At 34.8% G+C, this 140,314-nt stretch overlaps 15 protein-coding genes and 1 long non-coding RNA gene across 24 annotated transcripts in view; 8 read left to right on the plus strand and 8 right to left on the minus strand.

Moving 5' to 3' along the window:
* Positions 1–367, plus strand: part of LOC127164465 (uncharacterized) — a 6,044-nt gene extending 5,677 nt beyond the window's left edge. For both annotated transcript variants that reach the window (XR_007827655.1, XR_007827656.1), the window contains one exon: positions 1–367. This exon is cut by the window's left edge and continues 153 nt beyond it. This is a non-coding gene — a long non-coding RNA (uncharacterized LOC127164465).
* A 1,990-nt stretch (positions 368–2,357) lies between these two features.
* On the plus strand, positions 2,358–3,937 carry arl1 (ADP-ribosylation factor-like 1). The gene is made up of 6 exons (XM_051107609.1): positions 2,358–2,487; positions 2,841–2,978; positions 3,059–3,140; positions 3,232–3,343; positions 3,430–3,608; positions 3,696–3,937. Exons 1-6 carry the CDS (start codon positions 2,484–2,486, stop codon positions 3,724–3,726), a joined length of 546 nt encoding a protein of 181 aa, XP_050963566.1. The 5' UTR covers positions 2,358–2,483; the 3' UTR covers positions 3,727–3,937.
* A 324-nt stretch (positions 3,938–4,261) lies between these two features.
* utp20 (UTP20 small subunit processome component) lies at positions 4,262–33,309 on the minus strand. The gene is made up of 62 exons (XM_051107608.1): positions 33,144–33,309; positions 32,824–32,904; positions 32,639–32,705; positions 32,029–32,161; positions 31,770–31,958; positions 31,543–31,624; positions 31,323–31,460; positions 31,091–31,246; positions 29,645–29,791; positions 29,415–29,549; positions 29,257–29,334; positions 28,994–29,172; positions 28,761–28,895; positions 27,055–27,143; positions 26,832–26,937; positions 26,598–26,748; positions 26,078–26,137; positions 25,837–25,995; positions 25,681–25,757; positions 25,473–25,552; positions 25,118–25,391; positions 24,862–25,038; positions 24,672–24,762; positions 24,318–24,403; positions 23,639–23,764; positions 23,385–23,551; positions 22,721–22,929; positions 22,484–22,627; positions 22,171–22,250; positions 20,774–21,006; positions 20,543–20,687; positions 20,145–20,232; positions 18,863–19,006; positions 18,720–18,773; positions 18,487–18,639; positions 18,243–18,398; positions 18,006–18,146; positions 16,992–17,129; positions 16,775–16,914; positions 16,603–16,691; positions 16,215–16,522; positions 15,982–16,121; positions 15,689–15,845; positions 14,351–14,449; positions 14,104–14,271; positions 13,866–14,032; positions 13,643–13,784; positions 12,844–12,960; positions 12,567–12,737; positions 12,353–12,481; positions 10,808–10,918; positions 10,635–10,714; positions 10,474–10,543; positions 8,970–9,152; positions 8,759–8,890; positions 8,538–8,670; positions 8,262–8,449; positions 8,105–8,176; positions 6,756–7,052; positions 6,470–6,596; positions 4,644–4,789; positions 4,262–4,498 (listed from the first exon to the last, which is right to left on the minus strand). Exons 1-62 carry the CDS (start codon positions 33,192–33,194, stop codon positions 4,343–4,345), a joined length of 8,421 nt encoding a protein of 2,806 aa, XP_050963565.1. The 5' UTR covers positions 33,195–33,309; the 3' UTR covers positions 4,262–4,342.
* Positions 33,310–34,552: 1,243 nt separating this feature from the next.
* Positions 34,553–39,249, plus strand: slc5a8 (solute carrier family 5 member 8). The gene is made up of 13 exons (XM_051107015.1): positions 34,553–34,805; positions 34,971–35,036; positions 35,116–35,167; positions 35,566–35,633; positions 36,295–36,449; positions 36,850–36,990; positions 37,084–37,213; positions 37,329–37,417; positions 37,945–38,054; positions 38,139–38,206; positions 38,289–38,375; positions 38,835–39,007; positions 39,076–39,249. The coding sequence occupies exons 1-13, from the start codon at positions 34,608–34,610 to the stop codon at positions 39,200–39,202; spliced, it is 1,464 nt and encodes a 487-aa protein (XP_050962972.1). The 5' UTR covers positions 34,553–34,607; the 3' UTR covers positions 39,203–39,249.
* Positions 39,250–39,386: 137 nt separating this feature from the next.
* On the minus strand, positions 39,387–40,579 carry lyrm5a (LYR motif containing 5a). Of its 2 annotated transcripts, none has more exons than XM_051107016.1 (3): positions 40,514–40,579; positions 40,178–40,261; positions 39,387–39,984 (listed from the first exon to the last, which is right to left on the minus strand). In XM_051107016.1, exons 2-3 carry the CDS (start codon positions 40,220–40,222, stop codon positions 39,772–39,774), a joined length of 258 nt encoding a protein of 85 aa, XP_050962973.1. In that variant the 5' UTR covers positions 40,223–40,261; positions 40,514–40,579; the 3' UTR covers positions 39,387–39,771. The 2 variants fall into 2 exon arrangements, with proteins under 2 accessions (XP_050962973.1, XP_050962974.1); XM_051107017.1 differs by having other exon boundaries at positions 40,518–40,562.
* A 177-nt stretch (positions 40,580–40,756) lies between these two features.
* On the minus strand, positions 40,757–44,350 carry usp18 (ubiquitin specific peptidase 18). Of its 2 annotated transcripts, none has more exons than XM_051107064.1 (11): positions 44,258–44,350; positions 44,062–44,182; positions 43,818–43,911; positions 43,194–43,330; positions 43,034–43,113; positions 42,788–42,922; positions 42,393–42,488; positions 41,603–41,752; positions 41,369–41,521; positions 41,205–41,254; positions 40,757–41,073 (listed from the first exon to the last, which is right to left on the minus strand). In XM_051107064.1, exons 2-11 carry the CDS (start codon positions 44,129–44,131, stop codon positions 41,019–41,021), a joined length of 1,020 nt encoding a protein of 339 aa, XP_050963021.1. In that variant the 5' UTR covers positions 44,132–44,182; positions 44,258–44,350; the 3' UTR covers positions 40,757–41,018. The 2 variants fall into 2 exon arrangements, with proteins under 2 accessions (XP_050963021.1, XP_050963020.1); XM_051107063.1 differs by having other exon boundaries at positions 43,818–43,914.
* A 1,010-nt stretch (positions 44,351–45,360) lies between these two features.
* On the minus strand, positions 45,361–47,074 carry pex26 (peroxisomal biogenesis factor 26). The gene is made up of 5 exons (XM_051107085.1): positions 46,690–47,074; positions 46,456–46,602; positions 46,052–46,374; positions 45,811–45,957; positions 45,361–45,726 (listed from the first exon to the last, which is right to left on the minus strand). The coding sequence occupies exons 1-5, from the start codon at positions 46,893–46,895 to the stop codon at positions 45,623–45,625; spliced, it is 927 nt and encodes a 308-aa protein (XP_050963042.1). The 5' UTR covers positions 46,896–47,074; the 3' UTR covers positions 45,361–45,622.
* A 145-nt stretch (positions 47,075–47,219) lies between these two features.
* On the minus strand, positions 47,220–49,636 carry rhno1 (RAD9-HUS1-RAD1 interacting nuclear orphan 1). The gene is made up of 3 exons (XM_051107149.1): positions 49,480–49,636; positions 49,004–49,190; positions 47,220–48,922 (listed from the first exon to the last, which is right to left on the minus strand). Exons 2-3 carry the CDS (start codon positions 49,172–49,174, stop codon positions 48,254–48,256), a joined length of 840 nt encoding a protein of 279 aa, XP_050963106.1. The 5' UTR covers positions 49,175–49,190; positions 49,480–49,636; the 3' UTR covers positions 47,220–48,253.
* Positions 49,637–50,139: 503 nt separating this feature from the next.
* Positions 50,140–56,661, plus strand: foxm1 (forkhead box M1). 2 transcript variants are annotated; one of them, XM_051108166.1, is made up of 9 exons: positions 50,140–50,271; positions 50,959–51,365; positions 51,447–51,586; positions 52,318–52,500; positions 52,591–52,719; positions 52,859–52,918; positions 53,167–53,224; positions 53,316–53,500; positions 54,751–56,661. In XM_051108166.1, the coding sequence occupies exons 2-9, from the start codon at positions 50,996–50,998 to the stop codon at positions 55,513–55,515; spliced, it is 1,890 nt and encodes a 629-aa protein (XP_050964123.1). In that variant the 5' UTR covers positions 50,140–50,271; positions 50,959–50,995; the 3' UTR covers positions 55,516–56,661. The 2 variants fall into 2 exon arrangements, with proteins under 2 accessions (XP_050964123.1, XP_050964124.1); XM_051108167.1 differs by having other exon boundaries at positions 52,321–52,500.
* Positions 56,662–57,244: 583 nt separating this feature from the next.
* si:ch73-352p4.8 (cystine/glutamate transporter) lies at positions 57,245–65,591 on the minus strand. The gene is made up of 13 exons (XM_051108168.1): positions 65,158–65,591; positions 63,071–63,335; positions 62,277–62,403; positions 62,085–62,200; positions 61,871–61,996; positions 60,786–60,885; positions 60,652–60,696; positions 60,442–60,565; positions 60,253–60,356; positions 59,457–59,553; positions 59,234–59,383; positions 58,975–59,152; positions 57,245–57,880 (listed from the first exon to the last, which is right to left on the minus strand). Exons 2-13 carry the CDS (start codon positions 63,312–63,314, stop codon positions 57,816–57,818), a joined length of 1,476 nt encoding a protein of 491 aa, XP_050964125.1. The 5' UTR covers positions 63,315–63,335; positions 65,158–65,591; the 3' UTR covers positions 57,245–57,815.
* Positions 65,592–66,271: 680 nt separating this feature from the next.
* On the plus strand, positions 66,272–72,833 carry pgm3 (phosphoglucomutase 3). The gene is made up of 13 exons (XM_051106945.1): positions 66,272–66,344; positions 67,366–67,574; positions 67,654–67,838; positions 69,125–69,192; positions 69,374–69,507; positions 69,588–69,783; positions 70,038–70,195; positions 70,288–70,371; positions 70,462–70,560; positions 71,139–71,258; positions 71,356–71,478; positions 71,592–71,765; positions 71,846–72,833. The coding sequence occupies exons 2-13, from the start codon at positions 67,368–67,370 to the stop codon at positions 71,933–71,935; spliced, it is 1,638 nt and encodes a 545-aa protein (XP_050962902.1). The 5' UTR covers positions 66,272–66,344; positions 67,366–67,367; the 3' UTR covers positions 71,936–72,833.
* Positions 72,834–72,986: 153 nt separating this feature from the next.
* ngs (notochord granular surface) lies at positions 72,987–79,697 on the minus strand. Of its 3 annotated transcripts, none has more exons than XM_051107118.1 (11): positions 79,318–79,697; positions 76,927–77,092; positions 76,687–76,836; positions 76,472–76,591; positions 76,294–76,389; positions 75,145–75,279; positions 74,939–75,049; positions 74,746–74,856; positions 74,083–74,207; positions 73,293–73,559; positions 72,987–73,181 (listed from the first exon to the last, which is right to left on the minus strand). In XM_051107118.1, the coding sequence occupies exons 1-11, from the start codon at positions 79,509–79,511 to the stop codon at positions 73,094–73,096; spliced, it is 1,563 nt and encodes a 520-aa protein (XP_050963075.1). In that variant the 5' UTR covers positions 79,512–79,697; the 3' UTR covers positions 72,987–73,093. The 3 variants fall into 3 exon arrangements, with proteins under 3 accessions (XP_050963075.1, XP_050963074.1, XP_050963076.1); XM_051107117.1 differs by having other exon boundaries at positions 76,927–77,095; positions 79,318–79,694; XM_051107119.1 differs by having other exon boundaries at positions 73,032–73,176; positions 76,927–77,095; positions 79,318–79,687.
* A 680-nt stretch (positions 79,698–80,377) lies between these two features.
* Positions 80,378–87,690, plus strand: ccnc (cyclin C). The gene is made up of 12 exons (XM_051108539.1): positions 80,378–80,541; positions 81,038–81,144; positions 81,335–81,419; positions 81,575–81,644; positions 81,728–81,779; positions 82,733–82,788; positions 83,409–83,444; positions 83,530–83,621; positions 84,751–84,818; positions 84,971–85,050; positions 85,132–85,250; positions 86,342–87,690. Exons 1-12 carry the CDS (start codon positions 80,510–80,512, stop codon positions 86,394–86,396), a joined length of 852 nt encoding a protein of 283 aa, XP_050964496.1. The 5' UTR covers positions 80,378–80,509; the 3' UTR covers positions 86,397–87,690.
* Positions 87,691–89,079: 1,389 nt separating this feature from the next.
* Positions 89,080–99,893, plus strand: faxca (failed axon connections homolog, metaxin like GST domain containing a). The gene is made up of 6 exons (XM_051107747.1): positions 89,080–89,593; positions 93,142–93,277; positions 93,359–93,555; positions 93,642–93,859; positions 95,614–95,730; positions 95,815–99,893. The coding sequence occupies exons 1-6, from the start codon at positions 89,334–89,336 to the stop codon at positions 96,099–96,101; spliced, it is 1,215 nt and encodes a 404-aa protein (XP_050963704.1). The 5' UTR covers positions 89,080–89,333; the 3' UTR covers positions 96,102–99,893.
* pou3f2a (POU class 3 homeobox 2a) lies at positions 99,888–105,145 on the minus strand. The gene has a single exon (XM_051107748.1). It carries the CDS (start codon positions 104,811–104,813, stop codon positions 103,794–103,796), a length of 1,020 nt encoding a protein of 339 aa, XP_050963705.1. The 5' UTR covers positions 104,814–105,145; the 3' UTR covers positions 99,888–103,793.
* Positions 105,146–134,568: 29,423 nt separating this feature from the next.
* tmem63a (transmembrane protein 63A) overlaps positions 134,569–140,314 on the plus strand; it is an 11,121-nt gene continuing 5,375 nt past the window's right edge. The window contains exons 1-10 of one of the 3 annotated variants that reach the window (XM_051108220.1): positions 134,569–134,656; positions 137,137–137,298; positions 137,406–137,485; positions 137,597–137,672; positions 137,749–137,786; positions 137,913–138,055; positions 139,361–139,412; positions 139,499–139,607; positions 139,691–139,761; positions 140,186–140,266. In XM_051108220.1, coding sequence (XP_050964177.1) covers positions 137,137–137,298; positions 137,406–137,485; positions 137,597–137,672; positions 137,749–137,786; positions 137,913–138,055; positions 139,361–139,412; positions 139,499–139,607; positions 139,691–139,761; positions 140,186–140,266 — 812 coding nt within the window. In that variant the 5' untranslated portion in view covers positions 134,569–134,656. Of the gene's footprint in view, positions 134,742–134,806; positions 134,839–137,136; positions 137,299–137,405; positions 137,486–137,596; positions 137,673–137,748; positions 137,787–137,912; positions 138,056–139,360; positions 139,413–139,498; positions 139,608–139,690; positions 139,762–140,185; positions 140,267–140,314 lie in introns of those variants that run through there. The other 2 variants (XM_051108219.1, XM_051108218.1) reach the window with 2 other exon arrangements.

The raw sequence follows: 140,314 nt of genomic DNA on the forward strand, positions 1-140,314 counted from the left end.
ATAATCATTTATCATTTAATCACTTTATTACAAGTTTGACTTGTCCTCCCCAATGTCTAAGTGGTTATGGCCCTGATTTATAATATTCGTTAAACCCCTTTATATGCTAATCTCAGTGATTCATTCAGTGATTAGTCATTTGTATCATATTATATTTTTTCATTGTTTAGTCTTATGATTGTGTGATTTCAAGGGCTATTTGTCTTCACAGGTAAGAGATAAGTGAATGTCTATATTTCAAGGTTAAGTGAAGCAGTAATTTTCCATTGCTTATGCTTGTGGTATAATAACACTTGCTAGATTTATGCTGGTCTTACAAGGTCTGAGCACTGAAATGTAAACAACTATGATTATTCAATAAACTCTGCCCTTTTCCTAGCATCATTACTTTGTCTCCAGATTCTGTTCTTTCTTGGCTTCCTCAGCCAGCTTCTTATCTGATAGAAGACTGTTAATATAATAGTTTTGTATTAGACAAAACTCTGCTGACTGCATTTTGGATAAAAGACAAAATGGATATCTTCTGACAGGATCTGACATTTCTGACATTTCTAGACTTAATCTAGTATTTCTAATATACTGTCTAACCATACTGATGCCAAGACTCAATATTCTTTCACAACAAAATGTGTGCTATTATATATTATTATTTTTAAAAAGTGATAAATAGCATGAATCATGAGACAATGGGAAAGGTGCCGCAAACAGTCTTTGCATAAGTTAATGACTTGATTTATCCATGTTTTCATAAGCCTCTGGTCATGGTGCTTTTTTGGATGAATGTCGACGCTTTTTAGGTCAGGTAAAATCTGTGATCTCTGACCCAGTTCGTTTGTTGGCTTCCATAGCTGCAGTATGCTGTTTTCCATGAACTGGCAACCCATGATGTCGAAATAGTATTGGGTAAATTGGCAGTGGGTGGAATCACACAGACCAACAAAAACAGACATTTCAAAGTAGAATAACTAGCTGTGCTGTTGTTTTTAGAGAAAATATGTGAATGTTTCCTAAATATCTACAAACATTTGGTTTTTAATGCTTTAGTACAGTCAAAATATTACATACAGCACTTCTACAGAACCCAGCTGTTGCACATTATGAACAAAAAAATGGGTTGAGACTCCTCTCTTTTCTATTTTAACAGGTTTTTTTTACATACTTCAACTTTAAAGCTGGAGTATGCAGTTTCTACACTACTAGTGCCACCTAGCGAAAATACATAAATAAAACATGTTTTGAAACAACGCCCCTTTTGTGCATCACACCTCCCCCCCTGTACAAACACATCTCTTAAGGGTCTAAAAAGTGAAGGCATGTCTCAAGAGGTAAAAGTAGGCTACTTTTAATAAAAGCTGAAACATTATTAGCAATACTTTAACTTTAAGTTTAGCTTACCTGTCCAGAAGAAACACGGCAAGTTTGTCATATGCATTGAAACCCAAAACATTCCATCAAATTTCTCCATCTTGGAAAAACACTGCCAGGGTTTACCTTTATTTGACCCCGAATTTACCCCGTAATTCTTCGTTGTTGTTGTTTTTTTTGTTTTGTATTTTTTCTTGTGTGTAATAGAATCCGAATCTCTTTTTCCACACTAGATAAACTCCCTCTGGCTCAGCCCGCTACTGTAGCCACGCCCTAAACTCTCGCTATTGGCTGGCTGCGCGGAGGTATGCAAATACATCGGTTGACAGACAGGTAGAACATCCTATCACTACATTCCAATTAAAAGAGCTTTTAAAACTTATTTAAATTTAAAACAGCTTCGAACTTAAAGCTTTTAAAACTATTTTAAACTTAAAACTACTTGAAAATCTGTCTATCCGGTCTATACAAAGACTATTTGTCTAAAGCAACATTCTTAACAAGCCTATCTTTTTCCTCAGTTTGCAAACCTCACAATATGTTATTGTAAAAGATAAAAAGAGATGTTTTGTTGCCGCACGGGATAGTCAATAATTTATTTACCCCCTTTTTGGCGTAAAAAATTATACCCTTAGAAGCAAGTAAATAAATAAACAAATATAAACATATTAAATTAAAAAAAAAAAAAAGAAATTTGAATGTTTATAAAAGTATATAGATTATTTGTTCTATTTGTTCTATTTATTATTTTATTTCGGCTTTTAAGTGAAGTGAATTAATGCAAAATAATTAAAATAATCGCTTTTTTCTGGTTTTCAGTTTAGTAATTTACCACAGAAGGGTGGTAAGTTCAGTTCCTCTAATTTGCATTTTATTTATTTATTTTTTATTTTTTCCATTGTTTGCTAAAGCGCAAATAATAAAAGTAATTCCAAGATATTTTTAATCAGACAGCAGCTGATTCGATGAGATGCGTGTCGAATGTGCGCACAGCGGATCGACAGTCAAAACGGCTGGTTCACGTGTATGTGTGACACGTCATTCAGTAAGTCGACCACGGAAGTGTTTCCACGGATCTGCCATCCGACAGACAGCACTACTAAAGTATTTCATCCAGAATGGGTAGGTCTGCGTGAATTAAAATGTATTTTGCTGGATTTAACGGACAGTTTATTTTAAAATGTAATTAATACAAACGTTTTTCTGTGTGGTTACAAAGAGAAGTTTGTTCATCACGCGTTGGTTCGCCTTGTGATGCTAGTTTGTTTGTTAGCATAGCAGATAACAGAATTACTCGTGTTTTGACTATTTTCATAATGATTATAGTGTTTTATTCGAACGTGTTTGTGTGTAATTCCTCTATGCGACATAAATGTACTGTGATTCTGTAAGAGATCGATCTAAAATGCCATTAGTTCACCATTTTCTTTTTTCATCAGTTCAATGGTTTTATATAATTCTGTTGGTTTTTACAGGGGGGTTCTTTTCCAGCCTTTTCTCGGGCCTGTTTGGCACCAGAGAGATGAGAATCCTCATTTTAGGCTTGGATGGAGCTGGAAAAACCACTATATTGTACAGACTTCAAGTGGGAGAAGTGGTCACCACAATTCCTAGTACGTCTCTATGATGATTTATGTAAACACTTTTATATTTGAGATGTAGTGTGAGCTAATTTGCTGTTTTCCAAACACAGCAATTGGTTTTAACGTGGAGACTGTGACGTACAAGAACCTGAAGTTTCAAGTGTGGGACCTCGGTGGACAAACAAGTATCAGGCAAGATGTTTAATTACTGTTGCTTTGTATTATACTGGTTAAGAAAGAAAGAAAGACACCAAGCTGAAGATCTGCCCTCCTTCTTTTGCAGGCCGTACTGGCGGTGTTATTACTCCAACACAGACGCAGTGATTTATGTGGTAGACAGCAGTGATCGTGATCGTATGGGCATCTCCAAATCGGAGCTGGTGGCTATGTTGGAGGTCGGTCAGATGTGGTTTCCCTTACAAATAGATTGAACAAAGGAGGCTTTATTTCAAAGAGTGAAGTCACCTCTCTTATCTTTCAGGAGGAGGAGCTAAAGAAAGCCATCCTGGTGGTGTTTGCAAACAAGCAGGACATGGAACAGGCCATGACGCCTACTGAAGTGGCCAACGCTCTCGGTTTACCTGCGCTCAAGGACAGGAAGTGGCAGATCTTCAAGACGTCTGCTACCAAAGGCACAGGCCTGGATGAGGCAATGGAATGGTGAGGGTTAATTGACTTTTTGAGAATTTTTTTTGAGAACTTCTTTGCATTGTATGTACTAATACCTCCTGTTCTTCCACATTTCAGGTTGGTTGAGTCACTGAAGAGCCGGCAGTAAATGCAAAAGCGAAGAAACATCTTGTAAATAGGAACTTCAGAGACTTATTACTGGGTCCTCCTTATCCTTTGGACCAATGACTGCGTTCTTCCTATTGTGTGAAGACCGTCCTCTTTTCCCGTTTAGTACAGAAACGTTGAGCGGCGTTGAACGGACTCTCCTCGAATGAACTCCTCCCCCCTTTTGCTTCTCTACTGATGCTTGTGTTTTTGGTAAACTGTATCCACTACATTTGTAATTTTGGAGGTGTTTGCTTTTTAAATGATCAATTAGCCTGATTCAGAATAATCATCGCGGCTCAGTTTGATATTAGGTGGATAGATATTTAAGACTGACTGTCATTTGTATGCTTTTGGATTTGTAATGGCATATTTATATTTGCACGTGCACAGGGGCGCACACTCCTGCCTTATGGCTGTGAAATAAATATGCAATCAATACGTATTGCATCATGCATAACATCAAACAATGGCTGGGCTGTTTTTGCATGTTTCTTTTTTTATTTAAAAACATTGCACAAGTTGCAAAAATCCATATATTGAGACTATCAGTTCTCTGACCTTCTCATTTGACAAAGTATTAGTAAGCAAAAAGACATTAAACAGCAGCAAATGGATCAGCTGAGTATAGCCAAGTCTTTCAGTGACGTGCCTTTATGCTTCTTTGCTTTATGTCCTGTACGCACAAATGCGATTTTCCGCTTTTTGGCCTCGTTTTTCTTTAACTGCTTCTTTACCTTCTTTTTGGCAGCAACGTCAGGATTTGTAACAGCCTGTCAAGGGACAAAAACGATGTATGTTTTACGAAATTATGAATATAATTGGTCATTTTTTCTTCTGTTATAAAGATATGTATGTTGGAAATTAAAGTAATTGCTTATACACTTCAGCATTTAGGAACATCTCAGTGGTTTTTACCTGTATGGCTTTGGCTTTCCTGCGTGAAGCTCGTCTTTGAGCGGCTTCTTTCTGAACCGCGACAAAAGCCAGAGAGAATCGCTCCAGGCCGACCAGCTTCTTTAGCAACTCGATCAACTCCTGAGCCAGATTCTTTAGCGTGGGGTCTGAAACGACCAAAAGATCAAAGAAATGTCAGTTTTAGTCACATACTCAATGGCTGAAGTAATAACAATATGCAATTTCAATTTAGTTTTCATTTCTATTATACTTTCAATAATGTCAGCGTTTTTGCTACATGGAATTTTAAAAAGTTCAACACTGTAAAAACAAAATAAGTCAGAAAAATCAAATTGATCTCATTTATTTTCTTATTTATAAAAAGTTTTATTTAGGCGTAATCTGAGCAAAAACATGCAATTTTGAGCAGTAACTCATGGGCAAAATTTAAGATGAAATTTTGATTTATAATGTTATTCAGTGAAATCTTTATTATAGCTTGCAGCTGTATAGACTAATGTAGTTTAATAAAATGGTCCTTTTAAATAAGGATGTGCACGACCAATCAAAAGTTTTTGAACAGATTTTTAATGTTTTTTTTTTTTTTTAAAGAAGTCTCCTCTGATTACCCAAGCCTGCATTTATTTGATCTAAAATAGAGCCAAAACAGTAAAATTCTGAAATATTTTTGCTATTTTAAGTAACTCTTTTCTATTTGAATATATTTTAAAATGTAATTTATTCCTGTGATTTCAAAGCTGAATGTTCAGCATCATTACTCCAGTCTTCAGTGTCACATGATCCCTCAGAAATCATTCTAATATGCTGATTTGCTGTTCAAGAAACATTTTTTATTATTATTATCAATATTTAAAACAGTTGAGTACATTTTTTTCAGGATTCTTTGAGGAACAGAAAGATCCAAAGATTATCTTTAGCTTCTGTAACATTATACACTATACCATTCAAAAGCTTATATTATAGAAATTAATACTTTTATTTAGCAACGATGCTTTAAATTGATCAAAAATGATTATAAAAGCATTTATGTTACAAAAGATTTCTATTTCAGATAAATGCTGTTCTTCTGAACCTTCTATTCATCGAAGAAACCAGAAAAAATTCTACTCCGCTGTTTTCAACTTAATGATAATAATAATAAATGTTTTTTGAACAGCAAATCAGAATATTAGAATTATTTCAGAAGGATCATGTGACTGGATTAATGATGCTAAAGTTCAGCTTTGAAATCTCAGAAATTAATTACATTTTAAAATATATTCAAAGAGAAAAGTATTATTTTAAATAGTAAAAATATTTCAAAGTTGTACTGTTTTTGCTGTACTTTGGATCAAATAAATGCAGGCCTGGTGAGCAGAAGAGACTTCTTTAAAAAACTTCCGTAAGTTGTTTTAGTCCAGCAAATGTTCATCTTTAAATTCCATTAAGTTGTTCAACAAGTTTTTAACAAAAAGACACGTGTACTATGACCTGAAGGTGGATGTTTCTACAACTATGTTAACAAGCCTTTTAATTGCTGACTAGTATAAACTATCAATCAAATGAAAGAAGGCCTGTCGTATATTGTGCACAACAGGTTTTTCAGGTTTTGATCGTTTAGAGACCTTAGAGATTTGCGTAAACAAATATGATACTGCAGACTTTACAGGGTTAAAAATAAAATCAAATCAAGTTATAAAGTTAGATATAATGTGCATTAACAACTCTTTTTTTTTTTTTTACTAAAACATATTTGTTTAGTCCCAATTGGGTTTTTTCCAGATGAAAAAAAGTCTTCTTTCCATGTAGGATTTTCTGTTCATACTGTTTGGACGGTGTGGACTGACCTTGGTCTGCATACGTGCTGTCCAGCTCTCTGTAGAGAGGAGCGATGATGGTGGTCAGATACGGTCCAATTCGATCTTTTCCAAGATCCACAGCTATGGCTCCCAAGAACTTAAAAACACAAGTTCTCTACAAAAAGAAACCAGAGAAACTTGTTTACCTTTGCAAATCATTGCATAATTCACATCACTTAGCTGGAGGTCCTTAAATCAGAGGACGTTCCCACTAGTGATCCATCTGCACCATTCAGAGATATGAAACCTAAAGGAGGACAGATTTAACGCCCACCTTCAAAGGCACTTTCGGTGTGTCTGCTGCTTCTCTTTTGGCCAGTAATGAAAGTTTCTTCATCACCCAGAGGAGAGACGGAGGCTTTTTCTCATTCTGTTGGTCCTCAAGCTTCTCCTTTTCTTCCTCTTCTTCATCTTCCTCCTCCTCCTCTTCTTCCTCCTCCTCTTCATTTTCCTCCATGTTATCTGTTGTTTCTTTCTCCTCACCATTCTGTTCTTCAGCTGGATTTGTGGTATCAGACTCTGGTGAGATGAGGTAGATCACCTTGGCCACGTAAAGCAAATTCTTCACCACCTGATCAAGGAACAGAACAAAAACAAATCCCATATTTTAGTCACAACATGTAACATTATTATAACAATTTTAACTTGGCATGAAAAGTAAAATGAAATCTGAAAAATGAAATATAACTATAACTATAATGAAATATAACTATACTATAGTTTAGTAAAACTATTTTAAAATCATTTAAAATAAGGCATTTAGATGTTCTGGTAAAAATATATATACATAATAGGATATATATATATATATATATATATATATATATATATATATATAAGTACTTAAAGATTTAAGGTTTAATCAATGCATATCACAAAGGTATACTAAGATTTACTGTGTATCAACTACAATAAATCCTGATTAAAAAAATAAATAAATCCTGATTTATATTTATTTATTTATTTTATTTTTTACATTTTTCCTCAAACATTTTTTACATGACTTATTCTTTCCATGTAGGTTTTTTGGTAACAAAGATGAAAAAAATAAATTTAAGCAATGTAATAGGAAAATACAACAAATATAATTTAATAATTTCTGATTAAATACTTGAAATATAATTTAATTTAAAAAAGTAAATAATATATACTGACATTTTGGTAAGAAAAAAAACTGTATAAAAAATAAATTAAAAATTAAACTAAAAGGTTTAAGGTTTAAACAATGCAGGTTACAAAGGTATACTGAGATTTACTGTGCATCAACTAAAATAAATCATTATTTAAAAAATGAATAAATAAATAAATAAATGTTTTTTTTATTTTTATTTTATTTTTTAAATTAATAAATTTATTTATTTATTTATTTATCATCATTATTATTATTATTTTGGTTTACATTTCCCCCCCCCCCCCCCAAACATTTTTATTTAAATGATCAAGACTTACTCTTTTCACAAAAATAATATAATAATATATTTAATTAGCATATGTAATATTATTTAAAAATTCTCTAGAAGTCTACAAATATTAATATTATTATATATGAAGTCTAGAAATATATATATATGATGAGTTCAGATGCAAAACCAGCTAAAAGCCATCTCTGTCAAAAATTTTTACCTGCTCCCCAGCAGTAATATCCAAGAATTTGGACTGTAGTTGGTAACAGGAGGACAGGACCAGCTCTCTCATCTAACAGTTTAGAAACAGAACATTCATTAATTGCATTAATCTTCGTGAAAAGACCATTTTAAGTGCAGGTTCTCTGTTCTCTTGCCTTCTGATACAGGTTGTCTATAAGAAAAGCGGTGGCCACAGGCTGTTTGCTTTTACTCTTGTTCTCCTTAGATCTCCATAAAGCCAAGAGCTCCTCTGGTTTATGAGCAGCAAACAGCAAACCAAAGATCTGAGAGGCCGTCAGCCAGACCCAGCAATGAGGATAACGCAGATGGGAATCAATATGACCTGGAAAGAGACAGAGAACATGATGCATCTCCGGTTCATAACTGCATGATTATTAACACTGACTTGATTTAGCTGCATGTGTTCATACTCCAGATGCTGTTAAGCAGGTCTGCAGGTGTGTGGAGCTCCAAAAAGCTACAGTCTTTGATGAGTTTGACGATGAGCGTGAGGTAACAGAAGAGCAGTCTGTCTGCAGCCTTCTCCTCCTCCTCTTCCTCAATCTGATCAATCATATCACAGCCATTATTAATGCAAAGAGACTCAAACATATGCAAAATAAGTCCACAAACAATGAAACTCTGTACTCACGTCCTCAAAGTTGGAAGCGTGGATTTCTTTCTCTATGAGAGGTATCAGGACTTTCAGTCTCCGGTTGAATTTTGCTCCTTCAACTTCTACAAACAGCCCACAAACCTGAGCTCCGAGTCGTCGCAGGGCCATCTACGGAAGCCCAAACCCAAACTGTTAAGTCCAAAACACATTTCAGCAGACTTTTTCACCCTTTAGTTTCCCTACTCACCTTTTCATCCGTAAGCCAGGTGTTAACAAGTGTAAACATGGAATTTTGAACCTCCAAACTCAGACGATTGAGAAGAGACTTGATGGCAAGAGCCGCCATTTTCTTACAGCTTGCCGAATCATCGTTCAGCATGGCCAACGACAAAGGCACAAAGAACAGACCGCAGTGTTCGTGCAGGAGATCCTGTGAACAAAGAACACATAATTATTATCTTACAGTATTATAAGCATTTTCTTCTTGAACGATTAAGTGGAATTTATGACATAAACTAACAGGAAATAATTCCAGAGGCAAACCCAGTTTTTTTTTTTTTTTTTGACTTATTTTTTCCATGTAGTGTTTTTGGTAACAAAAATGTTTTAAAAATCTAGAAAAATAAATAAAATAAAACAAATAAAACGTAATTCTGATATCTGATGAATTTTGATATTTTGGCAAATAAAAAACGTAAAAAAAAATGGAGTAAGTATTTTTTTTAATTGAACAATAAAGTTGAATTTATGTCATAAACTAAAAGAAAATAATTCAATAGGCATACCAAGTTTTTGCCATTTTTTTCCTTTAAAATAACTTGGAAATGAGCACATTAATGTATGCAATGTTCAGTGCCATTGTAAACCATAAATATACTAAATACAGTTTAATTATATAATAATATATTTTGATGTTTTGGTAACAAAAATGTAAAAATAAAATAAATAAAATAGTAAAATAAAAGGTTTAATCAATGCAGGTTACAACGGTATACTGAGATTTACTGTGCATTAACTAAAATAATTATTGACTTTAAAAAAATTTCATTCAATTGTTTTTAAATTACCTTTTTTTTTATTATCTTTCCATGTAGGATTTTTGGTAACAAAAATGTAAGAAAAAAAAAATATAGAAAATAAATAGGAAAATAAAACAAATATAATTTCTGATTACATAATTGAAATATAATATAATTACAAAAAAACAAATAATATATTTTAACATATAGTATACATATATATACACATATGAATGAAAAGTTAATTTGTAAAAACAAATAACTTTTTGCAAATAAACTCTTCCCATATACATACATACATATATATACACATATACACATATACATATATATACATATATACATATATATATATATAAATATATGTATGTTTATGTTTTAGTTATCAGTTATATGTATATATGTATAGTTTTAGTTATCAGTTATTTATTTTTATTTTAGTTATATATATATATATATATACATATACATATACATATACATATACATATATATATACATATACATACATACATATATATATATATATATATATATATATATATATATATATATATATATATATATATATATATATATATATATATATATATATACACACATGAATTTAAAATATTAATACAAATTAATAGCATCTCAATAATACTAAATAAGACTGGTCATGTTAAGGTTCTTTCAACAGTGTTAATATTAGTATTGCATGAACTTTGTGGACCATTTTTGTTATAGTACCTGAGGAAATTGCTGGAAAATGAAACCCAGCAACTCCAGGGCAGACTGTCTCCCAGTGTCATATTCATAACTGAGGAAAGAATAAGAAAACATTTTAATTTGCTTGACATTAAGGAAATAATTCACATCTGCCTGTTATTTATGAGACGCACTAAACTTACGTAAGCTGAGCAACTATGAAGTCTAAATGTTTCTTCAGTTTATTGCCCAGTGGATAGTCCATCAGGTACTTCAGATAGATCTGCAGTCACAGCACAGGACAGATATTAGTCTGATGATAGTTCTGACAAGCATAAACCTGGATAATGATGAAGATTGCAATATGCTGACTGACCTGTCTGCAGCGCATGCGGACCTGTTCGTTTGAACCGTCGATGGCAAACTTGGCCACTTTTCTCATAACATCCTCCATCTCCTGCACAACCAGTTTCCTGGAGAGAATCGCCTGCAAGACAAACAAACACATTAATTTCCATGATGCTTCCATGAATACTGGAGGAGGGATTCTAAAAACCTTTCTCATTAATAGTGATTCACTAATGAACAAATCTTCAGTCTGACTCATTGAAAAAAACAAAAGAATTTACATCATTTGTTGTTTTACATCAATTTCACTGTACAGCAGGAGCAATTTTTAGCCAGTGACATACTAACAGCAGAGCATAACCAGTGCTATTTGATAGATTATTATTGGTTATGATTTCAAATTCAAATCTTATTTTTAGTTTTATTTCATTTCAGCTACAGTTTTACTAATTGTGTTCCATTTTTGTCATTTTTATTAGTTTTTAAAGCATGTATAGCTTTTATTAAATTTTAAGTTTTTAGTTTTTGTTTAGTTTTAGTTTAGTTGTAGTTATTTTACTACTTTAATTGAAACCAAACAAAAAAAAAGGCAAAAAAGAAACCAAAAATTAGTAACAGTGTTATATTAATATAGAGTTACTATTACTGTTTTTGTTAACATTTTAAATTAAACTATTTTAGTACTTCAACTTAAAAAAAAAATGGCAAAAATGAAACAGAAAATTGGTAAATTGTTATTTTAATATTATTGAGATACTGTTACAGTTTTTATTAACATTTTAAATTTATTTTATTTATTTTTTTGTTCAGGTTTTTTATTTTCATGTAGTTAAACTATGTTCTAAACATGAAAATACAAATAAATAAAAACTGAACATTAAATAAAAATGGAAAATATTTAAGTTAATTCAAAATAACTACAATAGTATTTGTTTTTAGTATTTTAGTATATTAGTATTGCATGACCATTTCGTACTGGTTTTTGATACAGTTGAAAAAGTTTGTTTGATATGTCTATGTAGTCATTTTTAATACTGTAATTTTTATAGTATAATTTTTATAATATAATAATCATTAATTAATCAATATAATAATCATTATTGATTCTATATTAATTTTTACAATAAAATTATTTATTTGAATCATTTTATTTCATTACATCAAGTTTAACTAAAAAAAACGGAAAATGTTGCCTTGTTTTATAGTTTATTTCAGTTAAAGTTTATTTCTAGGAATTTTTTTTTTATGATTTTAGTTTCAGTTAGATTGGCAACTAGCTGAAATAATTAGTGTAAGTGTTTTTATATTTTATTTAAATTATGTTATATTTTACTCTAAATATATTTATTGTATTTTAAGTAAGACATTTATGATTTTGGTTTTAGCTAATGATAATAACCTTAAGCATGTCTGGCAAACTGTGCATTCACTATAGAAATTTATGTTTTGTTTTTTGTTTTTCCAGAATTTCCTTATATTTCCAGGCTTTCCTTAACCAGCATTAGCACATGCATCGTCTGACAAACTTCTGTCTCAGATGATCAAGTCAGTGTAGACGAGTAGGATAACTCACCCTCAGGAGGCCGAACGCAGTGGCTTGCCGCGAGTGATCATAAATGTCCTCCTCAGCATATCCCAGAAGCACTTGCAGCTGTGTCTCGTTTAGAGGCTTCTTCATGCTCTTCACCAAAACAGTTATGGACTACAAAACAGGACATTTCTTTCTGGATTATGCACATTTAGACTTCAAAATGAGAACATGACATAGTGGTGAGGGTCTCTCGGACCTTAAAGCAGTTCTGAACCAAGTGGAAGTTCGCTCCACGGCCGGCTCCAGCTTGAGCGTAGTCCTTCAGCAGGACAAACAGTTGTTTGGTCAGCTGGTCGTAATTCTGCTCCACCGCTGGCAGAGGAAACTTCAGGACCCAGATGAAGGCCTGCAGAGCCTCGGTAATCACCTGATGTACACAAGACAGTTTTAACATTAATAACTTTTGCTCCTTTAAGCCTTTAAGTCGTAATACCCGGGGTTCCCTTTTAAAGACACTCGTTTAAAAGACAGACCTTTACATGCATGGAGTTAAGACAGTCCAGGAGGAGAGTTACGAAAGGATCCAGCATCTCCTTTACTGACGGGACAGATGAGTTGATCTTTGAACTCTTCAGACTGCAGTGAAGCAACTGTGGAAGAGACATTTCGGTGGTTAAAGTGATATTTGTGAAATAGTAAGTGGTTTTCAAAGTGTGTATATACTTGAAAAGATATTAACACTCCTATGGTGCAAGGCAAGCATGCATTAAATCGATCAAAGACTTCTTCAATGCTGTTAATAATAATAAATGTTTCTTGAGGAGCAAATCAGCATATTAGAATGATTTCTGAAAGATCAAGTGACACTGAAGACTGGAGTAATAATGCTGAAAATTCAGCTTTGATCACAAAAATAAATTACAATTTGAAATATATTCAAATAGAAAACAGTTCTTTAAAATTTTAATAATATTTCAGAATATTACTGCTTTTACTGCATTTTTGATCAAATAAATGCAGCCTTAATGAGCATAAGAACCTGAAAATTCAGCTTTGTATCACAGAAATAAATTACATTTTAAAATCTATTAAAACAGAAAACAGCTATTTTAAATTGTAATAATATTTCACAATATTACTATTTTTACTGCATTTTTGACTGACTAAATGCAGCCTTAATGAGCAGAAGAAACATCATCACAACACAATCTAAACTGGCCGCCTGCCCTTTGACAAACAGTTTAAAACAGAATGATGTACAACTGCCTAAATGCTGTTAAAGTGTGATTTCTTATTCTTATTCAATTAAAATCCAAGGATTTATTTTCTTACACTTAGACCTGTTTCCACTAGGATGTGCATGTTGGTTTTTCTACTAATGACTGGTTTCGCGCCTCCTCTTTTAGGAGTGGCCGGCAGCAGCAAACAGCTTGGCGGAGGCAGTCGAGGATCTGGAGGTGGACGTTGCTTCTCTCTGGGTGAATATTGAATGTGAAATTGTTAAAATCACATCTGAATAAACCAATTCTTATGCATCTCTGAGTGTGTGACGTACTTGTTCTTGCTGGTAATGAGCGGCAGACTCTCACTGATGAGTCCGTGGCAGAGCAGTAGGATGGACTGTGGGCTCATACTCCGATTGAGCAAAAGTCCCGTCACAATCTTTCTAAGCACAGCATGCACTCGCCTCGACACCTTCAGACTGGCTGTGTTTTCAAGCATCTGGAAAGAGGAAGATCAGATTAGTCTTCTGAGAAATCCTGAGCCTCTGATGCAGCTCATTGATTATTTACCTCTTTGAGTGGCACGATGAGGTGAATGACGCGCTCCTGACTGCAGAACTGGCCGAGAATCTCGTACGAGTCAGAGCTCTTGCTGTGACGGGCCTCCATCACTTTGGAAACAATTCCTTTGATGTCTTTCTCCTCAGCTACGGCTCCAAACAACTCATTGTTGAAAATCTGTGAAGGGTGTGGAGAGTTAGTGGATAAAAGGGAATGATTGTTTGAAATTATTATTGGAAATGCAAGTGCAGTTTACCGCGATGAGCATATCCATGCATGGGTCGAGATCCCCTCCGGTTAAGGATGGTTTTAGGATGGAGAGCAATTGGTACACGGTGAAGGTCAAAACATGGACCTGAAAAGACAAATAATACATGGGTTAAAGACATGATGCTTGTTTTTGTTTGGTTCAAGATTTTTTACATTATTCAAAAACACATTACAAATGTAATTCAAAAGGACACAGACTTATAAAACTTCTATGACCAGCATTAATTTCTAAATTCAAAATAATTTTGATATGTTTTGCATATCAATTTGTTTCGCAGGTCAAAATTCTGTCTTAAGTACATTTTTTTTATAAACTGTCTTGCTGCTTTGTTTTCAAATATTATTACATTTTATTAAAAGTAAAATTACAATAATATTAATTTTGTTTGGCAAAAAGCTTTACAGTATTTTTCTAAATAAATATTTTGATGTTTTTATAACAAGTTGATTCATGCAAAATCAGGTAACCCCAACAGAACTTCAATTAAAAATAATAATAAATGTAAAAAACTAAATGTGACCATGGACCACAAAACCAGTCTTAAGTCGCTGGGGTATATTTGTAGCAATAGCCAAAAATACATTGTATGGGTCAAAATTATAGATTTTTCTTTTATGCCAAAAATCATTAGGAAATTAAGTAAAGATCATGTTCCATGAAGATATTTTGTAAATTTCCTACTGTAAATATATCAAAACTTAATTTCTGATTAGTAATATGGATTACAAAGAACTTTAATTTGGACAACTTTAAAGGCGAAATTTCTCAATATTTTGATTTTTTTGCCCCCTCAGATTCCATATACTGAAATAGTTGTATCTCTGCCAAATATTGTCCTATCCTAACAAACCATACATCGATGGAAAGCTTATTTATTCAGCTTTCAGATGATGTATAAAGCTCAATTTTAAAAAATTGACACTTATGACTGGTTTTGTGGTCCTTGGTATATAATTGGTATATAAAATAACTCCAAATAAGACATTTAAGATTAAATTTAATACATATAAATACACAATTTTATTCATATTATTTATTTATTTATTATTTATTTTATTATATATATATATATATATATATATATATATATATATATATATATATATATATATATATATATATATATATATGTACATACTATACTTATAAAAACATTTTAGATACAATTTATATTTATTATAAATAACATTAATGTGCACGTGTTTTGCACTTTCAATTTTCAATTTTCTCCATTCAACCAAATTTATCAGTCACGCTTTTTCATTTATAAAATACTCTTTTCTTGTACCACACACTCATATGCTAGTAAATACAATACTTTACCTGATACCCCTTCACTAAGACTGCCTGCATCTCGCTGAGCAGATAATGTAGATACTGATGCCCAAGCGTCTGTATGATCTTCGCCAAAGTGTTTCTAGCGACATCACGGATCTCCTGAAAACGGCTCCTCAGGTGGACGCACACTTTCAGGAAGATGCTGCATATATAAAAACACCAACCTGAGCCTAACTTCACATTCTGATCAGATTGCATTACATCATTTTTGCACTGATGAACAAAAAACTGGTAATCAATTCCTCCCACACTTGTTTCAAGAAAATGAACAAATATACCCTGGCAAGTTGGCTTCCATGACATCCTTTGGCAGAGACTTCATAAGCTGAACCATGGCGAATGCAATAGGCACCCTGACCACTTCTTCATCTTTCACGTCCTTGGACTTCACAGCTTTGTGCTCGTCATCTCGTTTAACCTGCAGAAACGAACATTGGCGTACAATTAGTTGCTTTCAGTCTTGTTCTTTTTTAAACTAAACTCAGTTTAAGTATGTTATATGAGCCCAGACCTTCGCTGTGAGGCACTTGTGAAGTTTGGGCAGGACGGTCTGAGTGACCGTGTGATGAATGGAGGAAATGAGCGCCTCTAGATCCTGTTGACTCTGTGGAAGGCCACTGCTGACAACAGGAGGGGCTTTCTTCATCTGATTCTCTTTGGCTTTTTTTGGTTTGGCAGCGCCTTCTGTCTCAGCATCTGTTGCTGTGGAAACGGCTGCTCCAGCTTCTTCAGTTTCCATGGCATCTTCAGCATCACTCTCGTCCGCATCCATGGTTTCCACTGCCTCGTCTTCAGCTTCTTCCATCACAACACTGGGTTCTGAAGTTGATAAATCACGTTAGTCAAGTTAAGCACTGTGTTGGTTAACAGGTTTAATGTGGCTGTTGTGACACTCTCACCATCTGTCTTTTTGTTCTTGGCCGCCTCAATTTCTTTACTGAGAGTCTCGTGGTCAAAGTGGAACGCATCGAGAACAGTCAGCAACAAGCTAAATCAATGAAAAGAGTTATGAAAATGTCATAACAAGGATAAAAATATCACAGGAAAGAGACAAATTCACTGGAAGCATACCTGACAGCCAGTTTCTGCTCTGTTATTCCGGTTTGTAAAATATGGACAAAGTGTTTGAGGTAGAATAAGTACTTGGACCAGGTCAAACGTCTGCACACAGCACCAATAACTTCTACAGCAGCTGTGGTCATGGGTTCATACTGGGAACACAGAGAATTATTAGATTCAAACACAGTCAACTGACAATAACTGAAATATAACCTGGCTCAGTAACAACCTTCAGCAGTTTTTCGTCAGCTAAAGCGATCATGGCGTAGGGCATGATGTAATTCTGCATGGAGCGTGATGACATCACAATCTTGCCCTCGGTCAGCTGACTAGCGAACTTTCTGAGTGCTCGACCCCTTCTGTAAACCTGAAAAACAAACAGACTTCAATGTACTATAATATTTTATTAATAGTAAATATATACATAATATACATATATACACACACAAATATACACAAATGATGTCTATTAACAAATTATATATTTATATATATATATATATATATTTATTTTCATTTTCAAATTTTAATTGCTGTTTTATTTTCTTAATTTTTTGTAATATTTTGTTTAATGGAGGTTTGTTTAATTTCTTACTATTTTTGTTGCTTTTTCATTACTTATATAAAAAGACTATTTTTCTGTTTTTATATATACATATATAGTAGTTTAAAGTGTTTATTTGCACATTTTAATTGCTTTTCCATTTTAATTACTTATATATATATATATATATACACACACACATACACAAATATACACAAATGATGTGTATTAACCCGATATTATATTTATGAGCGTGTGTAGTGCATTGTTTATTTCCATTTACACCATAAATGCTTTCCCTCTATATATATTTTTTCATATATAGTAGTTGAATGTTTATTTTCATTTTCAAATTTATGTAATTGCTTTTTCATTTTCATCATTTTTTAAAAATATTTTTACAATCTTTTTCTGTGTTCATGCATACATATATATAAATAAATAAATATATAATAATAATAAAAATATATACAAATATAAATATTTATTACTTATATACACAACAAATGTTGACTACTGTATATATATTACATATATATTTAGCTTAATGAATGTTTTGCTTTATTTTAGTATCATCTTCTTACTATTTTAGTTGTTTTTTCATTATAATTTTTAATTACTTGTATTAAAAAGACAATTTTTTTCTTTTTTATGTATTGTTTTATGCATATCTCTTTTTTTAAGTATATCTTTCTTTACCTGAATGTGCTTCATGTGCTCAAAGAAATCTGACTCGGGATCATTACAGTCCGTCAGCTGCACCAGATCACGAAACTCTGATTTGTCTGGGAAAGTTTTCACCAGGCAGGCCATAACTGTAGTGTAATCATTTCGCACACTCTGCGGGGAAAAAAAAAAGACAAAAAAGAAATGCAAGTGAAAAACACATAAAGCAGTGATGTACTGAACGTAAGCTAACATGTTGCTGGTTTTCACCTCAGTCCTGCTCTTCAAACCCGTTCGTATTGCATCCAGTATGGTGTACTGCACAATCTCTTTATATTCGGCCTCTGGGCATCCGATTTCAGAGAGCTGCGTTATTATGGCTGACAAACACATGGTGGCGGTGTCTGCCAGAGACATGTCTCCGATCTGTCTCAGAAACACACAAAAAGCACTCAAAACTTAATGCAGCTCAAGAAACTTTAGAGGGTAACAGTAGCATGACAAGAACAATCACCTCGAGAGAATGGAAACAGTTGTGCATGATAGCCATCAGGTATTTCATATCCAGAGTGCTCATCTCTTTAATATGCTTGATGACCTTCTGGAACGCCACGAGACGCACGTCAAAGTAAATCTCATCCAGATGGCGGCTATCAAACGCATTGAGCTGGGGAAGAAACAAGAGCTGGTCAAAAACGAACATAATTGGAAGAAACAAAACTACATTTGGTTCTTATTGACCCTCACCTGAATCACAACGTCTGTGATGTACTTCAGTTCACCATCCATGTCTGATAGAGTCTGCACAGAGAGAGATATTCAGACAGTCATGAAGACATTTGAAAAAGACTAAAGTGGTTGTTAAAGCACCTGGAGATGCAGAAACAGACCTGAAATGCTTCACACAGAGCCTGACGTGGAATTCTGTTGTGGATGATGGAGAAAAGCTTGCTGAGAGGCTTGAGGAATGCGCAGGGATCTGAACACTGTCTCAGCAGGTTCTTCACCGTACCCAGGATGTCCAGCTGTGTTTCCTGAAAGAAAAAAACAAGGAAATGAGCATAAAATAAAACGATTTGACAGATACAATACAGTAACAATTTAACATACACTAGTGGCAAAAAGTTTGGAATATTTAAGATTTTTGAACGTTTTTGCTCAAAAAGGCTGCATTTATTTGATTTTAAATACAGTAAAGAAATTATTATGATTTAGAGAAAGACAAGGAGGAAGGACAGATTTGGATTTGTCTTGCTCTTTTGAACTAAAAGATTTCAAAGTTAAAAGTGCCAAATACCCATATACAATAAATTTCATGGTTAGGATGTCATCATAATAATATTTACACAAGACCTATTCAGTATTCAGCAACTTGCCTCTGATGAACAATAATGTGAACTACACCACAACTTAGCCAATCAAAACATTTACATATAAAGGATCATTCACATATGAAGGTTCAGTTATATGCATTGCCTCAGAAAACACACAAAATATTTATAAAGGTTCAATGCATTTAAGTAAAAAAATTATAACATACGAAATTTAAATTAAATCTTAATATTAGGTTAATAAATGGCAAATCCAGGTTACATTATTGAATTCAAATTTTCATTTCGCAGCAAATGTTAGATATTTAAATTCAGGAAAATCTAACTATTTTACTTTTTAATTTTAAATAAAAAAAAAAACCCTGCTAATTTTCTAAGGGTGGAAAATGGCCAACAAACACTAAAAAAAATATTAAATACTATTACTTATTCATTTAAAACATTTTTTAATTTGTATATATTTTAAAATGTAGTTTATTCCTGTGAAGGCAAACTTTTTCAGGATGAAAAAGCATTTATTTGAAGTGTAAATCTTTTGTAACATTATAAAAAAGTTTTGACAGTCACTTTAGATTAATTTGGCTAATAAATATTATTTTTCTTTTTTTATTTATTTTTACCTCACTTAAATTTTGAAAGGTAATTAAGCAGCACTGTTTTTAACATTGATAATTAGAAATGTTTCTTGAACAGCAAATCAGCATATTACAATGATTTCAGAAAGATCATGTGACACTGAAGTCTGGTCACATGCTGATGAAAATTTGAGGAAAAAAAAAAAAAGAATTATTCCAAACAATTGACCTGAATCATACATTATTTTCTGGCATGAGGAGTGTACCTGAGCAGTTTTGGGTTTGTGAAGATAAGGCAGAAGCAAACCGATGAGTGTTGAACTCTGTTCTTTTTCAGTCACAAATCTACTCATCCTGAAACACAATGAAAACCATTAAATCAATCATTTTTGCACATTTTATTTCACAGCATATGATGTATAGCACTAGTTCTCAACTTGGTGGGCCAAACTGGGTTGCAGATATTTCCAAAAAACAGTTGAGAACAAGTTCTATAAAGTCAGTGGATTTTTTATTTAAAAACATCATTCTGTAAGTGATTTCTATGATACAGTTCAGAATTCTCAGAAAAAAAATGATTATTAAACCTTTATACAGCTATAATTCTTGGTGTGATTGGCCCTTTAAGACACCTGTCTGTATAAACAGATTTATATGCACATACTTTGAGAGGATGTTGAGCTCTTTGCTGACTTGAGCTCTTAATTGCTTCTTCCTGAGGCGTTCTGAGTTACGCACGACTCCGCTGAGGTACTTCAGCAGTGCTGGAATATGAGGAAGGAGCAGGCGGCAGCCGATAGTCAAAGGCTCTACCCGGAGAAAAGAAACAGAGATGTCAAAAAATACAAAAAATTATGGGTCCTCTAGCATAATCATCAACACCCCTGATGTCTACCTGAGAGGTCACAGCTCTGATGGGGTTCAGGGATCACACAGTTGTTCACAATCAGCACTGTTTCATTCTCGTTGGGTTCATAGTCTGGAGTGGTCAGCAAGGTCTCGGCTATTTCCATCACCATGGCCGTTGTGTCGGCAGACAGGTTTTTGGAGGATAACAGAGCAAACACATTGAGCAGGACGTCACACTCAGGGTGGCCGGGTCTCTGCTTAGCAAGCAAAGGGAAATACCTGAAAGGGAGAATAGATAACATTTATATTATAGTAAGACCGCATTGCTAAAACATTGCAAATCAGTGATAAAAAGACAACCACAGTAAGACAACCAAAAAAGAGAGATCATACGAAATGCGTGTTATTGTTTATTTAGTACTGACCTGAATTAGATATTTCACATAAAAAATGTTTACATAGTCCACAAGAGAAAAGAGTTTAATTTATAAAAATGACCCCGTTCAAAAGTTTATATATGCTTGATCCTTAATACCGTGTTGTTACCTGAATGATCCACAGCTGTGTTTTTTTGTTTACTGATAGTTGTTCATAATTCCCTTGTTTGTCCTGAACAGTTAAACTGCATGCTGCCCTTCAGAAAAATCCATCAGGTCCCAAAGTTTCTTTGGATATTTTTGTATTTTTGTGTATTTGAACTCTTTCCAACAATGACTGTATGATTTTGAGATCCATCTTTTCACACTGAGGACAGCTGAGGAACTCATATGCAACTATTACAGAAGGTTCAAACGTTCACTGATGCTCCAGATGGAAAAGCGATGCAATAAGAGCCGGGTGGTGAAAACTTTTTGAATTTGAAGATCAAGGAAAATTTAACTTATTTTTCCTTCTGGGAAACATGCAAGTATCTCCTGTAGCTTCTGAAGGGCAGTAGTAAATGAAAAAAGGGTTCAAATGCACAAAATTTCTGGAAAACCAAAGAATTTGTGGGGCCTGAAGGATTTTTCTGAAGAAAAACAGCAGGTTGTTTAACTGTTCAGGACAAACAAGGGACTCATGAACAACTATCATTAAACAAAAAACACAGCTGTGGATCATTCAGGCAACAACACAGTATTAAGAATCAAGCGTATGTAAACTTTTGAACGGGGTCATTTTTTATACATTTTCTCTTGTGGACTACATGTAAATATCTTTTATGTGGAATATCTTATTCAGGTCAGTACTAAATAAACAATAACATGCATTTTGTATGATCCCTCTTATTTTGGTAAAATAATTAACATTTTGCAGATTCTGCAAGGTGTATGAAAACTTTTGACTTCAACTGTAAGTCAAACACTTCAACAAAGCTCTAAAGAAAGAATTTTTTAAACTAGAAATGAATCTATCAGGGTTTCATAGTGCCAAGTCCACAAAACCTGTGGTTAATAAACTCACCTAGGATTCTGGCTCCACACATGGATGACTTTTAGTAGGGGTGTTGGTGTATACGGGCTTTCAGTGGACAGAAGACACACCTAATGAACAAAACACAACTAGGTCAGCTGGGTTATGGAGTCTTCATTTAAATATTCAGACTCTCAAAATTGCAGTAAAAGACTGAGGATTAAAAAAAGGAATTTCACAAATGTTCCAAGCCTCTTTTGAAAATGCGCAAAACGTCTTTAAATTACAATGAGCCACACTCATCTTAGATGGCTTATTAAGGTTACTAAAGATATCCAATCAGTGTTCTCTCTCATGCACACACCTTCGGCCACACCACGGCTTGAAACACAGCGTCCAGCTCATCTGCAGTGAAGCTGTAAGACTCAAAGCCATCAAAGAAGTCTTGAATGCGCAGAATCCCCAGACGCCGCAAGTTCTTCAGAGGACTGATGCAACCTGGCCTGAGCTAGAGGAACATCAAGAACAGTGAGATTTGAGATCAGCACCTCCAAAAACAGATCTAAATAGATTTGAGGTTGGTTTTCAGCATTCATCTTACCTGCTCTCTGTGATCCAGTATGTATGACACTGAGGCTGTCATGCACAGCAGGATCTGCAGAACTTTGGGCAGGTAGATGTGGATGAGATGGCCCATTTTTTGGATGAGCATTTCTATGGTGTTGAGCAGGCCGTGCTGGCGACCCACAGGGAGAACAGCAGATAGGTTTGTCTCGGCTACAGCTCGTTCTACTGCTGCCAGACATGCTCCTGCAAACAAAAAATGATGCATTTATTGCTGTAAGTTGATGCTTTATCTAGTCTCAATAAAAATAAGCTTATTTATAACCTATCTGCATTTGTAACATGTGTACATTTCCTACCATGAATATATCAAAACTTCATTTTTGATAAGTAATATGCACTGCTTAGAATTTAATTTGGACAACTTTAAAGGGAGTTTTCTCAATATTTTGATTTTATTCCACCCTCAGATTCCAGATTTTTAAATAGCTGCATCTCGGCCAAACATTGCCCTATTCTAATACTGTCCTATTTTTTCAGCTTTTAGATAATGTATAAATCTCAAATTTAAAATATTGACCCTTATGACTGATTTTGTGGTCCAGGGTCACATAATGGTCTCTAATAGCTAATGAATTGCCAACAGGTGTATCTAAGCAGTATGTGAGGATGTAATAATTTTAATAAGCTTAAGTCGGTACCTCCTGCATGATGACAAACAGGCTCCAGCAGAAGATCAATAAACATGCCCATCTCCTCTGGTCGACAGGCTGCCAGGAAGCGCAGCACTATGGAGGAGCGTGAAACTGTGTTCGCCTTGCTCTGAAACTTATTACCAACCTTGGTGCGCATCCGCCCATATAGTATCCTGCAGGAACATAAAATTCACATTAAGAGAAGGAACAACAGGCGTGCAGTGATATCATTAATATGCACTGCGAATCCAAACACACACCTCATTAGCATGGGAATAAGTTGGGGTCTGTGTGACGTAAGCACCACGGCTCCTTCCTCTGAGATGTTGAAATGAACGATCTCATCTTTAAAATGCTTATCATCCAAAAGTCTCTCCAGATTCTCTCTGTAAACAATGACAAATCAACAATCATTACAGGCCTAAAACAAAGCCCTGGGGAACACCACCACTCCAGCGATTTTTAAAAAAGATTTCACAGTACGGCGTTAAGCCATCACATTAACAACCGCCCAAAAATAATGATACAAAACGTATACACAAGTAGAAAATGTTTGAAACTCGTCTAAAGCATCCCCCACAGCAAGGTTGGAGCAAAGCTCTGATAACAGGTTTAAAATTAGGTCAGTGAGCCTCCAGGTATTTTTTTTTCCTGCGCCAAATGACAAAACTGGCTCAAAGTAACCCAGAGATGTGAAATGAATATCATAATAGACTAAAAGACTTCCTGAGGCAACTGGTACATTCCGGTATCTCAGCAGTGCAAGTCAGTAAGGTAACCAAAGTCGTCTGCTGGAAGATACCATCAGTCTCAGCTCTGGATATAAAGCATTCTATTCATAAACTGACCTAGTTACTGTATAATGCACAGTTATTACAGAAAAAAGAAGCTGGAAGAGAAGAGATAGTGTATTTTGGTGTTTTGTGTTGGAAGACTTACTTGTAAGGCAGAATGTTTGGGTCTTTGTATGTCATCAAACAATCCAGTGCTATTTTCTGGATTTGTTGGTCTTTATGGCACAGAAGCTGTGGGTTTAGAGTATTAATAAGCAAAATTATCTTTCACGTATGTGACCGAAGACCACAAAACCAGTCATAAGGGTCAATTTTTTTAAATTGAGATTTATACATCTGAAAGCTGAATAAATGTGACCCTGGACCACAAAATCTTAGGCAGCATGGGTATATTTGTAGCAATAGCCAAAAATACACTGTATGGGTCAAAATGATCGACTTTCTTTTATGCTAAAAATCATTAGGATATTAAGTAAAGATCATGTTCATGAAATCATACCTGGGTGTACAGTTCACTTAGTTTCGCCTCCATATATAAAGCTTTCGGGTTGGTGAATTTGGAAAAGACCTTCAAATGTGCAATGAGCTGTCTGTGACAAAAATAAAGAAACAAATGAATGTTCATTGTTCTGGAACATTAGGCATGGACATCTAGTATGTAACTAGAACACAAAAATGAATGTTCATACTTGGCTGCTGCTTTTCTAGGGATCTTTTTCCTGGGTTGTTTGGAATCTTCTTCCTTTTCTTCATCTTCTATGTCAGCATCTACCTCTTCACCCATTTCCTGCTCTGATGAAGAGCTGGTCTTCTTTATGAGGTCCTGTGTGGGAGCCACCTGCAGGTCAGCTGGGTAGAACTCGTTACTGCAAAAGCGGAGAGAAGACTGTTATGCAGAACTCTCTAAAAAGACAAACAGGTTGATGACAAAAAGCTCATACGCACCTGATGAAGCGCAGAAGCAACGGACTGAGCTCTCGGCTGCGTGGCTCCACTCTGTCAGGAAACTTAGACATTGCTTGCCAAAGCAGGCTGCGGAAGTTTGTGAAGTCTGTCCGCACAGAGGGATTTAACACGTGGTCCAGCTGTTCCAGAAACAAAACTCCCACATCCCCGCTTTCGATCACACTGGTGCCCGGACCTCGGAGCTCCTTCGCAGCTTGCCGTTGTTCACCGCCTTCATCATCTTCATCTTCATCATCTGCCTGAAGCTCTTCCTCTGAGATTAAAGATGTGATCATCTTTAAATTAAAGACTGGGGGGAAAGTGTAACAGGTCAACAAACTCAATGAAAACTCACCAGCTAGACCAGCAACCATCTCCAGATGTTCATAATAGACTTTCCAGAATGACTTGTTGTCCATTTCTTTAGCATGGGTCCTGAGCAAATAAAAGCATGTTAACCCAAGGCAGAAATAATAGAGAAATAAAGAATATGGTTAGATGTGAGGATATTAAGGCAGAAGATCAAAAATAAAACAAGCAATGGCTGCTAGCATGATACTTACACAATCAGATCAATAACTGCATCCCAGAGATGTCGGAAATTGATAAACAGCATTGCAATAAGATATCGAAGAGGAACCTATAAAAACACAAACGTTTGTAACAACTGTTTTCAAAAACAATTCAACACTTGATATGGAGTAAAAGGCATTAGCTACCTCATGGAAAGGTCCCTTGGGCAGACAGGGCTGCACCAGGTCGTGACGGAGTTTACGAAGATGTAGTAGTTTCTCCCTGTAGTCCTGCACTGTGGCCGGGACCTGCTCAGCCTGCAGACACACGGCAAACACCGTCTGTACATCTGAGCTCTCCTCTCCCTGAAAAATAAACATATGAGTTAAGAAACTCATGCATGTGCTTTTCACAGACAATGCTGTTGGAAAATCTCAGAAATGCTACCTCTGGTTTAGAAAGATCAGCCTCAAAGTTTGACATAATTCGGAGGGTCAGCAAACGAATCTGTGGAGGATAAAAACAAATTTAACTTGTAAAACTGAGATTGATATATGCCATCTGAAAGAATTAATAAGCTTTCCATTGATGTATGGTTTGTTAGGACAATGTTTGGCCGAGATACAACTATTTGAAAATCTGGAATCTGAGGGTGCAAAACAATAAAAATACTGAGAAAATCGCCTTTAAAGTTGTCCGAATGAAGTTTTTAGCAATGCATATTACTAATCAAAAATTAGATTTGATATATTTACGGTAGGAAATTTACAAAATATCTTCATGGAACATGATCTTTACTTAATATCCTAATGATTTTTGGCATAAAAGAAAAATTTTGACCTACACAATGAATTGTTGGTTATAACCACAAATATAACTGTGCAACTTATGACTATTTTTGTGGTTCAGGGTTACATATGTGTTGTTCTTATTTATCAACACCAACCCTCACCAGGTTAATCCTCACCTTGGAAATATTGGAAGAAAAATTGGAATGTAGTATCTGGTACAATTCCAGCAGAGAGTCATGGGACAGCTCAGCCGAGCAGCCGTTGAGCGCCAGTCTGGTGTAGTACAGATCTCCTAACAGCAGCGCTGAAAGATCCGTGGGGAGTTTCCTGTAACAAACACATGCAATTCTATAAGTTACTGAATTTAAAACCAAGGTTCTTTTTTAAATAGAATGTTCTGAAGCACATACTCAATGATGTTTCTGACCAACTCTGCAGGTAAAAGTGTCTGTACCGCTGCCATCTCCTTGAAGCTGAGCAGAGTGCTTAAAGCCTGTCGGGCTACAAACAGACCTCCTGAGGGGACAGAAAGACGCATTAGGAACAAACCACACTTCACAAAGTTTAAAAAATAAATATATAAAAGCTTACAACTATGTGATTGAGGCTATCAATCACACATGCTTAACTAACCTCTCCCCAGAGTTTCACTGCAAACCTCTTGCAGCAATCTGTTGAGTAGTGCAGTAACAGCTGGTATAACGCTTGATGCTTCTAATGGCCTGCAAAACATTTTAATTGCTGCACATTTACACAAACACCAAAATATACAGAAAAAGACCATTAAAGAACAACAAACAATAGATCTCAGATCACTTATTGAACTAAAATGAATCAACAGTGAGCTAACTTGAGACTATTATCTTTGTTTGCTTCATTACTTATGAACTTTGCATTATTCAGACTGTTTGAACTAAATGAATCAACATTGAATTAAATTGAGCTGATCACACATTTGTCTTTTACAGCTAAAATTGAATTGATTTATTTAGTAATTGATGAATTTCAATCAGGGCTGTCACTAATGATTATTTTGGTAATTGAGTAACCTGTCAATTATTCAGATTTTTTTTTTTTTGGTAGTAATAAAATAGACCTAAGTGAACAGTAGCCTTTAAAATGACTTAACATACATATATAATAGCAATGAGGCAATAATAATTAGTTCAAAAAAAGTATCAAAAGCAAGTAATCATATAGTTTTATTGAACAAAACTGTTAAATTACATAATGCATTATAAACAGTAGAGCTAATGTACATTATGCATTACAACAAATGCCTGCAGAAGACTGTTTTTACACTTTACTGTGCGATTTAATCCTTGTTTAATATTTACTCAACAACATTTAATTTAAATGTCCACTTAATCTTTAATTTTTGCCCATTTCTTATGATAGAAAAGCTATAGCCACTGTAATTTCTTAAATATGTGGACAACAAAACATGTAAACTCAGAGTGACGGTTTAAACTTTAGCGTAGGTTTTGCTCCCAGATGAACGTTATAATAAACCCTAACTCACAACAACATGCAGAGATGGGGTTTGAGACACTCAGCACATGTAAATGATAACAGTTTGCGTAAGTTAGCAGCATTTACTGTGATGGGAGCCGCTCTACGTACTTAACCTGCACGCATGTAAATAATTAAAGCACAGATATTTATTTAATCCTTGCATTTGTGAATTCTTAACAGCATTATGCTTTATTATAATTTTTAAATGGGTTTAACATGTGGAATTCCACTTCCTCAACACGGGCAAAACGAAATCGAGGATTTTTTAAAATCGAATAAAAAGAATCCAGGACTCGTTGCAGCCCTAATTTGAATACTGTTAATTATTTTTTTATTACAGTAAAACTGCTTTGAAACCATCTGTATTCTATAGCACTACATAAATAAATGTGACCTCACTTAAAGTAATGAATGTTATTAAAAATATCATATTTTTTAAAAATATTATATTTTCATGATACAATATGGGATTATATTAAAATACTGATCAGCTGAGGATGCAAAAGAATATAAAACTCATTCATGCAATATGCTATTTAACAAATAAATCACCCAAAAATGAAATACATTATTTATTCTCACTCAAGTTGTTCCAAACCTTTCAAAGTTTCTTTCTTCTGTTGAACACAAAAGAGGATATTTGGAAGAATGCTGGAAACCAAACAGCTGACGGTAGCCATAGTATTTTTTCCACACTATGGAAGTGAATGGCTACCGGCAACTGTTTGGAACAATTTGAGGGTGAGTAAATGATAACAGAATTTTCATTTTAGAGTGAACAATCCCTTTAACACCCATAAGATTGTAGGTAATTAATTGTTTACCTGACATGTGGAAGGAGCACTAGTGCAGCCCAAGGATGGGAAAGATCAGAGAGTGCCTGACCAGCAGGGATGTCTATGAGAGAAAGAATCTGCTGGGGAACAGAGATCGACTGGTCTCCTTCAGGTCCTGTTGACCTAAAAACAGAATTTGGGATTTTTATGCATGTCTATAAAGTATTTTAATTCAAAGCATTGTTTTGTTTTATTGACTTTTTTTTTTTTCCAGCTCTTACCTGACAGTCTGTCCAGTGAAGACCAGTGGGTACTTCTCAAAAGCCATGGAGCCGTCAGTCGGGGGCGGAGCTTTGGACAGAATCAGACCAACCAGAAGCTCCAAAACCAGCTGCTGGTTTACAGAGTCCTCTGTGCAGAAAAGCTGCTCGAGATACTGCAGCAAACTGGGCAAGAACAACTAGAGAAACACAAGGGAGCATTAAAAGAGTTAAAGAAATTGATCTTAAAGATCGCAATATTACTGAAGATTGCTTATACTGACCTGCTCAAACTGTTTCATGTTAAACATCTCTTTGGTAAATGACAATATGAGGTCTCGGTCCATGCCGCTATTGAAGACCTGCATAAGGGATCGGAAAGGAAATAAGGTCAACAGGAAATTAGACTGGACATATGTTTGTTTATGCACATTAAACAAACCTTTTTCACCAGTTCGTGGATGCTGCTGGCAGGTAGTGACAGATTCTCCGCCATCAACACAGCTGTGACTATTTGTAAAAGCAGCCTGTGGCAGGAGTAGGACAGTCCTGGTGCCTGAAGTAGCTGAATAAGTGTCTAAATATAACAAAAAGGAGGAAAACGTTGTAAGAGATGCAACAGAACTCAAGAAGAACACAATTTTTAAATGCTACAGAAACACAGTCACGCACCTCACAAACAGATTGTGGTTTTGTGATCTTTGCTCCTTTGCGATGCTCCACAAGTGTGTGGTAGATGTACAGAATCCTCTCCAGGTGCTCATTAGCTTGATCAGCATTGCTCGTCTCTAACTTTCCAAGAACTTCTTTCAGAGAGTCCTGCAAACCAAAATAAACAAACAAATTAATATGAAACATACATATGTATATATAACATTGACACAGGGGTTTTTTTTTTGGACCAGTCTGGATTGTTCATTGTTTTGTTTGGAAACCTATTCCCTGGAACAAAAAAGATTTAAAATACTTTATAGAAAAAAAAATCCAAATATAAGTATTTAAAACGTAGTTATATATATATAAACTGCTGTACAAAAGCTTGGTAAGATTTTTAATGTTTTTTAAAGAAGTCTTTTCTGCTCATCAAGGCTGCATTTATTTGATTAAAAATACAGAAAAAAAACTGTAATATTGCGAAATATTACTGCAGTTTAAAAAGTTAAAATCATTCTAATATGCTGATTTATTACCAGTGTTGAAAACAGTTGTGCTGCTTATTTTTTTGGAACCAAAGATACTTTTTGCAGGATTCTTTAATGAATAAAACATTTAAAAGAACAGCATTTATTTAAAATAGAATTTTTTTTTATTTTTTTGTAGTATAATACACTAACATTCAAATGTTTGTGGTCAGTACATTTTTTCTGTCTTATTTATTGTTTGAAAAAAATTAATACTTTTATTCAGCAAGGATGTGTTAAATTGATCAAAAGCGATAGTAAAGGCTTATATTGTTAGAAAAGATTTCTATTTTTAAAAAAATCAGTTCTTTTTAACTTTTCATTCATCGAAAAATCCTGAAAAAAGAAATACAGGTTCCAGAAAAATATTAAGCAACACAACTGTTCCCAACACTAAGAATAAATTAGCATATTATAATGATTTCTGAAGAATCACGTGACACTGAAGATAAAAATTCAGCTTTGAATTACAGAAATAAATTATATTTTAAAGTATATCAAAAACAGAAAACTCTTATTTTAAACTGCAATAATATTTGATAACATGACCTTTTTCCCTGTATTTTTTATCAAATAAATGGAACTTTGATGAGCATAAGAGACTTTAAAAACTAAATCCTAAACTTTTGAACAGCAGTGTATATACACACATACAATTATATATATATATATTATATATCTACACACATACAATTATTTTACATAAAATAAGCATTTGTTTATTTCAGCTATTTCTTTGCATATCATTTGCAATTATTAAAAGTATAAACACCACCTGATTAATCCATCAGGCTAAGGTATTTATCTATTAAAAGATGTTACTATTGCATGTATTTTAACACGACTGAAAGAGTGCATTAAAAATTTATAATGATAGCAAAGTCAATACTTTGCAACATGTTAGACATGCTTCATTTTAAAAACTTATACTTCTTACTTGTAAGGAGTCCCACAGAACCAACAGGTGTTCTTTCTCAACATAGTTGGCTGAAGACTCAGCCATATGATCCAGAGCTTCCTTAATTAAATCCCAAGGTAACTCAACGTCCTGATCAGCTGCTGGGCCAAGCTTCTTCAACACCATTGGAAGAGCCTGACAACAACAGTACTGTTAATTACTGACACACTTAATAGTGTGATATGTTTGGTTTTGAGTGATGTGATCTCACCTTAGTGGCACAGGAGTGGAACATGTTACGGACTCCTCGACACATCTCAAAGATCAGCTGACCTGCTCCTTTGGCCTTCTGAGGGCTCTCAGACAGGTTGGAGAACATGAATGTGAAGAGCGCATCATAATCGGGCACCTGTGGGACATGAGACAGACACGTTAGCTTTAGCAACAACACAGAAGACATGGTGAAAAAACCTGAGATGTTAAAAACTCACCTTTCTCATCAAGAAAGAGAAGCTCTCGGCAGCAAAGTTGCGGATGTGTTCCTTCTTGTGCGCCAGGAGTTTACTGTAAATACTGATTTAGAAAAGCAAAAGAGTGAGAAATTATACATTATAATTCTATGGAAGCTTATATCTATAATTGTGAGTTTTTATCTTAGAATCTTGCCTATTTTTCTTGCAATTCTGCATGAAAAGTAATCTTATCTGGTACTTCTCACCTGTATATTTTGTCCATATCCTTCACCATCATCCTCCACAGGTATTTGTACAGGTATGACAGACACGTGAAGGCCCATTCCAACACCTCAGTGTCTTGTGTTTCCAAAATAGACGTGATGATGCTGAAGAAGTCACTGAAGTGAGGGTAAAAGTCCATCTGGAGATCACGAGCCAGCTGAACTACAAGACTGAAAGTAATAGTGAGGTTAACATATCATCTGCCTGTTTATTACAAAGAAAAAACTAAAAGGAACTCACTCTAGAAGAGGCTGGTAAGCCATGCTGTTCATCACTGACAGGTGGGTCTTCAGACTGTCCACAATAGTGTTTTGGTGAAACACAAGCATGTTGAAAGACTGACTTTTGCTTGACACCTCTTGAAAAAACTTCTCTGTAAAAACGGATGATTGGATTAATATTTAAAGTTTTATTTGTTTGTAATATAATTTCCAGTTTTATTTTAGTATTCTTTTATTATTAGTAATATATTATTTTATTAATAAGCATTATATTTATTTATTATATAAATCCACACACACATACATATATTATTATTATTATTATTATTTATATATAATTTTTACTAATTATTATTCCAGTGTCTGTTATTTTAGCACAAAATCTGAATAAAAATGATAAATGTTTTTAGCAACAAAATAAATGAAATAAAATGTGTTTACTTTTTTATATTTTATTTCTGCTGATGTTTAGGTAATTGAAATGTGTGGGTTTTTTTTAAGATTTTCGTTAATGATTACAACCCTGACAGAGAGTGACAATATACAAGATGTAAAAACCACAAAATAAATTTACAGTACGTACAATATCCTCATAAAACATGATATCCAACACAAAACATGGTACTTACTGAAGTTTTCTGTCAAATTTAAGTCCTTCCATTTTAACAGGGCTTCGTAAAAATAGGTTTCTACCTCCTGAGAAAATAAAGCAGTATAATTCACTATATACACACTATTAATAACAACACAACGTTGCTTATAATAGTTAAGCTGTCTGATATAAATAAAACTAAGTGATCTTCAAGACTCATACCTCTGCATAACTTCCAGTCCTGTCAATGCGATGAATGACATCAATATTTACTTTTGCGAGCCTCTCAGAAAACGTGACAAACTGGAAAATAAAGGTGAAGGATACATCAGAAAACATTATAACTGGAAACTTATTTCCATTAAACTACCGGACGGACAGATTCAACTTCATAAATTAAACGTTTTAAAATTGAAATTATATATATGTAATACGTAAAACGCATTTCGCTTCGTTATGTATATGAAATAAAACATCATAATGTTTGTCAGATGTATAAACACGAGCAGCATTTTCAAGCATGCGTTGCTCTGTAAACTTACGCGGTATGTGTTTTCTGATTTATGAGATTGGGGCTTGACTTTGAGCTTCATTTTGATGTATTATAAGTCCACCAAATACAAAAATTTTGTATATCCCGTAATTTAAAAGTTAAGACGCGTTATCAATTGCGGTGAAATTGTTGATACACATGCCGTGTCAGGAGGACGCCATCTTGAATGACGCATTATGGGTAAAGAGGAGCGTTTTACTGTATTTCAAAATAAAAGTCGTCATTGGAAATAAAGTTTAACTTTAGTCTAGGTTTTTTTGTGCATAACAAGGGTTTTAAAATTATTCTTAGAATATATATACACACACACACACACACACACATATATATATATATATATATATATATATATATATATATATATATATATATATATTTTACATATATTTTTAGATTATATATATAATCTAAAAATATATGTAAATTATAACATTTTCTTATATTATATATATATATATATATATATATATATATATATATATATATATATATATAATAAAAATATATTTGAGTATATATAAATATAAAAATATAAAAATACAATACGGAAATATTATTTAAATAAAATTTTAAATAAATAAAGTTGATTATATATAAACATTCTGCTATATGTAATATATAACAGATATATATATATATATATATATAAATATATATATATATATATATATATATATATATATATATATAACATATATATATATATATATATATATATATATATATATATATATATATCTGAAGATTACATTTAATAGTACATGATATTATTTTCTGACATTTTCTAATTGTATTATTCATAACCCTGTTTATTTTATGCAAAACATTATCTCCAGATATCCCAGTTTTTCTCTAGTACTAAAAATAATAATTAAACCTATAAATATACATACAAAGATTAGTAATATTGGGAGGTTAATAACATTAGGCACCTTCTGTTATTAATAGGGAGTAAATTCTCTGTATCTCACACACAAGAATAAACACATTATCTGATAACTAGAAGGGGGAAAAAACTGCAGTCCAACTGCAACAAGCAAGGAGGAATGAATGTGATAGGGGCGGGATGATGACAAGCCAGCAGCTCCAGGAACAATCACAGTCCATGAGCTGAAATAGCAGTGAGTAACTTTGGCAGAGACTCTCTAACTGACCTCAGAGCAAGCATCTCTTTCCGTCATGTTACAATCTCTGACCCAACAGTCAGCTTTCAATGAGTAATTCCTGATGCTTACTGATAATATTTTGCAAACCTTGTTTCCTTGTAAAATCAAGAGACCCTGTTAAAGAAGTTCATATGTGCACCAGGATGTCAAGTGCAGCGTCCTTCAGTGTGTGGGACTATGTGGTCTTCACCTTAATGCTGCTCATCTCAGCAGGTATCGGGGTTTACTACGCCTTCGCCGGAGGAGGTCAGAGCAGCTCCGCAGACTTTTTGGTGGGTGGACGGAGTATGACAGCGGTGCCGGTGGCTCTGTCCCTGACAGCCAGCTTTATGTCAGCCATCACCGTTCTGGGGACCCCGGTGGAGGTGTATCAGTATGGAGCCATTTTCATCCTCATCTGCTTTTCTTATGTTCTCATGGTGGCTGTGAGCTCTGAGATTTTCCTGCCCATCTTCTACAGACTGGGAATAACCAGCACCTATGAGGTGAGATGACAAGAAAAAATTAAATTTGGGGAAAAAAAAATATTTAAATGGTAATCTAAACTAAAATAGTGAGTTTATTGAGGTAGAATATATTAATGATGTTTCAAATGTTTCAAGAATGCATTGATTCTGCAAGATAAATTACATGTTTTCCTTTGTTTGCAGTATCTAGAGATGCGTTACAATAAAGTAATTCGACTATTTGGGACAGTCCTGTTTATCATACAGACAGTGAGTGATTTCTTGCTATTATTAGTCTAATTAAATAACACAGTGAATTCAATATACTATTTTCCACTTTTGTTCTCAGGTGTTATACACAGGTCTGGTTATTTATGCTCCAGCTTTGGCTTTAAACCAAGGTATGATTTTTTGCGCTTCTTCCATTACAAACAATTCTAGAATCTTGAAGTAAAAGTTTCTACTTTGCTTCCTTTACTTCTTAAAAATAAACGTTCCGAAATGGAATTTTCACAGCAATGGAATCTTTCAGTGAACAGTTCTTAACAGAACCATTTATTTTTAACATTTTAATACTCTAAAGAACTTTTTTCCACTATAAAGAACCTTTTGAGAAATGGAAAGGTTCCATGGATGTTAAAGGTTCTTCTTGGAACTATCGGTGACAGTAAAGAACCTTTATTTTTAAGTGTGTAAGTGAAACAGCTTTACTTGTGAAGTGTATGGTGTAACAAGTGTGCTTGATAGTGCACAGCGCTGTCTGCTCAAGTGAATTCTCTCCCTTCTTTCCACTTCTCAGTCACAGGTGTAGATCTCTGGGGTGCCGTCATATCGACTGGAGTGGTTTGCACTCTATACTGCACATTAGTAAGTTAAAAAGACAGTAGTTTTATATTAGTATCACTACAGATAGTAGATACTAAAAATGTAATTAAAAAAAAAATGTTTTCATTAAAATTTTGAATTTATATATTTAGATTCTATTTTATATTTATTCTATTTTGAATATATATTTGTTCTTATTATATATATGTATATATATTATTTTACATTTCCCCCCCATTTTCATTTTAATTAAAGTTTTTTCTTTCATTTTCCACTTTTACTACTTTTATTGTAAGTCTGTATAGTTATTACACATTTTATTTCAGTTGACCTTTTATTTTAGTTGACTGACAATATGCAAGATGCACAGAGCACATAAATTCACAGTATGTACAATATTTTTTTAGAGTTAAAACATACTACTACTATTATTAATAATAATAATTATTATTATTATTATTAATAATAACATCAGAGAAACATGAGTAAGCAAATATGTTGTTAAATCATTTGAATATCAACTTAAAATCTCTGAAGATGGTACTACAAATAAATATTTTAAGTCTAAGGTGTTCAGATGACAAAAAAGTTTTAGAATTCCGGTTATATTAAATTAAACTTGTTAGAATTGGCATTTTATGTTTTCATAATGTATATTTATTAAAAATGTGCATTTTAAAGAACTGTCCCTTTACCATGGCAGGGCGGTCTGAAGGCAGTGGTGTGGACGGATGTGTTCCAGGTGGGCATCATGTTGGCCGGGCTCTTGGCTGTCATTATCCAATCAGTGCTGCTGCAGGGCGGATTCAACACTATCATCAGTGACTCCGCCCAGGGCGGGCGGCTCAACCTATGGGAGTGAGTTATGACATGACTGACAGGTACAGGAATGCATAATTAAAAGGATAGTCCAGAGAAAGATGAAAATACTGTCATCATTTACTCACCCTCATGTCATTCCAATCCCGTATGACTTTTGTTCTTGTGCAGAACACATGAGATGATAATATGAAGAATGTTAACAATGATACAGTTTCGGCTCTCATTGACTTAAGTTTCATCATCAGAATATATAATGGAAGTAAATGGGAACCGAAAATGCTCGGTTACCAGCGTTCAAAATATGTTTCTTTGTCTTCAGAAGCTTGTACAGGTTTGGAAAAACATGAGGTTGCATAAATAATACAGAATTTTCATTTTTGCATGGACTGTCCATTTAAACGCTTACCTTTCTCATGCTGTCATCTGACCCTCTCAGCTTCGATCCAAACCCTCTGAGGAGACACACTTTCTGGAGCATCACAGTGGGAGGGACGTTCCTCTGGACCAGCGTCTATGGTATCAATCAAGCTCAGGTGCAAAGATACATATCATGCAAGTCCCTCTTCCATGCCAAAATGTGAGCATTGCACAAATCATAAAACCCAAATGCTCACTTAAAGAAATGCAATATGTATCTGAACTACTTTTCTCTGTGTTTGTCTCTATCCAGGGCTTTATACATTAACTTAGTGTCTCTCTGGGCAGTAGCAATATGCTCAGTATTTAGTGGCTTATGTCTATATTCTGTTTATAAGAGCTGTGATCCATGGACAGCAAGGAAAGTGTCTGCTCTGGATCAGGTACAAACCACAACAATGCATGTCAAATGCAATAAAAATAACTGCGTGTGCATATTAATGAGATTTATATGACGTTATCAATCCATTAATGTCTCTCTCTATAATATACAATAAGCTTATGCCATACCTAGTGTTGGACATCCTGAGAGAATATCCTGGTGTGCCAGGACTATTTGTGGCAGCAGCATACAGTGGCACATTAAGGTTTGTTCTCTATTAAGACCTAGAAAGTACATTTATCATTTACCCACCCTAATTTCATTCCAAATCCATGTGAATTTCTGTGGAACACAAAAGGAGATATTTAGCAGATTGCCCAAGCAGCTCTTTGTCACAATTAAAGCATGACTCAAAAAAGTACCATTGAACTACAACTCTTGTGCTACATCCCTAAGTCTAATATAAAATGTTCTGATAATGTTGTGAGAGAAGAGACAAAAAATTAAATGTAAAATCAGAAAATTATAGTTACATTATAGTTTCATTTGTCACTCTTTATTGGCATCTGTGGTTCCATAAAGAACCTTTAACATCCATGGAATTTTTCCATCGTATAGAAGGTTCTTTAGAATTTTTAAATGTTCTTCACATTAAAAAAATATTTTTTTTTAAGAACTGTTCACTGAAAGGTTCTTTGGGAACCTAAAACATGGAACGATATGTGAGTGAGTTAAAGACAAAATGTTCATACCACATATTTCAATATATTATATCATGTTTATAATTTACAGTACAGTCTCCTCCAGTGTAAATGCTTTGGCTGCAGTAACTATTGCAGATGTGATACGTCCATACCTCAATCTGTCAGAGAAGCAGCTGTCCTGGGCTTCAAAGGGCTTGAGTGAGTTAATATCTTCACTTAGAGCTCAATAATGCATAATCAGTGATTCTGCCTACTGAACTAGATGATATTCCCCAATCACAGGTTTGTTTTATGGTGCCGTGTGCATCGGAATGGCTGGTGTTGCATCTTTAATGGGAGGGATGCTACAGGTGGGTTACTGATTATTTAAGCGACATTATGGAATGAATGATGGAATAATCCTAATTTTACTATATGCTTGTTCCTTAACAGGCCGCTATTAGTATCGTAGGAGTGGTTGGCGGACCTCTACTGGGCCTTTTTTCTCTTGGCATCCTGTTTCCTTGTGCTAACGCAAAGGTTTGCATGAATAGATTTTAACGTGCAATGAAAAATCCAAGATGTAGATGAGTGTGTTTGTTCATCAGTACAGATTCTGAGAATTTACAGTAGCATTGCATCACTTGCTCACCAATGGATCCTCTGCAGTGAATGGGTGCCGTCAGAATGAGAGTCCAAACAGCTGATTAAAAACATCACAATAATCCACAAGTAATTTAATCTTTATTTTTTATTTATACATACACCCGGCTTTTCATTTTACAAGACAGACTGAAGAAGTGGTGTGGATTACTTATGATGTCTTTATCTGCTGTTTGAACTCTCATTCTGACGGCACCCATTCACTCCAGAGTATCCACTGGTGAGCAAGATGTAATGCTCACCATGCTCACATTTACCCAAATCTGTTCTGATGAAGAAACAATCTCATCTGCATTTTTGATGGCCTAAATGCATTTAAAAGTGTGTCTGTTTTAGGGAGGTTTGGCAGGGCTGCTGTCTGGTTTGGCGCTGTCATTGTGGGTGTGTATTGGGGCACAGATTTACCCTCCACAACCCGAAAACAGCAGACCATTGCCTCTGGAGACACATGGCTGTAACATCTCAGGCAGCTCTAACTGGACTGCAAACACTGAAGAAAATCTAGAAAGGTAGGTTGCAAAAATCACTTGACGCAAAATCTAATGGCCGTTACATAACAGGATCTATATTTTAACAGGCCTTTCCTGGCTGATAACTGGTACTCGCTCTCATACCTGTACTTTGGCCCATTGGGGACTGTGACGGTCATCACCGTGGGTCTTATTGTCAGCATACTTTCAGGTATGAGACTTTCTGATATGTGAAGCACCCTGCTGACTTCGTTCAAAGTATCTGATGTTTTCTAAATTTGCCTCTAAGGTGGCAGACAGATGAAAGTGCAATCTGGGCTTATGCTGTCAAAAGACGACCTCACCTTCTACAAAGTCTACAGTGTACTTAAAGAAAAAGTGAGAATATTCTTTAATGCATATATATACACATATACATGTATAAGTGGACAGATATACTCACACTATTCCAATCACTTTTATCATTATTTGCACTTAAAGGTGTCCGGCAGTGCAGGAAAGTTTGACCTGGTACAGGAGCCAGAGAAATCCTTTGGGAAAACCAACTTTGCTTTCTGTGATGTAGAGTTATTTACACAAACACCTGCTTAGAACATCAAAAAACTGAAATGTCTTTAAATATACAAACATACATAAAAACATATACAATTAACAGTCAATTGTAGCTCTGACAAGGATGTAGAAGTACTAAAAATAAATGTTTATGTCCAAATCTGTTATAGTGCAACACATCAAATACAGACATTTCAAAAGATTCAACTTTTGACACATATACAGTCTGGCACTTGTGACAGAAACATCAGCTAATGTTCTGGTTCATAGTAGCGTTTCTTCATTGCTCTGTATTTCCTGAGGAAGTAAAGCGCCTCGAGTTCTTTGATCACAAACTCTCCACGGTCAACCAGCTTTTGGATTTTCTCAGGATCGGTGACATCTTTGTTCTTCATGAAAGCTGCTTTCAGACGCTCCCTGAAGTATGCAGTGCCTTTCGGATAGTCCCGTCCAAGATACAGAAGCTGTAGAAAAGAAATGCATAGATAGTCATCATTGCAATTTTACTTTTTTTTGTTGTTGTTGTTGTTTGTTTTGTTTATTTTGTGACACTGCTGCCAATGTTGTCTAATAAAGGATGACAAAGTATTACTGGACAATATTTCATAAGAAAATATCAGAGGAAAAAATAAAGAGAAAGTTGAAAATAATGCTTACATTTTTGTACAATCTTATAACTTCTCCTCTCAGTGGATTACTCATTTTAATGTCTCTCTTTTTATCCCGTGGCAAAGAATAAACCTAAAACAAACAGAGAACAAACAATAATGCACGACAGTGTATTGCCTATTATTATATTCAATAGCATGCAACACTCAATTAACAAAAATATGGACTGAAATTCTCCTTGAGCATAATTCTCCTTATATTGTATCGTTATGTTTTATACTTTTATACTCAGGCGCTAAAAGCCGATTTATTGAAGGTTTAAAGTAATCTTCAGCTGGGTACTAAAGTCTTATAGAAACATGATTTATGACAACATTTACTCACCTACAAGATCATAACAGAGGAGTTTATCAGGACGTGCGGGGGAAGTGCCATGATATGGATGTTTTTCAAAATAAAAGTCATTTAGCGCGATAGCCTCTCAAAATAAAAGCCGGGTTGCCGCTTTGCCGTTTTTCAAAATAAGAGTCTCCATGTAGCGTTGAAACAGCTTGAGAAAACATTGTATTTTCGCATAGTATTTTTATATTAGAGCTTTACAGCAAGAACTTGAGATCACAGACAACATATTTGAAAACATATTATTATTTTTATTTAACAATATCCATAAACTCCACAAAATATCCAATGGCAAAAATAACATAATCATATCCAAAATACAGTCCTATATAAACCCCAATCAACATGAAAAAATACAGATTTACATTTTTAAACACCTCTCTTCATAGGTATACCCAAAATATAAACAGAGTTTGGTCCTATTCTTGGAATATTCTCTGCAGTAACCATACAGTCTTCATCAAGCCGAGTGCTACTGTGTTCCCAACAGTTATCCAGATGAATCCAAGCTCTTCTTCCTGTACAGAAGCAAGTAGGCCGTGGCACTAAAACAGTATACACAATTATAATCAAAAACTGGAAGATGTTTTGGAATAAACACAGAGAATAAAGTAATTATAGGTCTGCATTTTCTGCACATGTTGCACAAGTGAAGAATTACTAATGTTTATCGTACCTAGAGCCACGGTATCCCATATATGTATTCTTCACATCTTCCCATGTGGCCTGAGATAAATAAATTAAATAATTACATATCAACTTCAGTTACATTGAGATCTCCATCTTAACTCAGTTTCAGATACTTCTACATAAACTTTAGATTAAATAAATCAGTCTTACTGTATGCACTTGGCTGTCATCAGCATAGCGCCACGACTGGTCCTGAGTCGAGTTGATATAAGCAGTGTAGTGACCAGACATGGAAGTTCCTATATGCACTATTACTGCATAGAGACTGTAATGCTCATCAGCCTTGAGACAATTAGATCCAGTCTAAAACAAGCACACAACAAATCAAGCATGACGCTATTATTATGACAGAGTTCTTTACTAAATAATATATACCAAACATACATTTTCTGATTGCCCTGCAGCAAAAATAGAAGTGCTGAATGTTTCAGGAAAAGCAACTTTGTCGTAGAGTTTCCTGGTGAAGCCATTGTTGTTTCTGAATCTTTTCAAGTGGACACACAGAATCGGAGGCAATGAGACAAGTTTCACTTCCTACATGACAGAAAAAAGATAATCAAAACAAGGAACTCACAATGCATTGCACTATGTGCCGAAATCAGGTTAAAATCTTACTTGAAACTCAACTCAGAAACGCAATTATGAAAGATTATAATGTTTTCACGATGCGCCATCAATTGGCGGCACTGAATGTAAACAATGCCACTGAAATAAACAAAACTTGAATATTTTGCTGATTAATGTTGCTGAAAATGGTCCTTTATTGTTATGTTTTCGGCTACACTAATCGTTGGACCGGGAAAAACATTTGGAGTACTATAGACTGCCAAAACTAATAACAAATCTAGGAGAAGAGTGCAGAAAACTGTCTAAGGAACAAAAGCTGTTTGTGGTTGGCCAAACTGAACCAGGATTTCCAGAGCAAGAATCTTGAAAACATTTGTTTGTTCTTATCTTTTTTGATTAAGTAGGTGAAATATTAGGCTAATATCTTAATTAATACTGCTTGTACATATCTTTACCACCTATTAACTTCAGTTTGTCAAAATATTGCACCCTTTCCTGCTTACTAAGCATTTCTCTATATGATTTAGCAGCTTCCACATAGTTTTTCCATGGTTTAGACATCAGAAATTAGCAGAAGATAATAGCCAGAATAACAAATGAAACACACATGAGTGGACGGCTGCTTTTCATCACACCGGTCACAGTAAAACTTATCACTGTCCACCAGCTTTTGTTGCTTGAAAAAAGAGTTGATGCAGCTTTCCTAAAGGACATAGGGAGGAAGAATGATATAAGATTTGTTCAGGATCATTTACACTACTAAATTAATGACTAAAAATGAATGTAAATTAAAAAATGTAACCAAATTGTTGCTGGTAGCCATTGACTTCCATGGCATTTTTATCCATACTATGAAAGTCAATGGCTACCAGCAACTGTTTGACCACCAACATTCTACAGAACATCTTCTTTTGTGTTCAACAGAAGTAAGAAACTAGAAAAACATGAGGGTGAGTAAATGATGACTTAAAGATATCATTGATGAATGTTTAATGTGCTTACTAGGGTGTTTTCTCCTTCACAGATCGCCAAAGGGAGGCTGAAAAGAGAGTTGGATATACGATGAATGTATGTGCATTCTGAACACATCACCTGGGTCTCCACCTTTATTTCATAGAGACTGCGGATTTCCTGAGCCTGAAAGAGTAAGACAAAGAGTTTAACATACAGAATTGATAATTCTCATTTACACTGAGACATAAATGTACATACTTAACTAAATCTGTGCACTGATTTTTAAAAACCCACCACAGCATCATCAGGCATCTGCTTCTGACTGAGATTGAGGATCATGTGAAATATTTCATCTGCATCCTGCTGAGAGAATCCTACAGCACAATGACAGAATGACACCAGTAAGCGACATTATTTCCACAAGTACAAGATTTTAGGGTGATATGACGCTTACGTCGGATGGCTTGACGATAGAGGCAGTTGAGGAAACCTTCGTGTGGAGCAGGATGCGATTTGTCCCTCATGGCTTCCAGGGCGTTCTTCAACTGCAGTGGGACATTCGTCTCATCAATCGCATCTGATGGACGCCATCTTTAAAGGAAAAGTTGACTCAAAATTGAAAATTTACAGAAACACAAAAGTTTGTTTCTTCATCTGAACAGATGTGGAGAAATTTAGCATTACGTCACTTGCTCACAAATGGATCCTCTGCAGTGAGTGGGTGCTGTCAGCATGAGTGTCCAAACAGCTGATAAAAACATCACAGGTAATCCACTCTAGTCCATCAGTTAATGTCTTGTGAAGTGAAAAGCTGTGTATTTATAAGAAACAATCCATCATTGTGACATTAACCGATGGACTGGAGTCGCATGGATTAATTGTGGATTATTGTGATGTTTTTATCAGCTGTTTGGACTCTCATTCTGACGGCACCCATTCAAATAAAGTAACGCTAAATGTTTCCACATCTGTTTAGATGAAGAAACAAACTCATCTTCATTTTGGCCAAAAAGTGAGTATTTTTCAACAAATTAGTTTGCAAGTGTGCAACTTATTCAAAAGATAATAGCATCTTTACTTGTTCAGTATGTCCAGAAGTTCAGTGGTAGCAGAAAAGGACTGAAGCAAAGCATTAACACAACAGGACAGACTGTAGTTTAAAAGTCCCCTCACTTCTGAAACACATCATAGATCATTATTAGTTCCAGCATTTCTGGGTAAACTTCAAAAAATGGTTTAAAAGACTGAAACGACAGTAGTTACAGTAGCAGTGTTTTTAATTAAAAATATGTGCTAAGATGTATTCAAGTTTCTTGACCTACCATAATCCACTGATAGAGAGCGGCTGTATACCACTAGTCGATAAGCCATTTTACTCCAAAACTTGCCCATCCACAAACAAATACGTCTGTAAACGCTTCTCGGTGTTGCATCTATGGAAACCTGTTGTTTTGACACAGTCACCATTAAACTCCGCATTGGTTATAGAAAATCAAACCAGGTTGACGAAATATTTACCCTCTTAAAGATACTTCAGCTCCCGTTTCACTCGTAGCATAACAAGCAGAGTTTCAGACAGACGTAAACAGAAACAGCTGATCTTACTTTCACTTTCAATTCACGCGTCAGTTTCACTCACACACACGAAACTTACACCCGTTTCAGAATAAATGTCTAGGTAACATTTTTATTAGTATTATTATTAACAACATTTAAGCATTTTTTTAAACCAATTGAAATACCAGGACACTCTAATACACGTTATATATAGACTATTTATATTTAATGTATACAAACCAATGCTATTTCAGTATCACTGACATTTTGTTAATCTTTTTAATTAGATTTAATTTTTAATTTTTTTCCGTAAGGCGTGGCCATTTGTAAATGTTATGTGTCTGGCTTCCGGTCTCATCCAGGTCCAGCTGATATTTTGTGCTTTAGTAAAGTTTTAGAAATCTTGTTGTGTTTTTGTCCTTTTTTATTATTTATTCATTAGGCTCAGTTTATGTAGTTTTAGTAATTTTAATATTTCACCTTGCCTTGGCAACTAGCTGAAATGAAACAATTATTTTAGTTAACATTTAAGTAACAAAAATTATTTTTTAAATGGGTTTAATTTAAGTTTATATCCCAGATAAAAACCTCTGATATTTTAGGCTGTATATTATTAATAAGAGTGCATTTTAAAAGGACATATGTGACCCTGGACCACAAAACCAGTCATAACGATCAGTTTTCTGAAATTGAGATCTGATACATCATCTGAAAGCTGAATAAATAAGCCTTCCATTGATGTATGGTTTGTTATGATAGCAAAACTATTATTAATCAAAAATTAAGTTTTGATATATTTACGGTAGGAAATTTTCAAAATATCTTCATGGAACATGATCTTAATATCCTAATGATTTACGATAATTTTGACCCATACAACGTATTGCTACAAATATACCCGTGTTACTTAAGGCTGGTTTTGTGGTCCAGGGTCACATATTAATAAAACTTGTTAATACAAGTCTTAACCCTAACTATTCAAAGTGATGTACAATAAATAGTTGTTAATATAACTTTCATACTGTGTCTGCAGCACAAGTCACATGAACTCATATATTCAAAAACATATTTACACATTTTTATTATATAATAAAATTACATTTGATCTGCATGAAACATTACCATCCATTGTAAATAGGTTATCAGTAGTTAGATATAATTAAATGATTAATTTATCTATAATGTAAATGCACTTAGAAGTAAATGCATTTACAGTTAAATGCACCAATTGGTGATGCTCATGGCAAATACCGGATATATAAAGCATTACAAATCTAGACAGCAACATTATTTCACAGTTAGTTCCAGGATTGCTCCATTTAAATTTTAACTCCGGGTGTTGGCTCTGTAATACGGTCCAAACATGGTGTTCCACGTCTGCTGAAGAAGTCCATGCAGGTGGAGTAGCCACGGGAAAGCTGAGGGAAGAGCTTGGAGCGAGGAAATGACAGTCAATCATTATCAAAGTCCTTATTAAGAATGCACTGCATAAAACTGTCAAGCTCATCTCGTACCTGGGTCTACACGGACGAGAAGAAGATATAGTAATATTAAAGCCAGAAAAACTCTGCGCAGAGAAATGGATCTGATTCTCACACTGGCTACTGAGAGACCTCGGTATAACAACCTCATTATGGAAGTGAGCCGCTGAGTCAGTTTATCTGTCAAATGCAAAAACACATCATTGCATCCTCCTCATCAATTATACAGTTTGAATCAAACAGCATGGCAATATTTGACTTAAAAGGAAGTCACCTTGTTTTGAAGCACTAGTTGTTTTCGCCTCAGCTACAGATTCAGGATTTGTATTGGATGACGTTGCATTTTTCTCATTCTGAATATCTACCAAACTTCGAGCTGCTTGTCTCTGTTCACTAGTGAAGGCCACCCGACCCACATCAGTCTCCAGCATCTCCAAAGCTTCAGTCGTGAGACCCATCGGCACCAGTACGTGGAGGAAATACAGCTCTGCTACAGTGCTGAACCCCGCCTGGCTCATGTTACCAGAGCAGTGCAGCCAATCACAGACTGCATCCTTCATCATGGCCCCTTCACCCACTTTTACATAGAGCAGAATGCTGTGAAAGAGTTTATATAGCATTAGAAATCATGTAGAAGTATTTCATGCAATCTGTGAGATTAAGGCAGAATCTTCTGACCACATTTGGATAATCTTGGCAGGTATCTTCTCAGTTTCTCCATACTGTTGCAAAACCCATGACAGAACTCCACGCCACTGATTGAGCTCCGCCAATGCCTGAATCCCCAGTATAGTCAAAGCTGCTTTCAGTTCTGCATACTTGAAGCTATAAATCAAGATTTAGCATGAGATTTGAGATTAATAACTGTAAATGCACTATATATTATATAATATTTAATATGTATAAACTCACCAGATGTCCTCCTGTTCTGCAGAAGAGCTCAAAGTCTCAAGTCCTTTCTCGCACGTATCAAGAGCTGCCTGAAAGTCTTTCTTTACCATTAAATATTCAACGGCAGCGTCCACCGGAGCGGTTAACGGACAAGCGGATGGGCTACTAAGCCGAACTGAGCCCGAACCACGACCGCCCGCCAGAGACACGGACGAACTGCTCCTCATAACGGACTGCTGTTGAGCCTTTAGAGCATTACAGACTTAATATGGGAAAAAAGAAACGATTTTGAATAATACAATATGAATTATCTATGTCATTAATACAGCTAAGACACTACACGTGGATCATATGCATTCTGTAAACAAAACCAGCTTCACGGCGCCACTTCCGCATTGGACGACGAGGAAAATACCCGACAAAATAAAAGTCCATCACGGAGAACGTAAAAATGGACAAAAAACGAGTAATAATAACAATAATGACATAAAAACATTTTATAGATATTTATTTATATCGATATGTATATTTGTTTTTATTTAACACACACACACACAACCAAGATTTTTAATGTTTTTAATGCTCACCAAGCCTGAATTTATTTGATCCAAAGTACAGGAAAAACAGTAAAATTTTGAAATATTTTTTACTATATAAAACAACTGTTTTCTATCTGAATGTATTTTAAAATGCAATTTATTCATGTGATTTCAAAGCTGAATTTTTAGCATCATTACTCCAACATGATCCTTCAGATCATATAAAAAAAAAATATATATATATATATACTGACCCCAAGCTTTTGAAAGGTATAGTGTTCAATGTTACAATGTTTATTTCAGATAAATGCTGATCTTTGGATCTTTCTATTCATCAATCCTGAAAAAAATTACTCCACTGTTTTAAATATTGCTAATAATAATCATAAATGTTTCTTAAACAGCAAAAAAGCATATTAGAATAATTTCTGAAGGATCATGTGACACTGAAGACCACAGGAATAAATTATATTTTAAAATATTTTAAAATACAAAGCCATTATTTTAAAAATATTTCACAATATTACTGCTTTTGCTGTACTTTGGATTATTATAAAAAAACAGTATATAAATATATATAAACTATAGGAATTGATTAGAGACTAGAAATATTTTAAATCTAAATTCTTATATTTTAGAGTTCATATTTTATCTGACATTTTATATATTTGTTCATATTTTATCAATTTCAGACTTTTTCTTTAAACAAAAAATACAATAATATAAAATTTAAAGATATAATAGACTTTCCCTACACACACAAACGTACCGTTTGATAAAAATAAAAATCTTGTGAATAAAGGCATGTTTCACAAATGTGTATTTTACATTTAAGTACATAATTCATTGATGTCCGAAAGAATACAAAGGTGCTCCCATTAAATAAGGCTGGGGACATCATCAAAATTACATCTTTAATTCTTCTCTTCTGAAGTGTTCATATATTAAATTTTCTCAGCTGTAAGTGATCACAATTTCCCAAATCCATATGATACAGAAAAGACTACAAATGAACCAAATTATTGCTATATCTGTTAATTTATGGTCTAAGTCCAATCACTGGCAACTCTAGCATCTGCTGGAAGAAGCTGACCTCGGTCAATCAACAATTTCATCAGTCCTTTCCTCCGTCTCCACGTTGCCCTCAGCCCATAGTCCTTCTCAGGTGTGTCTTTCACCAGGATGCTTTCGTTCTCAGTTCGTGGAGGAGTTTTTGCCTGGTTTGGGGGAAAAAGGAGATGCTGAACACTGGATGGAGACCCGCTGGAACAATGTGGCATTTCAGGCGTCTCTACACTGGGGGGTTCGGGAACTAAGCTTGTGTTCGGTGTGCAAACAGAATCCTTAGAAGTTCTTTTTCCATTTTTATGGAACTGAAGGTTCTTTGAAACTTCTGAATGCCTAGAAGTGGATATAACACGTGTAGTCATCCTCCTCTCCGCTGCTTTTCGAGGAAAGTTAGTTGTTCTTGGAGTTTCTCGAAGCTCTTTCCTATGACTGTCCAAAGAAACAACCCTATCATTCTTCATCCGTGAACTACTACAGTGCTGTAAACCTGCATCAAAGGACAAGGGAATATATTTGCAGCCATTTGCTCTTCCAGTCTGAGGGAAACCCAAAACAGGTGCCTTGTTTGAGATTCTTGTAGCCATTTGGTTATTTCTCCTCCCTCGACTAACCGTTGTGGTTTCGAGCGAATTAAACTGCGGAGACACCTACGAACAGAGAACATGCTTTAGTTTATAAAACATCTTCACACCTAACACAAAAGTAAAGGTGGCAAAGCATGCACATACCCAAGAAGCACATGGTGCGCTACTTTGCTGTTGTTTCTCTGATATAAATGTCTTGGGATAAATGGCACTCCGTAGTTGTGGTCCATATTCATGCTTTGGTCCATTGATGGGCGCCTCTACAAACAACAGCTGAGATTTGTTTGGGTTCAGCAGTCTCTTTTTACGGGGCATTAGAAGACATGATATGCTGCAAGGAAGAAAAACAACATGACATCAGACAAAGCAATACTAATACTACTGATCTGTCAGTGCCATGCAGGCATAACTTTTAATTCTTTAAGACAGATGTTGACTATTAACACATTTATGAGTCTCAAAACTCATAACACTCACGCAAAACGTCTAATCTAATCTCATTCGCATTTTATCGTACTCTTTATGCAATGTCCTACAACAGATGCTATCATGAACTATGGTGAAAGTTCGCTTGTGGATAAAATACATGGCGTGCAATGAAAACCTTAGCTGATACTCACGCATCGCTTTGTATTTCTTCTCAATCGCATTGTATTTTTCCTTTGGACCATGTAAATTTGACAAACCGTCTTACTGAGCTTTTTAGGGAACGTTCATCCCCCATTCACACACTTCAGTACCTCCTAGAGAAATTAAAAACTGGTTGAATGTTGATTAGCCTAGCAATGGAATACCACAGGGGGCGGGGCTTGATGGCCCGGACGTTGTTTTGATTGGCCAGACAGGATGGGTCCACATATTAATTATTATTTGTTAATAATCGTTGTGTTTTTAAAGTTCTAATGTTATTATTTTTCATCAGTTTTACTATTCAAGTGTAAAATTTAAACAAAGCCGCTGCTGAAGCGACACATAAACGCTTTATTTTCTCAGCGCGTTTCTAAAACGCACCAGTCACACTCGTTTATAATTACTGAAACATAATATTAAATATATATCTATTCCAGAGAGTTTTCTACTCAAGAAATGTAAGTTTCCGCTGTAGAAAATATAAGTATATGTATTTTGGAGCCGCCGATCGCCCCCTAAAGGAACACAATTATTACTACACCATAGTAAACAGCAACGCTTTCCGCTCGTTGGCTCCGCCCATGAGTGTCTGCCATTGGGCTAGGCATGATCACGTGATAGCGCTGCACCGCTCTGCGCCAAAATTCAAAATCTGACCAAATGCGCACAAGAGTCCTGGGATCCGAGTTTTTCATTTACCCCCATCAAAATACATTTTATCACTCAGCACTGCCAGATTAACTCCAATAAGCCACCGTCTGCACGGCTGACATGATATGAAGGTTTGATGCGCTTCGTATTATTTGATGTGTGTTTTATTTTTAATGATTTAAACAGAAAGTGTACAGTAGGTTAGCTGGGTTAGACGAATCACTAGGCCGCATGTCAGATAATAAAGGAAGATCGTTTATACTTTAATGATTTAGTGTTTAATAATATTAAATTATAAGACAACAACAAGCTCTAATGTGTTTTAAAACGACGATCAAAGCGATGACAGATCATTGTTATAAAATAAAAGCAGTTTTATTTTATTTTCTACACAAATGGTTTACAAACCTGCACTGCACGAAGTATTTTGCTTCTGAATGATCTGTCAAACAAAAATAATACCAGTAGGTCAGATTGAAAGTAATCAATTTGTAACGGTATTTTATATTTTAGAACTAAAATCGTCATTCAACAGTCGTTAGACAAAAAAGTCGGTTATCAACAGACTTGTTATCGGTATGTTTATCCAAGATCTGCTAATATATATATGATATTTTTATATATTTAATGTATATTTTATGTGCACGCGTTTATTTTGACACTAAATGTGCATTTGAGTGAAGATTGTATGTTATTTTATTTTTTGTATCAATGACCGTCCAGCCTCCAGTTTATGGTTGAATAGTTCCTATACGTTACAGGATTTAGGATGAAACACTTAAGTTAGATGTAAACATATAATGTGCTTTATGTTGTAGACAGTCATCAGCCAGGCTTTTTTGCTGTGAGCAAACAATGAGAGAGAGCCCGAGGAGACCCATCATCCTGAAGAGGAGGAAGCTGCCATTTCAGAAGAGTGAATCTGATGTAGGGTGCGATGAGGCAGATGGGCCACGCTGCAAGACCACCCCGACCCCGTCCACCACTCGCTGCTTTCCCGATGGCATCCGGATGATGGACCACCCCACCATGCCGGACACTCAGGTGGTGGTGATCCCGAAAGCAGCCGATCTGCAGAGTGTCATCAGCGCCCTGACGGCCAAAGGGAAGGAGTGCGGCCCTCAGGGCCGGAACAAGTTCATCCTGCTCAGTGGCAGCACCAGTATGGAGGAGAGCAAAACCATTGGCTGTTTATCTACAGAACCTAAGAATGATCTGGAGAAAGGTGAGGGACGTGGGTACTACCTTAAAATCGTCTTAAAGTTCTCTGAAATGTTTTCTGAAATGTTCTTTGCTATGATATCAGTGAAAAAGGAGACGGAGTGCTTCCCGCTTGATGACAGTCTGACGAACATCCAGTGGCTGGGAAAAATGAGCTCAGATGGGCTCGGATCGGACTCAAACCAAAAATGCGCCAGCAAGGACAATCCAACTGACTGTCCGCAGGTACACAACATTACAGCCACCCTTTGTATTTTTTAAATGCATGGGAAAGATCAGAGATGCACAAAAGTTAGCCTATGATGAACTTTGATTTGGCCTGCCATGCCATATTGCAAGAGAAAGTGAAAAAAAAAAATGGGTGAAAAACATGAATTTGTGTATAACATGTTTATTGTGTACTGTAGAAAAACAAGTGAATTAAAAAATAGCGCTGTTGGTTAATGATTACTCACGATTAATTGCATCAAAAATAAAAGTTTTTGTTTATACAATATATGTGTATATATAGTAAGTATTTTGAAAATATTAAAATGTATTATCATGTATATATTTATGTTTGTATATTATATTATATATAAATACTAATTAATATATAAACAATATATTGTTCTTATATACACATGCATGCGTGTGTATTTATTTATACATTATAAATATTCACATACACACACACATATATTATGTACACAGAAACCTTTTTTGGATGCGATTAATCACAATTAATTTTAAAAATAGATTTATGTTTTATTTATGTATTACATTTTAATATCAATTTTTACATTTTTTCTTTTTTGATAATTCATTACACTAGGATTTAAGCCACAATATTTGTCACTCTTTCTTTGCAACTTTACAAATTGGTTGATAAATAGGTGTTTTGTTGTTTTTTTTCAAATGTTAAATCTTCTTTATTTTGCTTAAAATATCATTCTTTAAAACTGTTTTTTGTTAAGCAGCCCAAAGCTCCAGAAAAGGAGAAGGACCCTCAGTCCGAGAGACCCCCATATTCCTACATGGCTATGATCCAGTTTGCTATCAACAGCAAGAAGAACCGACACATGACCCTGAAGGAAATTTACAATTGGATTGAAGACCATTTTCCGTATTTTAGAAATGTTGCCAAACCTGGATGGAAGGTAGTATATAAAGCCAGTGTAGTTTCAGTTTACACAAAGCTTTCATTTCAGATTTTTTCAGATTTGTTTCTTTTTTGTTGTTGTTGTTAGAATTCCATACGTCATAATCTCTCACTGCATGACATGTTCGTCCGGGAGACATCTCCCGATGGCAAGATCTCCTATTGGACGATTCGACCAGAAGCAAACCGCTGTCTCACTTTAGACCAGGTCTACAAGGTGTGTAAACCTCACTTTAGTCTTAATGCAAATTACAAGCTCACTTCATTATGTGCCAGTCACTTACTGTGCTGCTGTGTCCATGTGCAATTTTATGTTTCAAATATGGTTGTCTGTCATTTCCTGGCTCATCCCACAGCCTTTGGTTGATCCAGTGACTCCCACTTGCCCTCAGATCCCCCAAGTCGGTTTCAATCAAGTAAGACCCTTTTTTCCTACTAATTCATCCTCTCGTGGCAGATCGACAGGTCGTAAGACAGGGAGCAGGCTCGCTACTTCTCCAGGAATCAGTTGTTTTATTTCAGGGACAGTCAGACAGATGGAAGCACGTTCAGCTCAAGATCATCGCTTGTTTTGTTCCTTTAGTCATCAAAAAGACAGGAACTGCAGTTATTTTGAATGTCACACTTTGTACACAAGTTAAAAAAAGTGTCTTTGTCTCTGTAGCAACAGAAGAGAGGTCCTCCAGAGCTGAAGAAACCCATACCTGCCACAGGCAGCACAGGTACATTTTGGGCAAGATGAGAAATACGAATGTCTCAGAGCGCATGAGTCTGACCGTTTTCTGATGGTCGATTGTCTCTGCTCACCCTCAGAGAGGAAGATGAAGCCGCTTCTCCCTCGGACTGACTCGTACCTGGTACCCATCCAGCTTCCTCTTGGTCAGTCGATCTTCCTGCCCACATCCAGTCCTGCATCTCTCGCCACTCCTCCACAAACTCAGAGCTCTTCCACTCCCAGCTCCAGCGGTGCGAGCAAGAGAGTCCGGATTGCCCCTAAGGTAAAACCTAACTGTTTATATGAGTGAATCTTATAAAAACTGGTCTAGGTAATATGTGACCCTGGATCACAAAACCAGTCTTAAGTAGCATGGGTACATTTGTAGCAATAGCCAAAAATACACTGTATGGGTCAAAATGATATTTTTTTCTTTTATGCCAAAAATCATTAGTATATTAAGTAAAGATCATGTTGCATGACAACGTTTTGTAAATTTGCTACCCTAAATATATCAAAACATAATTTTTAATTAGTAAAATGCAATAGGTGATTTTCTCAATATTGAGATTTATTTATTTATTTATTTTTGCACCCTCAGATTCCAGACTTTCAAATAGTAGTATCTCAGCCAAATTTTATCTTATCCTAACAAACTATATATTAGTGGAAAGCTTATTTATTCAGCTTTCTGTGATCATTTCATCTAAAGAAGTTGTTATAAACCTAGTAATTTTTTTTCTTATATTTGGTTGATTGTGATTCACTCATTTATTTCACGTGGGGAAAAAACAATCAGTTCCAGCCCTGTGGGAAAATCTAGCTAAAACCAGATTTTATTGGTCGTTTATGATCTTTAACTTATCCAAGCTGGTTTAGATAGTTGGTCAGCTGGTTTTGGGCTGGTAAACCATTTTTCAGTATCTTTTTTGAGCAGCAAATCAGAATATTAGAATGATTTCTGAAGGATCATGTGACTGGAGTAATGATGCTAAAAAAATCAGCTTTGAAATCACAGGAATAAATTACATTTTAAAATATATTCAATTATAAGATATGTATATATATATAATATATTTGCATTTATAAAATATATTCAGTTATTTTAAATAGTAAAAATATTTCTAAATTTTGCTGTTGTACTTTGGGTCAAATAAATGCAGGCTTGGTGAGCAGAAGTGACTTCTTTAAAAAAACAGCATTTGACTGGTAGTGTATATTAAATTTATAACATTTTTAGTGTATATAATTTTTTTTTCAGTTGCATGAGGTTCACTCAAATGATAAAAACACTGAATTTCACTCAATTTCATCTCTGCAGGAAAATGAGCTAAGACCAAATTTTAAACTAATTTATAATCTGATCCAAGCTGGTCTAGATGGTTGATCAGCTTGAGCTTTACCTGGTTTTGGGCTGGTAGACCACTTTAGTGCAGCCAACAAGCCTGTTTTGGTGTTCACAACTTGAAAAAAGTCTTTAGAAATACATTCAAGCAAGTTCCAGTTGTTTAACGCTTGTGTGTGTTGTGAAAGGTCTCACAGAGTGACGTGAGCTCGGTGGTGCTGTGTGCGTCCGACATAAAGGAGGAGCCTGTGAGCATGTCTGTGTCTCCTGAGGCACCCGAGCCTCCACCCCCCAAAGCCAGAAGGCGAGAAAACAGCAGCTCCCGCCGCAAACAGCGTCTAGTCCTGCCAGCCGCCGAGGAGCCTGTCCTGCTCTACCCCGACAGCACTCTCTTCGACTCGGGCGTGGTCTCCGACGTCTCCACCTTCCAAGACACTCACGATCCGGAGCCCCAGCCCTCCTGTAAAGCCGACAGCCCGAACAGAGAATACACTTTTAAAACGCCCATCAAGAGCAGCCACCCCTCCTCATCCACACCTAGTAAGCTTCCCACAGTTCTGGAGCCCTGGAGGATCACTCCCGTCGGAAAGGGAGCAGTGCTGGACTTCAGCCCCATCCGTACACCCAGCGGGCCACAGCTCACCCCGCAACGGCACGAACACACACCTCTCAGCTTCACCAGCACGCCTTTCAAAGAGCTCCCGCTCTTCAGCTCCCCTCGAGAGCTGCTCACCTGCTCCAGACCCTCTCCGAGACGCTCCACACCGACGTGCTCCAGAGAGCTGCTGCAAGCAGGCGCCGCCAACCGCTCTCTCACCGAAGGGCTCGTTCTGGATACCATGAACGACAGCCTGAGTAAAATCCTAGTGGATATCAGCTTCCCCAACCTGGAGGATGATGAACTCGGCATAGCAAACATCAGCTGGTCCCAGTTAATCCCGGAGCTCAAGTGACTCCTTTTTCTTTTTCCAAGCTGCTTATACTTCCTTCTTATTTACTTGCAATTGATCTCTTAAGTATTTTCTTAATTTCTATTGCTATTTCACTGCCTTTTACTGTACATGTTTGTGTTTTGAATGTGTAGGCCTTTATTTGCGCGCAAAACTGTTAGTGACGAATGTACTTAGATAAGAATAATTTGCACAAGTTGTAATATATAAATATGAGTGTGTGTGTGTGTGAGAGAGAGAGAGAGAGTGAGTGAGTGTGTGTGTGTGTGTGTGTGTGTGTGTATTATAAGTGGATATAAAGATTTAGCAGATTAATTAATTTACACTACCCAGTTTTACAGTATTTCTTTGTTTTGGAAGAATATTGAACTCCTTGGATTACCCAGATATACTTACGGTAAAAATAGCACAAAAAAGATTTTTAAGAGAATGTGGGGTGTAAAATAAAGTCACATTCTAATTAAATGGATAGTTCACCCAAAAATGAACATTTTCTTATTTACTCATCCACCACTTGTTCTATGTTTTGAAGAGTCTTCTTTTATGCTCAACTTAAGGAAGAAACTCCTACACGTTTGAAACAACTTGAGGATGAGTAAATGATAGAATTTTTCACTTTTGGGTGGACGGTCCCTTTAAAGATTGTTCGTTAATTGCAGATGGTCATGTAAGTGTTACGCTGTTCTAGAATTAGCCAGTCATTCATCTGGAGTGTATCGAGCTGTTTATAACATCCCATAATGTGTGTTTCCATGGTTACAAGCATGTCAGAATAGTGAGTCATCTCTGCTGCTGCTTTTTTGCATTCATGTGTTTTTGCTATTAGGAATGATTTAAGACCGTGTTCTGGGTGTTGGATATGACCAAGATGAGCATTCAAAGAGATTTGTGGTTTAGTACAAAGCTTTTAATGTTCATTTGCAAATGTAGAGTGATTATAGTGAGCATGCACAGAGTTCATATATGCTTAGAAGATAACCATCAGAATGTAGCGGTGTTAAGTCATAATGCATTGTATTGTATTCTTTCAGTAAAAAACAGCTAAATGTCATAAAAATGGACAAAAACTACACGGTTGACAGATGCATGGTGTTAAGGTGTTATATGAGCATTAGAAATTAAGTACTATTTACTAATAATAGTGCATTGATGAACAGACATTTGAACTGTCAAGTGCCTTGCAGTTCAAAGCCATGCAATCAACTTTAACCTTTCTCAACAGTGTACCTTTTGGTGATACACAAAAAGACGTCTCGTTCAGATCCTCTGGCAATGAAAGAACCATAACAGGATGTGTTTTGTACTATTTTTGAGGACTGTATTGAAATATTAATGTTATCTACCTAAGCATTTTACTGAGGTAACAGGCTTTGACCAGAAACACCCATTGTCATTTCCAACAAAGCATACAATTTGGTTTCTCTAACAATTGTACTTACTTTTTCAGAATAAAGGGATACTTTATACAAATGCATTTGTGAATTATTATAAAAATGCTTTAAGGGATAGTTCATCATATGAAGTGATCTATCTTTTCACAAGACTTGGATTAAACTCTTGGATTCATGTCAGTGTTCATTTTGATTTAGTCTTTTCATAGTCTTTTAACTAAAATGCCATTTAGTTTTAGTCAGATTTTAGTCATCTGAATTGTTTTAAAAACTGTTGGGATTCAGGAATTATTTGACAGCTCAATGTCTTTGCATACAACAAATGAAAAATGCAGAAAGAATAAAATACAACAATAAGCTTTACGAAACATCAATTTTCATTACACCACAGTAAGCGATCTTACAGATGAAATAGATGATCCTACAAGAGTAGGAAAGTTCAAAAACAAAAGAACTAAATATGAAATAGGAATGTACTAAAGTGAGCCGGTCTAAGGCATGAAACACCAAGGCTGAAAATAAGTCCCACTCCGGCCCTGGACGGAAACCTTTCAGGCTTTATTAAAAATGCGTCATAAAAAAAGCGTAATTTGCTTTTCAAAGATCAGCCAGAGTCTAATGGGTCTGTAATAACATGATGGTGAGTAAATTATGACGCTTGAGTGAATTATCCCTTTAATTCAACAGCATGATGTTCCAGGACATATTTGGTTCTTCTTTGATTTGAATATAAACTATGAAAACATAAGTGATGCATGCACTACTGGATAGGGTGCGAGGATGTTGTTAGGGTAGTTATGGGCAATAGTAATAGCAAGCACCTCCAAAATGTAACTTTGAAACTTTGATGACCTCTGCAACACTTGGGTCTGTTAGTCAGCATGAGTTCAGCTGGTGTTTGGTGAAGCTCCATCAGTAGGTCTTAACTTCCTGCTGAGCCACTTCCAGGAGTATCTGCAGATGTAGGCTTAAATTATCTAAAGAGGAGGAAATAGAGGTCAATCATTAGATCTTTTCTGACATTAGCTGCCTTTAGCTAGACTTTAGCTAATGTAGCGCCATATTTCTTTTTTGATTAGAGTGAAAACGAGGCTTTGAGGAATAGAAACACAGTGCGTTCAATGGATTGTACTGTTGTTTAAAGGGAACACTAATGGCTTAAAATAAGATAAATGATGTCTTAATAAAATATGTAGTAGAAAACCCATGAAAGTTTTGCTTTATTCAAAAAATCCACATTGTTTTATAAATATTTTGGACAATGGGGGCGCCATTATTTCAATGATGTCAAATGATTGCACTCGGTGATCTTAAATTCAAGTTAAATTCAAAACGTATGGCGTCTAATCTGATTAAGATCTAGTAATGAATGTTTAGTTTATGGATTTACCCTTACAAAAATGAACTATGGTTTTATTATAGTAAATGTGTAGTAACCATGTTTATATTGTTATGTATACTTATTACCATTTGTATAAGCACAGTTTTATTACAAACAATGTTTATTTTGCGGTTACTATGATTTAACTGTTGTGGTAGCCATGTTTATTTGGTTTTATCTGTGGTAAAACCATGGTTAATTTTGGTAAGGGTAAGACATAAATGTGACCCATGACCACAAAACCAGTCATAAGATTAAATTTTTTGAAATCGAGATTTATACATCATCTGAATGTTAAATAAATAAGCTTTCCATTGATGTATGGTTTCCATTGTTAGGATAGAACAATATTTGGCCGAGATACAACTATTTGAAAATTTGGAATCTAACAGTGCAAAAAAAAAAAATAAAAATAAATAATATTGAGAAAATTGCCTTTAAAGTTGCCCAAATGATGTCCTTAGCAATGCATATTACTAATCAAAATTTAAGCTTTGATATATTTACGGTAGGACATTTACAAAAAATCTGCACTGTACATAATCTTTACCTCCTAATGATTTTTGTTATAAAAAAAAAAAAAAAGATAATTTTAACCCATACAATGTATGGGTATTGCTGTAAATATGCCCATGCTTCTTATGACTGGTTTTGTGGTCCAGGGTCACTACTGTGTTTTGCAGTACTCACTGAAGGCTTTTTTCCAGCGTTCAGGTATGTATGACTTCTTGATTGTCAGGTAATACACAGGTACTCCTGATAATGTGAGTGCACAGCTGCCGCCTGTATTCCAGGGGTCCGAATACAAGGACAGGCCCACGATGAAGAAACACACTATGGTAAAGATCACTGCAACTGCTATAGGCACCTAAACACAGTCAACACAATGTTTAATTAAGAATACAGTGAAAATTTATATTAATATATAGAATCAGCCATTTAATTGGACCTTGAATGGTCTGGGAAGATCTGGAAATCTGTAGCGGTGGATGATCATTCCCAAAGTGGCCAAGGCGATGAAGAACCAACGGGAGAACGATGCAAAGTTGATCAGCTGAAAGATCTCTCCTCTCGCCATCATGACGATCACCAGAGGATACTGCAGACACCAGGAGAAGTGTCAAGCAGACGTGAAGGAACCGGAAGAAAAGAATGAATGGATGTGATTGTACCAGAAATAACACGGCTGGCAGTGGCGTTTGTCTGCGGATATGGATCATGGAGAAGATAGCCGGGAAGTGACCCTCTCTGGCTCCCACAAAGAACATCCTGCAGAAACAGAGTTATCAAATCTTAAGGGAAATGTTGATCCAAATGCTGAATGTTTGTTCCAAGATGTAGATAAATTTGTTTCTTCATTGGAACAGATTTGGAGATATTTAGCACTGCATCACTTGCACACAGTGGATCCTCTGTGGCGAATGGGTGCCGTCAGAATGAGAGTCCAAACAGCTGATAAAAACATCACAATAATCCACAAGTAATCCACACCACTCCAGTCCATTAATTAACATCATGTGAAGTGAAAAGCTGCATGTTTGTAAGAAACAAATCCATCATTAAGCCGTCTAAGTCTAAACCATTGTTTCTGACTAAAATATGTGTCCGTAATCCATATTAATGCTTCCTCCAGACTCTTATTTTAGCCACAAACAATATATTGAAGTTAAACGTTAACTGATTTACTACTTTGTGGATTACTGAGGTTTCTATCAGCTCTTTGGACTCTCATTCTGACGGCACCCATGCACTGCAGAGGATCCATTGGTGAGCAAGTACAGTAATGCTAAATTTCTTAAAATCTGTTTAGATGGAAAAAACAAAGTCATTAGCACCTTGGAGTGAGTAAATTTTTAGCAAATGTTCATTTTCGAGTGAACTATTCTTTTAACTTTTAACTTCTCAAAGTCAAGGATAAGATCACATCTAGATGTCTCTCTTTTGCCTTTATGTTTCTGATGTGCTCACCTGGGTGTACCAAAAAATCCTCCATTAAGAGCTCCAAGGCAGGAAAGAGCAACTAATACTGGTATTGCCGGAGCTACACCCTGCAAAGCCCGACTTGCAAAAGTCTGCAATGCATTAAGGACAGTACAGTCACAACACTTACTCTCCAAACTAAAGCCTGTAATAGCATCTCCGAAGAAAACTACTAACCACTGCCACGGCCTCTGACATCAGTAACTCATTTGCGGTCATCATGGTGTAGTAAGCCACATTGACCGTCACGTAAAACAGGGTAACAGTCACCATAGAGACTATGATGGCCAATGGGATGGTTCTAATAAGAATATATGAGAAATTAATTGAAGTGCCTTTAGATCATTTTAAAGTTAACAACTGTGCAATGCAGGAAGTTCTGAATACCTGTTTGGGTTAATTACCTCTTCAGTTATGAAATTTAAATAAAACCTGTAAGCAAAAAAACAAACACTTTTACATTATTTTTGAAATCCCTTACTTCAGATTTCTATATATTTGACACTGCCGCTGATACCCACCATCCACCATATGCATAAAGTCCTGAATAAAAGGCCAAAGGAAGTTTGGTCAGAGATAAAGACTCTGAGTCAAAGGCATTCTGGAAATTTTCAGTTTTCCCTAAAACAGAAAAAAATGGAAATAGTAAGTACATTTCCTGCCTTTTTTCTAAATATGCATTCGGTTTGTTTTGACCCAAAAGAGATATATATAAAAATTCTTAAAATGCATAGTTTTGTATAGGAACGAAACTTTTGAGATGTGCCAAGAATATCAAAATACGTATATATTTTTATTTTATAAACATCTATTAAAAACTATTTAGATGAATACAAATTTAAGCAATATGACCATTTAAAATTCCACTATTTGCATTCAATCCTATTTTGACCAGCGTTTCAAATGAGGCTTTGCACATTATGCTACTCAAACTAAATTTTATTAATTTACTTTACTAATTTTTATTAATTTATTTTATTAATTTTTATTTAATTTATTTATTTTATCTCTTTTGATCTCGATTTGTCTAAAAATCATGTTATGATTTGGTCAGTTACCTCGGATGTAAACAACAGCATGCATTGCACGGTTCATGTACTACTGAATACGTTGTTCTGCTAATTTATGCTGTCTAAACCTTCGGGAAAAAAACGTGTTGAAGCTGCTGAGTCACATGGAGAAGGACTTAGTGAGCAGGAAAGGGCACAATAGTTTGACAAACTAAAGTTAATAGGTGGTAAAGATACGTACAAGCTGTATTAATTAAGATATATTAATTAAGACCTACCTAACCAGAAATGATAAGAACAAACACATGTTGTCAAGATTCTTGGCCTGGAAATCCTAATTCAGTTTGGCCAACCACAAACTTTTTCATTTTGATTTTCAGCAGGAATAATCAACAAAATATACGAGATTCGTTCAGTGCCGCCAATATGGCCGATTAATGATGCGCCATGAAAACACTCTATATGCATTCCTATTGATGAACCATTGCAGCACAAAAAATGCTTTTTAATCTTAAAGTAAAGGTCTATGGAAGTAAAATTAATATATTTTGTCTGAAAACCTTCCAGAGTAAGATGAAACAGCATGTTACTCTTACCATTGACCAAAGCCATGATCCCTGGCACGATGATCAGAATCAGAGCAAACATCTTGATGAAGGTCAGCAACATTTGCGTACGAGCTGCCATTGACACACTCCAGCAGTTCACTGCCACCACGAACGCTAGGTAGAACAGTTTTCAGTTTTACAACATAATTTGTAGCTTTTTCAACAGACTTAGATGTTTAGACCATGAAGTAACATCACTCACTGATTGCCAGCATGCTGACGATTTTGACCAGAACTGTTGGAGCAGCACACGGCATGAATAACGGCTCCACTACATACTGGCCAAAAGCCAGAGACACGTACGTGGCCACTGCAGGTCTAAAATGACATTATAATTGGCCTCACTCACAATTCGGTGAGCAGAGCGAAATACAAACACTGCATGCACACACACCTGATGAATATGAACTCAGTCCACAGTCGCAGGAAAGCAGGCAGGGGCCCCAGGGTCTCCAAAAGGTAGGTGTAATGACCGCCTGATTTTTTAAAGGTCGTGCCCAGCTCAGCATAACATAAAGCACCTGATGGGAACATGCTACATTTAAAAAATGAATAAAACTTGAAAGTCAATGGCTACCATCAACTGTTTGGTTATCAACATTCTTCAAAATGTCTTCTTTTGCGTTCATCATAAGAAACTTGTACAGGTTTGGAACAACTTGAGGGCGAGTAAATGATGACATAATTTTGGACAACATTTTTGAGTGATTAATGATGGGCAGGTGAACATAATCAGTAACTAAGGAAACTAACTGAGGCATGTTAAAGACTAAACTGCAAGGGTAAACATGAAACCAAGACATGAACAAAAACACAACTAAACAAGACATAACCCTGACAGATACTTTTTCACTGTCACATTAACTGTCAGATTTCATCAGTTTAATGCATCCTTGCTAAATATTTTTCTTGTAAATCTTACTTATCCCAAACTTTTGAATAGTAGAGTTAAATATCAAGCAGCAAAAAGTATTTTCAACATTGATGTTAATAAAAATTTCAGAATGATTTCTGAAGGATCATGTGAAACTGAAGAACTACAGGAATATTAAAACAGAAATTATTCACAATATTACTGCATTTTTGCTCATATAAATGCAGCCTTGGTTAAGCATAAGAGACTTCATTCAAAAATATTAAACGTTAATTCAAACTTTTGACAAGATAAGCACTGAAGATGTTCCTCACCAAAAGTGGAGAGGACACCACACAGAGTCCAGACAAGCAGGGACAACCCGACACTTCCCGAATTCATCAGCACGCCTTTGGGGGCGATGAAGATGCCACTGCCCACCACGGTGCCGATGATGAAGGAAATAGACGGCAGCAGGCTTATCTGCCTCTTGAGATGAACTGCATCATCTTTCACTGGTTTTTCAGTACATTCATCTGACGCATTATCAGTGGTGGATTCTCTTTTAGAGACCTTCATGTCTCAGTCGCCGATTTTGATCTTCACATACACACATAATTTGCACACACACACACACACACACACAAAAAGAAGACATGAAACACTTTCAAAGACTAAAAAACAATTCTAAATTTAAACAATTTTGCGTTTTCATGGCAATGCCATAGAAGTGTCATGTTTGGTTCCAAAAAGAACCTTTCAGTGAACAGTTCTTAAAAGAACCATTTTTTCTTACTATAAATAACAGTATAAAGGACCTTTTCAGTTATTATTCTCGGAGCTTTGGCTAAAATTCTGAAGGTTCATTCAAAGTTTTGAACAACAAGTTCTTCCAAAATAGAACGTTTGTTCAGAGTTTTAAAAAGGTTCCAAAAGAGGGTTTTAGCAGCAATGCCATAAAAAGATCCAGTTTCGGTTCCACAAAGAACCTTTCATCGAACAGTTCTAAAAATAATCATTTATTTTTAGTGCGAAGAACATTTAAAAAATCCAAAGAACCCTTTTCCTCAACAAAGAAACTTTTGTCCAGGTTTCATTCTTATACATTGTTTTAGTTTGATGTCCATATCCTCCTGACTACCAGCTATGGAGTATTATTTTTGTTAGCAGTTTCTCTGAGACCGTACATGTCACAGTTAGAAGTCTGGATGTCCTGTAAAGAGCCCATTTAGGGCTGTCAGAGATACCAAATGATGGGAAGTTTCACCATGACCACTCCCTTTCCTTGGTCTTTAAAAATGGTTGATATTAATTTAGTGATCAGTTGTAACACCAGTATGGAAATATGATAATATTTTGTAAGTCATTTAAATCTGACTAATTTTCAAACTGTTTGTCGTAAACATTGCAGGAAAATGTTGCGGGGTTTCAAAACAAAATATGACTTTATGTTATGAAACAGGACATCAATATATGTCCACTGAGGAGCACGTCAGGACTTAAAGCATTTTTATTAGGCATTTTGTGAGACATGAAAAGTGAATAGAGAAAGAAATTATATATCAATATTAAAATGAAATATTAGTTATAATTATGAAAATTTTGCCAGTCATTACTCCCATTATTATACTTTTTTTCCCCAAAAACATATATGCACATTATATACAGTTTATAGACACATTGTAAACGATGGGAAAAACCCATTTATGGCCATTTTACACACATTTTGCATAAAGAAAAAATGGTATATAAAATCATTCTTCTATATCTTTCATAAGCATTGTTGAGAATCATCAAGTTTTGTATAAAAATTAAAAATTCATTTGTGATTAAAGCAAAGTTTTTTTTTTTTTTTTTTTTTTTTTTTTTTCATGTATATTCATGTCTTTTTTACTTTTTAAATAGAGGACATACAATAACATGAATAAAATATAATTTTTCAAAAATTTTCTTTTTCTTTTTTCTTTCATGTAATGACATGAAAAATACTAAATTAATAGTAGTCATTAGTAGTCAATTAATTGGTAGTCAGGAGGATATAGTACTTTTATTACTTTTTAAAGAACATCCAAAATTAATTCTAACACAATGTTTGAAAAATTATGACATTCACAAAACCAAAAAAACAATTTGAAAACATTTAAAAATCTGGATATTTTGAGTGCTCAATGAACATTAAGAAATAATGTTTTCATAACTAATGGGATATTAGCAAAACATTCTCAGAATACATTATTGTTAGCTGGGCTGTGAAATGGAAAATTTCCATGGATGTTAAGGGTTCTCCACAGAGATGCCAATAAAGAACCTTTATTTTTCACTCATGAGGATGTTATTAAATCCCTTTTGGTAAACATAGTAAATATCTGAAATGCAAATGCATGAAAATATGAGCCCCATCAATCATTTTTTTCCTACTCACCAGTCAGAAGTAGTAAGACCAGTAAACTTTCCTCCTTTGCTCTTTATATGCTGCTTGTTTTGCAGCTCCTTTCAAGCAGAGTAACCCAGGAAACTCACCATCCAGCTCAGAGATCAAGCCAGAAACAAAGCAAGCAGTCTTCTCCAGATTCATCAACACCAGTAATTAAAGCCTTTTAGACAGGGAAAGCCATGTGCCATTGTGCTGTGTATGTGTGTAGGTACAGCGCACTCAGCGGGACACAAGAATCTACCATGAGGACCTCCTCTTCTTGTTGAAGCAGCTGCAAAGTTCACTTTTTCTCAACAGCAACATAAAAACAAACAACAGAGAATGCATTCGAATCCAAGAGCGTTTTTGTTAGGTCCACCACACAGATTACTAAAAGCTCTTTCAGCACATGATATAGAGTGTTAGTTTGTGTGTGAGAGGGTCAGTCCTCACTGAGAGGGAGCTTAACAGTAAACTGTTATTGGCCAGGGGCCACTGACTTTCCCTCTCTCCTGGTTCTGTGTCTGCTTGTCTACTTCATTTTGTCACACATCAGACATGTGTGTTAACATCTCTTTTTTAAACCGTGAAGGGCCCCTATTGTGTTTTTCATTTTCTGGTGTGCACTATCATGAAAAGCACAAAGTTGGGTAAAAATTGTAAACAGTGCAGGGGCATTTGAGAAGCCATGCCCCAATAGTGCAAAGGAAACAAAGTTACAACATCTGCAGCATTGGAGCATGTTTACACAGCTGATAATGAACCTAAAAAAAAGGGGGGCTAAAAAAATAAAAAAAAATAAAAAACTTCAGAGAAGATGTTCTAAGTTAGAACATTCAGTTAATTATTTAAGAAAATCCGGGTGTAACTGAGTTTGCTGAAATAAAAAAAAAAATTGTGCTTTAATTAAATTAGTTAAAATCAATAAATAAACTTTACAACTTTACATGATTAGCTTATATAAAATATTATATATATCTCAGGAATAACTATAAACATTCTCAGTTAGCACACACTGCAAGCCTGTAATATAATTAGACTTTGATCTGTGGGTTAAACTGGACTAACTTGATTAAAATATGCATCAAGATCCTGTGTACGTCAGGAGAGGGGGCGTGGCGACGTGCGTCACTGTAGCCACGTAATCAAGGAAGTAGGAAGCGCTGCGCACGCCCTTCACTCTCAGAAACAGCAAAGTGAGTATAAACTTCATCAGCTGTCATCATATTAACATGATTTATAGCGGATAACAAAAAAACAAATGTAATTAGTTTGCATATGTCTTGCTTTCAGTTGCAAGCGCTGATAATGCGTGCATTTGTGTGATTAGGAATTTCATTCATTCATTTCAGAGTTGTAATAACTGATTGTAGTAATTGTAATAATTGAATAAAACGATTACAATTTATAATTGTGTTCAAAATAGAAAATACTTGGAAAATTAAAATTATTATCTCGGGATTGATTAATCAATTATTGTTTTGGTTATTGCATATATGTGCGTCATAAATCACAAACTGTTTGGGTTTTTTCACACTTTTCTTGTTTATAGTTCAAACTCCGCAATGCATGTCCATGAAGCAAATGCTAATAATTCTTATATGCAGTGTTTTAATGTTAATCATAGTAGGTTTGCACTTACGTCACGGTTTGGTCAGTTACCCGGATGCCTGCGATACTCAGTTGTAAACAACAGCATGGATTGTACTACTGAATAAGTTGTTCTGCTCATTTTTGCTGTCTAAACCACTGAAAAAACATGTGGAAGCTGCTAAATTTTATAGAGAAGGACTTAGTAAGCAGGAAAGGGCACAATATTTTGACAAGCTAAAGGTAATAGGTGGTAAAGATACATACGGGCAGTATTAATTAAGATATTAGCCTAATATTTCACCAACCTGACCGGAAATGATAAGCACAAACATGAATGTTGTAAAGATTCTTGCCCTGGAAATCCTGGTTTAGTTTGACCAACCACAAATGCCAAATTTTGGCAGTCTATAGTACCTTAAATGTTTTTCCCAGTCCGACCGATTAGCACAGTCCAAAACATGACAATAATTGACCATTTTCAGCAGCAGTAATCAGCAAAATATGCTGATAGTTTTGTTCAGTTCAGTGGCTGACTGAAAACCCTCTATAAATGTTGTAAAGAATATAATATAATTTCATCAAAATAAATAAATCAAGCTTAGTTCTTTCTGTGTTTGTTTTCAGAGATGGCTCAGTTTGAGGAAGTATCCCAGAAGTCCAAGCTGCATCCGAAGCCGGAGGGCCTGACGTTGCAGTATGGCACAGCTGGATTCCGCACTCAAGCCAAACATCTGGATCACATCATGTTTCGCATGGGCCTGTTGGCAACTTTGAGGTCCAAAAAGACAAAATCCACCATTGGAGTCATGGTGACCGCTTCTCATAACCCAGAGGTGAGAAACGCACCCATGTGTGTCCAACGATATAACAGTGGTGAGGAAGTTCCTATAATGTTATCATCATGATTTCCAGGAAGACAATGGGGTGAAGCTAATTGACCCCATGGGGGAGATGGTGACAGCAACTTGGGAGGGATACGCCACACAACTCGCTAACGCCGAGCAGGACTCTCTTCTCAAAGAACTGAAGGTTGTTATTGAGAAAGAGGAGATTGACATGAGTGAGCCTGCAAGCGTCTACGTCGGCAAAGACACCAGGTAGCCCTCTGTTTACACTCTGGGAACATTAACAAATGTTAAATTAAAAGCTTAAGCACAAACAGAAGTTTGTTACCAAACAAGAAGTTACCAAACCTGTACACTTCATAGTGGCCAAGCCAGTAGATCAAGTCAGAAAATGGTCGACAGAGGTTTCACAGTCTGAGAATGAAAATTCATAATATGGATAATCATACATATTAACTGAAAAAGGTGCAAGCTGAAGCCTTAGTTTATTATGCATACCCTTTTTTTGATTATAAATCTAATAAGCGTCACTTTCACTACTAGATATATACAAAAATTATACAGAAATTTATACGGAAGACTTTCAATACAACAGTTTCAGATATTACATATATTGTACAAATTATCTGTTTTTGAATCTTAATTAGCAAAAATTATGTTTAAAAATGTAATATAACATCTGTTTTATATTTGTTCTTAGTTTTATATAGTTATTTTACTTTTATACAGTTATATTTTTGTTTTATATAGTTATTTTTTTAAAGAGCCTCTGAATGCATTTGTAAATTAAATTAATGTGTAAAAAAGTGGTGTAAAATAAAAAAAATTAAATAATGTGTTATAAATTAGATGTGGAGTTTTGAGATAAAATATAGGGCTGGAAAAGTATAAAAAAAGTACTTTTAGTGTCATCACTTTAAGTCAGAAAATGTTCTTTAAGTTAAAAACATTTAATTAATTAAAATCTGATGTAACTGAATTGCAGATAATTTATAAAAAAATATTTATTTATATATTTATATATTTATTTTATTTTACACTTTTTTTGTACTTTTTACACACTAATTTAATTTACAAATAATGTGTTTTATAAATTATATGTGGGGTTTTGAGATCAAATATAGGGCTTAAAAATTTATTAAAAATATTTTTAGCATCATCAGAACAAGTCATAAAATATTTAAGTTAAAAAATATAAATGAATTAATTATTGAAGTTTGATGTCATTGAATTTGCTTATTTGTTTTATTTTAAACTATTTTTTTATTTTTTAACTATTTTTTTTTTTACACATACTAGTTTGTATGTGTTTTATAAATTATCTGTGGAGTTTTGAGATCAACCAAATCACCAATTTTGATATTTTATTAACCAACTCTTGCAAAGGATGATTTATGAGGTACATACAAGAGAAATGTTATTTTATTCCACAACAAGAAAAAAACAATAAATAAAGAACAACAGCCACCAATTTTTTTAAATTTTTAAACAAATTGTAAAATGTTTTGTGTTTTATTTCTCTTTGTTTGTTTCTACAGACCAAGCAGTGCTAGTCTCTCTCATGCTGTGTTGGATGGCGTTTCCAGTTTGGGTGGCAAAACTCATGGTGTGGTTATGTATTACAAAACTTTCATCTATTGACCTCAGTTACTTTGCTTAAAGCTTTATAAAGTTGTCTTTGCATTATTGTTTAGATTACAATTACAGCTTGTTTGCCTGCAGATATGACAGTACAAAGGTTGATAAATTGCCCTGTTGATTATTCTGGGTGTGTGTTTCTCTTTAAGACTATGGTCTGGTCACCACTCCCCAGCTGCATTATATGGTGTGCTGTTGCAACACGCATGGCAGCTATGGCAGTCCCACCGTTGAGGGCTACTACCAAAAGCTCTCACAGGCTTTCCTTCAGCTCACTCAGAATGTGAGAGCAACTTAAAGCATCAAACATTAATGCTACAGATTATTTATAGCGTTAATTGATTCCCTATTTGCATTCAAAAGGTCCCAAACCGCACAGATGATCAGAAGAGGCTTCTGGTGGATGGAGCCAATGGCATCGGCGCATTGAAAATGAGAGAAATGGAGCCGTTTCTGCGCTCCGAACTGCAGGTGGTGCTTTCGAATGACGGCAGTAGTGGGAAACTCAACCACATGTGTGGAGCAGATTACGTTAAAGTCCAGCAGAAAGCGCCTCAAGGTCTGTCTGAACTCCTTGAGGGGTGAAAACACATGGTCCCTTGAACTGCACCTCTGATCCCAGCAGGGAATAAACACTTTCATATGAAGATGATGTAATATTTGTGTTTGTATTAACCAAGACAGTTCAGAGCTTCTTTTATGATATAATGAGAGAAGCTTTGAAAACCCCACTACTGGTCAAAATTGTGGAATAACTCTTGATCGACATTCATACAGAATTACCTGAGACATCTCCCACTTTTTTCACTTCAGGTATGAATATGGGAGTAGGTGAACGCTGCTGCTCGTTCGACGGTGATGCTGATCGCATTGTTTACTACTACACCGACTCTAAAGGCTGCTTCCATCTGCTGGATGGAGACAAGATCGCTACTCTCATCAGCACGTACCTCAAAGAGCTGCTCACACAGGTTCTACACGCTCAAACATGATCTAAAAATATAATGTCCACATTCAGATGTGAATTCGGACATTAATTTTGTCTGTCTGTGTGTGTGTTTAGGCAGGGTTGAACCTACAGGTTGCTGTTGTTCAGACAGCATATGCTAATGGGAGCTCGACTCGCTACTTGGAGGATGTCATGAAGGTGATTATCTACAAAATATCTTGTTTTACTATTGTATGCTCCAGTTCTTGTGTTTATGAGATGTTACGGTGACCTTTGACCTCTCCACAGGTTGCTGTATGCTGTACGAAAACAGGAGTGAAGCATCTGCATCATGCAGCGCAGGAATACGATATTGGAGTGTATTTTGAGGCAAATGGACATGGAACTGTGAGTTGATTGCAAAATAATGCCATGTTACAAAGGTAGAAATCTGTGTCATTGGCTAAAAGTATACAAGTTGTTGAGGGCAGTTAATAATTGTAAATTCACAAATGGCAGCAACATGTGATTTTGAATTTAGAATTTTGCATTTTATATTTAAAATTCTATATTTTGAATTTAACAAAAAATTTAGCTTTTTAAAATTTAGAATTTAGAATTTTTGCATTTTAAATTTAAATTTAAACTTTTTAAATTTAAAATTGTGGATACTAAATTTTACATTTCACAATTTCAGTTTTCTGTACAGCTTCCCATTTTAATAAAGTTGAAATGCTTTTAAACTTGTTTTCATGTGAAACTTCCAAGTTTAGCATTTTCTTTCATGTTTGATTTGGTTCCTCTGATGGTCAAATGTCTTTTCATTGTGAAAATTAGCAGGTTAGAGTTCACCAAATTTCAGTCCATCGGACAACTGTTCTACACGCATGCTTATGTGGTTCTAGGTTTCCAATTTAGAGACTTTCAGATCTGTGATTTTTGAGTTTTGTTTATTTTAACCAGTGTTTTTCGCTGATGTGTTGCAGGTTTTGTTCAGCAAAGCAGCACAGAAACAGATCCAGGAGCTGGTGAAAGACCCGAACACAAACGATGAGAAAAAACGAGCGGTGAAACTCCTGGAAAGCACGATCAATCTGATCAACCAGGTATAGACAAACGCCATCAAACTAGACCATCAGACTTCTTATTTAAACTATTTTAAGTGTCTTTTTCAATACTTAACTCTCTTGCTTTCCTCTGCAGACGGTGGGAGACGCCATCTCAGATATGCTAGTGATTGAAGCTGTGTTGGCCATCAGAGGGATGTCTGTGCAAGACTGGGACACAATTTACACTGACCTGCCCAACCGCCAACTTAAAGTCACGGTGTGTGCATGTGTGTGTTTGTGTGGTTTTTGAGTGTGTGTGTGTGTGTGTGTGTGTGTATATATATATATATATATATATATATATATATATATAACCTTTGTTCTCTGCAGGTGTCAGACCGGCGTGTCATAGACACGACAGATGCGGAGAGGAAGGCTGTCACTCCAGCGGGTCTGCAGGATGCTATCGACTCGCTTGTCAAGAAATACAAAAACGCTCGGTCCTTCGTTAGACCATCTGGAACTGAAGATGTGGTCAGGGTCTATGCTGAGGCTGACACACAGGTACATAATCATTATGCTTGTTTTTTCTTATATATCACAATATATTTGATTGTAATTGCAATTTTTCTGTTTATGTGCAGGAAAGTGCTGATAGTCTGGCTCATGAGGTCAGTCTGGCTGTGTATCGTCTTGCTGGAGGAGTCGGAGACGAGCCAAAACCTTTACACTAATCAAACCTTCATGCATGAATTCAGTCAGAATCCATCCAGTGAAATGTATAAATACTGTAAATGTACAGTAAACTAGTTTGTGTGGTGCAAACAAATGTTTTGGGAGATGACAAATGTTAACAGTTTACTCTTTGTACTGGTATGAATGAAAAACAATCCTTATAAATGGAAGTGTATGATTATGATGGAATGTTAAACCGTGAACGTGTTTACACTCATTTTATCAGAGACAAATTCAGTTTTGCCTCTGTTTATAATAGAACAAAATATCGCTCAATAGATTGGCATCAGTAAGATTTTAATGTTTTTAAAAAAATCTCTTATGCTCACTAAGGCTGCTTTTATTTGATTAAAAATATTGTGAAATATTATTACAATTTAAAATAACAGTTTTCTATTTTCATATATTTGAAAATATAATTTATTCCTGTCACGCAAAGCTGATTTTTCAGCATCATTACTCCAGTCTTTAGGGTCACATGATCCTTCAGAAATTCCGATATGCTGATTTAAAGTAACATTACTTCTTATTATCAATGTTGAAAACCGTTGTGCTGCTTAATGTAATAAGTGGAAATAATGATAATTTTGTTTTCAGGATTCTTTCATAGACTGTCCAAAAGAACAGCATTTATTTGAAATATAAGTCTTTTTGTATATTTTTAATCAAATCAAAATAATGCATCCTTTCTGATTAAAAGCATTGATTTCTCTTACTTCTCTCTTACTAACCCCAAGCTTTTGAATGGTATTGTATGTGCCATCTAATAAAAGCCTTAATTTACTAATTAAAATTCAGGTTAGGTGAATTAAACCTAATGTAAAACCAACTGGACGGTATGTAGCATCATGTGATTTTATACTGTTTTTTTTTTTTTTTTTTTTTTTTGGCTATAAATTTCCTAAATGGGTTTTAAAAAATCAAATAAATATATTTGATGGCTGTATCTTTGGTGGTTTTGTCTGTGAAAAAGCACCATATAAGACCATATAAGCACTTGGGACACAGAACAAGTAACAAATGCAAATGCATCAAAACCTTGCTGTGCAATCAAACTTTATTTGTCTTGAAGAATCAGTTGACACATGGTTAAATGCTTAGTACACACAGTTTAGTCAAAGCACAAAGTAGGTGGTCAAGGAATTCAAGGGTCTAATTCAATCAGTCTCATCTGCGGCACCAGAGATAGTGATGGTTCGTTCTTGTGTGTCCCTTTGAAACGTGTCCTCATCTGTCCTAACTGTTCTGCAACCAAAGAGAAATGGGCATTAGCTTCTAGAACAAGAAACATCAAGAAACATGCATTTTAATGGACTTTTAATTTAATAACATTGTGGTAGAGCGGTGTACTTGTACCTAATGAGGACGGTCTTCCTCTCCGTCATCTCCACCGCCTGCTCGTGAGTGAACTCCTCCACTGACTCGTGATGGTTGTGGTCGACTATCGTGCTGCTGGAAAGCATCTTCTCAGAGGCGGATGAGCTCACCGCTCCACTGATCGCCTGACTGCGGGCTGCTGCTGCTGCACCAGAAATGCTGCTGACCATTCCTGCGCTCACGCTCATGAGAGACAGGCTGCTCACCATATTGGACAAGCGACTGTCTTCTCCTTCAATCAGCTTCCTGCAAAAATGAAAATTCTGTCATTAATTACTCACCCTTGTGTCGTTCCAAACCCGTAAGAGCTTCAATTAAGATATTTAATTAAGAAGATTTGTCAACTATTTTAACAATGACCTTACTACTTTTCTGGGCCTTGAACATGTCAGTTGTGTTGCTGTCTATACAGGGTCAGAAAGCTCTCGGATTTCCTCAGAAAAATCTTAATTTGTATTCTGAAGATGAACGGTTAGAGGTTTGGAATGATATGATGGTGAGCAATGACTTTTTCTCATAAATTTGAGGGGAAAATGGCAGAATTGCCAGATATGAGTTTTTTAGGAAGAAATGTCAGACATTCCATAGTTAAAAAAACATGTAACATGTAAAATTAGAATTGCAAGAAAAGTCACAATTCTGCTTTTTTTTATATCTTGGAATTCTGACTTTATTTTTTGGAATTCTAAGTTTATATCTCAAATTCCAAATTATGAGATAAGTTTTATTGTTTTCATGATGATGTTGTGTGATGGCAGCACTGCAGTACCTGTATGTGGTAATTTCAATCTCCAGTGACATCTTAACGTTGAGCAGATCCTGATAATCTCTCAGCAGAAGTGCAATCTTCCCCTTAATAGACTTCAGTTCCTCCTTTAGAGTCTCAATACGGATCTATTACACATGATTTAGTAAAATCTTCAAATTTTTGAATTTTTACATTGAAGAAATTTACATTTATACATCATTTTATGCAGTACAGATGGTTTCAAACCAGCAGCTCTACAGAAGTTAATAGTGTTATTATTCAGCTTCATTGATTTAGTTCAGTGTTGTTTGAATTCAGTTTAGTAACTGTCAATATTTAAAAAAAGTTAATCAATTATGAAATTAGTTCATTTCAGCTCTAAGTAGCTCTAAGAAGGCAAAAGTGTGATTATTCAACTCATGTTAGTTACATCTCATTCTCATCCAATAGTATCAGTTCAGTTAAATTGCTAACATTACTGAATCTTTTAAACCCCAAAACGTAAGTGTAGCTTGCTTGTGCTAAGCCTAAAGCTTTAAATGTGATTTTAGCATGTTACTATATGCGTGCTAGGGTTTCTGGGTGATTTCTGGGTGGTTGCTTGATGGCCAAAGACAGAAAAGGGGGATTTTAATGTTATTCTGCCCTAAAAAGACCCTATAGCTTAAGGGGGCGTGGTTTTACCTGTAGCTCCGCCTCCTCTTTCTTGTATCTCTCCTGTGCCTCCCGCATCTGGAGCAGCAGTGCTTCATTCCTGTTTTTAAGAGCCTCCAGTTCTCTCTGTTTATTCTGAATCTAAAAACACATACAGTATGGATTCAATTATACGGCTGTACAGTTTAGGGCACAGGACAGGAAAACTGTCAATTTCCCACACCTCTCTCTTGTAAGCTGTCATTTCCTCTCTGACGCTCCTTGCTGTTTCCACGTGCCGTGATGTTGCTTTGTTTAGATCTTGAAACTTCGCTTTATACCAAGCGTCCATCTCCTAGTGAACAACGGTTGGGTAAAACATAAGCATATGTAAGCAAAACCGTTCTGTATAATGAATAATGAGGTTTATTTGCGAACCGTAATGATTACCTGCAGGTTTTGGGCAGCGATACTGTCGTATTGAGCCTGGATCTGTTTGAGGGCGGATGCCAGATCGGGCAATGAGAAAGCCACGTCTACTTTAGCCACAGATCCATAAATCTGAGCCATCAGCTCCTCGATTTCCTGGCATACAGAAAATTTTGATAAATCAAAATTATTCAAAATGATAGTAAATTCAATTATTTACTATATTAATGCAATGAAATACCCAGTGATTGACAATAAAATCACATAGCAATTCAACAATATATTTATTTTATGTAACATTACTTATATGACTAGCACATTTGAAAACTACATTTTACATTTGGCACATTATCGGTAAATTATATTAAATTATATTAATTATATATTATAAATATATTATAAATTATATTAAACTGACTTTAAAAAATTAAGTTGAAAAATTTAAAATCTTTTTTTTTTTAATTCTTATGCTTTTAGTTTTAGTTAATAATAATAACCACAATCTTTTTTAATATTATATTATATTATATTATATTATATTATATTATTGTCAGAGATATTTTAGTATCATTAATATGCTTTTATAGTTATTGTTAATATTTTGAGTTAGATTTGATTTTTACATTTCTGTTTTTTTTAGCTTAGTTTTAGTATTTTTTTGTCATTCTTAGTACTTTTTTAAAAAAAAAAGTCTACATAGTCTTTTACATTTTCGTTTATAGTAAACAAAAATTACATTTGTTATAGCTGAAATAAAATAAGCGATGATTATATAATATTATATTATATTATATTATATTACAATATATTATATTATATTATATTATATTATTGTCAGAGATATTTTAGTATCATTAATATGCTTTTATAGGTATTGTTAATATTTTGAGTTAGATTTGATTTTTACATTTCTGTTTTTTTTTTAGTTTAGTTTTAGTATTTCTTTGTCATTCTTAGTACTTTTTAAAAAAAAATGTCTACATAGTCTTTTACATTTTTGTTTTTAGTAAACAAAAATGTAATTTGTTATAGCTGAAATAAAATAAGCGATGATTATATAATATTATATTATATTATATTACAATATATTATATTATATTATATTATATTATTACTTCTAACAGTATGATAATATTATAATATTAGATAATATATTTAAATTGCCTTCACCTTTTTGTGAATCCTCTGTAGGAACTCAAGTTCCACTTCCAGGTTTTCCAGTCGTTTTTCCAAGGCAATTCGGGCAGATGTGGCTGCATCCACATCCTAGCAGACAGAGGGAGTTTGAACCCCAATCATTATGTAAAACCAATTAATGTTACACTTTCTGTATTAAGCTGGAAATTACCGGTTTGAAGGCTTCAATTTCAAGCTCTGCCTTTTTCCTGGCCTCCAAAGCCTCCTCGTATTTCACCTTCAGCATTTCCAGCTGACCTGCCATGGCATCCTTTGCTGCTACCGCCAGGTCCTAAAAAATCAAGACAGATCCTTGCTAGAAACGAGTGAGTTATGATCTAGATGTGTAAGTGAGTAAGTCATAATCGCTCTGTGGTCATCTCTCACCCGTTGGACTTTCATCTGGTCGGCGATCCTCCTCAGTTCCCTCAACTGATCCTCATAGAGCAGTCGCAGACCGGACGGCTTCACATGGTGGTTCTTGATGCCATCAATTTCTGCCTCCAGCAGCTTGTTGCTCTGCTCCAGAGAACGCACCTGGAACAACCACACTCAACTCACAGGCTGGTCTTTAAAATGCTAAAGCAAAAGGAAAAGAGGGAGAAGTACGTCTCAGAAGGGTCTTACCTTCTCGATGTACACAGCAAGACGGTCATTGAGGGCGACCATCTCCTTTTTCTCACTGGTGCGTGTGCTGAGGAAAGCCTGATTCTCAGCGGCTGCAGCGTCCAGATCCACCGCACCGCCGGCAACCCCAAAACCCATGCCCAGACACAGCGTTCCCATACTCACACTGCTGTACAAGGACACAAAACATACATTTACTATGTTCACTATTTTATAAATGCTATATTTTTTTTAATAGTAATTCATAAAATGTAGTAATAATGGACATACTGTTATATATTTTTAATATTTTGAATTTTGATTTTATTTATTTATCTTTTTCTGTCCTCTCTGTTTAATCAAAGTTTTAGTAATTTTGTTGTGTGTTTTTGTCATTTTATGACCTTTTTAAATAAGTCTATATAGTTTTATTTATTAAGGTTTAGTTTTTAGTGTTAGTTTATTTAGTACTTCAACTTGAAATAAAATACATTTTATTTTATTTCAATTAATGTTTATGTTATTAAAAATTATGGAAATGTTTTTTATATTTTTTTATTATATTATATTGTATTATATTTTTGAATTAGTTTATGTTTTCTTTCTTATTTTTCTTGCTTTATTTTTTTATATTTAGTTAATTTAGTTAATTTAGTGTGTTTTTGTTATTTTTATTCCCTTTTTTATGTCTACATAATATATATAGTTTCAAAGTTTTAGTTTTAAACTTTGGTTATTTTAGTGCTTAGCCCTGAAGTAAAAAATAAGAAATGTTATAGCTGAAATAAAATAAGTGATTATTATATTATATTATATTATATATATATAATTATTTTAGTATTGTTGATATTATAGATTCATTTTAATGTTTTCATTTTAATTTTCATTACAGTTTCAGTAATTTTGTTGTGTGTTTTGTCACTTTTATTACTTTTTTTTTAAACGTCTACATACTATACATAGTTTTATTAAGTTTTAGTTTTTAGTTTGAGTTATTTTAGTACTTAGACCTAAAGTAAACAAAAGTGATAAATGTTATAGCTGAAATAAAACAATTATATTATATTATATTATATTATTATACCCAGAGTTATTTTAGTATCATTGATATGATTTTATAGTTTCTAATATTTTGAATGTGATTTTATTTTTTGCATTGTCTGTATTCATTTTAATTTTCGTTACAGTTTTAGTAGTTTTGTTGTGTGTTTTTGTCATTTTTATTACTTTTTAAAAGTCTACATACTATACATAGTTAAGTTTTAGTTTTTAGTTTTAGTTATTGTAGTACTTAGATCTAAAGTAAATAAAATGTTATAGCTGAAATAAAATAAATGATGATAGCTTATTATTATATTATATTATATTATATTATATTATATTATATTATATTATATTGTATTATATTATATTGTATTATATTATATTATATTATATTATATTATATTATATTATATTATATTATATTATATTGTATTATATTATATTATAATGTCTATATTATAGCTACATATTTGTAAAGTTTTAGATTTTAGTTTTGGTTATTTTAGTACTTAGACCTAAAGTAAACAAAAACTTTACATGTTATAGGTTAGTTGAAATAAAATAAGTGATATATTATATTATATTATATTATATTATATTATATTATATTATAGACAGAATTATTTTAGTATTGTTGATTGGCTTTTATAGATTCATTTTAATGTTTTAATTTTAATTTTCATTACAGTTTCAGTAATTTTGTTGGTTGTTTTTTTTTTTCATTTTTATTACTTTTTTTTAAAAGTCTACATACTATACATAGTTTTATTAAGTTTTAGTTTTTAGTTTGAGTTATTTTAGTACTTACACCTAAAATAAACAAAAGTGATAAACGTTATAGCTGAAATAAAACAATTATATTATATTATATTATATTATATTATATTATATTATATATTATTATACTCAGAGTTATTTTAGTATCATTGATATGATTTTATAGTTTTTAATATTTTGAATGTGATTTTATTTTTTGCATTGTCTGTATTCATTTTAATTTTCGTTACAGTTTTAGTAGTTTTGTTGTGTGTTTTTGTCATTTTTATTACTTTTTAAAAGTCTACATACTATACATAGTTAAGTTTTAGTTTTTAGTTTTAGTTATTGTAGTACTTAGATCTAAAGTAAATAAAATGTTATAGCTGAAATAAAATAAATGATGATAGCTTATTATTATATTATATTATATTATATTATATTATATTATAGCTACATATTTGTAAAGTTTTAGATTTTAGTTTTGGTTATTTTAGTACTTAGACCTAAAGTAAACAAAAACTTTACATGTTATAGGTTAGTTGAAATAAAATAAGTGATATATTATATTATATTATATTATATTATATTATATTATATTGTAAGGCTTACCTGGTCATGCGTGATTTGCGGGATCCAGAAAGCGCCCTGCGTGCCCCGCTGCGGGTGTAACTGGCGGAGCGGTGGCGCGCAGCTCCACGGGTGGGTGAAGGGCTCGAGACCCGCACCTGAAGCGTGGAAGAAGAGCTCAGGCCACTCTCGAAGTGGCGGCGGTAAGATGACATCCTTTCTGGGCTGTGACTCATGGTGAAAGTGGTGGTTCCTCTCGCGTCTCCGGAGATGCGACAGAAGCGTTGTGTCCACAGTCACTGAGGATGGAGCTTTATACCTGCTGTCCGGAAGAGGAATGTCGAACCTCAGTCTGACACACGGTCGAACCCTCCGCTCAATTATCTGACGGGCCACCGCGAAGAGCTTTACCACGGTAAAAATAGACGAGTGACGATGGCAAACTTGGAGGCCTTATTAATGAAATTCTCAGCCCTAAAACTGCCTGAAAAAATGGAGACTGAAAGTACTGGTGACTTCATCAGGGCATGCTAATATAATTCTAATAAATTATTGTTATAAAGTCAAACAAACGGAAGCAAACGCATAAATAAATGACAATTTAATTATTATATTGGCGTAGCATCTATTGAATGGCATTAGATTAATAAATAATAATTAAAAAAAAATAATAAAAGCCTAATACAGTAAAATATTAATATTAATATTTTAAATTTGATTTTTTATTTTATTTTAATTTTCATTAAAGTTTTCTTCTGTCATTTTTATTACTTTTTATGTCTACTATACTATACATAGCTTTTATAAAGTTTTAGTTTTTAGTTAAATTACACAAAAATGAGAAATGTTACAGCTGAAATAAAATAAGTGAATATAATATATATATATTTAAAGTGGATTATATTATTTACAATAGTTACATACATATATTATGAGCCATATATTTATATTATATTATTAAAAGGTAATGCCATATTTTACAGTCTGTAGCTCGCAGCAGATGTTATATGTTATTTGTAATATTATTATTATATATTTGTAAGTCAAAAAAAGCGCAGGAATCTGTCCGGAACTGATGCGTAGATTTGTTTCCTCCCGGACCGTTTTGTGCGCACATTATTCTACGGAGTGTTTTTTGTGTCGCGCTCCTCGTCTGATTTAATCAGAGTATCGTTTCGTTTAAACACAATTTAATATCGTATTAAGGCTTATTTACTACCTCAAACACCTCAAGATGGCAGGGAACTTCTGGCAGAGCTCACATTAGTAAGTAGAGACGTGTTTTGCGAAGTTATTTGAGGACGTTAAAGTAATTTCTACAGGTTTGCTTTTGCTGCGGAGCTATTCGAGAAAAAAAACATTAAATTTAATAGATTTGCCTGATTAAAGCGAACTATTTTCCAAATCTCTGTTAATACCATGATAAAGAATAGACACTAGAATAAATGTCTTTTCTTTTCGGAACACTATAAATATCTGGATTATTAGCTTTAGCGGACTGGCTAGTGTCTTTAACCTAAAGAAACCATAGAGAAATTTAATTTATGAATAATTCGCATAAATGTGTGGTATACACGGTATTAGTTCGTTTTCGTCCTTTTAACTGATATTAAGATTTTCAGTTAGTATACTTTTGTGGTGTTTTGATGTTGAAGTGACGTTAGAAGTACATGAAATATACACTGTAATGCTGCTGTGTTCAGTTTTGTTTTTCTTTTATGATGATTCTGAATTTAAAGTGTCTGATGTTTGTTCTCATTAGTCTGCAGTGGGTTCTGGACAAACAGGATCTGATGAAGGAGAGACAGAAAGATCTCAAGTTCCTCACAGAGGAGGAATATTGGAAGCTACAGATATTTTTTGCCAATGGTTTGGAGATACATTATTTATGATTATGGGCCTGTTCTGAATTAATGCATTAATGCAAATTTTCGGGTGTAATTCAGCTGTTTTTGTATGTTATTTATGCTAGATTTTAATAAGGAAATGTTAATTCAAAGTCTAAAGCAATAAACCGTCTTTAAACACTTAAATAGTTTAATCTGTCATCTTGTGGCAGTGATTCAAGCCTTGGGGGAACACTTGAAACTCAGACAGCAGGTCATCGCCACAGCAACTGTCTACTTTAAGCGTTTCTATGCCAGGTGAGCTTGGTTACAGCTTTCGTTTATTCTGTTGATACTCAATACTTGTCTTCTAGATTGATGGCCCTTCTGTTTTCTAAAACGGACATTTATTCTGTGGATTTTTTCAAGTACACTTGCATGAAAGTAAAAGAAAGATCTTGGCTTGTTTTCAGGTACTCTCTGAAGAGTATAGACCCTGTGCTGATGGCCCCCACATGTGTGTTTCTGGCCTCTAAAGTAGAGGTAAACACTGCCTCAATATGAGAATTTCTGCTGAAAGATGTACAAATTTTAATTTTAATGTAATAAAATTCTGTCCTTGACAGGAATTTGGTGTTGTTTCAAACACACGGCTTATTTCAGCAGCAACGTCTGTGTGTAAGTGATTCATATTTTACGAACTCATCAAACAGTATCAGATATTACTACAAAAATGCATTTTTTTATGTTTTTTCTAAAGCAGAATTGAATATCATGTCATGGTTTCTGTGGGTCTTAAAATCTCTTAATCTGCAAATAAAGGTCTTAAAAAAAACAAGTAGAAAGTTTTAAAATCATCAAGTCATGCCATTAAAATGTTGCATGCACTGCATCTTCCGTAGTATTTTTGTTTTCTAGTACAAATGTCTAAACTTACTTAAATCAATATACATTTACTTGAGATGCAATTCTAAAAATTGCTAAAAATATTAAGCAAAATGATTTAAGTTTAATCTTAAAACCAGAACTGTCAATGGGGAATGAAATGTAGTTTTCTCTTTGAATTAAGTCAATTTCTTTTGGAAATCTGATGGCCCCTTGTAAGATATTTGTTCTGGTTTTAATAATAAACTTGTTTTATTTTGATCTTGTTTTTAACATAAGAGCATGTGCGGCCATTTGTAACCTGAATTTATATATATATATGTGTGTTTATGTATAATGCATTATAAAATGTGTTTTAATGCATTAATTATGCCTTGTACAATCTCATGAAGATTGTACAACACAGTTAATACATTATAACACTTATTAGTTCATTGTTACACTATGCATTATAAATTCGGTTATAATTATTTGCAACAAGGTACAATGAATTAAAGAGTTTAAAAAAGGTCTTAAAAAGCCTCAAATTTACCTTTATAAAACCTGCAGAAACCTTGTAAAGTGTAACTCAGCATTTTGTTAAACCTTTAGCCTTAAAGTCAACCTTTTTAGACATAATCACCAAATCTTTTCACTGTCAGTGAGGTTTGGGAATCCCAGATTATGGAAAGCATGCTATCTTGTCTTACTCAAGTTACTTTTTCATACTAATATTTAATAAATGAATCTTTCTCTATTTGTAACAGTGAAAACAAGGTTTTCCTATGCCTTTCCAAAGGAGTTTCCCTTCAGAATGAACCATGTGAGTCAAACTTCTGTGCTTTACTACAGCAGAAAAATAATGAGACACTGATCTGGCATGTAGGCGAGTGTGAGTTGTACCAGATGGCCTTGATATTACAGCCCAAGTTGTTGTTCTCTTACTGAGAAGAGTTGAAAAATTGCTTTGCTCCATATCAGGATTTTGGAAATCTGACAGCGTCACTAGAGATCTAGATAATAAGTTCTTGTAACTGTCTGATTCATATGATGGAAACGCTGGCCGAGAGGCTGACGTTGTGTGTGGTGATGCTGCAGCCTTCTGTCACGTCCTAAGTGTCACCAAGTTTCTGACACTCAGTCAGGAGTGAGATTCCTCACGCTCACGACACCTTTGTAGGAAAGTCTCATCATGGTGATAAATGACTGTTGGTTTTGGCAGCTCACATCTCGGGCCTGTGTTAAGTGCGGTATGATTACATACAGTGTTATTAGTTGCGTCCGCCACTGGTCAGATGTTGCAAAGGAAACATCTCAGAAGTCTGGTGGAACATTTATAGATCATCATAATGGGAAAGATGATAATTAGTGCACGTAATGTGTTAGTTAGCATGTTATTGTGACGATTTCGCAGTGCACTCATGCTTCTCTCTCTTTGTCTAGATCTTGGAGTGTGAGTTCTACTTACTGGAGCTCATGGTTGGTATTGATTCTACTACTTCAGGATGTATAGATGATTGTTTTTGGCGTCTGTTAATGGATGTTTAATTTGGTTTTGTTTCAGGACTGCTGTCTGATTGTGTACCACCCTTACAGACCGTTACTGCAGTATGTGCAGGACATGGGGCAGGAGGACATGCTGCTGCCACTGGCTTGGTGAGTGTGTAGCTTCAGACGGCATGAAAATCGCACAACCACTGTGCATTTTGCTTTATAAGTAAATGCATCCCCCCCAAAACTTTTTTTTCCTCCACCTTGCTTGTAACGTAAGAGCAGGTGCAGCCATTGCTAACATGATTGTGTGAGGCATCTAGTGTCATTTGCGTCAAGCAGTGTATTTTAGTATTATTTATGTACTGTTATGTTTTTGGTATTTTAAATGTTTACATTTTTTATTTTAATTTTAATTTTATTTATTTAATTATTATTATTATTATTATTATTATTTTTTGTCATTTTGTTGTGACTTTGCCTTTTTTTCCCTTTTAAATACTATTTCTGTTTTTTTTTTCTTTTTTTTCAGGTTTAGTACCATTTTGGTTTTTATTTCCAAATTAAATTCATTTGAACAACATATCTAATTTTTGTTTAATATTAGATTAAGTTTTTCATCTAATATTTCTATTTTATTTTAGCTTTATTTTAATGAGTAAAAATAGTTGTAATAGTTTTAGTTTTAGCTAATGATAACTCTGGCTTCCAGTTTATTTCACTGTACAAAACCAGTGTTTTTGTGTTGCTTTTGTAATCTGCCATTTCTTATTATATTATTTTAATTTTTTATCATAATTATAAACACATTGGTTTGTAGTGCAAATACTTTCACCATTTACTGCAGGGTTATTAGAGTAATAGACATAATTGTTGAAATAAAATGAATGAAATAAACTAAAATTAACTGGGGAAAAAAAAAAAAAAAAAAATATATATATATATATATATATATATATTTTAGTAATTTCTCATTATAATTTACTTTAACTTGATGTATTAAAATAACTAAAACTGAAATAAAAAGTGTAGACATAAACAAACAAAAAAACTGAAAATTACTTTAAGACTTTACTGAAAACTGCAAATATAAAACTCTTTCAAATTATTAATGAAAACTATAACACATCTATAATATATCACAATGATTCTGTTTTACTACACATTTTCTTCTAGTTATTTACATATAGCAGCTAATGAATCGGAAGTCTTGCACACTCACAGAAAACAGCTTACTTCTGCATTGCAAAATAAGCTGAAAAAGTGAATGTGAATGTTTTGTGAATGTGTGCAGGAGGATAGTGAACGACACTTACAGGACAGACCTATGTCTGCTTTATCCTCCATTTATGATTGCACTGGGTAAGAACAAACTTCCTACACCCCATCCAACAGGTCTTATACTTGCAAATAAGCAGAAAATATGAATTTTTAGATCTAAAAGACTGTATAATAACATGACACGTCATATACTAGTGAGCAGAGTTACAGCTTTTGTCTCCTTCCTCCTCCAGCCTGTCTGCATGTGGCGTGTGTGGTGCAGCAGAAAGATGCCAGGCAGTGGTTTGCTGAGCTGTCTGTTGACATGGAGAAGGTAAGTCCTGTCCAGCTGTAAAATAAAGGTTTCTGTCTTGTCGTTTACATTAACATTATAGCTTTTTTTTTTTTTCAATAGATCCTGGAGATCATCAGGGTGATTCTGAAACTCTATGACCAGTGGAAGAACTTTGATGATAGGAAGGAAATGGCCGCTGTGCTCAACAAGGTGCCCAAACCCAAACCTCCTCCTAACAGGTACGACAGCCTGCAGACTTCAGTTATCAAAATCACACAACACTACATTTATTTACTGTATATGGAAATAGCACAGGGTGCTTATTAATAATTTCACCACTGCAAAGAGAAACAATGAGGGTTAAGCCTAGTCCCAGACTAAAATAAGTAAGTCTGGACCATTTCAGCTGAAAGAAACTTGCACTGACTGGTCTTAAAATATATCAGTGCCTTTGTTTTGTCTCAAGATGCACACCAGTAATGTTTCTAAGGCACATTTATATAAAAAAAAAAAAAAAAAGTTTAATTTTTACAGTTTTTTTTTTATGTGCTTTTTCTTTTTTTTTTTAAATTATTATTATGTTTAAATATGTCTATATAGCTTTAAATGTAAGTTAGCTGTTAAGGCAACATTTTTATTTAAATTTTAAATGTATCGCATTTAAATATTTAAAAATTTAAATATCATTTTAAGTTTGTTTAAAAATTATTTTTGATAGTTGAAAAAGGAAAAGACTCTTTATTTTTATTTATTTATTTATTTTTTTTTTAGATTTTTTGGTTTTTATTTTAGTTAGTTGGCGAGGCGAAATGTATACATTTCTAAGTTTGATTAAAAATTATTTGATAGTTGAAAAAGTGAAAGGCCTTTTATGTTTACATATTTTTGTTCTTTTGTATTTTTTTTTAAATTTTCTTTTCTTTCTTTTTAAATTAATTAATTTATTTTTTGATTTTTAGATTTTATTTCAATTAGTTACCAAGGCAAAATGTATACATTTTAATTTAGTCTTTACGTTTTTCAGCTAATTTCTTTTTCTTTCTTTTTTTTTTTTGTTTTCTTACGCATTTCAGTTACAGATTGTTTGTTCATGTTAGTTCACAGTGCATTAACTGATGTTGACAAACACAACTTGTGCATTAGTTAATGCTGAAATTAACATGAACTAAGATTAATAAATGCTGTATAAGTGTTGTTCATTCTTGGTTCATGTTAACTAATGAACCTTATTGCAAAGTGTTACCATGATAGTTTCGAAAAGTGGAAAAGCCTTTTATTAAAGCCTGTTTTATCTCACTTTTGCACCTGTATTCTCTTGCTCTTCATACAGTGAGACTGACCAGAGCTCAAACGGGAGTCAAAATAGCTCATACAGCCAGTCCTAGAGCGCCCCCTGCTGAAGGACCTGAGGTGGAGTGATCCGGAGAGGCAAACACAGCACATCCTGGCACATCTGAATGCTGCTTTTCACAAGCACATCGTTTTATGACCGTGGGGAAACTGATTCCCGGCACACACATCCTCTCTTTCCTCTCCTCTGGGTTCTTCCAGCAATCAGAGCAGACAGAATGATGCCACCACTTTCCTTCTTTCCTTCCTTCCACCAATCAGAGCAGCCCATGTCAGAACTGCTCACCAGTAGGAAATCTGCTTTGATTTAGAGTTTATTGCCAAGCTTAAGGCTGTAGTCTTGAATGTTGTGGACACAAACACACACACAGATGCACCTCATTGGGTATCTGCTTGATTCAGAGGGGTGTTGTTTTTCTAGATCTTGTGAAGGTCCTGACTTCCTTGAAAAGTCCCATTAGGCTTTCTTTCAGCAGACGCCCTATGGGAACTTAGAAAACTTGAGTATTTTCTGTCTGAGAGCGACGGAGATAGAGTGTGTGTGTTTAATCACAAATGTATTTGTATGCGTGCCTCTCGTTGACCATATCACAGTTTGTATTCCTCAGGGAAACAGAGCAGTCCTCTCTACAAAGTGGCTGTCTGTAAACTGATTGGCCACAGGGCTATGTGACGGCGATCTTTTAAACCCTCGTACTGTGTAATCAATCCTGACTGGATATTTGACACGCGTGTGGATGTGAGTTAGAATGCACAAGTGACACCGATAGTTAAGTTGATTTACAATATGCTTCAAACCGCATTGTAAATATGCTTTCCATATATAGCCCCTGACTTTGTTTTTATCATTTTTGTCTTATTATAAATTTACTGTATGATTATGCTATATGTGTACTTGCCATAACCCAAATGCTATTTTCTTTGCTTTCATTTTGTTGTTTTGAATTGATGTCTCTATAGCTGCAGCACACTGAAGTATTCATCACGTTTAATGGAGGACAAGCCAATATCTTGAGGGTTTTGGAAATGCATTGAATAATTAAGATCTGCATCTTGGCTGTGGTTATCAAGTCCCTCACATTGTGTTTTGAATGGCATTTTTGTTTTTGGCTTTGTCTCTCATTGTGGTTCTTTGTTTAGCTGTGCATCAGGAGTGTTGCCTCATTTTTATTGAGTGAAATGGCATAAATGTGGCCCCTCTCTGTCATGCGGTGTATGTGTTTTTTGCCTGTAAATATGTGTGGGAGGGTGAGAGGGCTTGGAGTGTTCTCATTTTTTTTTTTGTCTATAATGGAGCTCAGAAGCCTTATTAAATAAAGCTGCTGTTAAAAAAATTACATTTTTTTTTTTTTTAATCTTAAAAAAGTGTCCTGTGTTGAAATTATTTATATTTGATTATTATATATAATTTTATATGAATTTATATAAATTATCATGAATTCACCTAGTGAAATAACTAATAAAAATTAATCAAAAAACTATTTAGATTTAATCAAAACTAATAGACATAAAATAAAAAAACTTTATAAAATCTGACAAAAGAACAAAATTGCTAAAACTTTAAAATAAAAATTATTTAAAAATAACACTGAATCCAAACTCCAATCTCAATTATCTTATTTAATTAAAAATTATATAAATAAATAAAAATAAAATAAAACTTAATTAAATTGACAAAACAAAATTACTAAAAAATAAAACTGAATTCAAAATTTTAATGAACTATATTTCAATGATATTATTTAATTAAAAATATTAAAATCGACAGAACAACAAAATGACTAAAACTTTAAAATGGAAATTAAAACAAAAAAAAACTGACTTCAAAAGTTTATTGAAAACTATCTCAATGATTTTATTTTATCAAAAATAAATAAAAACAAATAAACTAATAATAAAATCGACAAAATTACTAAAACTTTAAAATAAAAATTTAAACAGAAAATGTTAAAAACAAAACTGAATTCAATATTTGAATGAAAATATCTCAATGATCTTGTTTAATAAAAAATAATATAAATTAATAAAAAAAAAAAAAAAAACAATTATTAAAATCAACAAAATTACAAAAACTTTAAAATTAAAATGTAAAAAATAAAACTGTATTCAAAATATGAATCAAAATATGAATGAAAACTAATAGTATCTCAATATTAAAATAACACTAACATAAATATCTCAATGGTCAAATATAATATAAATAAATAAAAGTAAAAACTATTAATAAAATCGACAAAATTACTAAAACTTTAAAATAAAAAAAATGAACAAAACGTAAAAAGTAAAACAATTCAAAATTTTAATGAAAACTATATCTCAATGATCTTATTTAATCAAAAAATATTATAAATAAATAAATACATAAAATAATGATTAAAATCGACAAAACACAACAAAATTACTATAACTTTAAAATATGAATTAAAACAAAGTGTAAAAAATAAAACAACTCAAAATATGAATTTAAACTGTAATAGTATCTCAATGATATTAAATAACATTGATGTAAATAGTGCATAGTTATCCTTTGCTCATGTGGTTAGTTGCAAAGCTACTTTTATCCGCTATTTCTCGCACCAAAACAATGAAACATTTTTAAATTACTGAAATATGATTTCATCTTGTGAGCTATTATGAAATTTTTGTTGCCTGTTATAACAGCTATGGATCTGACCAATGAGAGCGGAGAATCTGCAGCATCAGCAGCATCAGCAGCCCCGCCCCTGGTGACGTCCCGCGCTCAGCTGTGCGGTAAACAGCGGCGGCGAGCGGCTGCGGATTGATGCCGACCCCACCGCGGGGACGGACGGCCAGCGTCAGGAGGCGACATGCCCGCTGCTGCTCCTCCTCCTCGCCCGTTCGTCCTTAGACCCTCTGACACCCACATCTTCACCACCTCCACCCTGCGGCACTGATGAAGCCTCCTCTGTCGAACCCACAGCGGGCCGAAGGGCGGATAGAGGAGAGAGAGGATGTACTGGCGCGTCGGCTTCGCCTGGAGCCGCTCCTGCGCGCTTGAACTGGGCCGGAACAAGAGCTTCTCGCTCGCCCTGTGCAGCTCCGAGGAGCATCTCTCGTTGTATGGGTACATCATCGCCTACCCGCTGCAGGAGTACGGAGGGATCATGTCGGCGTTAGGATTCGACTCCTGGTGGAGGAAAACGCTCTACATCACCGGTGGGGCGCTGCTCGCCGCCGCTGCCTATTTACTACACGAGCTGCTTGTCATTAGGTATTATGAAATCTATCTATCTGTCTATCTATTTTATTATTATTACTGCCATCTAAGCAGTTTGTATATTAGCACTTTATGAGCACTGCATAGAGAGTAGTAGCAGTAGTAATAATAATAATGACAATAATAGTTATTATATATGCAGGTATTGTGATTTTGTAAACATATTTAATAATTAATATAAATATTTAATTTTACATAATTTATAATAATTTTATTATAAGTGCTATAATTATTATAAGTGCTTATATTCTGTATTTTTAAATATATAAGCATGGCAGAAGAAATAATAATAGGTTGTAGTAGTAGGTTGTAATATATATATATATATATATATATATATATATATATATATATATATAAAATATAAATTATATATAATTTATATATTTGATTATTCTATAGAATTTTATATACATTTATATAAATTAAATATGAATTATCATGAATTCACCTAGTAAAATAACTAATAGAAATTCATCAAAAAACTATTTAGACTCAAATTTGACAAAACAACAAAATTAATAAAATTACTAAAACAAAATGTAAAAACTAAAACTGAATTCAAAATTTTAATAAACTATATCTCATGATCTTATTTAATCAAAAATAATATAAATAAATAAATATAAAAAATTGATAAAATTAACAAAACAAAATTACTAATTTTTTTTTTTAAAATTGAAATAGAAAATGTAAAAAATAATCAGGAATATTATAAGTAAATAATTATTAAAATCGACAAAACAACAAAATTACTAAAACTTTAAAATAAACATTAAAACAAATTGTAAAACTCTTATTTAAATAAAATCAACAAAACTAAACAAAATGACAAAATTACTATATATATATATATATATATATATATATATATACTTTTTATTAAATATTTTGTTTTTTATTTAATGTTTATATTTTAATATTGTATTTTACATATTTTAGATTTCATTTATTATATTTAATATTTTATAAATAAAAAATACATAAAATAATAAATGTATACAATAATTATTATTATTACTATCTGTGCTTACAGGGTTTTTAAGTAAGAAATATTACCTAAACTAATATCCTGGACAATCATGTCAACACAGTGCAGTGCAATCCATTCATTATCCTCTACCGATGAGTGATGAATGAATACCTGCTAACTGAATTTCGAGCAGGATACTATTTATTACCTCATTTAAAGCCTGAATGTTGTCATTTTGATGTGTGTTATGTCAAGGGCACAGTTGCAAGAGCGTCTCTGTGTGTAGGCCTTGAGGAGAATGTCTCCTTGTGTTATTGTGATGTGACAGAATGACCTTTATCGGCCGCTTGTGAGGCTGTGTAAATACTGACCCGTCAATATAGTGATCAGAGACAGTTGGGTTTAATTCTGTGCTTTTGTTTCGTCTCTGACCTTTGCAGAACTGGCAGTGCTCTTAGTCGTCAGCAAAACATCTCAGGTTACACGAGGCCCTGGGAAAGGCTGATGGACTTGCTGTTATTAGACCATCGTTCACATGAGCTATTGATTCACACGTGCATTACACAAATATAATAACATATGATTAATTGTTTTAAGATCAGACACATAAGTGCAAAATGCTTTTAATGAGTTTCAGCACCAGTGATGTGGACAGCGACTACATCCTACTAATGGAAAACACTAAAGACTGATCTCTGAAAGTGTTTCTGAAATGTTTCTGGTGCATTTTTAAACAAAATTGATCATTTTAGGATTTGATGAACTTGGTTTAAAAATAATAAAATGCCCCAAAAATATGCCTGAGGCATATCTAGAGACCAAAATATCATAGCAACCAACCAGAAAACACATCTGTAAACACCATAATTTTTTTTTTTCTGTTGACTTATATAATGAAATGTAAAAATATAATTTCTCCAATAGGCAATCAAAAGTGTAGTTGTAAATCCTGTAAGTGCTGTATTTGGTCATCTTGCTCAGTTTGGAATATTTCTGGTGCATGCAGAACCAAAACTGATCAATTTTAAAAAAACTTGGTTTTATATGATAAAAATGCCCAAACATATCCTGTAGCCTCTAGAATATTACAGAAATTAAGCAGAAAACACATTAAAAACTAATTAAAAACAATATTTTTCTGTTGTCTCAATTGAATTTAATATTTTAATTTCTCACATAGGCAATAAAAACTAATCTAATAAGCCCAAAGCTTTCCACAATAGATGCTGCTGTACTTAGTCATCTTGCTGGAAAAAAAGGACATTAAATGAGGAACTAACCACAAAACACATAAAAGTAAAATAAAAAATAAACCCATATATATATATATATATTTATATACATATATATGTGTGTGTGTGTGGAAGCCACCAGAATACACATTAAAACAACTTAAAAATTAATAAATATGAATAAATAATAAATATTAATATATAAATATGAATAAATTAATAAATATTTTTCGCCTGTTATCTAAAATAATTTAATTTAATAATATAATGTTTTCCAAAGGCAATGCTAATGGGCACAAAGCTATAGATGATGTATATATGGTGATCTTGCTTATTTTGAAATGTTTCTGGTACGTTTTCCGACAAAATTGATAATTTTAGAATTTGTTGAAAATTTAAAAATGTCCAAAAAAAAGACACTGAATGAGGTACATGAACCATAATATTATAGGAAGCCACCAGAATACACATTAAAACAACTTAAAAATTAATAAATATGAATAAATAATAAATATTAATATATAAATATGAATAAATTAATAAATATTTTTCGCCTGTTATCTAAAATAATTTAATTTAATAATATAATGTTTTCCAAAGGCAATAAAACGTATCTAATGGGCACAAAGCTTTCCACAATAGATGATGCTATATATGGTGATCTTGCTCATTTTTAAATGTTTCTGGTGCATTTTGCAACAGAACTGATAATTTTAGAATTTGTCGAACTCAATTTAAAAATAAATAAATAAACAAACAAACAAGACATTGAATGAGGTATCTGAGACAGAATATTATAGGAACCAACCAGAAAACAAATTAAAAACAACCTAAAAATGTAATTTTCCCCCTGTTGTCTTAAATAATTTAATTTAATAATATAATTTCTTCAACGGGCAATAAAAGCAATAAAAAGTATCTAATGGGCACAAAGCTTTCCATAATAGATGATGCTATATATAGTAATCTTGCTCATTTTTACATATTTCTGGTGTGTTTTGAAACAAAATTGACAATTTTAGTCAAAAAAACAAAACAAAACATAGACACCGAAGGAAGTACCTGAGTCATATCTAGAGGCCAGAATATTATAGAAATCAATTTGAAAATACATTAAAAACTGCATAAAAATCTATTTTACTGCGTAATTCAAATTTCTCCCAAAGTTATAATATGATTCTCCCATTAGTATCTAATGGGCCCAAAGCTTTTAACAGTAGATGCTGCTAGATCTTGCTCATTTGGACAGTTTGGTGTATTTTAGTATATTTTTGTACATTTGTGAACTGTTTGAACTTCATCAATTTCAGTATATTTCCTTATTTGCTGCCCTGTAGGAAGGAACAGGAGTTGGACTCTGAAGACGCCATCATTCTGCATCAGTTTGCCCGGCCTAAAACTGGAGTCCCTAGCCTGTCCCCCTTTTGTTTGAAGATCGAAACGTACCTGCGGATGGCGGACCTGCCCTACCAGGTATCAAAATATATGATGATGAAGATATGATTGAGAAAAGAGAAGGATGGTTTTCAAACATTCAAACTGTTTTCTTCTCAGAACTACTTCGATGGGAAGTTGTCTCCTCAAGGGAAGATGCCGTGGATCGCGTATAATAAGGAGCAGGTGTGCGGGACAGAGTTCATCATCGACTTCCTGGAGGAGAAGCTCGGCGTGAACCTCAACTCTGGCCTGAGTCCTCAGGAGAAAGCCATCTCACGTGCCATCACCAAAATGGTGGAGGAACACTTCTACTGGTGAGACCGAGCTGTATTTTCTTCACATATGGTCTAAATCAACCTAAAAAGGGTTGATAATCTAAATGCAATGTGTTTTGCTTTAGGACGATAGCATACTGTCAATGGGTGGACAACGTAGAGGAAACGCAGAAGATGTTAGCCACAAACGGGCCGCTGAGTGACCTGCTCAGGTGGATCTTGAGTCAGGTGACCGGCAGCATCGTGAAGAGAGAGATGTACGGCCACGGGATCGGACGCTTCTCTAAAGAGGAAGTTTACTCTCTGATGGAGAAAGATATGCGCACACTTGCCACATTCCTAGGTATGTTTTGAACACCTGAGGCATGCCTTGTGAGCGTAATATTTTAGTCATTTTTATGTAGTATAGATCATTCTAGATGATTCTTGAGAGTTCAGAGCTTTTGAAACAGGTTACAAAATAATGCAGCAATGGATCTATGCTGCCCTCTAGTGCTCAGTAAGCCTAAGTCCTCTTTTCACACCGCAACAAATGATTTTCTTAGTATTTTTGTCTTATTCTCCAGTACATTTGGCTACTTTTTATTTTAAGGTGTCCTTGTCACAGTATGATTTTAAATGTAAGTATTGAGTAATGGTAATGAACTACATGTACTTACTATATGGTTAGGGTTAGGATTTGGCATGTAGTTAAACATAATTAATTGTTATTATATAGTAATTACATGTAACATGTGTAACAAGGACACCTTAAAATAAAGTGTTACCGTACATTTTATATCAAGATACACTTTACTTAAGAATCAAAATGAGTTAATTGAATATTGTTTTTTAAAAATGTGACAAAGTTATGGTTAAAACAAAAATGTACTTAATTCTAAGGCAAAAAAAGATTATTTTTCTTACTCCGCCAAATATTTTTCTTGTTTTAAGCATAAACGTAGTTTGATACAATTTCATACCATTTTATAGATATCAAAAGTCACATTTGTGAGAAAATAAATTCAGAATTGTAATACAAATATTTGAAATTTCAAGATGCAAACTCAGAATTCTAAGGAAAAAATTCAAAATTGCAAGATGTAAACTTGCAATTGTGAGAAAAAAGTAAGAATTGCAAGATACAAATTCACAAATGCATGAGTTTATATCTCACAATTCTGACTTCTTTCTAATGAAGTCACAATTCTATTTTTTTCCAGTGGAGGAAAAAAACTATTATGTAAGAAATGTATTCAGAATTCAAAGAAAAAAAGTGAGAATTGGGAGACCTGAAATTTCAGTATGTAAACTTCTGAAGAATTCTGAGGAAAAAAGTCAGTGTTTGTATCTTACAATTCTAAAGTATTTTTCTCTCAGTTTATATCTCACAATTCTGATTTTTCTTTTCTGAATTGTGATGATATACATTTGCAATTGCTAGAAAAAGTCACAATTATGTTTTTTTATTCAATGGAAGAAAAAACAATTATGTAAGAGATGTATTCAGAATTCAGAGAAAACAAGTGAGAATTGAGAGACCAATATTCAGAATTCTAAAAATATATATATATTTTTTTCAATATGTAAACTCAGAATTCTGAGGCAAAAAGACAGAGTTGTGAAAAAGTCAAAATTGCATAATGTAAACTTGCAAATCTAAGAAAAAAAAAGTCAGAATTGCAAGATATAAATATACAGTTGCATAAGTTTATATCTCACAATTCTGACTCTCCTTTTCAGAATTGTGATATAAACTTGCAATTGCTAGAAAAAAAGTCAATATTCTATCTGTTTATTCCATGGAGGGGGAAAAAAACTATTATGTAAGACGCATTCTAAATTCGGAGAAAAAAGTCAAAATTGCAAGATGTCAATTCTGTGAAAAAAATCAGATTTCCAAGATATTGCAATTCAATGAAAAAGTCATAATTGGCAGATAAAAAGTCATAATTACCCTTTTTTTTTTAATCTGTGATAGAAAAAAGCTTACATAGGTACCTCAGCCATATCTAGAGAGCAAAACATCATAGCAAACAACCTGAAAACACATTAAAAATATTACTTTTTTTCTATTGTCTTACATAATTAAGTTTAATAATGTAATTTATCCCAAAGGCAATAAAAAGTATCTAATGGGCCCGAAGCTCTCCACAGTAGATGCTGCAGTATTTGGTCATCTCGCTCAGGCCATGTGGTCTCTCCCAGGAACGCGTCCGGAGCAGTTGATCAAAGGTGAGGTCATGAACTCATGCTTTTTTGTATGGGAATACTGTCATATAAAGTTTTGAACTGACTGAAGCTGCTTGATCGGTGCAGGCGAGTTTATCAACCTGGCCATGTACTGTGAGCGAATCCGCCGGAAATTCTGGCCGGAGTGGTTTGTGGACGTCGACGACCTGTACTACGACGGACTAAGCGAGGAGCCGGATTCTCCTTCCCAACTTCCCGATTTGGGTCTGTATTCGCGCAGCGGCAGCTTCCAGGAGCAGGAAAGCACTCTGTCCCACCATGACACGCCGTCGCCGGACAGCGACGTCACCGGACGCTCCCTGTTCGACTCTGACATGGACACTGAATGCTCAGAAATGGAGCAGTTGAAGTGAAAACCACACCCCCTTGATGATGCATCTGCACGGGCCCCGCCCCCTTTGTTCTCCCACAAGCCCTTTAGCAGGGGAAGGGTTGTTCAAATAAAGATGTGGTGACGTGGCAGCGGTTTTCCCGGACTCTCAGCAGAGGGATGGCAATAAAGCCGACGGGAGAGGTAGTCTGACACTTTTTAATTAATGAATACAGAGGATTTTATTAAATGAGGGAAGCCCAGATCATAGAGAATCCAGAGAGTAAAAAAGAGTGAGAAAGGAGTGAATGACGTTTCCGCTGAATCACTCCTCCTGCCGTGTGCGCTTGAAATCAGCAGAATGACATCATCACATGTGACCACTTCCCATTCACCGTGCGTGTTTGTAGCTAAACAACATTTCTTACATCCTGGGGTTTAATATTTTACGGGTAGACAGATAGGAAGAAGGATTTTGGGTGATGATTAAAATGTGTAGATACTTATTGAGTGAAATGCCTTGATGGCACAGTATTTCATAGTCCATCTAAAATTCATGTCCAGTTTTATTGAGTCAAATCTACAAATATGCAAAGCGAGAAAACTGATGGATGATTAGCGTGAAAATATTAATCTAACGTTTTTATTTTCTCAATCTCTAACTATTGCAGTGAGCAGAGTTCCCAAATTGATGATCTTGCCATTTTAAATTTTTATGGCCAATAATGGAATGCATTAATGAATAATTCACCCAAAAATTAAACTTCTGTAATTTAATCATCCTTTTATCATTCCTAGCCTATATGACTTCATTTATTCCGTAGAACATTAAACTTTTGAACAGAGTTTATGCATTTTTTTTCAGACAATAAATGTACACAGTGACTAGAGACTGTCAAGATCTAAATATATATGTATATATATATATATATTAAAATATATATAATATTATGTGAGGAACAGATGTAAAACTTTTTTTGGAACATTTTTGAAAAAATCGAAATTGCATATGCATAATATTTTTTTTCACTATCACATTTGATACTGGCTTTTATGGCTCATATAATATGATATACGAAAATATGGAGCTCAGTTTTATTCAGGAATAAAAACTATTTACATAAAATGCATATTTATTGCTCTAGCCTGATGTATCATATTTGATACTCACAATTTAACATGATTTTTCTGAAAAAATTATGTATGGATAATCAAGTAAACCTAAGTTGCATCAGTCCAGAATATAAAAGTTATTTTTATGCTTACTTAATAAAAATCAGTCACAGCAAAAAGACATGTGAATCACAACATATTAAAAAGATACTAAAAGGCCTTTTACATGCTAAAAAGTCTGAATTATCAGTCAGATGACAGAAGGCATGTAGTAGATTGTGTACAACAGGTTTTTTTTAGTAAAGTTTTGATCATGTTCATTTAGAGCCGTATTTAAAGGGATAGTTCACCCAAAAATGAAAATTCGGTCATTAATTTGGTCAGAAAGCTCTTGGATTTGATCAGAAATAGGTTTTACGAGTTTAGAATGACATGAGGGTGAATAATTAATGACAGAATTTTTATTTTTGGGTGAACTATTCCTTTACCTTTGAAGGTTTAACGTCAGTCATATTGCATGTTTCATCACTTCTTCCCTGCATGTTTAAATATTGACCCATTATTATTAGATTTTGGGTGAATTATTCATACAGGAGCAAATATGGTGAAAAAATAGACAAATATGGTAATTTAATTGTTTGTGGTTCTATCTACAATCAATATAGTCTGCAATGCAGATTCTGAATTAGCTGAATGCAGCCACACTGTTGAAATCTATACCATGCGTGACTCATACGTGTGCAGCTGTTATATATGCTAAATGTGTAGGTAAAAACATCACTTGTGTTTGTCAAACAGCAAACACTACAGATTGTGATCTGTGATTGTGCAATAGCGCCTCCTGTGGGCTGCATCCTTATTTACTACGACAGAAAGACACTGGACCAGAATAGAAACAGAATACTCTGGTAATGCAGCAGTGTTACTCAAATGCAGCCATTACAGAAGGAGATGCATAACACAATACAGATGGAGACAGACAGCTGATGTGTGTGTGTGTGTGTGTCCATCTGCTGCATGACTGAGTCACTGAGTCATCGTCACACATGAACACACTCGCAGGAATGATCTCCCATGGGTTGATGCACAAAGAATGACACATGCAGGACAGGAGACTTATGTTTTTTCTGTTCCGTACTGAGATATAATCTGTATCTTGCTGTGCCGTACAAACTTCCTTCCTGTTACCACATGCCCTTTTAATGTCTTGAACGTAATCTTGCATTAAGATGCTGTCTATGTGAAGCACTTATAAAAAAGAATAGGAAGCATCTCACCATTTTTACGCCCTTCAAATGCAACGTTATTAGGAAATATGTAGGACAAAACGGTTTTATATAAACATCAGGTTAATGAACTGGTGCTTTATTAGAAATAAAAGGTTTGCATGCCAGTGTTTAAAAGTGCCAAAGACTTAAAGGAACAGTTCGGCCAAAAATGAAAATTTGCTTAGGTTTTACCTTCAGGCCATCCAAACGTAGAAGTCAGTTCGGATTTTTTTAATAGAAACAGATTTGGAGAAATTTTGCATCACTTGCTCACCAATGGATCCTTTGCAGTGAATAGGTGCCGTCAGAATGGGAGTCCAAACAGCTGATAAAAGCATCACAATTAATCCACAAAACTCCAGTCCATTAGTTAACATTTGGTGAAGTTGGAAAAAGCAATATAATGGCTTAAGATCTCATATGTTAGCTCGAAGCAATGAAAATTTGAAGTTACATCTTTTCACTCATTCTGACGGCACCCATTCACTTCAGAGGATCCATTAATGAGCAAATGCCGTAATGCTAAATTTCTCTAAATCTGTTCTGATGAAGAAACTCATCTACATCTTGAACAGTCTGAGGGTGAGTAAATTTTCAGCAAATGATCATTTTTGGGTGAACTTTTCCTTTAAAGTAAGATCATATTGGCAGACAGTCTGAGTAAAACCATTACATATATATATCTTTCTTAAGATGTTTGTTTGTTTGCTTGCTTGTTTGAATTGTTGTTGATTTACAACTGTGCCTGATTCTAAAAACAAACAATTATTTATATTTTTTATGTTTTCTGTGTATGTGTTATTCCTGGACAACTTGACCTTTTTTATTTATCGCTTGTGATTTAATTTATATTTTTAAAGTATTGCAAAAGACTTTCGATGAGTTTTCTATTTTTTCATGAATATCTGTAGTTGTTTTAGGTTCTTTGAGAGCTGTTTGTTTTACATGCTGTTTGTTTGATTATATCGAATGAATTTCAGACGACGCTCACTAGGCCAGAATCTAAGGCTTGTCTTCAAAAACTCACTACAAGCGTTACAGGCTATTACAAATGAATTTTTAATGGTTTCTTGTTGAGCTTTACTTTCTAGTCATTTTATCATCCGTACATGACAATCTTGTAGTTATTATCTTCATAAGACATACAGCCCCACTCATATCCCAGAGGTGATGGAAATATGGCAACCCAAAGACGGAATAATTGAAAGGCAATGGTAAAAGTTTCCTAACAAGTGTGTGTGTGCTGATTTTAGAGCCATATTACAGAGTCTGTGTTGTGTGTATCATGACCCTGTTGGATTTATTACGGGCTATACATAATATTGGGGAGGGAGGGTTGTGTACATGAACTAATGATCACTGTAACATAAGGAACCAAACTTGTCTGGCGAATGTGTTAAAGATATATTGAAAATATTTCATGAAATATAGCTGTATTAAATGAACTGCTCCTGGTTGTATGTGTGGTTTCTGATTACAGTTCATTCTTAATATTTTTTACTGATAGGCTACACATGATTTATAAGGATTTTTAAACCTCCTAATTTCTTTCCTTATGCACAGAAAAACTTAAATGTGACCCTGGACCAGAAAACCAGTCTTAAGTAGCACGGGTATATTTGTAGCAATAGCCAACAATACATTATTGATTTTTCTTTTATGCCAAAAATCATTAGGATATTAAATAAAGATAATGTTCCATGAAGATATTTTGTAAATTTTCTACTGTAAATATACCAAAACTTAGTTTCTGATTAGTAATATACATTGCTGAGAACTTAATTTTGACAACTTTAAAGGTGATTTTCTCAATATTTAGTTTTTTTGCACCCACAGATTCCAGATTTCCAGATTGTATCTTGGCCAAATATTGTCATATCTTAACAAACCAAATATCAATGGAAAGCTTATTTATTCAGCTTTCAGCTGGTATAAATCTCAGTTTTAAAAAAATTACCCTTATGATTGGTTTTGTGGTCCAGTTTCACAAATCATATTAATCAATATAGTGTGTAGGCTATATACTGACAGTCACAAATGGCTGCTTAGTGAAATTAGTACGCTAAAATATTATAAAAAACATTTTATGGTTTTATTTTAACCATTTATTTATTCAGTTAATCTAAATCGGGTATTAATATCTCAATTTAAAGTGCGATATCGACTTTGTTTTTAACGTAAAGCCGGAAGCGGCTGTTTGTAACTTGAATGTGCGAGGCTTCCGGTAGGCTATCATCCACTTCCACTTCATTTACTTTCCCAAAAACAAACCGTTATTGGCATTATTTGTCATGTGGTTTTAATCTGTTATTGTAATCATAAACACACTGGTTTGTAACGCAAATATACGTTTACCGTTTACTGCACTTTGTTATTATTTTAGTTACTAGCGGCTAATGAAACGGAAGTCTCGCACATTCGAACAAAATAACTTCCGCGTTGCAGATTGCTTGGAATCCAACACAAGATTTAAAGCACACGGGGGTTTTAAAATAAATTCAGTTTTGATATTCAGTTGATATTCAACCTCAAAAAATAGAGATTGATCCAAAGTTTATGTTCCACCTGCTCCAAATGACTACAAGAACTTTCCAACGGTAAGAACAAACACAACCTTGTCAGGAAAAACTGATGCTCACGCTACCAGAGGGAAATTAATATGATTCACAACTAATATACAATGACTTACAACCTATACAAAACTCTACAGGTACCATCTGCATTGACAACATACAAGATGAGCGACTACGGCAGGGTATATCTATCAAATACACCCCCAAGCTCAAAATCCATGACTGTATATTTGACTAAACGGAACATGCAAACACAGACAACTGTAATATCTCAATTTCCTCCACCACATTTTTGTCAATAGATGGCGCTCATAGCACACACTCGCCACACAAACACACAGTTGCGGCTTTACGCAGTTTTTCAAGGCAGTAAAAATTTCCATGGCCCTAAGACTCACTGTTCATTATAAACACACAATAAATAAAATTAGCATCTAGTGTTTTGGTCGTTTTGCTAAAATGCAGCTGATTGATTTAAAGGAAATGACCGATGATATTTGATATTATATTAAATGGCATACATTTTAATCGTTTAAAAGCTATTATTAATTATTAAACAGCTCACTAATGTATTAGTAGCAACAGTTATTTTGCTTCCACGAATATATTTTAAAGCCATTTGCCTGTTTGGATTTTAAAAAAGTCCTATTTAAATCCAGAATAGCTTCATAAAATATTCACGTACGTCTCCGTTCTCTTTCGACACACGTTTGAACCCGTCAAATCCGTCTTCATTAGCGGTGAAACGGCAAGTATTTGCCTCCATGGTCACGTAGAAATCGAAGCGAAGCAATTGCAACGGGCTGCGATGGATCTACAGCATCATCTCATCCCGAGGCAACATTATATTCAACAGCCTTGATGCTGGAATAACGTGAGAAATTGTGAATCCATTTATCTTGAGGATCTTCATGCGCGGGGCACAGATTCATGAGAGGCACTTCTTTATATAAAAACGTATTCATTTAATGACAAAAGGCGTTTTAAAAACTGTGCAATTTTTCTGTCAAAACCAAAGACATTACTGGTCTCAATAGGGCACACTGACAGCTTGTGCTTTGGCAGTGCCAGGTTAAGTGCACAAATATACAAGTATTCACAGAGCCATAGAAAATTCAAAATGAAAAATCCACGCACAATGTCCTTGTTTTTCGATGCAGGCCATCAAATCAGTGTAACACGGCTGGTGTTATATATTTCCCGTTAAAGAAAAGGAGACAAATTTGGGATAAACAAGAAACACAAAAGAGCAAACAGATACAAACATGTTGAGGCTTATACATTTAGTTGACGCACAAATTCACACAATATTACTATAATAATGGGCAAGAAAACTGGCCTTTGTTATTATTATTATTATTATTATTATTGTTGTTGTTGTTATTTTGGCGTTGTTGTTTTTAAAACTTGATCGGTGTTACTGTAATAATTACAAGCAAAAATAATTTGCCTCTATTATTATTATTACATAAATATTATTATTATTATTATGTCGTCAATGTAGTTTTTAAAATCTTGTCATTTCCACATAAAGCGTTTCCAGACAAATGAATGAAATGAAATAAAAGCTCAGCTTGTTTTTATCTTGAATATATAAATATCAAATTATACGAGTCGGTTTTGGTTTGTTTTACATTTCCTAAATCAGAAAAAGATAAATTACCAAAAATGGTTACATTTAGAACAGGAAAAATGTTCATAAACAAGCCACTGTCTCAAAATCGTGAACGCTTTTGGTGCATTCTTACAGAAATTCACTCAAAACCGTAAGAAAACCCCAACTGGGTGGTTAATTATAAAGAGCTGGTATCATTTAATTTAATTTGTGAATATATTTCGATATGATCCACAACACTGTGCGTTTCTGGGTTTTACTGTTTCCTCAGGCCTCTGTTTTGCACCAGCAGTGTGAATCCGTGATCTGCATGAAATCGGGCTGCTTTGCTTGTGAACGACACACAGCAGCACTTGGCAGCCTTTGTTGTGACCGAAATTAGACTTTTAAAAAATGATCACGTTTGTATTTAACAGTAATGCTTTTAGATAAGTTAATATGTACATAATGGTAATAATTTACAAAATAATAAATATTATTGTTATTGTTGTTAATTTTGCGTATTAGAATTTTTTATCTTTTATTTAAATAATGCAGATATTTCGTTTATTATTATTGTTGTTATAACTATTATTACTATTGGGTTATTTATTGCCATTAATATATAAGGGTGAATGAAATGCAAACACACAATTTTAATCAGCATTAAACCTTTTGTGATTATGACGAAAATAATAATAATAATAATTAATAATAACAATAACAATAATAATAATAATAACAATAATAATAATAATAATAATAATTAAGCATTTGCCATTAATATACGGAAGAGAATGCACAGTAGACTGCACCGGCTTAATTTCAATCAGCAATAAACCTTTTGTGGTCATGAGGGGAAGATGGCGCGCCCCTGACGCCTTTTTTCACAGCTTTCGGTTGGAAGTGATATGATGCTTTCACAGATCCCCGGACTTGAAAAGAAGAAATCTCTTAAATAAAATAATATTTACGTTCCCTCTTTAGGTTCAGCCGCGGCGCGTAACGCCTCAGAGCGTGTTTTCCGGCGCCCGTGCCCGTATATTGTTCGCGCAACCACGCGCGCTCCGCGCCCTCGGAGGTGCCACACAGAGAGAGAGACACACTTCATCACCGTCGGTCCGCCCCGAACGGGCTTGTTGACCGGGACAAAGAGACAGTCGATTATGCGTCAGGCCGCCCCTTTCTCACGGAACAGGTGTCTGCGCGCCGTGGTGAGGCGAGGCGTCCCCGTAAACGTCCTCGTTGCCGGCCATCGGTCCGTTCTGGGGCGTCATTCGCTTCTCCTTCTGCCGCCGGTTGCAGAACCAGACCCGCACCACCTCCTTCTCCAGCTGCAGGCTATCGGCCAGCGAGTTGATCTCGGACGCGCCGGGTTTCGGGCACTTGAGGAAGTGGCTCTCCAGGGCCCCTTTGACGCTCACCTCGATGGAGGTCCGCTTTTTCCTCTTCCTCCCCTGCGCCGCGATCTTGTCCAGGCTGGTCGGGCTCCCCGAGGTGGAGTCCGCCTCCTCCAGCCATTTGTTGAGCAGGGGCTTGAGTTTGCACATGTTCTTGAAGCTCAGCTGGAGCGCCTCGAACCTGCAGATGGTGGTCTGCGAGAAGACGTTGCCGTAGAGGGTGCCCAGCGCCAGCCCCACGTCCGCCTGCGTAAAGCCCAGCTTGATCCGGCGCTGCTTGAACTGCTTGGCGAACTGCTCCAGGTCGTCCGAGGTCGGCGTGTCCTCGTCCGAGTGCAGGCTCTGCGGGTGGCCGTGCTCGCTCAGATGCGGGCTGTGGTGGTCCTCGTGGTGCATCCCGCCGGGCTCACCGTAGCCGGGCTGAGAGTAGATGAGGCTCTGCCCGTTGGAGGTGCTCATGCTCGGCATGGTGGTGGCGCGCCAAGCGGCTGCCTCGTGATGCTGCTGGCTCTGCTGCACCAGATGCGCCTGCCTCGGCGAGTGCTGCAGCTCCTCCACCGGCTTAATGTCCTGCTCGCCCAGCGGGCTGGCGGGCCACGGCGACCCCTCTCCCCCGTGAGACAGCGCCGCCGTCAGCCACTGGTGCGCGTGGCCGAGCGTGCTCCCGCTGCTCTGCAGGGTGGTGTACTCGCTCTGCAGAAGGCTGTGCGCGTCCCTGTAGGCCGGCGGCGGCGGCGTCTGCTGCATGCTGCCGGGCTCCGAGCTGGACGTGAGGATGCTGTAGTGGTTGGACGCCGCGGTCGCCATAGTTTCCACAGCTACTCTGTGCCACAGGCGGCTCCCCAGCGCGCCAGAGCCGCGAGGACGCAGAGGCGCGCACCTGAGATCCGCCTCGCGCTGCTGTCGATTGGTTAGAAGCGCTTGACAGATGTGGCAGCGGCGCGTTCATTGGTCGCGCTAGACTCGACACACAAGCCCCATCCCATTGCGCTCGCCTCAAAACAAGCACAGAGGGATCGGCAGTGACAGGGCGCAATGGGCTCCAAAGGTATCCGGCCTGGCTTTCCTTAAGTTTTTCTTTAACTTTAAATCGTTCACAGTTTAGTCATTTTGGTAGGACTTATTTGATTATTTCATTCAAATAGAACAATAATTCATTCTCGCTTGCATTCGTTATTACTGGTTATTTTACAAGTCTAAAAAGAACTAAAATAGTTTTTAATATTATCGGTGAAAACTAGCATATGAGAAAATTACGTTTTATAACCGTGTTTTTATCGGTTAAGTAAACGGTAAATTGTCACACAAAAATACATTTGAGTAAAAAAAAAAAAAAAAACAGTATTACATATATATGTATATATGTATATAAATAATCAAATAATCAATCAATATTAATAACTATAGCTTAAATAGCAAAGTTCTTTAGATTTTTTTCATATTATATAGTTATCTGTAGTTCAAATAAATAAATAAATAAACAAACAAAAAATAATAATTAAGCAAAAGACAATGCAAAAGTGCAAAATGTTATATATATATATTATTATATATATTATTAGTTATTTTAAAAGTCCAAAAATGACTAAAATTGTGTTTAATATTTGTGAAAACTAGCATATTTTATAACATTTTATAACGGTTATTATATATTGTTTAAGTATTTCAAAAAATGATAAATTAACAAACAAAAATACATTTGGGTGAAAAAACGAATTTTATATATGTAACTATACATATATATTTATATTTATATCTTATATTTAATTATAATGGCTAGTTATTTTTAGTTGAAAATGCTTTTCGACAATTAAAATGAACTAAAAATGTGGGTGCATGATATATGTCATATTGAAAAATAAAAAAGACTAAGACTATTAATCATAAATTCAGAAATGTAAACTGCACTTTAAAATATTGTTATCATTCTATTCTATACTTTGTCATTTCTACTAAATTTTTAACTTTATTTTTTATTCAAATTAAATGGTTGAAAAAGTGCAGTGAGCTCATGACTGCTTATTGCCACCTTATTGCAACCCTTTTTATTTTACTTAAAAAATTAAGGCAACAAAAAAAAAAAAAGAACTTCAATGAAGTGCAATGTTAGCCATTCATAATTAAATGGGTATCTGAGCATTAATAATTATCCTAGACATGAATGATATTATAAGAATTGTATTTGTTTATATTATTATATGGTTGAAATAACAGCGCTCTATGTTCTGATGGGATTTCAGAGTCTCTCTGTGTCTCTCTCGTGGCTCAAGGAGGGGGCATATTTCTCGGGCCCCTGTCCGTTGCCATGGCGAGAGGTGAATGAAACAACGCCGCCCACGTCACAGCTGCTCGAGCCTTTTCTCTCTCTCTCCCTACGCGCATAAAGCCCATTTCAAAGCCTGAAAAGCGCATGCAGGGCATCGCAGGGCCGCAGGGCCAGAGAGAGGTGAATGGCAGACTCTGCCTACACCCCAGCCACGGCCTTTTGTAAACATGCACCCACATGCACTGTTCTCCACACATTTTTTACACTCCCTTATAATGCATCTCTGTGTGCAGCGTAAAAGTAGCATGTCTAAAAAAGCAGGATAGTCCCATGATACTTATTGTGAGTGCAGATTGGTAAATGCTCATGAGTTTTGGTGAGCGGTCGTGTTAATTGACTTGTAATTTTAAGATTCAGAAGCTTTAACACAGTCGTGCACGGCCAAGCAGAAAACACATTAGCTTAATAAAGTAATATGCAAACTATGGGCTGTTCAATTACACATCCTAATAATGCATAAACGATGCTAGACCCGTTAAAGGGACGAAAAGGCCTGGCGTTTATTATTATTAAACAGTTATCTCTCTGGTATAGTTCCTCCAATCTGCATTTGAGAGAATAAGAATTAATGGTGAATAATCTGAGCAATAAATTAGCGGTAATTATATCGACCCTGTGCTGGAGTTATTTAATTTCTCATGGCTTAATTAGATAGGACTGTTGAGTAACTAAATGTTCCCATTCAAAACATGATCATCATGGGGATTTTTCTTTTTATACTCTTTTTTTTTTTTTTTGTTCATAGCACGAACAGAACAATCTGGAAACACAGAGTAATAACTTTCCATAATTCCATAAAATCCATCATTTTTGTTTTTAAATGTATTTATTAACTATTGTAATGTATTAACTAACACAACGAAACAATGAACAATACATTTATTACAGTATTTATTAATCTCATAGTATTTATTAAAAACATTATTACTGTTCATTGTTAGTTCATGTTAGTTCACAGTGCATTAACTTATGTTGATAAACACAACTTTTGATTTTAATAATGTTAGTAAATGTTGAAATTAATATAAACTAAGATAAATTGATAGATAAATAATAGATTAATAAATGCTGTAGAAGCATTGTTCTTTCTTAGTTCATTTTAACTAATATAAAGTGTTACCTTTTTCAAGAAATTAAAAGAAAAATATATTTATAAAAACAAAATATATACAAGAAAAATCTATAATTTTTAAGTTTGTTAGTTGATGTACATTATTAATAGTCTACATGAAAACATTTTAAAAATATCAAGAATGTATTTTTTTAATTCAAATATGCTTTAAATATCTGTAAGCTTGTTTTTATCTAGTATAGTATATGAAATAAATTAAAAAGAAAAGAAAAACGAAAAAATATCAGAAAAAAATGTGAAGAAAATAGAATATAGTGGAAAAATAAGAACACAGTATAAATGATAAATAAAGAATAACATTTTCAAAATATACAAAAACTATGCGTTGTATACAGATATATAAATCATTTCTATAAAATAATTCTAATAAAAGGACATTATGGTAATACGGGAACCAAATTTTTCCTGCTGAAAAAAAGTTTGGCATATCAACAATTTTTATTCAGAAATTGCTATTAAATTTCATAAAAAGTCACAAAGGAAATGGCGAGTAACACACTAAATTAAACGAATTATGAAGTAGAAAAAACTAAAATAGTATTTTCTTGTAAAACATGCTCTAATATTCTTTGTTTTATTTACAACTTCAGAAAATCTTTTTTGCATTATGTCATTGCTCCAGTCATTACATGTATGTTTTACAAATCAATTGCAATTTATGTCATCATACACGTACATATCTAATTTTACATTGTGTTGTGTTTTGTGTCAGTTTGAATGTATGTATGTGTGTGTGTGGGGGGGTGGTTTGTTTGGGGTTCACCTGTGGTAGATATAAGGGGTGGATGAGCTCCTACAGACCCTCATTCACATGTAATTAGTCTGCACAAAGGGCTCGTTAAATCTGTAATCCCACATGCCTCCTCTCCCTTTGATAGTGTTGGTCAGCTGTGAGCGAATGGCTATTATGCTCCTCATAAAAGAGGGGCAGTTCAGCTCACTGCATTAAAGCCCCCACTGCGCACGGCAAAACTGGGGTCAATAGCACCCCAAACACACTCTCTCACGCATACATGCAGCAGAAACAGCGGCTCATCACATGTGTCGTTAGATCAAACCCTTCAGTCTACAGAAACCACCTGTTTCGAAAACACTGTGGTGTGAATCTTAAGAGTAGGCCCTACTGTTAAAAAAAATTACAAGCACAATATTTTAAAATCACCTTTTTGTGTTTTTATATTAAATATCACAGCTAAAATCTGTATACTGTATGCTCAATGCATATATTAATATTTAAAATCACATTAATAATAGTAATAGTAATATTTCTCTTGCTCTTTTTCTCTCACACTCAGATCCAGTAGCTGTCTCATTTTTATTGGAAATTGTTTAAATATGTATACTTTTGAAGCCTGGCGGGTACATCCGTTATTACAACAAATGCAGAATTACATGTATTTTTCACAAGGGTTTTGGATTTTAATGGGGTTTTGATTTGAGCTCCTGCGTGCTTCTATGCCTTGTATGGTCTGAGCATTCAGATTTCAGCTCCATGTCTGCTGCGATGTTCCTCTAATTTAGAGCATTTGTGAGGATTATGTATTTTCCGGCTGATTGTGACAAACATTTGGCGCTGGTTGGAGAGAGTGGGAAAATGACACTGCATCATCAGATTAAGTAGGTAATCCAGAGGTGTCTGTGTCTCTGGCTTTGTGTGGGAGGATATAATGAACACACTAATTAGGGGTATTATTTAGATAATGGGTGTAAATCTTTGTCTGAGAAGCTTAGGCAGTTATGATAAAACTGTAATGTGCAAATCCAAAGTCATTAAGATATTTAGTTGATTGTCCAGGATCTTTCTCACTCGCCGCCTGATAGCGCTGATTGATTCCCCTGTTCCCTGAACTTTTATGACTTGATGGGAATAAAACTTAAGTCTCTTTCTCCTGGACTCAGATGCAAGAGTTTGGTAGTTTAATGGCTGATTGGATTTTACCGCCCTTGCAACAGACCATTAAAAATCCACATGGGTGTTTTGCTCGTTTTGCATCCTGATCTATTCTCTGAGGATGTGAGAGTATAAATATAAGTCATGTTTTCAAGGTCGCTGTGGCTTTAAATTTTATTCCAAACACAAGCACATGACCTTTTGTTATAAATGCTTGAACCTCTGTGTCACAACAAACTCAGGAGTCTAGCTGGCACATTAAACATTAAATTTGTGGATATGCTGCTTCTGATTCGTTATTAGCTCCATCCAGTGGTCTGATTTTTCGTAATATTCACTGTAATGCATGGCAACTCCGTATTTCAGTAATAAACAAAGCTGAAACTGGTAATACAAACGCAACTAGTACCACCTTTTGCCCCAGTTAGCAATTGTAGTGCAAATGACTCCTGATGACATTAGTATTTATATTACTATAACATTTTTGCTGTTTCTTGTTTTTTCAGAATTCAGTGTTCTCCAGTGTTCTAGATCATTTATTATCTATAACATTTTATAGCTTTCTAGAAAATTAGAATTGTCTTCGGTATCAGAACATCCCAGTCATCTAGAACACTAAAAGTCTCTATAAGTAAAATTCAGTTAAAATATGTGAATATACATCAAAACACATCCAGTGTTCTAGACCATTAGATGTCTATAATGTAGGCATGAAGCTTCCTAGAACATTAAAGTGTGAACTTCAAAAGCAGTTCACTCCAAGGACCTAGATCTCCAAGGATATAGAAAAAGCTAAACTGTCTTCAAGTAAAAATGTCTGAGTATCATCATCAAAATACCTCCAATGTTCTAGAACCATTAGATATCTATAATGTCCTGTAGCATTCTAGAAGATTAGAAATCTCCTAATTTCCTCAGCATCAGAACATTCTAGTCATCTAAAACAGTAAACTTCTGTTGAAGTAAATTTCAGCATCAAATCATCTCCAATGTTCTAGACCATATAATTATCATAACATTCTATAGCATTCTAGATCATTAGAATTCTACTAATGTGTCCTCAGCATCAGAATATTCCAGTGATCTAGAACAGTCAAATTCTGTTTGCATAAAATTCATTAAAATGTTTGAATTATCAACATTAAAACATCTCCAATGATCTCTCCTAATGTGTCCTTAGCATCACAATAATCCAGTAATCTAGAACAGTAAACTTCTGTTGAAGTAAAATTCATTGAAAATCACCATCTAAGCACCTCCAATGTTCTAGAGTTGAGACCATTACATATCCATAATGTTCTAGAGCATTATAGTTTCCTAATATGTCCTCAGCATCAGAACAACATTGTAGAACATTAGAACTCTTCAGCATCTGAACATTCCAACAATCTAGCACAGTAGAATTCTGTTCCAGAATTAGGTAACTATAACATAGGCATAAACTTCAGAATTCTACAATATTAATGTGTGAACTTCAGCAGCAGAACACACCAAGTATTCTAGAACAATGAAATTATCCTCATGTATAAACACATGAGAACTCTTTATGTGTGAACTCCAGCATCAGAACACTCCCATGATTCAAGAACACTGATACTCCCCTCATGAACCTCAGAACACTCTTCTAGAACAGTCGAATCTTGAAAGCCCTCATAGATCAATAGAGATGGGCTAACCTCAGATTAAACCCAGATTTCAACCCTGGTTTGTCTCACTGGGGATTTATACAGAAGTATATCAGTCCAGATCAATACAGCTGTCTGAACTAGGGGTTAAAATGGCTGTTAATCTCTCCAGCTGAACACTGATGGCCACACTAACAGCTGAAGAAGAGCTGAATCTGTACATCCAGCACAGGTTAACAGTGATACTCCGGTCAGGACATACAGCGGAGATGGAATGGAAAATATGTGTGTGTGTGTTTAGCTGTTAGTGAACACTAAATTGTCCATTAGAAAGGAATAATACCTCTTTGTTCGGGCCTTTGTTGTGTGTGTGGGTAAGCGGGGGTTAAAAGTATGTCTGCGAGTATACGATTGTACATTATATGCATGGATAAAAAGTGTGAGACAAACATCAAATTTAGCTTTTTAATGCACATTTTCTCTCGTTCTCCACTCAAGCCTCACTAAAGCATTCACCACGTTTAGGTCACTTTCCCAAGAGCCTGTCTCCCCCTTCCCGAACAGATAAAAAATAGAGAAAGAAGGGAAAAAAGAATTGAGTGGTTTAAGGCAGGACACCATCTGTCCTCCGCCATAAAGGACCAAGGACATCTTGCAGTGTTTGTGTGTGTGCGAGTGGGAGGGTGGGATTGTGAAGTGGTTTGCTGGCCCAACAGAGGGGCAAGAGGTGAGAGATTTGCAGAATGAAGGGGTGAAACAGAGAAAGGCTGAGTGGCTGCTCACAGAATTCCTGCTAAGAGTGAAGCGGTCTGCATCGGCGCTGGTGCTCCATTTAAAGCTGCCTCTGTTAAGTGTGTGTGTGTGTGTGTGTGTGTGTGATTAGCGGACCCCCAATTGTTAGCGATCTCCTAAAGCTGCCTCTTGCAGCTGTGACCCCCACGACCCTTTGGCACCATGGCAACCGTTTAGACCTCCATCCTCTCCCAAAGCTCTCCCTACTGTCCAGTGTCATGCTAAAAAGGCCTCATTTTAGGAAGTTGTAGTCTGTTTTTATTGGATTTATGTAAACATATCCACATTCATGAGGAAAATACATAATTATCCCTATTATACTGAAGGGTGCTAGTAATTTTGTGTCATCTGATTACACTTCGAGCTACAGAAACACATCTTTGATGGATTGAATATAACATGACACTGTCTCAGTTCTGACAAAGGTTTCTGAGACGTTTTAAATGTGTTTGCTAATGTTTGTGGAACTGAACCGCTGCTGGTCTGTCTTAAAGTCAATGTTTAAAGTGAGCGTAAAGCTGCTCTTCTGTGTGTACAGTCATGTTTGAAGAAACCTGCTGCCTTTTCCAGCTCATAATATGTGCACAATGAGAAACTTGAAAGTAGTGCAATTTCTGTGTTTAGGACTTAGACTTTAGGATTTTGATTCTAATTTGGACTCTGATTTTGATTCAGATTCTGGTCCTGATTTTAATCCTGGTCCTTTGATTGTGACTCCACTTTTGATTCAGTTTCTGACTCGTATTTTATTATTTATTATTCTGTTGATAATTCTGATCATGGTCCTATGATTATGACCATATTCTGAATCTGATATTAACTATGATTTTGATTCAGATTCTGTTCATGATTCTAATCCTGATCCCTTGATTGTATGACTCATTTCCTGATACTAATTTTGACTCTAATTTTGAATCAGATTTTGATTCTATACTCTTAAAACTAGAATAGCCTGGGAATGGGAACTCAATACTTTCTTTTTATCTTGTTTGTTTATTTTGACTCTAATTTTAATTCAGATCCTGATTCTGATCCTGATGCTTTGATAATGATTCATATTCTGATTTTAATACTTACTCTGATTTTGATTCTGATTCTGCTCCTGATTCCAATCCTGATCTTCTGATTATGACTCATATTCTGATATTAGTTTTAGCTCTGATTTTGATTCAGATTCCAATCCTGCCCTCTTAAAACCGTATCAGGAACTCGTAACTTGTTTATGACTTGTGTTTTAATTCTAATGTTGATTCAGATTCAGATTCTCATCCAGATCTTTTGATTATGACTCATATTCTGATTCTAATTTTGGCTCTGATTTTGATTCAGATTCTGGTTATGACCTCTTAAAATATTAGCCTAATAGACTATGACAACTCAATTGTTTTGGTCTTGTTTGTGTTTTAATTCTAATTTTGATTCAGATTCTGATTCTAATTTTGACTCTCATTTTGATTCTGATTCAAAATATGATCCTGATCCTTTGATTATGACTCTAATTCTGGTTTTAATTTTGGCTCTGAATTCGATTCAATTTCAGATACTGATCATGATCTTTTGATTATGACTTATATTCAGAATCTAATTTTGACTCTGATTTCGATTCTAATTCTGTTCCTAAATCTAATCGCGATTCTTTGTTTATGACTTCTGATATTCTGATCCTAATTTTGGCTTTGAATTTGATTTAGTTTCAGATATTGATCCTGATCCTTTGTTTACGACCCATATTCTGATTCTAATTTTGACTCTGATTTTGATATAGATTCAGATTCTGATTCTGATCCTTTGATTATGACTCATATTATGATTCTAATTTTGACTCCAATTCTGTTCCTGATTCTAATCCTGATCCTTTGTTTATGACTTCTATTCTGATCCTAATTTTGGCTCAGAATTTGATTCAGTTTCAGATATTGATCCAGATCCTTTGATTATGACTCATATTATGATTCTAATTTTGACTCTGATTTTAATTCAGATTCTGCTCCTGAACTCTTAAAACCAAAATGGATTAATATGGGAATATCTTAAAATACTTTTCTGCCATAAATTTCTTGTTTTGATGACAGTTGGCTGATTTTCGGTAACAATATCCTAAGCAACTCTGGTATTTTGGCAGAAGCTATAGTGTTTATGGTAATTTTTTAAGGGGAGGACAGCAGAAGTGAAAAATGCCTCTGCGACGATACAGTTTGTCTTCATCAAACAGAAAGAAATAAAGATAAATTGACAAAATAGTCGTAACGGAAGGGGAACAAAGTGCCATGACACATGCTAGTGCCATACAAAGCAATTCATGTACACACACTCGCACACACACACACACACACACACACACACACAGATCTAGCACTTCCCAGCAGTGGCTAATGAGATGTTTCTTCTGCTCAAAACAGTCAGAGTGTGTTTAATGAAAAGTGGTGTGTGTGTGTGTCTGTGTGTAAATGAAAGTGTAATTACTTTGTGTATATTAACAGATGTGCTCTGTTTGCCATGGTCCAGTGCAAACGGACCGAGGGCTGTTTCATGAGATTGTGTGTGTGCTAATGTGTGTGTCTACGATGGCTGTGAGAATACTTCATAAATTCATTTGCGTGTCTGTGGAGGTCAGCGTGTCTCATAACGACCCTCAGTGTTAGCAATAAATGCTAACTCCTTTTATTGCTAAAACGCATCCCATAAAACGCAGCAGCAGTGCAGCACCAAGTGTGCTTTAATGTAAACATTATTAAATGAACTATCGCTCTCTTCGGGATAAATTAGAAACCATGGAGGTCGGTGTCCTTCTAAAATACAAACGAACGCAAACAGAAATGTGCGCTCGGGGCTTCATTGAAGATGCATGCGTGTGTGTTTGTGTGCATGCGAGCTGCGTGAAATCTCCTGTCACCGTCAACCCGCAAACATCACACACTGTTTTTCTGGAACGTTCTGCTCTTGTTTCTGACTGTTTGTTTGTGTGCTTGAATGTTAATGAAGTGGGAGCCCAGCCGCTGTTTACAGGCTGGAACAGTCGTTCCAGGAGTCTGACCTCCTTAGAGGGACACGCAACACTTTGTATGTGTGAATGAGGAATGTGAGTGCGTGTGTGTGTATTTTTGTGTGCAATTATATGCGTTTCAGAACGTGTATGTGTGAGTGTTGGTCTCAGGAAGGGGAAAAAAAGAGGCACTCACTGCTCCTATTGAACTTGACCTGCAGGCCTGATCAATGTAGCACAGCGTGTGACGGAATGAGAGAGCCGACTTATTACCCTGGAGAAAGAGCGAGGAGAGGGAGAGAGAGAGCGAGAGGGGATGGAAGGCAAGACACTTTAGTTAAAGGCAGGATCTTGAGGGGGTAAAGAAAGCGAATGAAAAAAATGTGTATTTCTCCTTTGCTGAGTCTGTGTATTTTCATTACTCAGAAGAGAACTCTCTGTACTGGGGTTCATTTACACACAAGAAAAGCTCTTTGATCTGTTGAAAATCGTGTTTAAAACTGCTGAGTTTGCCCCAGATTAGTTCTCTTGTTTTATTATCTTAGTGGAGATGAATTTAGGGATGGAGAGGTTGATGCAGAGGTTTTTCACCACCTTCTTTACATTTGCATCCTGATTCATTTAATTGTCATTTTGTTTTGATTATATTTTGTTAGGTGTGTATTTGGTTCTGGCGTCTGATACAGATTCAGATTCTTAATCCTGATTCAGACTCCAAGTCTTATTCTGCACCTGATTCTAATCCTGATCATGACTTTGATTATGATTCGTATTGACATTCTGATTTTGGGTCTGATTCTGATTTTGATTGCTATTCTGATCCAGATTCTGATCCTGACTCTTTCTTTTATTCTGTACCTAATTCTAATCACAATCCTTTGATTATGACTGATGTTCTGATTCTGATTTTTAGACTTTTACTAATTTGGATTTTGAGTCTTATTCTCTTCTAATCCTGATACTGATTTTGATTATATTCACATTCAGATGATTTTAAGTCTTCTTTGTTTTCTGATTCTGATTTTTCTCATTCTGATTAACCCTGATACTGACATTGGTTATGACTCTGATTCTTTCTCTCATTCTTTACCTGATTCTAATCCTGATTTTTGATTGTGAATCATATTCTGATTTTTACACTTATTTTGATTCTGACTCTGATTTTGATTCAGATTCTGATCCAGAGTCTTATTCATTTCCTGGTTCTAAACCTGATACTGACTTTGATTATGATTCATATTCAGATCTTGATTCTAATCCTGATCCTGAGTTTGAATATGATTCATATTTATATTCATATTTTGAGTATTGTTTTGATTCTGACTCTGCCTTAGGATTCAGATTCTGATCCAGATTATATAATAATTCTGTTCCTGACTCTGATTTTGATTTGGATTCTGATCCTGTTTCTAATCCTGATACTGACTTTGATTATGACTCTGACTCTGATTTTGACTCGGATGCTTATACAGATCCTGACTCTTTTTCTTATTCTATTTCTGACTTTAATCCTGGTTCTGACTTTGATTATGATGTGTTTTTAGATTGTGAGTACATTCTGTGATTTAGATTCTGATCCTAATTCTAATCCTGATCCTGAGTTTGAATATAATTCATATTTGGATTCAGATTTTAAGTCTCGTTTTGATTCTGACTCTGCTTTAGGATTCGGATTCCGATTTTTTCCAAATTCTGTTTCTGACTCTGATTTCTGTTTCTGATTCTAATCCTGATTCTGATCCTAAGTTTATTATTTATTATTCCAATACAGATTCAAATTTTCTTGTTTTGATTCTGTTATATGAATATATATTGTTTATGTTTTTTTGTTTTTTTTAAACCGTAAAGCAAATTGAGGTTCAGGTTTTGGTACCAGAGCAGATCGTCCACTGTGTAATGAAAGAGAGAGATGGTCGATTTGGGCAGAACTATTCACCCATAACTCCGCACATCAGGTGTGTGTGTGTGTGTACATAGGGCACTGATGCACAATCCAGCGTCTCTCTCATTATCCTCCCACGGCAACAGTGGCCTGATTGTCATGGTTACGGTCATGGTTAAGGTCACCGATACGTCTGTCTGGGGTGTGGTGTAAATCAGAGGTTGTGCTTTTTATCAGAGGTCACCGTCCTGGGTCCCGACCCTCAGCTCACCTGGCCTTTGGCCTGCTCTCACCTGTTTGCGGTCGACGCATCTGGAAAATGTGATTGATTGCTACTCAAAAATGCCACAGAAGCAATCTAAAATACTCAGTATCTGACTTCCTGTGAGGTCACAGACACGAGTGTATGTGATTGTATATGTTTTCGAATAATATATGTTGCCTGTCTGCATGTGGTGTGATTTCTAAATCAATTGCACGGCAGCCAATAGTAATTGATGTGGCTTTGAGTGGTAGGAGGTCGTCCCACCCACAAGATCCCTCAAATTCAATTTGGAATCAGAGGGCAGAGGAGAGGTGAGCGACTCAATATCTCATTCATTTCAGCGACACACAAACACACACATCACAAATACCCCAGAAATAGACCCCCCCACCACCTCTACCCCACATAAAACCTCAGATCTCAAGAGCGGGACTTATTGAAGACCACTTGCCCAAAGTAAATCCCCCCATGCCCTACTCTCCACGCATGCCGGGTAATGACTTGGCTTGAGTTTTAACGTCTGTTGCTGCCCCTGGGAAGACAGCGAGCACCTTTTTTTTTATCGCAAAGCTCACAAAACAGCCTTGGCATTCATCAGGAACGCTAAACGTTAAATACTCACTGAAAATTTCCATCAACCTCCCGCTCCCTTCACTCCTCCTGCCTGTTAGGGAGTGAGGAGGAGAACGAGAAAGGGAGAGAGCGTGATGGAGGAAACGCTCCAATGCTCGGAGTCGCAGTGCCCCCGAACTCTAACCCGTGATAGATTGGGTGCTCCTGCAGCGTGACAGACGAGCGATTGATGGAAGGAATGGCGGATAGATGAAGGAGAAGCACAGAGAGAGAGAGTGTGAGGGGAAAATAGAAGGGAAAGGAGCTTGAAGCGAGTGCTTTCTTTAATTGTGTACGCTAATGTAAATTATTTTGGCTTTTACTCACAGTATTTACACTCTCACTGAGCAAAATGTAGACATTTGTATCTTATTTTCCCATTTTAGTACCTTACAGGTACATATTTGTACCTAAATTATACATATTTGTATCATTTGAAAGAGTACCGCCACAGCTTTTGTACCTTTTTTCCTGAGAGTTAGCAAACAGTGAAAAATACTTTATATAAATTAAAAATGTAAAAATGCTAGTTTAAGGTCACATTCAGACATTAAAAGAATATTACAGGTTAAAAAAAACTGTATTGACAGTATCTGTAAATACAGATGGATTCTAATCCTGATCCTCTGATTTTTTTCCTATTCATATTATGATTTCGAGTCTTATTTTGATTCTGATTCTGATTCACATTCTGATCATGACTTTCATTGTGTTCTTGATTCTAATCCTGATACAGACTTTGATTATGACTCTGACTTTAATTTTAATTCAGATTTTTATTCTGATCCTGACTCTGACTGATTATGATTTGTAATCAGATTCTGAATTTGAGTCTCTATTTTTATCTGATTTTGATTCAGATTCTGATCCAGATTGAGAGTCTTCCCCTCATTCTGTACCTGATTCTAATTCTGATCCTTTGATTATGACTTGTATTCTGATTCAAATTTTTAGACTTATTTTGATTCAGATTCTGATCCTGATTCGTATTCTGTTCCTAATTCTAATCCCGATACTGGCTTTGATTATGACTCTGACTTTTATTTTGAATCAGATTCTTATACAAATCATGACTCTTATTCTGATTCTAATCCTGATTCTGACTTTGGTTTGATTTGTATTTAGATTCTGATTTTGAGTACTATTTTGAATCTGACTCTTTGATTCTGATCCTGATTCTTTTTTAAATTTTGTACCTGATTCTAATTCTTTTTCATTTTAGTCTTATTTTGATTCTGACTATGATTTTGATTCTGACTCTGATCCTGAGTCTTATTCTGTTCCTGGTTCTAATCCTAAGTCAGTTTTTTGTTTTATGTACAACTTTGAAAAATCATTATTTTTACAGTTTGCAGGTGTTTGTGTAGCTCAGACAGTAGAGAATAAAAAACATAACTTAAATCCATTGTAAGCTGCTTTGCTTTGAAAGTCTCTGCCAAATATATTAATCTAAAAAGACATTGAAACTGTAAAGCTGTCAGACTTTAGTTCTAGGCAGAGGAACTTGTAGTATTTGTCAATTCCTATGGGTAGATTTTGCATAAGTTAACATGTGTACTTGCCTTTCATGGTTATAGGAGCTAAAAGATCAGCATGGACAAACTGGGAAGTGATTTTATCACACTAGTCTAATATAGTCTTGTTGCTACACTTTTAAAATAGATTTCAATTTATGAACTAACAGATGAAATGAAATCTGCAATAGTCGACAGCATCTAAAGCTTGTTTTAGATGCAGGATAGTTAAAAACAATCATAATCTATTTATATACTGATATAATATTGAATGCTCACAATCAAATGTTTAGAATTCCACGAAACATTCAAGGCACCATATGTTTTCAAAGCACAGAAATGATTCTTCGCTAATTTCATCTGAGATCTAATCTTATCAAAATTCTGGCAGTGCGTAAGGCCCGACTCGAGGTTTGTGTGTCTCTGTAATGGAATTTGTCTCACTGCACAGGGTTTAAGCACAGCTAGTGATTCAGTGCAGCAGGGCATCTGGGTCTCTCTCTCTCTCTCTCTTCCGCCCTCCGCGGCACAAGCGTCATTTGTTGACTGGCAGGCAGCGTGCCAGGAGCAGCATCAGTAAAATGCTGCTGAATTATACAGCCTTTACGACTCACGCTATAAAGCAGCCGTTTAAAGGAAAGACATCGCCATTTAAAGCAAAGACATAGTGTTGCTGTTTAAACCTTTTATTGTCCATAAAACAGACTCACAGTGATTGTCAGGGAAGGACCCTCCACTAGGACGAGCTTAAAATGAGTGTGAAACAGGTGTGTGTGTGTTCTCATAGGTATGTATTCAGGTGCTTAACACACTGTGAAAGACAAATACAAGTATTTGCATCTATATAGGATGTATAGGAACATTAAAACTAATTTCAATCCAAAATGAAAAGAAATAAGCAATTTTATTTTGTTATGACAAATAAACACATTTCATGGTCGGACTTGCATATATGTGACCCTGGACCACAAAACCAGTCTTAAGTAGCACAGGTATATTTGTAGGAAAAGCCAACAATACATTGTACGGGCCAAAAATCATTAGGATATTAAGTAAAGATCATGTTCCATGAAGATATATTTCATAAATTTCCTACTGTAAATATATCTAAACTTCATTTAGATTAGTTCATTTGGACAACTTTAAAGGCGATTTTCTCAATATTGTGATTTTTTTTTTTTTTTTTTTGCACCCTCAGTTTCAAGACTTTTAAATAGTTACCAGATATTGTCCATCAATGGAAAGCTTATTTATTCTGCTTTCAGATATATAAATTTAAATCAATATAAATCTAAATTTCAAAAAAATTTACGTTTATGTTTTGTGGTCCATAGTCACACACACACACACACATATATATATATATATATGAATGATGAAAAATAGTGTATATATGGACTATAGTACAAAAAAAATATAAAATGAAATTCTAAAAAAAAATATATATACCCAACTATTGATCCTATAAAAATATATATTTATATATTTAAACTATATTCATAATTAAAAAGAAAAAATAATAAAAACCTTTTTAGTACATTATTACTATATTAATTATAATCTAATGACACTCATTGTTGAGAATAATAGGAATCACAAAAAAACTCGTTATGGTAATGAGAATGTGAAGGGATAATATGCTTAATTGATAATGCTACAGTGCAATAAATAAATAAATAAACTAATCGCCCTAGTTAGTTAAGACAGGTTAATTAATTCACATAAATATAATTTCTTATTTTTGTAATGATTTTATGATTTTGGTTTCATTGCATTCACCCGTGTGTGTGCAGGTATGTGTTTGATGAATTGCTGGTTGCTGTTTCTTACTCTCTGTAAAGCTGTTTAAGAATCCGGTCACATTCTAGACCGGCAGTAAAAGAGCCCTCTCCCCCTCCTCCTCTCTCTCTCTCTCACGGTCTCTCTCTCTCTCTCTCTCTCACCTCCCTTCATCGTTTTCTCCTTCCCTGTAGCTCTTTCACACTCCTTTCTCTGTGTGCCCCCCTCTGCCTCCCCCACCTCTCTCTCTCTTTCTCTCTGTGCAGCTGATAAACCCTCTCACTGCGTTTCCAGGTCTGCCACCCTCACATCAGCTAGACACTGATCTCTGCCAAGCTGTCAATCAAACACGGCGCAGACGACTGATACGCAGGTGAGAGACAGACAGCGCGCGAGAGAGAGAGGAGGAGGAGGAAAGGGCTGCTAAGGTCTCTCTTGATTCCTCAGCGTCTCTATGATACATTTTCTCCCCGTTTCATGCCTCTCGCCCCTTCATCTCCTCTCCGTTTCTTGTTTGCGTCTTTTGGTTTTTGTTTAGTTTCGTCTGCCAGTATAAACATACCTGCCTCGTCCTCACAGGTTTGACACGCGGGTGATTGACAGCCGCACCGAGGGGCGCTCTGTCAGCGCGAGGGTCTGAGAAAGCGAACGAGAGCGCGCACTGACAAACAGTGCGGCGTTTTAAATGTCATTCTTCATATCTGTCCACTTCAGAGTGTGTGTTCAACCCGTATCACACCGCTGCAGCCTCCGCACACACATACGGCGACCGGAGACCAAAGCAAATCTACTTATTGTGAGCTCCTTTGTATTAGTTCTTGCCGTGCTTGACACGCAGAAAGTGAATAATCTGGTGCAAGCGATGCGATAGCGGGCCAAACAAAAGCCAGGATTCAGCAAAATGCCATTCATGATTTTCAGCACAATATATCTTGCTGTGATATAATATGATGGGCATGGCGCATATAAAACTATTTACATATAGGCCTACTATTGTCAGTTATTAGTTTTGGGACATATACTACTCTTTAAAAATTCAAGCGTGCACCATAATAATCATGACTTTCGTTAGAGATTCCCAGCCATTTTTAGTCAGCTAAGTGTAAATAAGCTAAATTATTTACTTGATTTATTTAGTAATGAGAACCATTTTAGTGAATAAATTGGCATGGAATGAAAATTGCGATTATTTCTTTTCTCCCCATCCAACTTTTTTTGTGCTGTAAGAGTGGGTGTGGCCATCTGTACATTTTATGGGTGTGGCTTCTGGTCTCATCCATGTCCAGCTATTTTTAGCTGTACAAAACAGCTGGTTTTGCTGCTTGTTGTTGCAGATTGGTGTCTCTTACAATAATATAATAATGTATTATCTTAATTATGAACCCACTGGTTTGTAGTGCAAACAGTTTTACCGTTTACTGCACGTTGTTATTCTTCTCATTATTTCCCTATAGCGGATAATGAACCGGAAGTGTACATTTAGCCTTCAGGCTTCAAAATTAATGAAACGTGTATTAATTTGTGAAAATTGTCGTAATCCACAAAATGTTTAAGAATCATAAACTTGAAACATGGTCACAAATCTTATGTTCTGCAACATCTGAAAGCAAATGGAAAAATCAAAATAGTAAGAACTGTCCATTTCAATTTCATGGTGACTTTAAATATATTAAATATGTTTACAAAAATATTCAATATATTAAATATAATTAAATATATTAAAAACTGTAATATGGTGGCTTTAATTTTTAAATATATATTTTATTTTAATATATTTATTGATATTTAATATTGTGTTGTGTTTTGATAGTTTTAAATGAAGTGTTTAGAATTTTAAAAAAGAACACATTGCTTTTAAAATTATTTCAATTCAATAGTGGCTTTTTTTAAAAAAAAAAAAAAAAAAAAAAAAAATTTTAGCCTTAGTAAAAACGTAATATAGTTAAAATGCATTTCATACTAAGCATAGTTCAAATGTATTAACATATTTACTGACATATCGCTCCAGACTTACTGATATAATAATTAGAAATAAACTTTATTTGGAGTACTACTTGTGCACAATGCACATTTCTCTAATATTAAGCCTAGAATGTGTTTTAATGTCCCTATTTTATGATTTTTTTTAAATAATATTGGCCTTTAAATTCAAGATATTTGAAGTGTATTTGAAGTATACTTGCAATAGTTCCACTTTAGCGCAATCAGATATACTTCAGTATATCTTTAGGTGGACCTTAAGCAGTACTTCTGCAATTTAGCAGACTTTAAGTATATAAAGGGTATTTTTATTAAGTACATAAATATGTAAATGTATTTGTAGTTTATTTAGCATTAAATAAATTTATTTCAAATACATTTTAGTATATTCATTTTTTACTAGCGTAGCAACCAGTGGCAGATGGGGGATTGTTTAGGAAAACAGTAATTCCCATAGTAATTGCCATAGTAGTCAACCACATGTCACCAGAAACATAAAACGTTTTCTACAGTAAATATTGTTCCCAAGAAACAAACAGGATGTCAGAAGTGTATTCAAAAATAATCAAATTAACATTATTCTAGTATTAAAAAAAAAAAAACATCTTACAGTTAATGTTAGAAGCCAGCTGGTAAGAGCTGTGCGGCCTTTAGTGTCCTTGTTAATGCACTCGCTTTGCGTCCCAGCTAACGAAAACACGTTCTAGGAACATTTTGGTAATGTTCCCATTAAAATACAAAAACAATATTCCTGAGTGTGTCAAGAACATTCAAAACATCCTGTTTATTATGTTTGTAAAAACACTGGTTATTGGAACATTAGAAAAAATGTTACATTTGAATTTGCAAATATGATAAAAACGTTCTTGAAGACCAGGTCATTTTGAATGAACATTCTATTAGAATCGTCATTTGTAACATTTCAAGAGAACCATTCCAAAAGGTTCTGAGAAGTGAGAACATTCCCTGTTTAATGCGTTGACACCTTTGCTTTGTGTCCTGCTGAATAACTGATCAGCTGGAAACATAACAGCTGTCATCATCTGCATCTGAACAGCTGGAAATAAGCAGGCTGAGTGTTCACGAGGTCACGTTCAGTACAGCAATAGCATCACATATAATTCTTATAGAGCATGGCTGTAACCCAAACACGTGAGGCATCATTCTGTGGGTCTCACCTCAGCAGGGGCCAAAGAACTTTGCCATACAAAATTCAGCTTTATTCAACCATCCATTATGTAATTACACTCACACATACACACAGACACAAAGACTTGAGCAAATGATCATCTAATTGCTGCGGAGCGGTTAAGTGTATGTGTTGCTGTCCTTGTTGATTAGATTCTGTTTCAGTCTTTGCATCCGAATGTGATGTGTGAGGTGTTAGTGTGTTAGCACATTAGCGAGGTGTCGGAACGAGGGGCCCATCAGCTCGTTAATGAGCAGAAACGCTAATCGTGTTTCACACTGACACAAACGCAATTAAAACATCTGTACCGCGGCGACCTAAGCTCGCACGTCTTTCTCTCCCTTACGCTAATGCTAATGTTTTGCAAACAGAGAGCGAAAAATTGCCAAGGCCCGTTGACTGTTATTATGACACCTGTCAATCATATTGCCGTTAAAGTCTTAATTCACAGTGGTGACGCCTGATGTCTCTTTATTTCTAAACAACTAGAAAAAAAATTTGAGTGGCGCTAGCCTGTACAAAAGTGGCTGCCATGATGCTGAAGGGTTTAAAGTGATTGTTAGCAGTTTGCTAAGTAATTTTGGTAGCTTGCTTTTAAAAAGAAAATAATATGATTTAAAAGAATATGTGACCCTGGACCACAAAACCAGTCATAAGTAACACAAGTATATTTGTAGCAATAGCCAAAAATACATTGTATGGGTCAAAATGATCAATTTTTCTTTTTTGCCAAAAATCATCAGGATATTAAGTAAAGATCATGTTCCATGAAGATGTTTTTTTGTAACATTTTCCTACCATAAATATATCAAAACTTGATAGTGATTTTCTCAATATTTGGATTTTTTTGCACCCTCTGTACTGGCCAAATATTGTTATCTTAACAAACTATACATCAGTGGAAAGCTTTCATATAATGTATGAATCTTAATTAAAAAAAAAAAACCCTGACCCTTATGACCCTTATGGTTTTGTGGTCCTGGGTCACATATGAAGTGAAATGAGATATATGAAATGTCATGTTTTCGGAAATGTAATTCCATGATATCAGCAATTAAATAATACTAAAAATATATATATATAGTTGGTATTTTTTATTAAATGCAGTTGAACGTACAAGGGTGTTTTGTATGTAATTTCATAATTACATATGAAAAATGGTTGAAGTGTTTGGCCAAGTGTACTAAGTAATGTTTTGTAGTAAAGCTTGTTTCAGTTGATGATTTAAAATGGACTTTTAAGTGAAACTTTTTATTTGGCATTATTGCACATTTTAAAAGAATATTTAAATGTGTTAAGAAACATGGAAGAAACACCCTTAAGCACCCTTTATTTCATTAATGTTATATAATCTGCAAGTACTGTTTTTTAAAAACACACTTTTAAGATTTGAAGTACACTACAAGTGTGCATTCAATACAATTAAGTCCTCTTCTTTTTCACAAAGGGTCTCTGTGGTATTTTAGCATTAAAAAACTCAATTCGTTTTATCCTATATTTAATACTCAGATTGCCTAGAAAACTAATAACATGCCACTCCTCCAAAAGAGAAAAAAATATATAATCCTAATCAATGCAAATGGATACTATTGTTATGCATTTGTGGTCACACATACTGAGCATGTAAACAAGATCTTTTAACAATCCAAAAGAAGCCTGTGGTCTCTGCAGGGGAGAGGGGATCTCATTTATTACGACAAATTAAAACCAGCCTTTAGATTATGATATTCTAAAGCTCACAGCTCCTCTACCCCCCTACTGGCAAGAAAAACCCACCGGCGCTGCCTCGCTCTCTCCGCTACACCCACAGCCCTCCCTCGTCCTCTCTAAAATGATGCATGGAGGCTCGGCCCAGCGTTGTCCTCGTGATGGATTGGAGCACTTTGGGGAAAATTTCAGTTCACGGCCACCCTTGAGTAGGAGCTTAAGTAAGACTCTCTTTAATACTGTAATGGAGAACAGAGGGGCATGGAGAAAAATGATACCCCTTTAGATGATCTCATGTATATGAGATGAAGCCCAGGTCACTTTGAGAGGAAGATATGGGACGGTCGACACTCACGTTTGCTGAATATAGACAGGTAGATGCACTTTAACCAGGCCTCTCTGCACAGAGTTGCAGATTAGGTCCATCACAGTGGGATTTCGGGTGATTTCTGTGGACGCCGAGAAGTAATTATACTGCTGGAGAGATAGCAGACCACCTGCAGGTGTTTAATACACTTGGATGGCCCGTACACGACTCGTAGACCCTGATATTATTAAAATACTTACATTAAACAGACCAGACTTCTATTATAAATCCACGCTCATAAAGATATAAATATAGGCTACAAAGCAGCTGTTCACAAGGTAGAAAATTGAATAGTGTAAAATGAAATAACAAACATAAAGAATTTAAACCCAATTCCATTGGCCCCAGTATGATAATGAGATGGTAATGATATGATAATTATATGGTAATCAGGCAAGGTTATTCAGAAGGGGAGGGGAGGTTTCTGACGGAGCAACTGTCAAAATGTCATGCATTATAAACATTAAAAACACTGACTGAAATACACATAATAAGGTTAACGCTGAATGAGATGGCTCCTAAAGCTCTTCATTTTAAACTGAAATAATGCTCATAAGTAATAAACTCATACACTGATTTTTCTAGCGATAAATTAATTATTGATAATTTAGTTTCCTGCTGAAAAAAACAGCTAAAACCAGCCTAAACTGGTTGCTTGGTTTTATCTGGTCATCCAGCCTGGTTTTAGCTGATCAGCAGGCTGGTTTTAGTGGGGTTTTGGCCACGTATAGCTGGCCAGGCTGGGAGACCAGCTGGAACAACAAGCTAAAACCAATTTGACCAGCCTAGCAAGGCTGGGAGACCAGCTAAAACCAGCTACTTTCATCTTAAACCAGCTAAGATCAGCCAACCAGCTTAGGCTGGTCGTAGCTGTTTTTTTTCAGCAGACAGGTAGGCCTGACAAGATAATAAGAATCATTAAACAACAAACATGCCAAGACTGGCATAAAATACCAAATATGCATGACATAAAAAGACTATAAACAGTATGTCTATCTAAAAAAATATAAATAACGAGCTCGTCACATAGTTTTGGATGAGAGGGGCTGAAAAACACAAATGCAGCGCCGCCCTCTAGTGGCGAGTAATAGTAATAGCGTCGACACTAATAACGACTGTAGGATATTAAGCAACGATCATGTTCCATGAAGATATTTAGTAAATTTCCTACCATAGATATGTCAAAACTTAATTTTTGATTAGTGAAATCTTTGCTAAGAACTTCATTTGGACAACTTTAAAGGTGATTTTCTCAATATTGTGACTTTTTGTGGTGTTTTTGCACCCTCAGATTTCTGATTTTCAAATAGTTGTATCTCGGCCAAATATTGTCCTATTTTAACAAACCATACATCAGGTAAATGTACCTGCTAAATGACCTGTTCTTAAATAGAATATGCACTCTGAATAAAACTAAATCGATTGTTTAAATGAAATGGTCAAATTAAAAGCATATAGCAGGTTCTGTGTTTGTTTTGACTGGTTTTGTTCTGTGTCTGTATGTCTGGTATTGTGACATTGTGTCTGGTTGGAGGGACTCAGCAGCTCAGTGCTGACGGTCAGTTGATGTGATGACAGTTTGAGGTCACGGAGTTATTGTGTGCATTTTTCTTTATATAAAATCAATTTAGTTAAAAATGTAAAGACTACAGCACAACCAGTAAACTGGAGCTGTACAGGCAGGCAGGCAGGCACCAAACAACTAATACAGTAGATTATTTTATGCATAACCTATGCAAAATCATTAGATTATGCAAAGATGAGTTGTTATTCAATGTGCTTCCTACACTGGGATGTTTTTGCATACTTGGATTCACTTGTGCATTGTTGGTGTTATGAAAATCGGTGGTGTTTCCTCGTGTCAGGTATGTTTCCTCTTGATCGGGCCTCTTTTAAAGTCTAGAGGTGTGAGGAGGAAAGAGACAAGGCATCTGTTTCTAGAGTACCAGAGGAGGAAGCAAGACAGAAAATTTTAGCAGCATCTTCAAGCTCAGCCCAGTCAGAGAGGACAGGTGAGGAGAGAGAGAGAGCTGAGGAATGAAGATGTAGAAAAGGTAAACAGAAAAATAGAAAAGTCTGTGACACACAGACAAAATGAAGATGTATAACAGTAATATTTGGTTTGGGGGTTTTATCGTGTTCGGAAGTTTTGGGGGTCATGACTGTAACCCAGTTTTAGGCACACTGCATTTACATACAGCCCACAAGAGAAAAAAGTAGTTGAATTTATAAAAAAGACCCTGTTTACACTTGGTTTTTAATACTGTGTTGTTACCGGAATGACCCACAGCTGTTTTTTTGTTTACTGATAGTTGTTCATGATTCCCTTGTTTGTCCTGAACAGTTAAATTGCCCGCTGTTCTTCAGGAAAATCCCTCAGGTCCCACAAATTCTGTGGTTTTTCAGCATTTTTGTGGATTTTAACCCTTTCCAACAATTGAGATCCATTTTAATACTTTGGACAACAGTGTATGTAACTATTACAGAAGGTTCAAACACTCACTGATGCTCCAGAAGGAAAAACCATGCATTAAGAGCCAGGAGGTGAATGCTTTTGAACAGAATGAAGATGTGTACATTTTTCTTATTTTGCCTAGTTGTTTTCATTTAGTGCAGCCCTTCAGAAGCTACAGAAGATACTTACATGTTTCCCCGAAGACAAAATAAGTTAAATTTACCCTGATCTTTAAATTCAAAAAATGTTTTTGACTCTGACCCTCATGTCATTTCAAACTTGTATGTATTTCTTTCTTTCGCGGAACACAAAACAAGATACTTCGAGTGTGCTGGTAACCAAACCTTTTCAGTTCCTATTGGTTAATTTTGTGTGGCCAAAAAATACAGTAGAAGTCAACTGGAACTGAAACTGTTTGGTTTCGACTGACATGACGGTGAGCAAATGATCATTTTATTAACCCAATATTAAGGGATTTTTTTAAACAGAAGTTATTTTTCATTTCTCTCCAGATGCAGATGAATGTCATGAATGTCCAAAGAATTTCTGGTCTAAAGAGAACTCCACTTTCTGCTTTCCCCAAAAGTCATTTTTCCTGTCCTGGAAAGATAAATATTGCATCACTATAGTGTTTGCATGTCTTGGCCTCCTTTTGACTCTGACTGTGAGCGTGTTCTTGGTCAGATGGGACACCCCGGTGGACACCTTCCAGGATTTCCAATGCTGTCCCTGTTCAGGATGTTCACCAGCGCCATCTTGTTCGGTGGGAAACCCACAAACATTCATTGTAAAACCAGACAGGTGCTTTTTAGCCTGAGATTCACCCTGTGTGTCTCCTGCATCCTGGTCAGGTACTTTAAGGTTCTGCTGGCCTTCCAGAATGAATCAGAAAGGTCATGAGGAAACTCTTCCTGCCCATCTGCGGCCTCTGGTTGTGGTTAACCAGACCACAAATCACAAGTTCACAAGACGCTTCCACAAGAGCTGGACTTGACCAACAGTTGACAGTTGACTCTGCAGTCAAGAACATATTAAATGGGTCACACTCACATCCCTTCACAACAGGCACTCTTTCGTCGTTTCACCTGCCATGGAAAATCTGCCCTATGAGGTCAGTGTATATGCAGATTCCTTATACGGATCCTCAGTGACCTCTGGATCTTCAGTGGAGATGAATTAGGAAAACCAGCAAAAACAGACTTTCAGTGGCTCCCAAAAACTCATCATACAGCATAAGAATAACGGTCCAGAGTTCAGGAGAACCTCTAGTGTCCTGAATTTTTAATCACCAAAAATGTTTTTACATCAACCCCACAAAACCAGTCTTAAGTATAGCACGGGTATATTTGTTGCAATAGCCAAAATTCATTGTATGGGGTCAAAATTATTATTTTTCCTTTATTCCAAAAATCATTAGGATATTAAGTACAGATCATGTTCCATGAAGATATTTTGTCAATTTCCTAACGTAAATATAGTTTTTGACTAGTAATATGCATTGCTAAGAACTTCATCTGGACAACTTTGAAGGCGATTTACCCAATATTTAGATTTTTTTGCACCCTCAGAATCCAGATTTGCAAATAGTTGTATCTCGACCAAATATTGTCCTATCCTAACAAACCACATGAAACCAATGGAAAGCTTGTTTATTTAGCTTTCAGATGATGTATAAATCTTAATTTCATAAAATTACCCTTAACTAGTTTTGTGGTTCAGGGTCATAAATGTGGGGCTGATGACAGTAGAAGCCAAAATCTTTCAAATTGCATCAAAATATTTATATTTTGTTTATCTTCCAACATCCAATGATTTCAAAAATAATTTTGTGCATCTAAAATTGTTTCACAAATATATGGGCACTGTTCTTTTTGACTCTCCGGGAGGAAACCCCATACACTGACCTAGAAACTTCAGATGACTCCTCTTACTACATAACAAGTGATGACAAGTTTATATAATCCATGTCTATTGATTTTTTGTTTATCTTCCTCCTGTGGGTTTTGCTGTCTGAAATACCTGAATTTCTTACAACAGTAACACCGTCATATTGATAAGGAAAAATAGCTTTATTCATTATGATACTTTGATGATAAACTGCTTCTGTAAACTTGCTTTTCCTGGATGAAGTGACTTTTCATTTTGGTCTCGGCATCAGTGACTGATGTGTTCAGTGAGGGGAATTTGATCTCCCGATTAAGCATTGCAATTGTGCATTCATATTTTTATCCTTTTCCTGCTACTGGTTAAGCACTTTTAAGATTTCATTTGTTAACATGAGCTATATGTTTTACAGCGTTTATATATCTTTGTCAATGTTAGTTATAAAAATATAATTGTTCATTGTTTGTTAATGTTAGTTCACAGTGCATTAATTTAGATTATAATCTTAGATTATTTTAATTGTAGTTTATTGTGTTTGGAATTTTGTTTTAAGCATTGCATTCCATTTTGGAATATGTAATGTTCATGCAGAAACGTCCGTGGAAGATGTGCAAATTGTTTTGAACTCCACTGTGCAAATCAAAACTGGTCAATGGTTACCTTTATTACAATTCGACCACTGTTTTCCTCTAGTCTAGAATGTCTAATCTCCAGTCTGAGTTGTAAGCAGAATGCATAGAGCACAGACAGAAGTAAGATTAATGCTCCACGCTCTATTTAGTGTGTTTACAGTAGCCTAACCAAGCGAAACACCTAAATGAGGCTGTGTGCGCTCGTCTGCTTGTGTGCTTGACTGTTCATTTGCCACTCATGCCAGTATCTTGACTACGCTGATTAGAGGCAGTATTCCTCAGCTGTCAGGCTGACTGAAAACAATCAAAGCCTCCATACCCCCAATCACCGCGGCTCTCTCCCCGAGCGCCGCCGCCGCAATCAGCCGCTGATTAGGGAACCTGTCGCCCTTCTCCAGCCGGCAGCGGGGGTTAATTCGTGCGTCAGATGGTGTCGCAGAGGGCCACGGAGAGGCGAATGAGAACGTGAGCGGGATGATATTGGACGGATATAGCCGCCCTGTCAATCACTTGGGATTCACTGTAAAGGCTCAAAGACTCTCTTCATCTCGCTCTCCTCCCCCTCCAGGGCCGGGGTAATCTATTTAAGCCAAATGTGAGGATGCACCAATTAAATCAGACGCTGTTTGGAAAATTTTGCCTATTTTCGACACATGAAAGCAATCTAATAACATGGTTGGATAAATTATACGTTTACCTTGCATTGCACATAGCATATTGTTTCGCACCACTTCACTGTTTGTTGCTACTTTTGTATACCGAGAATAATTGACTGCAATTTAGTGTTTTGTTTTTGCAACTTCAAAGAAAAAATATGTTTACAGTGTAAATAATTTGGTGCAGAAACAAGCTTGACTCAGAAGCTACTAGTAAATTTCATAAATAATTACAAAGAATGGTAAGAGGCCTACGTTAAATTAAACGTGAAACAGTGTTTTCTTGTAAAACACTCTGTTTTACTGATGCATGTTAAAAATGTACTTTTTTACAATGTAAATAATTTGTTGTAGAAACAATTTTTATTGCTAGTAAACTTTATAAATAATTGCAAAGAAATGCCATGTAATACACTGAATTAAATGTGAAATATTGCAGTATAAAGACTGAAACAGTATTTTCTTGTAAAACACACACTAATAATATTTGTTTTATTTATGCATTTTAAATAATTTGGTTAGAAACTATTTTTCTTGCTAGTAAATTTCATAATTACAAAGCAATAGTATTAAATGTGAAATATTGGAGTAGAAACACTAAAATAGTATTATCTTGTAAAACATACTTTAATAATATTTGTTATATTTATAGTTTTTTTAAAATCTTTTTTTACAGAATAAGTTGGCAGTGAAACAATTTTCACTTAGAAATGGCTAGTAAATTTCATAAATAATTATAAAGAATGGCAAGTGAGAAGCCTACATTAAATTAAATGTGACATATTGAAATATAAAGACTTAAACAGTATTTTCTTGTAAAACACACTAATAATATTTGTTTTGTTTATGCATTTTAAAAACACGTGTTTTACAGTGTAAATAATTTAGTGTAGAAACAATTTTTATTGCTAGTAAATTTCATAAAATGACAGAAATAGCATGTAATGCAATTAAATTAAATTTATTATTAATATTTGGTATATTTATATATTTTAAAAATTCACTTTTTACACTGGAAATAATTTGGTAGTGAAACAAATTTCACTCAGAAATTGCTAGTAATTATTTTTACAAATGTGCCTATATATTAGTTATCAGTGTTGGGGAGTAACTAGTTACATGTAACGGAATTACGTAATTTAATTACAAAATAAATGTAATTGTAATTAGTTACAGTTACTGAAAAAAAAAGTGTAATTAAATTACAGTTACTTTTGAAAAATGCCAGTAATTACAAAGGGGATTACATCTGAATTTAATTGACTTCTTTCATAAACTGCATTTACTGCTCTAAAATGAGACACCAATGTTTCAGGAGTTTAGGACACAGAATAGGACACATGCTTATTCGATAACTGTTTTATTTCCTATTTGGGTTTATGCATAAACTTTATTTTTTAAGATTGTTTTTTCCAAGGCATTGTTAGATGCTAGTGTTTTCTGTCATAACTATGCAAACATTTGATTTCAAACCCAGTATCAGCTATTAAACTATTTCTTGTTATGATGTTATTTATGTTATGATTTTGTTATGACATACAGCGCAAGTGCGCTCACGTTGACCCGAGTTCGATTCCCATCTGGAGGTCCTCTCAAAGCTCTTTCCTGTCATCTCTCTACTGTCCTATCACAATAAAAGGCATAAAAAGCCCCAAAAAATAAGTTAAAAAAAAAAAGTGGTGGCTGTGCTTTAAATTACATTATTACACAGCTCAGGCTCATTCGGGGCATCTTAAGTCAGTGCTATATGCTTGATAATTTTTCTTGGTGGAAGCTTTGCGTTTGGTTAGCTAATAAAATATTAAAGCTTCATTCAATATTATGTGGACAATTTCTTAATTGTGTCATCCTGGTATCGTGGACTTGCTCCACTGTTTCATACAAACGCAGCTGATAACTAACTAAAGTTATCAGATAACTAAAACTAGTACTACTACTTAATTATTTATGTGGTAAAATGTTGTGTAAGAAAACTGGTATGACTGCACTGTATCCCTAAAATGTCTAGTTTGAACTTTCCGTTTGCTAGCAACTGATTTTTTCATTGAAGCTTTGCGTTGAAATATTTCTACTCAGATCAGTGTTTCGTGTCTAATAATTTTGACACGAAACATCAAAGTAATCTATCAAGCAGCTGTGCGAGGTAATGTGTGTTCAGCCAGTTGTTATCTTAAAATAAAAATGTATATTATCCCTTACTTATTATAATCTTAATTCAAGTGATAAAGAATTTTGAAAGCCCAACAGTAATCAGTGTTGAACACTACTGTAAGGTTAACTCTGCCTGGTTTAAATGTTTCAAAATGATTAACAGTTGAAAATATTAGAAAATTAGAAAAGTAATCAAAAAGTAATTAAAAGTAATAAGTTACATTACTTTAATAAAGTAATTGCAAAAGTTACACTACTTATTACATTTTAAATCAAGTAACTTGTAATCTGTAAACTATTACATTTCCACAAGTAACCTTCCCAACACTGTTAGTTATCTCATATAACAGTTTTTTTTAATTCTTAAATTATTAATTTACTTTTTGTGTGTGTGTGTGTGTGTGTGTGTGTAATTCTGTTCTATTTTGTTTCAAGGCCAGCAATTACTGTTGGATGCTGTATTGTTTAGAAAATAAAACTTTGACTTGACTAAATGAACAATTCTTCATATTAGAGAATGCTGTAAGCATAGTTATTATGCTTGAGAATAAATAAAAATATTTTTTTATAATTTTTTTGTCTATTATGTTTGATTTTTCGTTAGTTTTTATTTATTTTTCTTGACATTTTTTTTAATAATATATTAATTTATCCAGCTTTCGTGAGAATTATATTCTATACAATGACAATTCATTTATTTGAGACGTTGGGCGGAAATCGGTGTTTCTGCGCATGTGCGGATATGAGTCAGTGTAAATAGTTAGTTTACTCTCAGCTGACAGTCCGACCGGTTCTTTACAATCCAGAAGAGGGAAAAATTCCACCGAGGTATGCTTCTGCCTCATAACAAGTTTTATTTATAAATTCGAGAAAGCACTACTGAAGCTTTCGGTTCAGGACGAAAGTTAAACTGGTAAGTTTGTCCAGCCGTTATACAGATGCGTCATGACGTCACCTGCAGCATGTCGATGTATGAGTCAATTTAGTGTTTGTTTAGTTGTGTGTTCATGGTAAGTTGTGTTTACGTACTGTCATATGTCTAACGACATTTAGGTTAGTTGCTGGTTAACTGTTTAGCTACTAATTTTTGGCTTTATTCTCACCCAGCGTCAGTTGTGACAGTTCTGATATCAGCTCTCAGTTTGGCAACGATAAGTTTCCACATAAAGAAGAAGTTGTTTTTTCAGTCATGCGAAATGTTGCTTAAACTGTTCCAAACAGGACAGGCAGTTGAGTATCATGTGAGTAATAGTTAGGTCATCTCATGCATTATGACAAGATCATCAAACTGAAGTAGAAAGTAAAAGTTTGTCATGCATCATGGCATGATTATCTTACAACAGATGGAATTGCTGAGATGTTTTTTAAAGAAAAGCTCTGCTGAAATAAGTTTTGCACTCACATATGTGAGATTTCAAAGTTTGTTCAGACACGTTGCAGGGAGTTCATAAGGCAGCTACACTGCAAAACATATTTGTACTCAATTAAGTCTTATTTTTTCAGTATCTATAGATTCTTAAATCAATATGCATCTGAGAAGCACAAATGTATCATAAGTGAGTTGTATAATTAAAACGAGAAAATATCTGTGATTAGGGTAAAAAAAAAAATGCAGGATTGTTTTTCACACCCCACTGACAGATATTTTTTCTTTTTAAACATTAACTTAATTTTGGTATTTTTTTTTATTCTCAAGTAAATGTATATTGTGTTTTTGTCGATATTTAAATGCAACAAAGTAAGAAAATGTCATGAATCAGTCTGTCATGAGTCACCTGACCAAAATAGAAAAATAATTTGAAACTAATAGAGCATCTGTGGGAGACCCAACTGCCCACATGCAGTGTGTGGAGTGGAAAAGATTATGACATGCAGCTAGTGGTTATATTTTGATCCTTCCTTTAATAACATATTCTTATAGCATTTGATGGTACTATGAATCATGGTCTTATATCTACTGTAAGCATAAGGCTCAAACATTTATCATCATCAATACAGTCACCAGTAATCCTACATCTGGCATCTTAAGTGATAAAACATTTTAGGCACTATTATGTTCATAAATCCCCAAAACTTTGTTTTGTGTTGATGCAGCATACTCATGTGATCTATTGTGTAATTGTGTTTAGTTTGCAATTAAGTTATAAAGGGACTCCCTCTAGAGTTTGAACTGAAGTGCATGTGACATTTCACTTCCTTGCACTGAAAATGTGTTAAATCTAATGTGGCTAACACCAGCTCGAGCTCATCTTAAAAAAACGTAACTATCTTCAATTCCAACCTGTGACTTATCACACTAGATCCCCTAAAGTATTCTTCTAAATGTTTCTAAAAGAAAAAAAGTGGCTGTTTTTGTTCTACTTTTAATTTTGCTGCCCCTACCAGCTGGAATCGTTTATAGAAATGGCTGAAAATTAATGCATATATTTCTGTTTTATCTTTTTCTTTTATCTTTGATCATCTTTTATCTTATTTTCTCATTGGTATCGAGTGCTTTGAACAACTTCTGTAATTGTTTTAGATAGCTGCATTTACTCAATTCATTTTTCATTTTATTTTGTTTTTATTATATTGTTTTATTACATTTTTATTTTAATATTTTTTGATTTGTTATTTATTTTATTATTGTTATTATATTTGTTGTTTTTTACGTTTATTATTTTATTAATTTATTATTTTATTTTATAACATCATGCTGCACATGCATACATACATTCATATAAATGAAATAAAATAAAATTAATATTTTTATTTTATTTTATTTATGTGAATGTAATGCATGTATGCATCTGCAGGATGATGTTTTTCTCCTGCAAGACCATTGTAAATAAGAAAATATTTTTAATTGATTTGCACGGATAAATAAAGGACAGGACAGGAAAAGGAAAGGACGTTACGTGAGGCCAAGTATGGTGACCCATACTCGGAATTTGTGCTCTGCATTTAACCCATCCAACTGCACACACACAGTAGTGAGTAGTGAACAAACACACACCGTGAACACACACCCAGAGCAGTGGGCAGCCATATTGCTATCGCTGTGGCGCCCAGGGAGCAGTTGGGGATTTGGTGCCTTGTTTAAGGGACTTACCTCAGTCGTGGTTTTGAGGGTTGAGAGAGCGCTGGTTATTTACTCCCCCCACCTTCAATCGAACCCGCAACCTTTCAGTTACAAACCCGACTCCCTGACCATTAGGCCACGGATGGCCCAGTGGAACAAACGATGCAGATGACATGTGTTACCTAAACAGATCTTTTCAGAGGCAGCAAAAGTAAAATTGTGCAATTTGTACCTGTTTGTCCTCCAGATGGCCTCCACGTGGTGGGAGCGCCACTCCATGTCGGCGACTGATGGCACTGCTCATGTGGACAACAGCAGCTGTTTCAGTGCCACGCAGAGCACCGTGCTAAAGGGGGTGAATTTCGGAGGAGTGCCCATCGTTCTGCTGATGGACTTTTCGCTCTTCGTGGTAAGTTCTGCGGTTTGTTGGGTTTCAATTGGCTCGAGGTGCGGGAGTTGTGGGATTTGATTGGCTGGTACAGATGTAATTGGATTGTGCTGTTTATATTCTTGTAGGTGCTGCTAATAATCTTCACTCTGATCAGAAGGAGACTGTGGGATTATGGGAGACTGGCTCTTGTTGCAGAGAATGAAGGGTATGTGAACACACACACACACACACACACACACACACACACACATATATATATATATATATATATATATATATATATCCTCTCATCAACTGCGCTGTTTCATTGCTGCAGGTTCAGAGATGCTAATAAACGGCGTTACAGTAGAATGACGTCATCCATGTCTGTTGAGGAGCCTGAATACGAGAAGGTGAGTTTTGACCTCCTCATCATCATCAATCTCATTATGACATCATTCATGACGTCGTCTTCCTTATTTCCTGTAGGGTTGCTGCTCTTGGGTCTCGTTTATTGTCAATATGGAGTAAGTGTTGTTTTGGTGCTACGCACTCATTTTACATGTTTACACCTAGAAAGCTCTAAGCTCAAACAGGGAAGTTTGGATGGGAAAATGCTAATAAACTAAGAAGTGAAACTGATGTGTGTGCAGTGAAACTTCGATCAAGGAGAGATGTGGCGTGGATGCAGTACATTATCTGTCGTTTCAGAAGCACCTGGTTGTCCTGCTCTTGTTCATCTGTGTGCTGTCTGTCACCATCATCCTACCAGTCAATCTGTCCGGAGACCTGCTGGGTATCTAACACACACACACACACACACACACACACTGGAAAATTCAATGGAAAATCTGAAGAATCCTTCATACAGTAGCATGGTTGTAAACTAGTGAGTTGTCTCACTAAAGCAGAGACACTGACAGAGAAAAATGAATGAAAGAAATGTGTCTGAAAATGTCATTGGAGCCAAGAATTTAATTTGATTTAAGATTTATTATACTCCTATTATGTGATTCTAATGCTGATTTAAAATGTAGTATGTGTCTTTATCCAACATTGATAATAAATCAGCATATTAAAATGATTTCTGAAGGATCATGTGACTCTGAAGACTGTAGTAATGAAAATTCAGCTTTGCATCAAAGGAGTAAATAAACTAGAAAAGCATTATTTTAAACTGTAATAATATCCAGCCTTGATGAGCATAAAATCTTACTGATCCCAGATTCTTATATATATATATAATAAAGCATAATTTTTTTAAATATATGTTGAATATGTACTTATTAAATAATATCTAATAATATAATATAGTAATTATATTTATATATAATAGTAATTATATGAATAAAAAGATAAGTATTTTCTAATTATATACTGTATGTGTGAGTATTTATATATACATAATAAATATACCCAGCACACACACATTATGTAAACAAATTTTTTTATTTTGGTTATGATTAATTGTTTTACAGCACTAATTATATTATATTATTGGAAATGTAATAAAATATAATATAATATAATAGTGATACTATTCTTGATATGACTTTGACACGAAGACCTTTGACATGAAGACATTCATCAGAAAAAATAAAAAAATATTTTTTAAGTATGATTTGATTTGTGATACAGTTATTGTCAAATTTTATTGATGATTTAAAATTTGAAATGTAATCATGACAAGCAGTTTTGGAGATTTTGGTCTTTTTTTGGTCTTTTTGGTCTTATTTAAAATGAGAATGTGGTAATTAGTGAACTTTTAATATAATAATATAATGTAATATAATGCAATATAATATAATATACAAAAATATATTGGTTACAAAAAACCTTTTTAAAAATGTATTTATTTTTATATTTATTGATTCAGACTAAATGATCTTATAATACAGCATAGTTATGCTTATAACAGGCATTGTGTTTAGGCCTATGACGCATAATATATTAGCTTTTGGGTTTTTTAGGTTTTGGACGAGCAGTAGTGGTTTATAATCTCACATGACGTCACCATATGAAATATTCTCAAGTTTCTTTTCTTAGACTTAAATCAGTCTGTGCTGATGGGAAAAAAGTCTGACTCATTACTGTGTTCCAGGCAATGATCCCTACAGTTTCGGGAGAACCACCATTGCGAATCTCAAGCAGGGGTACGTACAGTATGTATATGTACAAATGTCTGAATGTATCTCTGTGTGGGTCTGTTTGAACTGTATTTTATACAATGTCTTCACAGTGATCCGCTGCTTTGGCTGCACACTGTATTTGCAGTTTTATATCTCATGATAACGGTGGCCCTGCTGAGACGACACACCTCGAAAATGAAGGGAACCAAGAGAGAGATAGTAAGCCGCCCTGCCGTTTCTCTCTCTGACACACACATAAATGCTGGTTAGTCTCAATCTAACCCAAGTTTATTTTTCCATAGGCCAGAAACACCCTGTTTGTGAGGCCTGTTCCCACTGCAGCCAGTGAAGAGAGTATAAAAACTCACTTTATGTAAGTGGCAATGTTTTTCCAAGACTTCATTCTGTTCACTTTATTTTTAGACATTCATCCAGACTTCTTTTCATTCCCATATCCATGTTATTTGTTCCATTCAGTATGCAGGGCATGATCTCAGCTTACAGCATGAGGGTGGGACAGTGGGAAGACTTATTGGTCAGCATTTATTCATGAGTCATTCATGGGAATTGATTAACATTACAGATACAGTTTGGATAATTTTTTTTTTGCCCCAAATGGAATTGAAATCTGTTTGAGTGGCCGATTGGCTTCAAACTATGGCTTGAGTTGGGACAAGACTACTTGTTTTTATGAGCCAACGGGTAAAATTAGGAAAAGTATCATTATTTTAGCAATTCTTTTAGCAACACTTTACTTTAAAGGTTTTAACATGTCTTGAATGCATATTTGTTTGCAGGGAGGCGTACCCTACCTGTGAAGTGACTAATGTTAGCTTGTGTTATGATGTTGCCAAACTGATTGACATAAACAGAAACAGGTAAGAAAGCCAATCTGACCCAATACTATTCATAGTTGTCCATAGATC

This window comes from Labeo rohita, chromosome 4, assembly GCF_022985175.1.
Source record: "Labeo rohita strain BAU-BD-2019 chromosome 4, IGBB_LRoh.1.0, whole genome shotgun sequence".
In the NCBI taxonomy this organism is placed as follows: Eukaryota; Metazoa; Chordata; class Actinopteri; order Cypriniformes; family Cyprinidae; genus Labeo; species Labeo rohita.

What these genes read in the sequence shown, in the direction of transcription:
- ccnc (XM_051108539.1), top strand. Translation starts at nt 80,510, where the DNA reads ATGGCAGGGAACTTCTGGCAGAGCTCACATTA. An exon ending in TCCATTTATGATTGCACTGG is followed by an intron (nt 84,819 to 84,970) that starts GTAAGAACAAAC and finishes TTCCTCCTCCAG; the next exon opens with CCTGTCTGCATGTGGCGTGT. An exon ending in TGTCTGTTGACATGGAGAAG is followed by an intron (nt 85,051 to 85,131) that starts GTAAGTCCTGTC and finishes TTTTTTCAATAG; the next exon opens with ATCCTGGAGATCATCAGGGT.
- pgm3 (XM_051106945.1), top strand. Translation starts at nt 67,368, where the DNA reads ATGGCTCAGTTTGAGGAAGTATCCCAGAAGTCCAAGCTGCATCCGAAG. An exon ending in TACGTCGGCAAAGACACCAG is followed by an intron (nt 67,839 to 69,124) that starts GTAGCCCTCTGT and finishes TTGTTTCTACAG; the next exon opens with ACCAAGCAGTGCTAGTCTCT. An exon ending in CCAGCAGAAAGCGCCTCAAG is followed by an intron (nt 69,784 to 70,037) that starts GTCTGTCTGAAC and finishes TTTTCACTTCAG; the next exon opens with GTATGAATATGGGAGTAGGT.
- faxca (XM_051107747.1), top strand. Translation starts at nt 89,334, where the DNA reads ATGTACTGGCGCGTCGGCTTCGCCTGGAGCCGCTCCTGCGCGCTTGAA. An exon ending in GTGGAGGAACACTTCTACTG is followed by an intron (nt 93,556 to 93,641) that starts GTGAGACCGAGC and finishes GTTTTGCTTTAG; the next exon opens with GACGATAGCATACTGTCAAT. An exon ending in TCCGGAGCAGTTGATCAAAG is followed by an intron (nt 95,731 to 95,814) that starts GTGAGGTCATGA and finishes TGATCGGTGCAG; the next exon opens with GCGAGTTTATCAACCTGGCC.
- pex26 (XM_051107085.1), bottom strand. Translation starts at nt 46,895, where the DNA reads ATGAGGAGCAGTTCGTCCGTGTCTCTGGCGGGCGGTCGTGGTTCGGGC. An exon ending in GCAGAACAGGAGGACATCTG is followed by an intron (nt 46,603 to 46,689) that starts GTGAGTTTATAC and finishes CTTGATTTATAG; the next exon opens with CTTCAAGTATGCAGAACTGA. An exon ending in GCCAAGATTATCCAAATGTG is followed by an intron (nt 46,375 to 46,455) that starts GTCAGAAGATTC and finishes ACTCTTTCACAG; the next exon opens with CATTCTGCTCTATGTAAAAG.
- lyrm5a (XM_051107016.1), bottom strand. Translation starts at nt 40,222, where the DNA reads ATGAGTAATCCACTGAGAGGAGAAGTTATAAGATTGTACAAAAAT. An exon ending in TTATAAGATTGTACAAAAAT is followed by an intron (nt 39,985 to 40,177) that starts GTAAGCATTATT and finishes TCTTTTCTACAG; the next exon opens with CTTCTGTATCTTGGACGGGA.
- rhno1 (XM_051107149.1), bottom strand. Translation starts at nt 49,174, where the DNA reads ATGCCCCGTAAAAAGAGACTGCTGAACCCAAACAAATCTCAGCTGTTG. An exon ending in GCGCACCATGTGCTTCTTGG is followed by an intron (nt 48,923 to 49,003) that starts GTATGTGCATGC and finishes CTCTGTTCGTAG; the next exon opens with GTGTCTCCGCAGTTTAATTC.
- usp18 (XM_051107063.1), bottom strand. Translation starts at nt 44,131, where the DNA reads ATGGGCAAGTTTTGGAGTAAAATGGCTTATCGACTAGTGGTATACAGC. An exon ending in CTATCGTCAAGCCATCCGAC is followed by an intron (nt 43,114 to 43,193) that starts GTAAGCGTCATA and finishes ATTGTGCTGTAG; the next exon opens with GATTCTCTCAGCAGGATGCA. An exon ending in ATGACAGCCAAGTGCATACA is followed by an intron (nt 41,255 to 41,368) that starts GTAAGACTGATT and finishes TATTTATCTCAG; the next exon opens with GCCACATGGGAAGATGTGAA.
- arl1 (XM_051107609.1), top strand. An exon ending in GGTGGACAAACAAGTATCAG is followed by an intron (nt 3,141 to 3,231) that starts GCAAGATGTTTA and finishes CTTCTTTTGCAG; the next exon opens with GCCGTACTGGCGGTGTTATT. An exon ending in CTGGATGAGGCAATGGAATG is followed by an intron (nt 3,609 to 3,695) that starts GTGAGGGTTAAT and finishes TCCACATTTCAG; the next exon opens with GTTGGTTGAGTCACTGAAGA.
- foxm1 (XM_051108166.1), top strand. Translation starts at nt 50,996, where the DNA reads ATGAGAGAGAGCCCGAGGAGACCCATCATCCTGAAGAGGAGGAAGCTG. An exon ending in ATCCAACTGACTGTCCGCAG is followed by an intron (nt 51,587 to 52,317) that starts GTACACAACATT and finishes TTTTTTGTTAAG; the next exon opens with CAGCCCAAAGCTCCAGAAAA. An exon ending in CCCAAGTCGGTTTCAATCAA is followed by an intron (nt 52,919 to 53,166) that starts GTAAGACCCTTT and finishes TTGTCTCTGTAG; the next exon opens with CAACAGAAGAGAGGTCCTCC.
- ngs (XM_051107117.1), bottom strand. Translation starts at nt 79,511, where the DNA reads ATGAGTCACAGCCCAGAAAGGATGTCATCTTACCGCCGCCACTTCGAG. An exon ending in AAATTGAAGCCTTCAAACCG is followed by an intron (nt 76,390 to 76,471) that starts GTAATTTCCAGC and finishes TCTGTCTGCTAG; the next exon opens with GATGTGGATGCAGCCACATC. An exon ending in AAGAGGAGGCGGAGCTACAG is followed by an intron (nt 74,208 to 74,745) that starts GTAAAACCACGC and finishes CATGTGTAATAG; the next exon opens with ATCCGTATTGAGACTCTAAA.
- utp20 (XM_051107608.1), bottom strand. Translation starts at nt 33,194, where the DNA reads ATGAAGCTCAAAGTCAAGCCCCAATCTCATAAATCAGAAAACACATAC. An exon ending in TGTTTGTCATCATGCAGGAG is followed by an intron (nt 22,930 to 23,384) that starts GTACCGACTTAA and finishes TTTTGTTTGCAG; the next exon opens with GAGCATGTCTGGCAGCAGTA. An exon ending in CTGACGAAAAACTGCTGAAG is followed by an intron (nt 16,915 to 16,991) that starts GTTGTTACTGAG and finishes CTGTGTTCCCAG; the next exon opens with TATGAACCCATGACCACAGC.
- si:ch73-352p4.8 (XM_051108168.1), bottom strand. Translation starts at nt 63,314, where the DNA reads ATGAAGGTCTCTAAAAGAGAATCCACCACTGATAATGCGTCAGATGAA. An exon ending in ATCTTCCCAGACCATTCAAG is followed by an intron (nt 59,153 to 59,233) that starts GTCCAATTAAAT and finishes GACTGTGTTTAG; the next exon opens with GTGCCTATAGCAGTTGCAGT. An exon ending in ACGCTGGAAAAAAGCCTTCA is followed by an intron (nt 57,881 to 58,974) that starts GTGAGTACTGCA and finishes CCTCCTCTTTAG; the next exon opens with ATAATTTAAGCCTACATCTG.
- slc5a8 (XM_051107015.1), top strand. Translation starts at nt 34,608, where the DNA reads ATGACAGCGGTGCCGGTGGCTCTGTCCCTGACAGCCAGCTTTATGTCA. An exon ending in AGCTTTGGCTTTAAACCAAG is followed by an intron (nt 35,168 to 35,565) that starts GTATGATTTTTT and finishes TCCACTTCTCAG; the next exon opens with TCACAGGTGTAGATCTCTGG. An exon ending in GCATACAGTGGCACATTAAG is followed by an intron (nt 37,418 to 37,944) that starts GTTTGTTCTCTA and finishes TATAATTTACAG; the next exon opens with TACAGTCTCCTCCAGTGTAA.
- pou3f2a (XM_051107748.1), bottom strand. Translation starts at nt 104,813, where the DNA reads ATGGCGACCGCGGCGTCCAACCACTACAGCATCCTCACGTCCAGCTCG.